General features: G+C 44.6%; 1 protein-coding gene across 1 annotated transcript; it reads left to right on the forward strand.

Moving 5' to 3' along the window:
- Positions 1 to 23,422: 23,422 nt before the first annotated feature.
- On the forward strand, positions 23,423 to 121,192 carry LOC138287476 (aldo-keto reductase family 1 member B1-like). Its single transcript, XM_069227918.1, has 10 exons — positions 23,423 to 23,591; positions 43,817 to 43,984; positions 74,564 to 74,680; positions 74,855 to 74,932; positions 96,089 to 96,211; positions 100,366 to 100,472; positions 106,197 to 106,278; positions 112,892 to 112,975; positions 115,604 to 115,686; positions 120,010 to 121,192. Exons 1-10 carry the CDS (start codon positions 23,526 to 23,528, stop codon positions 120,050 to 120,052), a joined length of 951 nt encoding a protein of 316 aa, XP_069084019.1. The 5' UTR covers positions 23,423 to 23,525; the 3' UTR covers positions 120,053 to 121,192.
- Positions 121,193 to 134,435: the final 13,243 nt, after the last annotated feature.

A 134,435-nucleotide genomic window follows, 5' to 3' on the forward strand; every position in this document is an offset into this window, starting at 1 on the left:
CCTGCCTCTGGCTTTTTCCCTGGATGATGCACCCATACTCTTCTTCCTGTGCTTCCAAATCCTCCTTCACCTCTCTGAGTGTTATCGGAGGGGCAGATCTTTTTTCAATGTGGGGGGTATACGCTTGTTCACAAATCAATTGGGCAAGTCTGTCATGTGCTTGATACGATACAGTAGCATCTCCTTGGTCCAATAATACTACTTTAACCTCTCCTCTAAAATCTGGGTCTATGACTCCCCCTAGCACCGACACTCCCTTGATGGCTAGACTGGATCGAGGGGCAATTCTACCATATGTTCCGGATGGTACTCTCACTCCTATTCCTAGGGGAATAGTCTTCACCTGTCCTACGGGTATTTCTCCATCCTCTGGCGCAAACAGGTCCAGTCCTATACTGCCAGAAGTAGCCTGTAAAGGTAATCGAGCTCGAGGGTCTGTTTTCCAGACAATCATTGTGTGGGTAATTTCTTTATCATGCCCTGTCATCCGAATGAAAGGAGTCTGCTGCCCGACTGGTCTATTGTTCAATTCAAACAAGGCTTTGTCTAAATTACTACTCCATCCTTTTAGAGTCTGATGTGCTGATAACTTTTTTAGCTGTTCTTTCAACAGTCCGTTATATCTCTCAATCATGCCTGCAGCTTGTGGATAATAACTAAGGTGTAAAATCCACCGAATTCCCTGTTCCTGTGCCCAATCCTGCACAGTTTTCCCTGCAAAGTGTGTGCCCCTATCTGTTTGGATTTCATCAGGTACCCCATAATGTTTTATCAGGTAGTTTAGCCCACGCAAAGTGGACTTTTGATCTGCAGACTTAAAGGGCATACCCAACATAAGGCCAGAGTAGGTGTCCACCATGGTCAATATGTAGCTTTTTCCTCCTTCCTTTGGTAGCGACCCAATATAGTCCAATTGCCACACTGTAGCGGCTGCGGTTCCTCTTCTGATGTGGCCGCTAGGCTTCTTTTGCAGGGGCATTTGTTTTATCTGGTTGCATGTGGGGCACTCTTTTACTGCTTGTTGGACCTGTTCTTTAGTGACTGGAATCTGTTGTTGCGGTGCCCATGCATAAGTGCTATTCTCTCCTAGATGTCCTGATGTTGCATGAGCCCAGTTTGCTAGAGCAGCTTCAGCCTCCTCATTGATGATTACTGTTCGTGTTTTGGCCATCTGATCTGCGGTGTTGTTGAATAGAGATGCAAGAGAGGTGTTGAAGGGCAATGGGAGTCCACATGTCCCACATAGATTTGACATTTGTGCCCTTTCTCCCACATCTCTTCCCATAGCTGCTCACCTCCCCAAATGGGGGTGCCTTTGATTTTCCATCCGTCCTTGCGCCAAGTCGGGGCCCAGCTTACTAGTCCTTGATAGGTGGCCCAGCTGTCAGTGTACACAAACGTTTTCTCTCCGATGGGGGCCTGCTCGATTACTGCTGCTACCCCCTGCAGTTCCGCAAGCTGACTTGATCCATTATTTCCTCCTCGCAGCAACAGCGTTTCTGTAGCAGGCTGGAATGCGACTGTTTGCCATTGTCTCTTTCCTTGATGGTACCGGGTGGTGCCATCTGTAAACCATGCATTTTGCTGTTCTTCTTCTGTGAGCTGTTCAAAAGGTGGGGCTGTTTTAAATGGTGAGGACTCCATCTCAGATGGCTCTGGTGAGGGGACCATTGCCTGCAAGTCCACTGCCCCCAGCATATCTTCTTGTAACTTTGACACTCCTGCTGGCCCCGGTTTTGCCCTCTGCTGCAGATACCATTTCCACTTTACAATGGTAGACTCCTGCGCCGTGCCTACTTTAGTACCAACCCCTCCTTCTCTTATCCAGCCTAGTAAGGGGACCCGTGTTCTTAGGGTAATCGGCCGGTCTCCAGTTATACGCTCTGTTTCTACTAACGCCCAATATGCTCCTGCTAGTTCTTTTTCTAACGGGGTGTAATTGCTCATGGAGGGAGTTAGTCTCTTCGACCAAAATCCCTGTGGTACTCTCTTCTTTCCTTGTCTCTGCCATAAGCTCCACATCACTACATCATCCAGTACTATCATTTCCAGCTCAAATGGGTCTCCTTCTGTGATGGGACCTAACGCAAAATAGTTCTGTAATGCATCTTTTGCTCCCTCAAAAGCCTCTTGCTGTTCAGGTCCCCATTGGAAAGGGTGCTTTTTTCGTGTAACTTGATATAGTGGTCTCAATATTAATCCGAAGTGAGGGATATGTTGTCTCCAGAATCCCATCAAACCAATAAATCGTTGTGCTTCTGCCTTAGTTGAAGGAGTCTTTAGCTGCTGTACCGTATCAATCACCTTCTGTGGTATTCTTTTTACTGGTCCTGACCAAATAGCGCCCAGGAATTTCACCTCTTGTGCCGGGCCTTGGACCTTTTTTGGGTTAATGGCCCATCCCCTTTGCTGTAAGTATTCAATTAATCTTTCCAGCGTGTCTGTGACTTGCTCTTTAGTGTCCCCAGTGATCATGATGTCATCAATGTAATGTGCAAGTCGGGTGTCTCCAGCTGAGAAATTGGCTAAATCTCTGGCTATCAGCCCATGACACAATGTGGGACTATGCACGTACCCCTGGGGCAACTTTCTGAATGTGAATTGTCTGTCCTGCCAGCTTATCGCAAATTGGTCCTGACTGGCCTCATCGATATCAATTGAAAAGAAGGCGTTTGCTAGATCAATCACGGCATGCCATTCCCCCACATCTTTACTCAACTGTTCCACCAGTGTGATGATATCTGAGACGGTGGCTGCCAAAGGTGGAGCCACTTTGTTCAGTTGTCGATAGTCGACAGTCATTCGATATGTATCATCTGGTTTCTTCACGGGCCAGATAGGAGAGTTAAATGGGCTTACAGCCGGCCTTAACACACCTGCATCTAGCAACCCCTGTATGGTTTCTGAAATCTCTTTATGACCTCCGGGTATGCGGTACTGTTTAATGCACACCGGCTCCTTTGGAGGAGGTACATGTAATGGACTCCACTTTGCATGCCCAACCAGAACTGTCCTAGATTTCTTTATGTGTACGCTCCTCACACCAAAAGTAAATGTTCCCCATTGCGTATCAATAGTTTTGCCTAGTAACAAATCCATGACAATAATGTATTCTGGTACTTCAGCTATTAAAACTTCTGCCGTGAACGGGGGTCCTTTACCGATTGACAATTTAAGCTTAACAGGTTTGGCCTCTGTCTCTGCACCCCCATAACCATTAATGATCACACCCTTCCCTGGCAGCCTCTTAGGGTTTCCATTTATCAAAGTTACTTCCGCACCTGTGTCGAGCAGTGCCATAACATGTTGTGTTCCTTTGTGCCAATAAATGATAAGAGGTACATATGGCCGCCTGTCCCCGGGGCTTACCTCTTGCACTGCTCTGACCCCCAGGGTTTGGCCTGACCTTCATAATAAGGGGTCTGGGACTTCCCAGCCATCGCTGGACAAGTCAGGATATAGAGTTGAGACAGGCACCTTCCTATTTTTTTCTGATTCTGTTTTTTCCTTTTCAGACTCTTCCATGGGTGGTGCTGAGGGCTGTTTCTCATCAACGGCCTCTTTCTCTTTCTGCCTACGCTGCAATGCTTTCCATTTATTAAGCAGATAGGGGGTAGGCTTCCCATCTATCTCCTCTTTCTTCACCCCAGCATTCAACAAATCTATCCACATTTGTCGTCTGGTCACTTTTATTGTAGATTCTCTTCCCTTATACTTATTGTCTTGTCCCACTGCTCTTGCTGATTTTTGTCTATAAAGCCCTTCTAATTGTGCCATTAATAATATCACATCCCCCACTGGTCTTCCCTGAGCGGGTCCTAGAAGGGCCAACAAGGCACCTTTCATATGCGGAGGGGCATTTCTGATTAACCATGCCCGGATCCCTGCTGTTACTGGTTCAACATCAGGTCCTAAAAATTGCTGGGAGTATACTGCGTTCTGCATCCCCATTTCTCGTAATTGTTCATTTGCCTCTGAAATCGTATGCCAAGGACCCCAACTCTCCTCCACATCTACAGCAGTTGGGTACAATTGGTTCACTCCTTCCATCAACCAACCCATTAGAGAGAAAGCTTGTTGCCCCTGTGCACCGCGTAACCGTTGCCCTAACATAGCGTGTGTAGTTACTGATCCCATTTTCAAAAGTTCAGTTGGTGATAAATATGTACCGTCTGCCCCAGTGTCCCACAATCTCACCAACCATTTAAACAAGTGCTCTGTAGGCATTTGTCTAAACATACGAGTTATTTCTAACAATTCACTCTGTGTATAATCTCTTACCAAACGTGAATTCTGTATTTGCCCACCATTCACCCCCTTTGATTTTTTCTGCACGAGTGGGCGAACCTCCATTACACTTCCCCTTTCACTCTCAATTTCACCTGCACGTCCTTCTCCACTTTCAACTCCACCTAGTTCTGCTATACGTACTTCCACCTCATCCTCCCAATTCCAGTCATCATCATTATCTGAAACTGTTCCATCCCAAGTACAAGGATCCCAGTTTTCTTTGCGTACCAATGCCCTCACTTGCACAGCTGAGGGTACTTTAGGCTTCTGCCTACTCTTCTGTTTTGCTACTCGAACTGCTAATGCGGTGCACCTTGCCTCCATTTGATCACCCCTATTCACTGCACTTTCGATAGTTTATTTCATAAGCAACTGCCTTTCCTGCAAGGCTGCAACCTCATCCCGCAGTTTTCTTATTTCTGCATCTTGTGTTAATGTTTTCCTGTATACCGTACGGAGCGCAGACAGGAAAAGCCATCCCACTTGCCCTGCTGCTTTCAGCTCCAGCTTCGCCCCTCTTAGCTTCACACTCTCTACCGCATCTTCCACTAACAGAGGAGTCACTTTCTCATCTAATGCCTCCCAGAACACCGCCGCTGCCCACCGGTTCAGGAGTCCTGCCACACCAGAGAACGGGTCAGTTGCTAACCACCCGGGAATGGATCTGGCTTCTGCCCCATGCTGCCTTCCACTCTCTGCCTCACTTTTCTTACGTCCCCAAAGAGGCATTATTGACTTATACCCCACTCCTGGTACCAAATGTTCTATCCAGGTGGCTGGTTCACCTGTTCGGTATAAGTCAATAAGGACGCTCAATGAAGGACCACACGCAAAGTATGAATAAATGTGGCTTTACTATAATTTCATATAAATGCAGGCGTTTAGCACATTAACAATAGTGGGATAAGCATGGCAATCAAAAGCACCTATTCATATATATATGTACACTACAGAGAGTATCTATGTATATGAATGAGCAAAGAGTTCATTGACAGAGTAAGAATAGTAAATAAAAAAAACAATATCTACATGAGTGATTATATATAAGTACACTACAGAGAGCATCTATGCATACAAGAGTTCATTGACAGATATAAACTTGGAATAACTGCATACAAACATGTGATACACTACGATGTTCAGGGAGCAGAATATTAACGAGTTGAGTTGAACACTTCAGATAAGCTTTGATTTACTGCACACTAAAATACACATTTCAATTACTGTGGCAGATTTACACTACGATGTTCAGTAAAGCAGGAAAAAAACTATAAATGAGCTGAATTTCTCAGATTATAAACACGGTGCAAATATAATAATCAATCATAATAATAGAGCAGAGAAAACGAAAAGCCTTTCATCCCTGGGTGGAACTTAACTTAGTCACTTAGTCCACGAGTGCTGGGAAGCCCTCTACCGCCCGCTTGGACCTCTCTCCCCCTCGAGCGTCACGGTCTTGGAACAGCAAAACAGGGAGGCAGCGCTGGGTCTGAAGATGACAGTTTCATAACTCCATCTGTGAGCTTCAAAAATCCCTCACCCACCTTTCAGTGCTTAAATAACCTGAAGCTTGGATTCTACCCCCTTCCAGTATTTTCTAGCTATGTATGTTATCAGTACATGTCTCTTGGCTGCCTTGCCATTCCCTGGCCATTGTTTTCATTCCATCTTTTACCGTGGTCTCGTTCTCAAGGCTGAGACTGACTCTCCTTTACAGCCTGTTTCTCACACATGCAGCTGCAAATGAGTTTATCTACGGAATGTCAAAAGAAAACAAGCTTGAAAGCGAACATCGTGAATTTCTTTCACGTTGTTCTGGCTTCGGCAGGCATCACGCTCATCTACACTGTTCAAGCTAATTAACCTTTCGCGTTACAATGTCTTCCGCAACTTTCCCTACTGCTACACTGAACATCTTTATTATGGTATAAATGTATTATTATTATTGTTGGCATTTTTTATTATGGGTATTTGTTTATCCGTTTCTGCTCATGTGTACACGACGTTCTAAAACGAACGTCATCATCTGGTAGCGCGCGCTTCTCCAACCGTTGTTTTCAACGGTGGCACTCTTACCGGCCTCTGTGTGTCGCATCCTGTGGAGACAGCTGCCGGCTCTTCTTCCGTTTCCTGCTCGTTAGTTCGAGCCTAATTTTCATCTTGTCAGGACGTATTCTTGCCTCCGTCTGCTTCGGAGTTCAAGTTCACGCCCCTTTTTCTTTTTTTGCCACAAACGCTTCCTGCTTCTGGTCGGCTACAGGAAAGTTAATCTTTTCAATTATGGTGGGTTACTCTTTCCATTTTCAAGTTGTTATCTCTTTGCTGCCCGCATTCTTGGTCAATAAATATGGAAAAAAATTCTGGAGAAGAAGAAGCACAATTATTCAAGGATAATTTGGATTCCTTTATTAAGGACTCTGTACAAAAAGCTGTGTCAAACTCTATGACAGATTTTTCCAAGTCTTTTGAGGCTTCTGTAAAATCATTATTAACATTAGATACCCCTGTACTGCTGCTAAAAAAGCAAGAAAAGATTGGCAGATAATTATGGCGCAAATATGGACTCTCCTTCAAACTTTTCTGTCTCTGAGCCTGGTACGTCCAGTAATGTTAGTTTTCCTTTACATGTCACTCAGTTGGAAGACACGGATGATGATTTGGGTGATTCCGACAAGGATAAGGATGATCCAGACATAATGATCTGGTCAGGGCCTGTGGAGAAGAGGCGTAAAACTTCTCTTTCTGAATTGGGAGAGTCCTCTAAGTCTTGTAATAATAATACTAATGAATCTATTTTAGACTGTTTAGGTCAACCGATGTTTGATCCTCTGCTTATCTGTCACCCAAACTCCACTGAGTGGTTGTCTTGTGAACATGTTGCCTCTTATGTCTTCAATAAATTATGACAACCTTTGGATAAATTGCCACGTAATAGACTTAAATCGGAATGTCCTAGACTGTCTTTAGCTAATAATATATTGTTTACTCCAGTGATTGATCCTAATATGATAATGTTCTTTACCAAGTTCGGAAAAGACCCCAAAAAAGGGGTAGATAGAGCCTGGACCAATTGCCAGGACAGATTGTTGAATCTTTCTGGTACTCTCACAAGGATTTTAGACATGGCGGAATAAGCCAGGATGGAGGGCACCAAAGTCGACCCTGTGATACTATCCAATTGGGCTCAGAAAGCGATATGCCTATTAGGTAATACCAATGTGGCTATGGCGCAAGAGAGGCGGAAGAGCCTTCTTTTGAAGATTGACCCCAAATTAAGCAACTTAGCTTCAAAAGAGATGGGTCAGGATGCTAACGGATTGCTTTTTGGAGACTCCTTTATTAAGGAGCTCAGCAAATATGTGGCCACTTTTGAGTCCATTGACAAGGCTCAGACTTCTTTACAAAAAATATTCAACTCTTGTTGTTTTGGCAGGGCCGGCAAAGGTAGGAGTCGCTTTGCCAGCCAAGTTGGCCACAGAGGTGCTGTCAATCAGACCAGATTCTCCTTTGGATCCCAGCAGGATTTCAAGCCATAATTCTATCCTCAGAGGAATCGTTCCTTCAGACAACGTGGATACAGAGCCAGAGGGTTCCAAAATTCAGGTATTGTTCTGGCCCGTTGTTTGTCGGGGCGGACAAGTATGTTTCTCCTGATTTGGCAAAAGATAACTGCTGATCCGTTGGTTTTGCAAACTATTTCAGGTTATTGCATAGAGCTTTATTCCACTCCAATGCAGGAGTGCCTACCAAAACCGCTGGTGTTTTCCATAGAACAGGAAAGGCTTCTCTCTCAAGAGATTCAATCCCTAATCCACAAACAGGCTAAAGAAAAATGTTCCCCGCACCCTTTAGGTTTCGTAAGTACTTTGTTCCTAATTCAAAAAAAGAAAAAAAAATATTGTCCGGTGATAAATCTAAAGTTATTCAACAATTTTGTGGTATATCACCTTTTCAAGGTGGAAACTATCTTACATCTCAGGGACTCGTTGTTAGAGAAAAATTGGATGGTTCGTCTAGACCTCCAAGATGCATATCTTTCTATTCCAATCCACCAGTCTTTCAGAAAGTTCCTTCAATTTCAATGGAAGGACCAGTTTTACCATTTCAAAAGCCTTCCCTTTGGTCTGTCTTCAGCTCCATGGTGCTTTACCAAGGTTTTGAAGCCAGTTGTAACTCACATGAGAGCTCAGGGGGTCAGACACCTGGCTTATTTAGACGATTTCTAATTTCGCATCAAGAAAGAGCTATCCTGATAGAACAGTTAACAAGCTTTATGTCCCTCCTGCAGAATCTGGGTTTTATCATCAACAAAGAAAAATCGGATCTCAACCCTTCTCGTCAGATGGAATTTCTAGGATTTCTTATAGATTCAGACAAATCGATTCTCCAGCTTCTGGCAAAGAAAATTTCTTATATAAGGAAGGAGATTCTCCATATTCTGAACCAGTCAGAGCTTACACTCAAGTTGTTAGCGTGCATAATAGGTCTTCTAGCCTCTTCTATTCAGGCTATTTTTCCTGGTCCTCTTTATTACAGAGCTCTTCAGCATCTAAAAATCCATCATCTTCGCAAGGGTTGCAGTTAGGGAGACCTTGTTTCGTTAGAACAAGACTCACAGGTCGAACTCCAGTGGTGGCTAGATCATCTGGAGGCGTGGAACGGGAGAGCACTTTTCTCTACAGCACCAGATCTTGTCTTGCAAGTCGGACTGGTTGGGGCGCAAGATGTGATCAGTTCTCGACTGGAGGAGTATGGCCAAAAGAGGAATTATCGTTGCACATAAACTGTTCAGAGATTCTTGCAGGTTCCTTTGCGATCCGAATGTTTACCAAAGACAAGGTAAGTTGTACTATACTCCTCCAAATGGACAACCTATCAGCTGTTTGGTACATAAATCATTTAGGAGGCACAAGATCCAAACCATTGGCTGAATTAGTAAAGAGCCTTTTGGAATTCTGCCTGCAGAATCAGATATCTCTTCAAGCAGAATACCTTCCGGGAAACATGAACACGATAGCAGACTGGTGCTTCAGGTTTCTTCGGGACTCCAGCTACTGGCATCTTCCTCCTGCAGTTTTCAAAAATCTTTCTTCCAGATTCGGTGGACCTTTTTGCCCCCCGCTTGAACACCCAACTCCCTCTCTTTTACAGTTGGAGACCGGATCCACAAGCCTTAGCTACCAATGCATTTCTACAAGATTGGTCCAACCAGACAAATTATGCCTTTCCTCCCTTCATTATGATATCCAGCGTTTTGGCTCAGATCAGACGCCAAGCTATGAAGGTTTTGTTAATCACCCCATTCTCGCAGTGTCAACCTTGGTTCCCGTCAGCTCTGGAATTGTTAATAGACTTTCCAGTCCTTCTACCACAATTTCCTTCCCTACTTCAGAATCCTCAAGGTGCCCCTCACAATCTAATCAACTATCAACCGCTATGGTTAGTAGCATGGATGGTTTCGGGTCTTCCTGGAGAACCCCAGGAATTTCACAGGAGGTTGCAAGCTTCATAAGACAAGCCTGGGCTCCTGGAACAACCAAGGCTTACAAGTCAGCCTGGTGAGTGTGGAATAATTGGCGTATGGACAGGGGTGCCAATCCCTTTTCAGCTGATGTAATTTTGATCATCAATTTTTTGGCTTCCTTAGCTTCTCAGGGCAGATCGTACAGAATGGTTAATATGTATAGGTCAGCAGTTTTTGCCGAACACGCTAGAATCAACGATAAACCGATTGGGGAGCATCCATTGATATGCCGTCTTTTGAAGGGAGTAAGATTTTCTAAACCTCCTTTACCTAAGTATAGTTCTATGTGGGATGTTAATGTTATTTTACAGTTTTTTCTAAAGGAACCAGCTAATTCCCTTTTGTCTCTGAAATTTCTTTCTGCTAAATTAACTGTGCGTCTATGCTTAGTATCATTAAAATGCATTTCAGATGTTAAAGCTCTACATGTCTCCTCTGTACAGTATACTGCTGCAGGTGTTTTCTTTCAGGTTCGAAGAAGAACAAAAACAAATTTAATGTCTGTATTCTTTCTTCTAAATTTGTGTGTGGGAAGTTATGTGAGAGAATATATTTCTAGAACGGAAGATTTGCGAAAGTCAACGGAACCTCAACTCCTTATCTCCTTTAAAATCCCGCATAACCCTGTTTCTTCCACCACTCTGACCCGTTGGGTGAAATGGATTATGAATTTGGCGGGTATTTATATTTCTGTCTTTGGGGCACATTCTACCAGAGGCACTATGGCATCCAAAGCCCTTTGGACAGGATTGAGTTTAGCTGACATTCTCAAATCGGCTGATTGGTCAAATGTTACAACTTTTAGAACTTTGTATTGTAAACCAGTGTCTCATGTGGCCAGTTCATTAGTTTCTATGCTTTGAACTAGCATAATAGGAGACTGTGGGGGTCATTCTGACCCTGGCGGTAATTACCGCCATGGCAGAGGTCGGCGGTAGCACTGCCAACAGGCTGGCGGTGCACCGCTGGGCATTCTGACCGTGGCGGTTCAGCCGCGGCCAGAAACGGAAAGTCGGCGGTGTACCGCCGACTTCCCGCTGCCCTTGAGAATCCTCCATGGCGGTTCTCCTGCCAGGAACAGGATGGCGGTAGGGGGTGCCGCGGGGCCCCTGGGGGCCCCTGCAGTGCCCATGCCAACGGCATGGGCACTGCAGGGGCCCCCGTAAGAGGGCCCCACAAAGAATTTCAGTGTCTGCTTTGCAGGCACTGAAATTCGCGACGGGTGCAACTGCCACATTCTGAGCCGGCGTCCTCGTGGGAAGGGTGTTTCCCGCTGGGCTGGCGGGCGGACTTTCGGCGGTCGCCCGCCGGCCCAGTGGGAAAGCCAGAATGACCGCCGCGGTCTTTCGGCGGGAACCGCTTGGCGGGCGGCGACCGCCGTCCGCCGCAGTCAGAATGACCCCCTGTGTGCCTTGTAATAAAATTGAGATTTTCTTAGCTTTCAGTGAAAGAAAGTATTTATTTTATTAAAGACACGGAGGCGAGTATTATCCCTCCACTTTCATTAACCCTCCCTTTGTTTTATCAGGTACAATCGTTACTCCTAACCAGATGTCTTAAGAAGGAACTCCATCGTTGCCTCTGTCATCCTTCTGGTTCGGTTGCGACTGCTCCCAAGTTGCCATTCATGGATGGGCACAAGGATATGGCCATGTTCCCGGACTTTGGCATTAAGACTTTTAAAGTTATCAATTGCTTGGAAAGCTTTTTTACAATTTTATTAGCTTTTTCCATTTTGATGCTTATTTTTTCTTTTTTCAGAGTTTATGAACTGCTCTCGCAAGAAAAGAGGACTTGTTGCTCTCAGTCAAGATGCTTATAGTCATGCAGTGTGCTGATTGGTTGTTTTCCTTTATGACATGTTTTTGTAGTCTCTCCAACCATTATTGAGGGAGAAGGCAAGTTTCTGTTGAACTTCCTTCATTCTGCTGGTTCGACAAAGAGGCCAGCTGGGCTTGGGCGACTGAATGAGGTTGGGGCTACTGACTGTGGCATCCCATTCTTTGCATCTGATTCATCTTCAGCTGCATTTGGAAACCCACATGCAACTCATTTTTTATTTTATCTGGGACAGAGACACACTTCTTTCTAGTGGTGAATCTTTGCACAGAACTATCAAGATGAAGTCTTTTTTAAAATATTCATATTTGCATTAGGCACATTTGAATCATTGACAAAACCTCTATTTCTGCCTTCAGGAACACCTTGTGGAATCACTGCTCCATTCTGCACAAATTGAAAATCATTACTTTGCACTTCTACTCTCTGAATGCCTGAATTCAAACCTGAAATCACACCAGAATCAACAACAGGATCTGACATTTAAGAAAGATTTCTCTTTCCCCCACCTTCCTGAAAGTACTTAGACTGAGAAATCATGAGTTTTTCTTTTATTTTGTCTCTGGTTCGCAATGACCATAGTAGCAGAATGAATGAGAACCAACTACTTGAAGCTCAAATCCGACAAGGCGGGGGTACCAGTGTTCAGAAACAAGACCTCCCTGTGGGATGCCATGTGGTAGCGGACAGAGGTGGGGTTAACATCAACACCCACTGAGCAGGCCAAAAATCTGGGGATCATCCTGGATGACAAGCTCACGACGGCACAAGATAATGTGGTGAGTGCTGCCTGCTTCCACATCCTAAATATGCTAAAAAAGATCTCCAATAACATCAGACACACAATCACTCAAACACTCATCATAAGCAGACTCGACTATTGCAATGCACTCCACGCTCGAATCTTGACACAGCTCTTACACAGACTTCAGACCATCCAGAACACCACTGCAAGCTTCATACTCAACCTCCCACCCCACACCCAAATCTCATCCCCCTCAGAGAGTTCCATGAGCTCTCCCTTCACAAACACAGCCGATTCAAACTCCTCACACAAATACAAACCCTTGCACAACACTGTTCCAGCATCCCTGGACAGCTGCATACACTTTCACTAGCCTGCCAGACCCCTACGTTCAGCCTCACACTCACTCGCACAAACCCACCTTTCAAAAGCAGAGCAGGAGTTTGCTTGTTCTCCTACACTGCACCCAAAACATGGCACGACCTCCCACAATACATCAGAGCCTCCTCCTACCTTCCAGAGTTCTGCAAGAAGCAGAAGAGCTGTCTCTCCAAACAACTCTACAGGGATCACATCTACACACCTTCTCAAGAGCCTACATACCCTCACGGGTGGTTAGTGTGCTATCAATCAATCATAGCATTTGTAAAGCACAGCACTGCCACCCCTAAGGGTATCTGTGTCTCCTTCTGAAGCCTGCCAGGGAGGGAGCTGTTCAGGGGTGGAGGGACAGGCTGTCCCAGGAGTTGGCTGGTGTGTAGGAGAAGGAGTGACCTCTGCTGTAGCTGCACTGGATGTGGTGTGTGTGTGCGAGGGTTAGCGAGGTGGAGCGTAGTTGTCTTGCTGGGACAAAGAAGCTCAGTAGGTGGTTGATGTAAGATGGACCTACGGTGTGGAGAGCCTTGTATGTGAGTGTGAGGATCAGTAGCGAAATAAAGGCCCTATAGCACAGTACCCTATTCTGAGAGCTTCGGAGTGAGTCCGGAGGGTGGTGGCCCTCCAAGTACTTTGCAGGAGGACCCCCCTCGTGTTTCGTTACGCCATTGGTGAAGATTTTGAATTGGATCTCTTCTGGACGGTGAGCCTGTAGAGGTTCCTGAAGTGTGGAGTGATGCTTGAGCGCTTGGGGCGGTTGAGGATGAGGCTGGCTGCAATGTTCTGTAAAGTCTGGAGTCTTTTAAGTCTTTTAAGTAGCTGGGAGGACACTTCGGCATAGCAAGCATTGCCATAATTGAGGCGGCTGGTGGCCAGAGCATACGTGACTGCCTTTCTGGTGTCAGTAGGGATCCATTGGAAGATTCGGCAGAGCATACAGAGACTGAGCTTACTTGTTGATTCATGGATAGTTGGCAGTTAAGGATGATGCTGAGGTTTCGTGCGTGGTCTGAAGGAGAGGGCGTTGGTCTGAGTTCTGCTGGCCACCAGCTGTGGTCCCATACGGAGGTGTTCTTCCCAAAGATCTGGACTTCCATTTTGTTAGTGTTTAGTTTGAGGCAGCTGTTTTTGATCCATGCTGCTACATTGGTCATGGCTTTGCAGAAGTTGGCTTTGGCATTGTGGGGTGTCTTTGGTGAGTGAGAGGATTAGTTGGGTGTCGTAGGAGACTATATTGAGTTTGTAGGATCTGACAAAGTCTGCCAGGGTTGGGCTGAGGGATGATCTTTGGGTACGCCACAGGTGATGTTCTTGGGTATAGAAGTGAAAGGAGGAAGTTGGATGCTCTGCGTGTGGCCTGAGAGGAACGAGGTGACCCACTTAAGGGCATTTTGTGAATGCCCATGTTGTGGAGGTTGTTGAGGAGAGTGTGGTAGGAGACTGTATCGAATGCTGCGGAGAGATCCAAATGGATCGGAGCTGCCGACTCTCCACGTTCAAGGAGTGTCCTGATGTCATCCGTGGCGATGATCAGTGTAGTCTTTGTGCTGTGGCTGGGACGGAATCCTGACTGGTAGGTGGTTTTGTTCGAGGTATTCAGTGAGCTGTTGGTTGATGGTTTTCTCAAGCACTTTGGTTGGGAAAGGGAACAGGGAGACCGGTCTGTAGTTTTTGAGGTCACTGAGGTCAGCTGAGAGTTTCTTTAGGAGGGGTCTGACCTCTGCGTGCGTCTATTCATCCGAGAAGGTTTCTGTGGAGATAAAGGTGTTGAGGATGCAAGTTAGTTCCCATTCTAATAGTGTTGGCCCTGAGGCTGAAAAGCTGGTGGGGGGTAGGAGTTGGTGGGTGCCCCGGAGTGGATGGATGACATGATGGCTGAGGTGGTCTGTGTGGTAATCAGGGACCAGGAGGTTAATGTGTAGCTGGTGTTCACTGCTTGAGAAATGGTGTCTAGGCTGGAGGTGGAGGGTTGGGGGTCAAATTTGTTGCATATGATGGTGATCTTGCTGTGGAAGTAGTCTGAGAGGGTGTCGCAGAGTTCCTGGGATGGTGAGTGGTGGTGTCTGTGGCTATCAGATTAGAGAATTCCTTGATGATTCTGAAGAGTTCTTTCATGTGGTTGGCTGTGGTGTTGATGCGGGCAGTGATTGCTGCCTTGATGTGGTGGTGGTAGTTGTTTAGGACTGCTTTGTAGGTAGCTCTGTCAGAGGGGTCCCTGGTCACACGCCATTGTTTCCCGAGTTGGTGGCAGTTGCGTTTGGAGTTTCTGAGCTCCGGAGTGTACCAACTCGCTAGCTTGGAGGTTTTGTTGCTGTTAGCTGGTTTCAGCAGGGCAACTCTGTGGGCGGATTTTGTGATCCAGTTGGTGAAGTATTGGACGGCCTGGTTGAGGTCGAGGGGTGTCATGGACTTGGGTTGTGCTGTGCCGATAGGATCTCCGTTACCTGGCCCCAGTTTCGGTGGGCGGTGCTGAGGTGCTTGGAAGTGGTGTGCTGGGAATTGGAGATGGTAAAGTGAACGATGCCATGGTCAGTCCAGATGAGTTCAGCCATGTGGGTGAAATTGATTTTGTTGCTAGAAGTGAAGATGGCATCCAGTGTCCAGCTTTGTGCATGGGTTTGGTGACCAGCTGGGTGAGGCCGATGTTGCTGAGATTCTGTATGAGGGAAATGGAGTTGGTGTGTTTGGGGTCATTAAGGTGGAAATTGAGATCACCAAGTAGGACGTAGTGGAGGGAGTCGATGGTGAGGGGGGCGATACGGTTGGTGATGGCATTGTAAAAGCTGGGTGTGGTCCTGTGGGTCTGTATACAAGGGTGCCTCACATTGTGGTGCTGGCATTGGTCTGCAGTCGGAAGTTGAGGTGCTCTATGGGGGGGCATTGGGTCATCATTGGTGATAGTGTATTGGACGGTTTCCTTGAAGATGATGACGATGCCCCCTCATGTTTGTTGGTGCATTCTTGGTGTATCATCTTGTAGCCATCACGAGTGGCCGTGGCGATGTCGGGGTTTGAGGAGTGTGTTAGCCATGTTTTGGTGATGAAGGTGACATCCAAGTCGTGGGTGGTGATGGTGTCCCAGATTTCTGTGGCGTGTTTGCATAAGGAGCAAGCTTTTAGCAGAATTCACTGGAGTGGTGCTTGGTTCTTTGTATTCTTCTATATGGGTGTGGTGCAGGCATTCATGTACGCAGGTGGGCCAGCGTTGCAGGAGAAACGGCAATATAGGCAGGTGAAGGGTACGTTGGTTGAGCGTGGGGAGGCCATGAAGCAGCTGTTGATGGGGTGTCCAACATTCAGGGCCGGAGCTCCTTGGTGGTGTAGTGGTGGGGGGTGAGAGGACATGGGGTCCTGGCGCTGGGCATGGTCCTGGTGCAGACAGGCAGAAACTGGCTTGCATTTGGCGCACCTTCAGCACACCAGTGTATGTCCTGGGAGGTGGGAGGGGCTGAAATGGGAGATGGGAAGGTGTGAGGGTGGGAGCAACAGTGACCAAAGGAGGTGTCAGCAGGGACGTCTGCAGACACAATCAGGCTCAAGAATGCAGACCGAGCTGTCGCAATCAGGCTCCTGTGTAGCTCTCACAGTTTTTTAACAATTTACTTTATTTTGCTGCACCTTACTGTTTAAATGCTCAATCATTAACTTTTCCATCACAATATTAGATGGGCCATTATGGCACTGAACCCTCTGCATCTCTTTATTTGATCATTTCATAACTGCCTTTCATTCCACCCAGAAATCTTTAGGAATGATAATCTCAAACAATGTCACAATTCTCTCAACTGCTATATAGCACTTGTTCTGTTCTTTTCTAGGCTTTGGAAAATTCTTCGTAAATGTTAGGAGATTGGGACCTTGACCATGGCACAGCACTTGAACATATGTACTTTCAGCAAGGGAATCCCACAACCACTTCACTCTCAGTGTCGCTCAGACTGGTTCTCTTTTCTTTATCTTCTTCCTTTTGTTTCTGTTTACCTCCATTCTTTCACTTTTTTTTCTATGCTCTTTCACATTTGGCCAATTATTTATGAGTTTTATTAATTACTTCACATTAATTAGAAACTTAACACATTCCGTTGCCTGAATGTCATTGCCAATCAATCCCCTTCTGTAATTCCTAAGTACTCTCTTCATATTTAAATCCACACACTGTTCCTATGCTAATTCTTCAAGCTTGTCAAATGCATCATAAGCATGCCTTGCTGCTTCTTTGCTCAAAATCTCAAACTGGTGTGGTGACCAAGGCTGCGTGGCAGCTGAAACGCATCCTACACCAGTAGCAAGAGTGTGGAGTAAACAGTGAAGGAAACGGCATTTTGAGTGCTGGTGTCAAAAGGCGTTCAGAAGTAGGATTGAAATCCACACCATGTTTGTCTGATAATTCTTCAAGCTTGTCAAATGCATCATAAGCATTCCTTGCTGCTTCTTTATTCAAATAGCTCAATTCTTATTCATTATGCTTCATTATACAAATACATAATACTTTGCCTTCACTAATGGTACCATTGATAATTTCTCCTACTTCAATGTTTAGTCTAATAACATCATTTTCCTCTGGCTCTCTTGGTGCTGATATCACCATTGCACTAGTACTTGGACTAAGCAGAGCAGGGCTTGGTTCTCTGGCTCCTTTCTCTTATATTTGCAGAGCCCAATCGTCATTCTGCGCAGGTTGTCGTGAAGTCAAAAATTCATTTAAAAAGCCATCCTCTTCATCAGAGTCACTAGAGAGTGACTCTTTTTTCTCTTCCTCCTTCTCATTTATAGCTCCATTTTTGTTATTATTTGTTATCTTCTTTTTACCTGTTTCTTTACCACACCCTCTCCTTCTACCATGTCTGCTCTGTATGCTATCTTTTGTTTTCGCCTTCTAGTATCTATGCAATGACTCAGGGGATTATTACAACTTTGGAAGAGGTGTTAATCCATCCCAAAAGTGACGGTAAAATGACGGATATACCACCAGCCATATTACGAGTTCCATAGGATATAATGGACTCGTAATACGGCTGGTGGTATATCCGTCACTTTACCGTCACTTTTGGGATGGATTAACACCTCCTCCAAAGTTGTAATAACCCCCTCAGTGCTTTTCTAACCTGATCTTTAACATTTTTGAATGCTACTTATCATTTGTTACAAAATCCCACTCATTCAATGCTTTGAACTATGCAGGTCTAACCTGGGGTTTTGCCTCATACATAGCAAGTCACAAATACCAGCCATGGTTCAGTTTGAAAACACGGCTTGAAAAACAAACCTACAAATCCAAAACAAAGCATCTTTGTCTGTCTACTGAAGTACGGAAAGAGAATCAAACTCACCACAATTAGGAAAGAACACTAAAAAAAATACTTCCATCACACTAAGAAAATCCCTGCCAAGCGCAAATTTATCTCTGTGTTTCTATTTCCCATGCACAAAGAAATGAAGAATACAACCCTAATCTGTTTGAAAACAACCAGACCATTAAGGACTCATAGGAAGCTCAATTCCTATAAAAATCTTTGACGCGTCAACTCACTCTTCAACAGGCAATAACCAACCTAAATAATTATATCAGGAGATCTTGAATTATTTTGAAACTGAAAAAAACCAACACCTCATATAAACACAAACATTTCACAAAACACAGTTCAAAGCAATTTTCAGCATTTCTATGAAACATTTAAACTCCAATGTGAATTTCAACTGCAATGCTTTATAAGGGCAAGTGCAACATAGAACCATTAACAAGACAGAAATCACCACATTGCATAACAATCCATATAACAAAGTACCAGAATTCACACGTTATTGAACAATCAACTGAATGAGCCACACATGACAATGCAAGACAAACCCTATTCATGCTTATTCAACGTAACTTCAGCAGTTATTCCAACTCAAATTGGAGCATTCGAAGGATTTAGGAACTCAGACTACGGGCAAAGAACCCTCTAACTATTTCCACTCAGTAACAAAGGAATCCAAAACCATCCTCTGCTACCAAAAACTGTTGCCACTTTTCTAACATTCAAAGGGCTGATTAATAGGTTGGGGCTATGTGTGAGTCTGTTCTAGACTAGAGCCTTACACTTAGCATAGAAGTTTACCCAGAGGAAAATAAAATCCACGTAGGCATTTCCACACAAGACAAAGTACAAACCGTGAAGGTTTATTAAACAATTAGAGTCAATACAGAATACAAAAGGCATTCATTAGTCAATCGGTCATTAATATGCAAAATGCAAATAAATGTAAAGTATCATTGGCAGCAGAAACTAAGCTCTCATCTAATGACTAAGCGGCACTACATACAGCCTAGCATAAGCTATAATAAGAATCAAGCAGCATATTAAGAGCCTTTGTGCCTTTATTAGACGGGGAAACTCTGCAATTACTGTGGTGTGACAAAGAAAATTATATATCACACCTAACTGGTAAATAGAAAACAGATCAAACAGCAATACTGTCATTTGTAATAAATCTAATGAGTATATTGTACTATGTCTTACACAGAAAACAATACTGCATTGAAAATCTTAAGCAGCACCTCCACTTCCGCTGAAGGAAGTGACCTTACATTGCATACAGTTGTAAGATCAGTCCTGTCCAGGAAACATCAGGAACAGAAAATATTACATTTTAAAGATGACACAATGCAAAGAGGCCAAATTTCGTACAATTAATATGAAGTGTGAAACTCATATCTGAGCACTGTGCTACAGAGCAAAAGAGGAGGAAGATGAGTTTATGTCAAGTGTGGTGCTGTGAAAGAGGACATTGTTCACTTGATTTGTATCTGTCCAGCCTTAAGAGAAGCTCGTCTCCAAATGCTGAAAGCTGCTTTTGTCGTGCAAGGTGTTCGATCATGTTGGCCAGCTGTAATGAAAGCTTTGGACCTGGCTGACCCGCAGATAAACTGTAAATTAGTGATATTTTTACCAATGCATGCTAAGACACTCATAGGCCATTCATGACCTTTTAACATGCCCCTTTCTTGTGTTGTTCAGGTATGATTTTGAGGGCATAGTAACATGCTCCTGAAATAAGTTTAATGCCGTCAGAGTTTATAATTTATGTTTGCTGCTAATGTTTTAGTCAACATGTACAAAGGTTAACTATTAACTTATTCAATGGCTTTATTTCACACTAAATTCAAGAGTATTAAAAAAAAGAGATATCACAATGATAAGTTTTATATTTAACAATTTCTACCACCAAACTGGTCAAAAGGCATTATGCACTTTCTAACTTACTGGAGGCAAACGGGTTTGTCATCTTGAACTTTAATATTTTGATCAATGAATGTATGCATTCATGCAACTAGTTTGCTGCTAGAACTGGACGAGCATTTAATTAACTTTATTGTCAAACTGTTTAATAGGCATATAGTGCATATTAATTTACTGGAGGCACACAGGTTAAGTCAAGACGTTTAAGAAATGCTAAGCTTGTAATGTGCACTTACGGTTTTCAGCTGGCTGATTATTTAGTAGCATTTTAAAAGAGTATCTAAATATATTTTATGCTTGGCTATGGCGCGGAATGATGATGTATGTTTTGGTACATGTAATGGTTTTAATTAAATGCACATGTTAATAATTTTTTTTTTTTTAAAATAGAGTTTATGTCAAGTGCCGGAAACCCACACGCATTCAAGTGTGCAATCTTAAAATAAGAGTAAACCTAAGTCCTCCCTTATGTCAAGCTATCTAAGCCTCATTGTATTAAATGCAGCATAAACATTGCATCTAGACCTCTTTAGTATTAATTTGTGTGCAGAATTATTTATTTTGGATTCCACAACCAGAGTCATTGCAGGTAAGTAACTTGTTTGATTCTCTTCCTGTAACTTTTCATGATGACTAAGACCTGTGGTAGAAAGTGCAATTCCATGTGTACTAGAGGGCAAGGCAGGCATGGTGACCCCAGCACTTGAGTGGAAGCTTCTGTTAATGAAACAATTGATCTTCTCAAGGAACACTGTATCACGTGTCAGAATCATCTTATTCTCTGGGTTTTAGTACCGATTTATTGACAACTGCAAATATTATTTACTTTCCCAGCACTCACCCCTCCCGCTCCAATCGAGAACTGACTCATATCCAGTGCTTTATATGGGCCAGTACTGCCCGGTACTGAGTCCGGCACTTTATTATTTTGAGAGGGAGAGTACCTTCACTTCTCAAGATAAAAGTAATACTTTTAATTGGAGAGTACCTGCACTTCTCAGAAGCAAGCACGTACTCTGACACAGAGTACCTGCACTTCTTTTTTCCATTTCAAGCTTTGCTCATACCCATTCACCACAGAAAAGCTTCTAACGCCCTCTGCCTCTTGCTGAACTCTGCGAATACTGTGATCATATGTGTGTTATTATTCTCCACCACCAACACCAACTACAGTGCTCCCTGTGAGGTCCCTTCTGCCTGACAATTTCCTCCTGTTGCTGTCCACCAAAACATCCACCATTTATTTCAGAGTGGAAAGATACCAGACGCTCAGTAAAGTAGACTCATGGTTTACAAATTCAGTCATGCAGCTGGTTGGTGTCCCTTGCTGCCCCTCGGATAGAACCGGGGGATCTGAAGGAGGATGTGGTGGGATCACTTCCTGAAGATTCAACAGCTCACTGCATAAGGGTATCCGTCATTTGCTTGCCACGTGATCTGGTGAAAATGAGGGGGTTCCTTTGTCCCCAAGGCATATTACTGGTGTAGGCACGTGATTAAACCAAATAGTGCCTTGGTAGGAGCACTGACTTGTAGGAACAGGTGCAGTCACTGTTCTCTCCAGCGGGCTCAAGTGAGCTCCCTCATGGACCGCAGTGTGGAGTTCCTGTCCCTTGCTTCAAAGTGAGGCATGCCCAGATTCAGTAAAATATGGAGCAGGGGTTTGAAACTGGTGCTCACTCTGTCGCTCGTGCGATGTCCTCACTGCAGGCATGAGTTGGTGCCTGCTCCCTCGAGAGCTCAGTTATTTGTATGCCTTCACTTCCATCCATTTCAATTCAAAGTTGAAGTTGGACCAGCATTTAAAAATCTGTGCCCTTTGCAAACTAAACAGATCAAATGCTATACATAGAGTACTGAAACCACACATATCGTTGGTTGCAATGTGTGTCAACAGCAAGGCTTACTACCAGTGTCCTATGCATATCGTGACATCTACCTGCACCAACGATAGCCTTTGCTACTACATATCACGGTCTGGCTGTGCATCTGCTTCTCACGCATTGTCTCCCTCCTTTCAACCCTCAGCTCTGTGTGTTGGCAGGGGTGCATCTTAGTAAGATTCAGAGGGTGTGAATTTCACATTTCCTAAATAACAAAGTGGTGTGGTGGGTGGCAGGGTGGAGCGTTGAGATGATCAAAGGGTCTGCATCTTGAGAGGTTCAGAAACCTGTGGTTTGATAACTAGGCACATGGCTTTTTATCCAATTAATGTTTTGGGGAAATTGTGCTGTCAAACCATTGTTGAGCCCCAAGTCTGTCTCTTGTTGTGTTGGTTGAATAACACAAAACGTCTTGGAAAGGGTTAGACTCTACTGGTGTGTTCACTCAGTGCAATTAGGGACTGGGATTAAAACGTTTCTCAAGGCTGTGAGTACCTCCCGGACTAGCTCTGTAGTATGAAGCACAAACACGCCACTAGGGTTGCTGTGGTCCTCTGTCCAGCTGTCCCACATTACACTCTCCCATCTCAAATTTACAGCCAAAAATGTATCCTTGTACAGTATGCACCAAAGGATACCTAGCATTAACTACTTCATAACTGTACTTTGTAACTCTATGCAATTATTCAGTAGTAACCCCTTTGCAAGAAGCATGCAATTGGGGTGATCAACCATGATTTGTGTTGAGAGTTTGTGAACGCCCACCAGCTTGAGAGTTAGTGAGCTTTCACAAACTCCGTTCTGATCTTTCCTCAACTTTCTCACTTTATACATTGTTGCAGGTTTGGTCTAGCAAAGCATTAGAGTGAATCCCTTACCAGGGTCAGAAGAGGAACAGAACACCCCGTTTATGAGAGTAAAGGGGTTTCTATACAGAGATAAGTATTTTCCCCATGGATAAAACAAACTGGCCGATGGCAAAGCGACCTTTCCCACAGAGGAAGTGTTCTGTGTATACAATCTGCATTTTGGCAATGGAACATCCAAAAATATTACATCACCAAAATATCAATTGACACTGCCAGTAGTATGGCTGCACAACTGACACTGACACTGCTTTCCAAGCCTGCAGCTGCCAATGTTTGTGAATTCCAGAAAGTAGTTAATCTGCACCTGTTCGTAGGAGTATATCTAGGGTTTACTACTATCATTATAAATCAGTCACTATATACCTTTAAGTTCCTGATCCCAAAAAAATAACAAGCTAAAACCTCTTCCTGTCTCCGGGAAAAAATGAAGAATTTAAAATATGAAAGGCCTCTATGCATCAAGTTAGCAGAAAAAAACGACAGACATTGCATCACTCAGGCCCAATTACCATGCCAAGTATGCATCAACTAAGCTATGCCCTGAGTGTTGGCACCACTGTTAAGGAAAATAATGCCGTTTTCTGGCATGCTCGGTCCTCCATAGCCACCTGGCCAATCAGAAGCCTCGAAATCCACAGGCCATCTAAGGACCGAGAGCTTTGGGGTGTGCCGCGCGCTAGTCTATGAGCTTGTAGAGCTCGCGCAACCTGCATCTCACGGGCACATTTTTGACTGAAGTTCCTCTGAAGAAGCGCTGCCTCGCGACCTCCAGCAGTCATGGCCACCTGCGTGAAGCTGAACACCGGGGCCCTCATGCCGGCGCTGGGTCTTGGCACGTGGAAGGTAAGGAGGGGACTAAACACGTCATTTTGTATGATTTCACACGGTGCCGATCACACTTTAAGCTGAGCACTCTTGCACAGAAGGGATTTCCGGCTCTTGCATGAACTCTACACAGCTGGACTGGGCTCTACCCGTATATTTTACCAGAGGCCTCGCAAAAGCTTCTGACTGTCTGGGAGTGAGCTTCAGCTAATGAGCCCCGAACATGCAAATACTTTGCTGACCCGATAGAGCTGTTTTTAATGTGAAAAAACCCTGCTCTCGATAGAAAGATAATACCTGGCATTTATCGTTAATACATTCAGATTACTAAATAATGCCCTACTTACATAAATGGCAGAGAAGTTGATCTATTTATATAAATCACAGAGATGCTGACCTTTAATAGCGTGCGGGTAAACAACGGGTATCTGTTTCCCCAGCCAGTGTGAGTGTGGCTGAAGTCTGTCCTCTGTGTGCAGCGACAGACTTTACTTACAAAAACTAGAGCAGAAGTACTTTTGTTGTCGGTTTAAACGACAGTGGATTTCCTGTTGCTTCACTGATTGATATAATGAAACATTTACTGAGCCATTTGTATGGTTTTGCCGATGTTGGTAGCAGGTGTGTGCAACATGCAATGCACTTCTCTAGTGCACTGCTACTAAGTTGACCCTTCACCCCTTTGACCCACTACCACATACACTCGACGGGTATTTCCTCACAGCGGCATGTTTGCGGTCTCGAAATCTAGCACAGGTAAGACGACTGATGCCTCATCAACGCTGTACAGCTCCGTAAACAATGGGCGTGGCCACAATTAGTGCAGCAGGTGCAGTGGCGCTGGGGTTCAGAGCTCCGAGGGGCCCATTGGACACTGATAATTGCTGTATGTTACTACGCCAGCAGCAGTCTAAGGACCGATTTTCCTTGCTTGCACCAGAGCCCATGGCATCCTTGCACCCTACTGCCAGGTACAGTGCCCTGCCCTCAGCCTGGAGGAAAAGGATACGGAATAGTTAAAGAACCCCCTCAGTGACAAGGTCGCTGACCCCTTGTAGCTTCCATTATCACTGCTTTTGGCCATGCAATGAACCAGTTTGTTTATATGTCCTTCACTCCCCTATATCCTTGGTGTTATGTTTTTAATTTGTAGTTCAGCCCCAGCTGTCAGAAATTCTCCCAGAGCCAGCTAGATTTAGTTTGCTTTCACAACTGAGGAAAAGCTTGCTATTAAGAAGGCAAGCAGGCTGGGCATAGGAGTGGGACCTGCAGCTTCTACAAACAGAGTTGACCTCAGATACAGTCACGTGTTAGGCATGGACGTCATATTGAGCGACGTGCAGCTTTGCATGATTTAATACCCCAGTCATGTCTTGCGGTGCCTAGGACTACAGTCGATAAAATGAGTAAAATTTAGTTGGGTAACAATAAGCATATTATTCAGACCCAGAGTGTTGGACCTGGTCCTTTCTGCAGGGTCATCTCCAAGCTTTTTGCCTGTTTCCTCCTATCTTTTTCTCACCAGTCTTTGTTGGCTTTAGGACTCTGGGCACTTTACCAACGCAAACTAGTGCTAAAGTGCATATGCTCTCTGTGTAAATTGTATTGGTGATTGGTTTATCCATGATTGGCATATTTGATTTACTAGAACATCCCTAGTAAAGTGCACCAGAGGTGCCCAGGCCCTGTAAATCAAATGCTACTAGTGGGCCTGCAGCACTGATTGTGCCACCCACACGAGTAGCCCTGTAGACATGTCTCAGACCTGCCACTGCAGTGTCTGTGTGTGTAGTTTTGCACTGCCAATTCAACCTGGCAACTGTACCCCCTTGCCAGGCTTAAACCTTCCCTTTTACTACATGTATGTCACCCCTATGATAGGCCCTGGTTAGCCCTGTGGGCAGGTTTCAGGGTATGTTAAAGGTAGAACATGCACCAATGTGTTTTACATGTCTTGACAGTGAAATACTGCCAAATTTGTTTTTCACTGTTGCAAGGCCTATCCCTCTCATAAGTTAACATGGGGGCCGCTTTTAAATATCTTTTAAGTGCAGTTTTCCATTGGGAGCAGATAGAGATTTGCAGTTTGGGGTCTCTGAACTCACAATTTAAAAATACATCTTTTGGTAAAGTTGTTTTTTAGAGTATTAGTTTGAAAATGCTACTTTTAGAAAGTGGGTATTTTCTTGCTTAACCACTTGCCTCTGCCAGATTACTTCTGGTTTAAGAGGAACCTCTGCCAAGGAGAAGAGCTGGAGGAGGAGTACTGCCCCTTTGCCTGTGAGTGTGCTTTGCTGGGTTGGCTGGCAATTGCTGCTTCTGCCTTCGAGAGGACAAAGACTGGAGGTTGATGTGCTTTTCTGCTTGTGAAGTGTCTTCAAGGGCTTGGACTGAGCTTGCCCCCTCTGAAGTCTCAGGGCCTGTAGGAGGCTGGCCTGGTTTGTAGTGGGTACCTTGGGTACTTACACCTTATACCAGGTCCAGTTATCCCTTATTAGTGAAGTAGTTGTGTAGTAGGCTGATAGAGGTAGCTATAGCAGAGCAGCTTAGGCTGAACTATGAGACATGCAAAGCTCATGCAATACAACTTATAGTTACACAGTACTTATACACAAGCAAAGACAATACTCAGTGTTACCAAAAATAAAGGTATTTATTTTTGGTGTCACAGTACCAAAAATATCTTAGAGACAATACTCCTTCTGGAGGTAAGTATTATACACAATATATACACTAGACACTAAAATTAGACAAGTAAATAGTCATAGAACAATGCAAACAGTAGGAAATCCAATAGAATGCAATGGTAAAAAAGATGTCCAGGGGGAACACAAACCATATACAAAAAAAGTGGAATGTGAATCACAAATTCCCCCTTAGACAAGTGTAGTGTTTGCAGAATTGCTGGGAGAGTAAGAATACAGTAAAGGTAACTAAATTACCCCACCCCAGAGCCCAGAAAAGAAGGAGTAAAGTACTGCAAGTTTCCTTAGGACACACTACACCTCGTTTTTGGGATTCTGCAGTGGCCAGCCAAGTCTGCAAAGAACAACTGCTGGATTATTGGACCTGAAGACCAGCAAAGGAAGGGGACCAAGTCCAGAAGTCGAAAGAAGTTCCAGGAAGGACAGGAGCCCCTGCCAACCCAGAAGAGGGTGCAAAAGAAGAGTCCCCGGTTAGTCGAAGACTGCAGAAATGCTCCCTAGGAAGATGCCAGCGGGTTCCTGCATAATGCAAAAGATGTACCACAGCGTGAAGATCGTTGTGGATAAGATTTCGTGTTGGAAGGTGCCAACAAGCCTTGGCTGCAACAAAAGTGAATTTTGCATCAAAATGGCACTGGATGGACCCAGGGAGGGACCTGGGGGCCTCAACTCTGTGTGAGGAGGAAGACAGGGCTCTCAGCACTTCAGGATGCCAGCCAGCACCCCCAGAAGCCGCAGGATCTGGGTTCAAAGGAGGTGCAAAACGCGGTTGATTCAGCACAACAAAAGAAGCTCCCACGCCGCCGGACAACAACTCAGCGAGGTGAGCGTCGTAGGGTGGAGTGCTGGGGACCTGGGCCAGACTGTGCACGAAGGAATTTTGCAAAGAGTGCACAGAGGCCTCAGGAGGCGAAGAAGACACAATTTACAGGGTCACTGTCGTTCTCGGGGAAGGCAAGCTCTTCGCTTCTCCAAATTGCATCAGCAGGACCTCAGGACAGTCTACGTCGATGATGTACACCCTCTGTGTCCTTAGGAGCACGCTCGTCGTTATGAGAGGAGTCCGAAGGTACCAGTCATCGTCGTGGAAGGTGCCTGCTTGGAGCTTGGACTCTGTCACGCCACAGGAGATTTCTTCGGTTCTTCTGGTGCAGGATGAAGACAGGGAGTCCCGAGAGCGTGCACACCATGGAAACTGTTGCAGTTGCTGACTTGGAGCTGAGGTTGCTGAAGAAAAGTGTCTCTTGTAGACACTTTGTTTCAGTTAGAGCATTTTTTGAAGCAGGCTGTGGTTGATTCGAGGTCAGAAGAGTCTGAAGTTGTTGTAGAGGATTCCTGAAGGAAACTTGCAAGCAGAATCTGAAGAGAACCCACAGGAGAGACCCTAAGTAGCCCTGAGAGGGGGGTTGGCTACCTTATCAGGTATGGACCTATCAGGAGGGGTCTCTGATGTCACCTGCTGGTACTGGCCACTCAGAGACCTCCAGAGTGCCCCAACACCTTGCAAAGCAAGATGGCTGAAGTCTGGGACACACTGGAGGAGCTCTGGGCACCACCCCTGGGGTGGTGATGGACAGGGGAATGGTCACTCCCTTTTCCCTTTTCCAGTTTCCCACCAGAGCAGGGGAAAAGGGGTCCCTGAAACGGTGTAGACTGGTTTATGCAAGGAAGGCACCATCTGTGCCCTTCAAAGCACGTCCGTAGGCTGGGGGAGGCTACCCCTCCCCAGCCTGTAACACCTATTTCCAAAGGGAGAGGGTGTAACACCCTGCTCTCAGAGGAAATGCTTTGTTCTGCCTCCCTGGGCCTGGGCTGCCCAGACCCCAGGAGGGCAGAACCCTGTCTGTGAGGTGGCAGCAGCTGTAGCTGCAGTGCAAGCCTCAGAGAGCTGGTTTAGCAGTACTGGGGGTCCATGGTGGAGCCCCCAGGATTCATGGAATTGGCTCCCAATACCAGATTTGGGATGAGGGGACAATCCCATGATCTTAGACATGTTACATGGCCATATTCAGAGTTACCATTGTGAAGTTACATATAGGTATTGACCTATAAGTAGTGCACGCATGTAATGGCATCCCCGCACTCACAAAGTCTGGGGAAATGTCCCTGAACTATGTGGGGGCACCTTTGCTAGTGTAAGGGTGCCCTCACACTTAGTAACCTTGCACCTAACCTTCAGCAAGTGAAGGTTAGACATATAAGTGACTCATAAGTTACTTAAGTGCAGTGAAAATGGCTGTGAAATAACGTATGCGTTATTTCACGCAGGCTGCAATGGCTGTCCTGTGTAAGGGTTTGTCTAAGCTCCCCATGGGTGTCAAAAGAAATGCTGCAGCTCATATGGATCTCCTGGAACCCCAATGCCCTGGGTACCTAGGTACCATATACTAGGGACTTATAAGGGGGTTCCAGTGTGCCAATTGAAATTGGTAAATGTAGTCACTGGCCTACAGTGACATATTTGAAGGTAGAGAGAGCATAAGCACTGAGGTTCTGATTAGCAGAGCCTCAGTAACACAGTTAGGCACTACACAGGCATACACATTAGGCCACAAACTATGAGCACTGGGGTCCTGGTTAGCAGGATCCCAGTGAGACAGGCAAAACACACTGGCATATAGGTTTTTATCTATGAGCATTGGGGTCCTGGCCAGTAGGATCCCAGTGACACAGTAAAAACACACTAACATACTCTCACAAACAGGCCAAAAGTGGGGGTAACCATGCTAGAAAGAGGTTACTTTCCTACAGGGCCATCAAAGACTTCCTCTGCCAGCAACGAGACTCTCTTCTGAGACTCCTACCCTGCCACTTGAAGCCTACTCCAGTCCCTGGGCCTTTGAAGAAAGCTGGTGGAACCAAGACTGAAATTCCTTCACAAGAGCCATGCGGGAAGACAATGGACACAGCACCTGCTTCCCGGCTGAAAAATTGATGCACCACCTGCATCATGGCTGGGAAATCGAGGCAACACCGTGTGCGGCTGCCAAAATCAACATATCACCCATGCAGCGTGACTCTTCACCACCATGCGCCGGAATTTTTGCACGCATCGTTGCTGGGCGTCAAAACCACATGGACCCAAGGTTGCCTGTCCAGAAATCGACACATCGCCCCTCTGCATGAGAGAAAAAACAACGCATCGCCTACCCAACCAGAGAAGAAATGACGCAGGGCCTCACTTGTGAGTAAGGAATCGATGCATCGCTGACTTTTCCGACACACTCTCGTCCGTGTGGATTTATTTTTGACACAAACCAGGTATTTTGTGTAAAAGCAACGTATCCATTGTTTTCTATGGAGTAAGGCTCTAATTAATTAAAAAAATTATAACTTTGTTTGTGTATGTTGGATTTTTGTCATTTCAGTCTTGTTTGATTTGGATAAATATTGGCTATTTTCTAAACTGGCATAGTGTCACTTTTGTGGTGTTTTCACTGTAGTACTGTGTGTGTTGGTACAAATACTTTACACATTGCCTCAGAGATAAGCCTGACTGCTTGTGCCAAGCTACCAAGGGGGCGAGCAGGGTTTACCCTAGGAGTGTATCTCGCTTACCCTGACTAGAGTGAGGGTCCTTGCTTGGACAGAATGCATACTCACTGCCAACCACAAACCCATTTCTAACACAGGAGTAACTGTGTTCTTTACAGGTATGCTATGTTAGCAGAGTTCTTAGTGCTTACAAACAGGGCTGGCTTTAGGGCAGATGGTGCGAATGGTGCAGACGCACCTGGCATTACTCTTGGGGGTGGCACGGAGGGCTGTGTTTAGAAATCACTTATGGGCTTAAAAAAACCTGCTACAGAGTTCCTTGTGTGTCCTGCAGTTTTCAGGCAACAATAAAAATCTCAAGATAACTCTGATGATTAATCTTCCGGCTGGGGAGAGATCAAGCCTTTGTCTAGTGGCAGTTTTAATTAATTATAACCTAATGCAGAGGGTTAATATGCCTGCTGCAAAGAATGCATACCCTGCACTGCCTTGTCTTACTCCATATCTATAAGGCCATGCAAAGTCATGCAGGGTAACTTTGCGTCACGTCATAGCTATGATGGAGAGAACTGCGCCACCGGAGCGTCTAAAAAAGTGATGCTCTGGTGGTGCAGGCCTCTTTTATATAACCCCCTAAGTTTACTGTCTCACTTTGAGTCACTCTGTCTCACTAATTCACACAGTCTCACTCATTCTACTCATATCCACTCTGTCTCGCTCGGTCTTCCTCTTTCTGACTCATTCTGTATTACTCGGTCTTACTGTGTCTCACACAGTAACACTCAGTCACACTGTCATTCTCCCTCCCTCACTCACTCACTCACTCACATTCATTCTCACACATACTCACCCTTACTGTCGCTCATTTTCACTCACTCTGACTTACTCTTTCACTGAGTCTCTCTCTCACTTCAACTCACACACAGTCACACAGACATGCTTATGGTGCTGGAATGATGCAGGCACCTTCATGCACCTGTGTCGCAATCAAACAATGTCACTAGTTGCCTCAGTTTGTTGCTAGACCCACAGCGGGTCTGCATTTTATTTTTATTGTACCAAGAGTGAATAATTATTCACTCTTGGTACAATAAAAATGGACCACAAAACAAGGAGGGTGTAGTGTAGCTGTGGAGCCTATAAAGGAGAGTCGCCACTGGTCCAGGGACACTCATCCATCAAACCAATCCATCCACTCAGTCATCAATCCTTTCACTTATCTACCTACTTTTCATCCATCCACCCCTTCGCTCCATCTATCATCCCTTCACTCCATCTATCCATCATCCTCCCTTTGGCTCATCCATCCATCCACCCTTTCACAAAGCCATCCATCCTTACCCATCCACCCACCTTTCATCCCATCCATCCATCCACTTATCCATCCCTCCATTTACCCTTTCACTGAGCCATCCATCCTTTTACTCACTCACTCATCCATCTATTCATCCATCCATTCATCCTTTCACTCTTCCATTCATCCCTTCATCCAGACATCAATCTACCCTGTCTTTCTCTCATCCATCCATTGTTTTACTCATCCATCTTTACATATATCCTTTCACTTATCCATCAATATTTTCGCTCCATTCGTTCATCCTTTTATACTTCCACTCATCCATCCTTACACTCATTCTTCCATCCCTGCAACTTCTCATCAAACATCAACCCATCCTTTCACTCCTCCATTCATTCACTCTTCCATCCATCCATCCATCCATCTCTCCATCCATCCATCCATCCATTCTTCCTTCCTTCCTTCCTTTCACTCACTCACCATCCCAAGTCCATTATGAGCCTTTGTCCGCCAAGCTGCAGACAGAAGAGGCCCATTAAGACCCTCCTCCCTGCTGGTATAGCAGGGAGTGGGGTGGAGGTGGGTGGGTGAAGATGCCCCTAATGCAGAAGCTTAACTGCACACTTACATCCTAGTCTACTAGTGCAATTGTCCGCAGCTGGTTCCTTCCTTCTCTTGGACCTTTACTGAGTTGAGATAAGGAGCTCTCTGTTGTGCTCACCTCCATGTTTTTTTCAAAGTGAAACCAAATGCAGCACTAAACACGTTGCTTCCAAGAGAGCAGCCCTCTGACACCTCCTACAACCTGCCCCTCTGCGATGATCAACAAATTGTTGCCACCCTCTCCCTCCTTGTCCTCACGGCCTGCCCCACCCCCAGCCATTGAAGTAAATGGAGCTTTGCCACCTCCTCCCAGGACCACTGTTTATGTGCCCCAAAAGCAACCGGATCCACAGCTTACTAACTCAGCACTCCCTCGCCTGTAATACCACAGCTGTAGCTTGTGCCTGCAGGTTGAAGAAAACCTCGCCCAGCTGGTACTTGCACTGTAAGACATCTGCAAAGTTCACCCAGGAGAGTCAGCACACTGTCTCACTGTAAAATGGGCAGCTCGAGGACCTCTAAATCAGGTATTTGTAAGCGTGGATAACCACCCCAGAGGGTATCCAGGCGCTGAGCTACTGGTATCTGTTGAAGAGCCAGGTCTTGAGTCCATTCCTGAAGTGGGATAGGGAGGGTGCAGGGCGGAGTTGTAGGGTGTTCCAGGCTTTGGCAGAGAGGTGGGAGAAGAAGTGTCCTCCAGAGCGGTGGATGCAAGGTGTCTAAGCGACAGCGAGGTGTGCTGAGCCGTGGTTTCCGGAAGGTAGATGAAAGCTCAGGTGATGGTTTATGTAAGCTGGTCCTTGGTTGTGGAGGGCTTTGTAGGCGTAGGTCAGGAGCTTGAAATGGCATCTTTTCTGGATGGGGACCCAGTGGAGGTAGTTTAGGTGCTGAGTGATGTGTGTTCTCTTGAGCAGGTTAGGGATCAGTCTGGCTGCTGCTTTCTGGATTGCCTGGAGTCTTTGCGTGAGCTCGATGGTGGTGCCTGCATCGAGCGCATTGCCGTAGTCCAGCCGGCTGATGATTAGGGCCTGGGTTACAGTTTTCTTTGTGCTGATGGGGCACCATCTGAAGATTTTGCGAAGCATGTGGATTGTGTGGAAGCAGACTGGTGAGACGGCTTGACCTGATGTTTCATGGAAAGTTCTCTGTCCAGGATAATGCTGAGGTTGCGGGCGTGGTCTTTTGATGTGGTGGTAGATCCGAGCTCTGCTGGCCCCTTTGAGTCGTTCCAAAGGGTAGTGTGTCTTCCAAAGACCAAAACTTCTGTTTTGTCAGTGTTGAGTTTTAGGCAGTTGTTATTCATCCATGTTGCGACGTTCTTCATGCAGTTGTGAAAGTTGGTCTTTGTCAGGCTGGGGTCGGCTGAGGGATTAGCATTAGAGTACTCCACAGATGGTGTGCGTGGTTTGTGAGACGAAGGGAGGGAGGCAAATTCTCTGGGTGCATCCCGTGAGGAAGGATGCCATCCATCTGAGTGCATCATCCGTGATTCTTATCTGGCCTAGTCAATTGATGAGTGTGTGGTGGGAGACGGTGTCAAAAGCTGCGGAGACATCTAGGAGGATGAAGGTAATACAAGCCCAATTTGAGCCACGCTTTCATGTGGCTTCTGTCTACTGCCCTCGCTCTACCTTCAGGAACAAAGTTAAATATCCATTCAGTGGCGGATTTGTAGAAAGTGAAACCAGAAAACTTGGAATTAATATGGACTTTCCCAATTAACCAGACTGTGTGATCATAGGCAAATATTTTGTTTACCTCTCAGTAAACCTGTATTGTGATCTAATGTCAATGCTACCACATGTTAAAGAAATGCACTTTTTTAATATTGAAGAGACTTTATAATATTTTATCTGAAGTTTGTTGCTTGATTTAGATGGCAAACATTTCGCGGGCAGGGCTTGTGCAAAGGCGCTTAGTGCTAAGTCAGATCCTTGGCTTGTCCCTTCCTGTTAACTTTTTTGGCTTCCATACTTCTTTCTCAAGGTCAGCATTAACAAGTCACAAACAGTTGTTTTCTGTAGGAGAACTGTTTTTGTCAATATAAAAAAACAGATTGGGAATGTTGTTCCCAATAGATCCTACCCACTTCAACCACTGATTATCTAGCTTACTAGAGCCCAGATAAATGTATACCTGGCTCTGTGATGGCTCAGCTACAGTATATTGTTTAACAAAATAAAAAAAAGTTACCAGCTAGTGAATCTTTGAGGTGGGCAGGAGAAACCATAGCAGCTCCTGCTGATTGAGGTGATCCTACCCAATGTCCTGATCACGGCCATGGCAACAGCGATTAAATAAATCCCACACTCAGAGGCATCAACTGAAACCGGAGGACATCACTACTCCTTGCAAGTGCTACAGACAGCACCAGAAAGGGCAATTTGACCAATACTCCAAACATGCACACGTCTCTCCTTTCCTAAGACATACTCTCCTGATGTACAAACATCCAGCTTGACTCCTCATTGACATATTGCTGACCAGTGGATAACTCCGAAACACAGGCATCACACTACCGCCTGATAAATGTGATAACAGCCAACAAGCACCTCATTTCAACTTAAACATCCTAGTAACCATCAAAACGCCATTTTAGCTCTCTCCTTTGACCACAGAGGCGTAGACAGCTAGCACTACACACACACGAGGGCAGACAGTATGGAAGGGATGGTGGTACAACCATTATTACAAAACACAAATCAACACTCCACTACCCAGTGACTTATCCAGCTAAACTACATTCTCAAATTTTAGATCTGCTTATTCTGATCTCATACTCTCACCTAAGCCGTCGTTTGCCACTTCTAGGTTTTGTGTCTTCTACCTACCAGGCCTTTTGCACTAGAACTCTCTACTATAAACCATTTGTACAGCCCTTCCCTCCAAAGATTTTAAATAAGCATTGAACTGCCATCTTGTGCAATTAGGACACAATAGATTATTAACCCACTTGTCCTATGTCTCTAAATATGTACTATTCATCTTCTGCATGTCTAACCAGGTATTGTGACATACGTAGACGTTTTTCTGTGCTGGCCAATGATACTTATCCAACTGGCTCGCCTAATCCACACCGCAACCTGCTGCTACGACTTAATGTCAAGTAGAACAATATTGATTGAAATGTAACAGATGCTCAGTAAATAAAAAAATAATAAGAAGAAATTAGAAGTAACCAGTGATACTTTGGTTTCTTTATTGTACACATTATCAGGTTCGCTTCTTGAGTGCTTTGTTCCTGACCTCCTGAAGCCAGGCCTGACACACAAAGTCTTTTGGTCTTTGTCTCAACTTGGGATTTGGCCAGGAATTATATCATTGACTGTATCAGGCTTGTTTTTTCTCACCTTCTGATCAAAGTTTCTCCTGAGGTGGTGATCTGATCATTTTCTTGGATTGTCCACAAGGCGTCTTTTCCCATGGTGGTGGACGGGTAGTGGTTAACGTAGGTAACAGTCAAGTAGGGCTTTCGTCCTCTGCCGGGTCTTCTCCTCGGTGTCAGCTATCCAGGTTCTCATGGGCCTATTATAATATGACACCTGTGTGAACCATTGGCTCCTAATATAACCAGGTTCTCATGAATTTAAGGGTTACTCTTGTAGCTTTCTTATAGTATTGTCTTCTCCTTGGGTGAAGTCATTAACATTTGAACTCTCTTGGGGCCATAGTGCACGCTTGAACCAGGATAAATTACGAGTTATGTTTTCGATGCCCTTCTGAGTGATGACCATAGTTCCTTTCACAGACACGACCATCCACGTCCCCTCCTAATAAAGGGTACAGAACTTCCAATGTGGATACCAGCCTTTTAGTACTACTGGGTCACCACGGCTCAGTACTCTGCTGCTCGGAGGCATGGTTGTTGTTCTTCACTCGCCTTTGTTGTCTGGCATTCACATAAAGGCTGGAAGGCTGCCAGTGGGCACCACTGGGACTGTGTCCTTCACAGCTTGGGCAAACATAAGTGAGCAATGAGTCACCCAGAGCGGGGTGTTTCTGTAAGCTCGTAAACAACTATGGAGTGCCCATTATCCTTGTCTACTCCAATCTGTGGTGCTTTGGTAAGTCTTCTCATGAACGTTGTATTTTTCTGGTATAGGACAGTAGCAACATAATGATACTAAGATGTCAGATTATCAAAAGCCAAGTCCATTTTTATTTTTTTCATAAGTTTGTTAAAGAAATTGTAAGGCTGTCCTATTTACACCTTGCTTGACAGCTTTGGCTGTCAGCAGAGTTCATGTCAAATTTCATGTCAGTAGTTCAAAAATACCCAAAAAGAAAACAGAGGAGCCACCGGGACAGCCTGTTTGAGCCCTTGGCTGGCTTGGGCCAGCCTCCTTCCATCATTGGTGTGATTGCTGTGTCTTTCATGTTTTGGACCAGCCTAATTAGATTTTCACTTGATTATTGACAAACAAAATGTTCTTTGCCACTTTTCTGCTTACAATGTCTTCTCAGCCTCTGTCACTAGGTGCTCGTTTGGGATTCATAGCACACAGAGGCCCTCATTACGACCCTGGCGGTATAGAACCGCCAGGGCCGCTGGACGGGGAGGCACCGCCGACAGGCCGGCGGTGCCCCGCGGGGCATTCTGACTGCAGCGGCTTACCCGCGGTCAGAGAAGGGAAACCGGCGGTCTCCCGCCGGTTTCCCGCTGCCCCCAAGGAATCCTCCAAGCCGGCGCAGCTTGCTGCGCCGGCTTGGGGATTCCGACTCCCCCTCCCGCCATCCAGTTCCTGGCGGTTCTCCCGCCGGGAACCAGATGGCGGGAGGGGGAGTCGCGGGGCCCCTGGGGGCCCCTGCAGTGCCCCTGCCAATGGCATGGGCACTGCAGGGGCCCCCGTAAGAGGGCCCCAAAATGTATTTCACTGTCTGCCTTGCAGACAGTGAAATACGCGACGGGTGCAACAGCACCCGTCGCACCTTCCCACTCCGCCGGCTCGATTACGAGCCGGCTTCATCGTGGGAAGGGAGTTTTTCCCTGGGCTGGCGGGCGGTCTTTTGGAGACCGCCCGCCAGCCCAGGGAAAAACTCATAATACCCTCCGCGGTCTTTTGACCGCGGAGCGGTATTATGGAGGGCTGAATTCTGGCGGGCGGCCTCCGCCGCCCGCCAGAATCAGAATGAGGGCCAGAGTCTCTCATCAACACATAAGGAACCGCTCAACCCCAGAGGAAGAAGGGTAAGTACAATATTAGCTAAGCAGAATTCCTTATTTCTAAGGATCAATCTATCGGTCATTTGGAGACACTGCAGTACTAGTCTTTTGCTCTCTCAGAATCTAAGTGTCTCAATTATTCTCTGTACACTGTATATTTCATGCCATTATATATTGACTCAAGCCAGAAAAACAGTAATAGTTATAAGAAATATATAATTATTTTATCAACTCCATAATGTGTTCATTAAAATATATGCACATCATATCTATATACAAAGTCTCTTCTTATCTTTGGTTAACCAAGGCACTAGTGTTTTAGTTTGGCTTAAATGTAATAGAAAGATCTTCTCTAAAAGGAGGAAATATGTTCCAATGTATTTGCTTTCAATACTCAATTCTTTTACTACATTTATTGGTGGATTTTCTCCAAATGTGTTGAGGACTTCCTGCATCCATCCAATTACAAGGCCTCCTCAGGACAACCAGTCCAAAATAATAATATCTACCAAGTTGTATATAGAGATTCTACATATGTACAATACGTTTGTTTGTATGATTATTGTCTTATGTGATGTTTGTTATTGGTTACTTCGAAAACCACTTATCATCTGTGTTAGCTCTCCCTCATGAGCATCATATACGTTTTTGTGATCATCTCTCTGGCTGACAACAGCAGGTTCTAGTGAGTTCTGCAGATACCTATGAGTTATATTGCACTTTTATCATGAAAACCAGATAGGAAAAGGTCATGGCTATGACTCCAGGTAAAAAGTGGGTAGACTATATGAGTATAGGTTTAACTGTAGCAAACAGAGATGCAATTCTGGAAGAATTAGAACCTGCAGTTTGCTCTGCGTGTGGCGCCTCCATCAGTGTCTCACTCGGACACTGACGGAAGTTCCACAGACAGAGCCAACTCGCGTGGCTCCAGCAAGCAGTTGCTCTTGTGGATACTAGAGTGATTTTCTCACCTGCAGGTCAGTATTTCTAAACATGGTGACTTGAAAGGACTCACTCTCCGGCCTTCGCTACATTTCTGATCTGTTCAGGTTCCTTGCCCATGTCAATTATATCAGTGATATCTTCCATTGGGTTCCCTGAGTGAGTGAGTGAGTAATTTATTTGTTTTTTTTTGCACCCTTTGTGTTAGACATGGATAAATCTCATGCACTATATTGAAGGCGACATATCACAGTTGTCCCTATATTGATTGGTCCTGATGAGACCCTATATCCGCAACATGATTGAGACGTTGTCAAGATTGAATACTCAAACAAACCTACTAAAAGCCTTATTCAGGAAAAGGTGTGGGTTTACCATAATCCTTGGATTTAATTACATATTGTTGATTGCTGTTTGATGAATATATAACCTTTACTTTATTTTTTCCTTCTTTGTTGTATATATATGTATTAATTGTAAACTATTCTGATTTAATGGCCCCTACTTCATATGGGACACAGTGCACTCTGTCTTTGTAGAATCATATATACTGTGACTATATGGCATAAAATATAAAACCAAAGACTTTGGATGATGGCTATTTTTTAACTAGCATTTTTCCAGAAATTGTTCTGTTGTAATTTGAATTAACAATTAGCTTTGAAACATTGTAATACAATGAGGACCACTATTTAAATATATATATATATATATATATATATTATATACCCTGGTTCCCATAGAGTAAGGGCCACCCTTGTTTTCGCAAGAGTTGAGAAATTTCCAGGCATGGAGTGAAGTAGCCCAGTCCCAGGAACACTCACTGAGGGGATACTCCTTCAACTGTTTCAAAGATTGATTTCCTTGAGCGTTTGAGAATCACAAATTTCTTGAATCTCATATATATAGATTATATTTGTACAGTTATTGGTGGAGGTTCAGAGAGACTGAAGCCAGTGGCAAGGATCAGGCACATGTGGCTTCTGTTGAGAGAAAGGAACACAGAATTGATATTCCAAACATGATGAAACGTCCGGTGGAAAGCCACAAGATCATCTTGGTGAGTTATTACAAATGGCACAAAAATTTTGGTTGAAATTTAACTAGTAAATTATGAATGGGAGAAAACGAGCAGACAGCCAAACCATGTTCCTATGACAAAACAAAGTAGAGCTTGATCTCACTTACCATGACACTGCTTTAAGTTGCCTCTGTTTTTTCAACTCACTCAAATTATCAGTAGCAGCAGGCATAAAAGGATCAATTTGAAGAGGGGATAGAAAGAGAGAATTGATGGAATCCTAGATTACAAAAGAATTGTGATACTTTAGTAGCATTTATTGTTACATAATTGAACGAAAAATCTGCAATTGGTAGAGAAGAAGCTCAGTTTTATTGCGCAGCATAACAGTAGGATTGCAAATGTTACGTGTCAGAAAATACAGAGCTTTTTCGAGATGAATAATGTGTGGTTGAATTACTAACATGCACAATTTACAACGTGTCTCCATTGGTGCATACTCCTTTCTTAAAGTGAAGCCACAGCATCCATGCGAAAGCAGTTTCTGTCACTAATTATAGTTTCTATCATGATCCAGCAGTATTAAGCAGTTAACTTCTTTAAAGAAAAGCAGTATATTTCTTTAAGTTCTAAATAGCTTAAAATATTTTGGTCTACAATAGATAACTTTTATCCCCTTTATTCTTTCTTTCTTTTTTAATTTATTCCCTTTATTTCGTATTATAAATGCATTGGAGTGGTATTCTTTTTTTGGTTCTGTCTCAAAGCCTGGCCCGTGCATTTTTGAACATTTGTTTTGGCAGAAACAGTAGCTATTTACTAAAACTGAGTTTTACACCGCAGTTATGCTTGTGGTCACAGGATCGCACACATTTTACTTTGGGTCACACCCACGACCTTCCCCAGATGTAACTGGTGCTCATGAAATAAGCATCATATAATTCATAACTATCTACATAACTCACTAGAACCCATTTTGTTACCCACGTAGATTGCGGCAAAACATATATGATGCACGTAATGAAGTGTTAACACAGATGCTAAGTGATTAAACTGTGTAGGTAAGACGATAATAGAAACAAAAGAGATACTAAATACATGTGTAAAATGTGTACAGTCAACAGTATAAATCTTGTTTATAAACTGTATTGTAATTAAACTGAAGGCTGAAACACATCTACACATTTGGAGTAAATCTATAGGTGGGAATCTGTAAATGGTAATATATTTTCTCCTTGTGTAACAAGTTCACCTATTACAATGAAGCCAAGTTAACCAAAGATGAAAAGGGACTTTGTACACAAATAGGATGTACTTTGATTTTTGTTAATACATTATATAGATAAAAACAAATAAAAGAGTATTATCTAGTGTATATACCATTATTATTGTTTTCTCGTCTGTCAGTACATACAAAGCAGAATGAAGTATAAAGGGCCTGATTACAACTTTGGCAGAGGGGGTTTATCTGTCCCAAGTGTGACGGATATCCCGCCTGCCATATAACGAGTCCATTATATCCTATGGAACTCGTAATACGGTGGGCGGGATATATGTCACATTTGGGACGGATTAACCCCCTCCGCCAAAGTTGTAATCAGGCCCAAAGTGTAGAGTGAATAATTGAGAGACTTAGCAACCGCGGATATCACGAGTCCTATCCTATTACCTCTCTATCCATATCATTGGTATATTGGTCCCTAGAAGAACGGAATGGCACTTAGCTAATATTGTGCTTTTCATTTATGACCCATTAGCATCTTACCACAATGACCCTTTACACAGAGCCGAACACTGCAAGCTTCACCGTCACACCACAGAACAGTCATATCTCGGCCCAGATGAGGGTCTGAAGTGGCAGCATCTCCAGGGCAGGAGCCGAACCACCAAGTCTCCAGCGCGCTTCAGGTTGCCTCCAGGGGAACTGCTGTTCATTTCTCTGGCATAGCTTTTCTTCACCTCCTGCATGGGTCAGCTGAGTGCTTCAGTCCCTGCACCTCACTCCTTTGAGTACTGTTTGGGACTTGAAAGAGAAGGGAAGTCTCAGGGGCCTCAAAAGCTGCATAGTCTGGGAAGGCTTGGGCTCCATTTGGGCCCCAAGCGGTCACCCATTATCAAAAATAGTTTCCTCAAGCCTGATAAATTGACCTATCTAAACAGACAGAGTTCTGGGCCTTGCTACCTTGTCTTGGGCTAATATTGCTGGAGCCTCCAGGAGCCAATTAAAGACCAGATGATTAGGTCTTTAAACCCCACACCATTTGGGACTCACTGCTGGTGGTGCACCAGGACATAAGACAGCCACATCCTCAACAATATATTGCACCCAGCAAATGTGGAGGGCCAGCACCAGAGGAGCTTTCAAGGGGGGGACTGATTTTATGGATGAGCCATCACAACGTGCAAGGACCAAGGGGCATATTTATAATCTGTTTGCGCCTGATTTGCGTAATTATTTTTTGGACGTGAAAACCTACCTTGCGCTAATGATATGCAAGGTAGGCGTTCCTGTGCAAAAAATGACTTTAAGGCATCTGCGCCTTATTTATCCTCCTGTGTCATTTTCACACACAGGAGGGGGCGGGCCTTAAGAAATGGCATCCAGCCTGATGTGCGCCGTTTTTTAACGCCTCGGTCAGGGCAGGTGTTAAGGGACCTGTGGGCTCATTTCCATGGTCTCTGACCATGGAAGCAGTCCACAGGTACCCTTCCCTGCACCCAGGGACACCCCCTGCAACCCTCGCCCACCCCTGGAGAACACCCATGGATGGGGGGACCCATCCCAGGTAAGTACAGGTAAGTAGAGGTAAGTATATATATATTTTTTTAAATGGCATGGGAGGGCTAACTTGGGCCCCCCTACATGCCACTGTGCCCAATGGCCATGCCCAGGTGACAGAAGTCCCCTGGGCATGGTCATTGGGCAGGGGGGCATGACTCCTGTCTTTGCTAAGACAGGGGTCATTTCAATGGGGGTTGTGCATCAAGAAATGGCGCAAGTCAGGTTAGAGCCAAGATTTTTTACTCTAACCTGACTTGCACCATTCTTTGACGCACAACCCCCATTCTTCCCTACGCCTGCGCTGCCCGGTTAGAGTCATTTATTTTGACTCTAACCAGGCCACAGTGCCGGCTAACGTCATTCCATAATTAAGGCGCCCGGCTGGCGCGTTAGATGGCATTAGCTGGCGGTAAACTTTTTGATGCCAACCTGCGCTGGCGCTGGTTTGCGTCAGAAAGAATAAATATGGGCTCAAGTATCACTAGGGCCTACACCTGTCTGATGAGCTCCACTGTCTGCAAGCAAAGGTGCACGCATTGCCCATTAACTGTGGCCAGTCATGCTGCTGCGTTGGAAGCGGCTTCAGCTGCTACTCTCGGCATGTGCAGCATCTACAGTTTTGATCCTTGGGGACAGCTGTTTCACTGTGCATTGGGAATGTACATTTACTATGGTGGGATGTCCTATGTGAGGCACTAAGCAATTCCATTCCAAGATGGCAACCGCTTTCAATTTCCCTCTGGAAAATGTGAGTACATGAACAGAAGAACAGTGGTCCTGCAACAGTGTTCAGAGTTTGTTACATCCTCACTGAAGTCCTAAAATTTTAGAAAAATCCAAAAGTTACATAAAGAACAAGTGTAGCAAATGAACCACACCCACTCAGTAGGAGACTGGTACTGTGGTAATATGTAGCTGATGCATGTTGGAGCAAATATATTACTAAAGCATGGTGTAGTATTTATCATTTGTCATTTATAACCAGTACATTTTCCATGGAAAATGACTAAACTGGCAAAGATGTGCAGGTTTACTGGTAAAACCATATAGCACACAAACAATAATATGTGGAGACAGGGTTTCAATAAATAGTTATCATGTGCACATCACCAAGAAAACTGTCTTGATTGGTTTTGATTCTATTAAAATCTTTTTTTCCGTCACAATTCAGAATCACAAAACACGTCCCATGTGTGCTTTGCTAATGGCTGATGTAGTTTGAAATATTTGTACATTTAATTTACAGGTATTAAAATGCTGGTGTGAGTTAGAATAAACTCAATCATATACAGCCTTTTCTTTCATACTCCCTTTACCGTAGCAAGATTGTCACGTTCTTCACTTTACAAACTCCATCTACTTTGCGGTCAGAGAAAGAATAGAAAAGCAAAACAGTCGCCATTTTAAAAGATTTAGCAGCCAGATGACTTATCTTCACATTTGACCTCTGTCTATGAAAACACAACAAATATGACAAGATAACACCAAAGCCTCTTTATTGCTCATTCACCTTCTGAACTACATCCCACTCTTACTTCCAGCGGCCATGCAGAGTAATGGAGATGCCATTGTCTAAAGTCTGCCCCTGAGGCATACCTGCCCTTTTCTCACACTGCTCCATTATAAAGATTTGAAACAAAATAGTAATTGACAGTACTGATAAATTTCAGAAGGAATCAGACTCATATCAGACTCATATTATGCTATGTGACTGATGTTTGTATAGCGCACATTCTGCCATTAACATGGCTAGCCTCTTAGCGCTGTCGCGAGTGTCATCCATGCTATTCAACGTTTGCCTCTAGAAAATCTTGCTTAGAACTGAAAGTGCCACTTCAATGAAAGAGAGAGAGAGTGATTGTGTGTGTATGTAAGGGGGGTGAGGGGGTGAGTGTGTGTGTGTGGGTGGTTGGGTGGATGTGTATGTGTGTGGTGAGGTGGGGTGGATGAGTGTGCGTGGCTGGTTGTGTGTGTGTGTATGGGTGGTGGGGCGGGAGTGGATGTGTGTGTGTGGGTGATGGGGTGGGGGTGGATGGGTGTGCGTGTCCTTGTACAAAGAAGCACAGATAGTGAGTGATTAAGTACATGTATGAATGGATGATTAAACACATTGAAGAGGAATGCCAGACCTCTTGCCTTGCCAGTGCTTGTATCACCGCTTCTGCTATGGTTGAAGCACAACTCAATTCAATGGATAAATTTGTTCATATGTTTTTTTTTTGTTAATCCAGTCTCCTCCTGGAAAAGTGAGGGATGCTGTGATGGCGGCCATTGATGCAGGATATCGCCACCTTGATGGTGCCTACGCCTATGAGAATGAGCAGGAAGTTGGGGAAGGAATTCGTCAGAAAATCCAGGAGGGTGTGGTGAAACGAGAAGATTTGTTTGTCGTCAGCAAGGTACTGTTCTGAGGGAGATGCTGGTGTTCCTGAGAGCAAGTTACACATCTTTGCCTAAAGCTAATTATCAATGTTTGTAGTTTGGCAGATTGCACGAGGGATGGGGATCCATATTTCAGGTTGTTTTGACAAAGTTAAGACAGTGCTAAATGCATATCCTATTTTTGCCTGGCTAGTGCACACTCTAAATGGATCCCCTGCAGAACACAAGGAAGGTTCACAGAAGCATTAAGGGGCTTCTGAAGTTGTACTGCAGGTGGCCTCTTTGATGCCCTCTTATGTGCCTTGATGAATCAGTCCTGAACTCCCTATTACCAAAGTGCGAAGAAGCCACAGTCCTTTCTATAAATGTATATGAGTATTGCCCAAAATAATCTGATTTTATTTCCATATCAGTTGTCACAAAGGTGACAACTATCTTACATACTCCAGAATGCCTTTGTAAACAGCCCCAAATACTGACACCTCTACATGCGCTGGAATACTGTTCAGTGCAGTTTACCCTTAGACTAGGACCTTGCTTTTCTTACATCTTTGTTGAAAACTTCCTGTATTGAAGTTCCTTAAAGATAACAAATGAACTGCATTTATGTTTTGAATTAGTTGTCTTATTCCCATTAACCACAGATATTTCAAACCCCAAGTATTTCAAACAGAGCAAACTCAATACAGAGTGCTGCTGGCAGGCAATACTTCTGGCAATATTTACAGCACGTGTATGCCTGTGTAGGTGTTTGTGTGTGTCATACCTACTTGCTGTGACCAGGGCATTGTACTGACGACCATAAACAAAACTTTGTGGATTATTATTAGAGTCCTGAGCACACACATCTGTATTCATCCGGTTTGTAGACAGGGATGGACTACTGTTTTCTTAGGATGTCATACTCGCCAGCCCTATCGATTTAGGCAGTAAGCCTCTGCTTTTTCTACAGCAGTGGTTCCCAACCTGTGGTCCGGGGACCACTGGGGGTCTGCAAAGCCTTCTCACTGGGCCCGCGACTGCTTAGAAAATTAAATAATATTAACAAATTAGGTCTCCAGTTTTCAGTAATGACTCACTGGGGGTCCCTAGGTTCCAATACCAAGTCAGAGGGGGTCAAATTAAGAGAATGCAGAATTCACCAGATGGGACTTGGCAAGTACACTAACATCCCACTTTTTACTGACATAACCACAATGGAAACCTCACAGATGCCATATGTAATTATGGGCCAGATTTAGAGTTTGCTGGCTATGGTATTCCTTTGCAATTACAATGGAGTAGCCTGCCTGCCAAACCTTCAGTCTGCCTGCCTCTAGAGCAGTGGTTCCCAACCTTTTGACTTCTGTGGACCCCCACTTTATCTGTAACGGAGCCCGGGGACCCCCACTGAATCATTATTGGAATCCAGGGACCCCCCCAGTGAGTCATTACTGAAAGCTGGGGACCTAACCTGTTAATATTCTTACATTTTTTAAGCAGTCACGGACCCCCTGAGGATGCTTTGCGGACCCCCAGGGGTCCCCGGACCACAGGTTGTGAACCACTGCTCTAGAGCCTTTAGAGCTGGGTGGACCTTAAGAACTTTCTGGCTGGAGCCCTCTTAGGAATACTTCCTCTGATGGCCTGGTGGAGTAGGAGCTGTCGAAGGAAGGACACTACATTGTCTGACGGTTTATGTTTGACAAGGTAGTGCCTTTTATTCCCTTCCGTCACTGCCAGGAAAGACCTAAGGGAGAGGCACAGGAAAAACAATAATGACCAACATGTTCTGGGAGAAATCTCACGGGATTTGAGGGTCACTGCCACTTTGGAAGGTAGTTATGTTATTGAAAAACAAAAAAAACATCACTAGTTTGGGGAAAGGCCATCAAACACGGGGCTGGTGTACACCTAATCTCTCTTACATTGAAAGCAAACAGTCTGTTGGCGGCTCCTTTCAAGAGGACAACTGGATCGCCCCTCATCTCTAAATATAGTCAGAGCAGTACCCTCAGGATTGTCGAGCTAATGTTGCCTGCCATCCCAATGAATGCTACTCCGTCCTCTAGACTTTAAAACCAGGTCCTACCTTTGTTAAAGTCTCATGTACCACATTCTTTTCAAACCATTACCTTCATAACATGAGACTGGGAATAGTAATGCCAATATCAGGGATTCCAAAAGCCAGGACATAAGTCGCAGTTGCTCCCCCTGATTGACGTCCATGACCACATTTGTGTGTGTGTATGTGTATATATATATATATATATATATATATATATATATATATATATATATGAATATATACACTTATATATATATTCCTAACCAAAGTCCACTAAATAATGCCGAACTCTTGACGGGTGCATCCATTATGTGCAAGTGGCAGCACATTATTCATTTAAAGCAAGAAGAAGAGATGGAGCACTCACGGGTACTTTAGATCCAATTTATTGCGCCACAGACGCGTTTCAGCATTCTTTGCCTTTCTCAATGTGATTTGCGCAAAAATGAAAGAAAAACAGTCACCTGAGCAGCCTTTAAATAGATTACTCCATGCTTTAAGTGAAAAGACAGATGACGGACTTGCATTTGCTTCTTCAAACCTTGTCATCACGGTGCAGCCATCACTCTCTGTGTGTTGTACTCATTATTTCAAATGTAATGCGCAAATTAGTCCTCCACATCACATAATCCTAGTAGCCTTGACAATGGAGAAGCTGTACATAGTGGTTTGGTAGCCATCATGCTGATGATGGAATCCATATTTTACAGCAAACTCTGAACTATTTTCTATACTTATAAGCTCCCTTCCATTTAATGGTTTGTATACAACTGCATTGTATGCAATAAGAGCACCCAAAGGTAAAAAAAAAAAAAATATATATATATATATATATATATATATACTGTATGTATATACAGAGGGGAAATCTGAAATATATTCAATGCACATTGTAACTTCACAAGAGGGGATGCACTAACACGGGAAAAAATATATTGCCTTGAACTTATATATACATATCTTTATATATATGTATGTATATACAGATAGATAGATAGATAGATAGATAGATAGATAGATAGATAGATAGATAGATAGATAGATAGATAGATAGATAGATAGATAGATAGATAGATAGAAAATGATTCCATGTAAGTAACCACATTCGGTCAGGAGTGCCACCTTTTTCTGCCCAGAACCCTCTATTTTGTCACTATTAACATGGCAGAAAACTAAATTTAGTGTACAGACCATGCTGCTCACCTTGGAGGTGTTGTCAGCCTTCGGGGAGTGTAGACAGCCTTGCATATCTAATTTTCAGCCTTTCACAAGCAGACATGCCTGGGAGAGGGCTGTGTCCTCTTCAGGGGGACAGCCCAGATGCATATCAGAGGTGGTACAGCCTTTAAAGCTCGCCACTCTGTATTGTCAATTCACTAGCCTGCTTGAGGAGAAGAGAGATGTGACCTATCTTGCCAAAGCCTTTCTTTCCAACTCTTGGGAGTGTTCACACTGCCTGGCAGGAGATCTCAATCTTGTCGCTGGAAAGCGCGGGCTGACCAGTCAGAACACAAAGAGCTGGGGTAACCAGGTTGGCAACCTTTAAAGTTCCACTTGGGGATGTTGTTTGATACCAAACTCGGCATATCTATGTGACACCATAATGGAGCTAGCAACCTGAGTCTGCCCTGGTGCAAGTCCCATGTTAACCTATGGATCACGTATCACTTATAGTGTACTTTAATGATGAAGTCACTAAGGAGACATATAAGCTTATGCTTACATGACTATATTGTTAATATACTGCACCCTGTCTCCTAGGTACAGGAGGCTTTCTCTAGGGGTGACTGACATATACTAAAAGCAGTGCATGTGACTGTGCCACACATGATGGTGGCACAGTCGAGTTTGAGCAGTTTTCACCGCTCCTGCAGTCTGCAATGGCAGGCCTGCTGTTAGTGGTTTGCTTGGGTCACTCAGGGTTGCACAAACAGTGCTTCAGGCACTTATGGCCCCTTTAAGGCCCATGCCCTGGTTACCCCTGGCACTATATACTAGGGACTTATAAGGAAGGAGCCTATGGTACTTGCAGATTGGCGATACCAATTTAGGGAGAGAGCACTTACAATGGGGCCTGGTTTGCAGGCTCCAGTGCACTAGAGTAGAAAACCTGCATCTAGTAGTCCAAATGAGGACAAAAAGTGGAGGTATCTGCAAAGAGCCCTGTTTTCCTACATTTTTTATTTACCAATTCAAGATTGTAGATGTGACTTGAAGGGGCAAATATATATTTTTTTTACCTGCACTAAACTGGTTTTGAAAATCAGAATAGGTGGACAGCAAATGGCAACTGCCGGGCTCTCCCATAAATATATACATTTTTTTAATGACCACGTGGGGTGGGGAACCAGAGAATGAGCGGGTATGAGGGAAGCAATGGAGAGCAGGCAGGGATCAGTGGAGAGCAAGAAGAAGAATGATTTAAAAAACAATACATAAAAGTTAAAGTGTGTCATGTTAAGCCTACACTATAGTGTCAGAGTTCTAGAAAGGCACATTTTAGAATAACTGTATTTATTTTCCTTCCAGTGGCCTTTAGACTTAATGACTTTGCATTTCCTATGTAGCCCAAAGAGAGCAATTCATCGTCTGCTGATTCACCAAGAATTCTGGTTCAGGTCACAACAGGCCCACGGAATGTTACTAATACTAGAAGAAATGTAAGAATCAGAAACACATATTGGCCCATATTTATAGTTTTTGACGCAAAACTGCGCTAACGCAGTTTTGCGTCAAAAAAATTAGCGCCGGCTAACGCCATTCTGAAGCGGCATGCGGGCGCCGTATTTATTGAATGGCGTTAGCTGGCGTTAGCCGCCGGCGCCGTCTGGTGTGCGTTAAAAAAAAACGACGTACACCAGGCAGCGCCGGCGTAGGGGGATATGGGGCTTGGGCGTCAAGAAATGGGGCAAGTCAGGTTGAGGCAATTTTTTCGCCTCAACCCGATTTGCGCCATTTTTTTTCACTCCCAACCCCCATAGAAATGACTCCTGTTTTAGCAAAGACAGGAGTCATGCCCCCTTGCCCAATGGCCATGCATGCCCAGGGGACATATGTCCCCTGGGCATGGTCATTGGGCATAGTGGCATGTAGGGGGGCACCAATCAGGCCCCCCTATGCCACAAAAAAAAACTTACAAAAAACATTTACCTGAACTTACCCTACTGTCCCTCGGATGGGTCCCTCCAGCCTTGGGTGTCCTCCTGGGGTGGGAAAGGGTGACAGGGGGTGTCCCTGGGGGCATGGGAGGGCACCTCTGGGCTCCTTCAGAGCCCACAGGTCCCTTAACGCCTGCCTTTTGCAGGCGCTAAAAAACGGTGCAAAAGCGGCCGTACGTCATTTTTTTTGACCCGCCCTCTCCCGGGCGTGAATTTTGCCCGGGAGTATAAATCTGACGCACGTGCCTCGGAGTCGATTTTTTAGACGGGAACGCCTACCTTGCATATAATTAACGCAAAGTAGGTGTCCACGCTAAAAAATTACGCTAACTCCATGGACTTTGGCGCTAGACACGTCTAACGCCAAAGTATAAATATGGAGTTAGTTTTGCGTCGGAATTGCGTAAAAAAAAACGACGCAATTCCGGCGCAAACGGAGTATAAATATGCCCCATTATGTCTCCTGGTGAATCAGTGACAGATGAATTGCGCCATTTGGGCTACATAGGAACTATGGGCTTGATTTATACTTTTTAAGCGCTGCATTTGAGTCATTGTTTGACGCAAAAGCTGCACAAACGTAAAAAATACAACTGTATTTTGTAAGTTTGCACCGCTTTTGCGTCAAAAAGCGGTGCTAAAAAAGTATAAATATGGGCCTCAATTTTGTAAGTTTGCGCCGCTTTTGCATCAAAAAATGACGCAAATGCGGTGCTAAAAAAGTATACATCAGGCCATATGTTCGCTGTAGGTTTCGCGTACTGGTTCCAGCGCCCAGACTCTCTCTGGGAGCGCGTTCGCGTCTCCCAAGACTTAAAGACAAAAGGGAGGCGTGAAAGCTCCTCTTTTCTCTGTTCGCAGGCGGCGCACCAGGAGGACCAGCAAATCCATTAATGATAAAGGGTCTGCTTCTGTGATTTGGAACCCTAGTGTTTCAAGAGGCAGCAGTAAATAAACACATGTATGACTGTGTTCACACCGCAGTTAGAGGGTTAGCATGTAGCATTACTGCCAGAGCTGCTGACTTTGGAACTAAGGATACAGGTTCCAGTTTCGATGCTCAGGTAAAGCTCTCCCAGAGACGTTTGAAGGCATGGGCAAAGTGGGCTGTGGCCCAAGGCCCCCAGCCTTTGGGGGGGGGGCTGATAGAACCAGCTTTGTACTACAAAGAGTCTTGCTCTGATGTCCTTGAGTAATTCTTACTCAGATTAGCTTGCATACCATTTTCCTTTTATTAATATGGGTGAGGTGTGAGAGTCTCTTACAGACATTTTACAGAGAAATGTTGTGTTTATGTTTCATGCAACATCCATAAAAGAGTTTCTTTTTGTTCAAACCAAGGGACCTTACATATGTGAAATTGGGGGTTGTGGCAGAGCTTATTTGCAAAAATATTAGCTGCTGCTGTGTTACAATATTAAAAGAACATGTCACTATCTCTGAATATTAGATGTAAATAGATTTAGAATTTGGACCAGTGTGTCTGTGCACTGTCAGTGACCTTGCCAGATAGGGCATGACAAAGCTAAAATTGGATCATAAGTTCAAAGCTGTCCTGAACATGGGACCTCAAAATACGTTTGGTCCAGGGCCTCTGAAATCCTTAAGATATTCCTGAGCACTCCAGTACTTTCTGGTCCAGTTTGGTATCTATACCTGCGAAAAATGAAACTTTCACCTTAAATAACCAAATACTTTTTAACTGATACTCCTTTTTATTTATCTTTACAAATGAGGACACTTTCAAATACGTGAGTACAGGCTTTGCAATATACAAAAGAATGATGGATGGAGTGCTGACAATGCAAACACTCTCCCCCAGTCACATATCTGGGTTTAATCCATCGTTTTTTTGCTGCCCATGCCATTCCAGTTTGGACCCAGCCATATGCAAATCAGTCTTGACCCTGTTCCCATGGGAACAGTCCAGCCCGAACTGCCAGGCCAGGTCTTCCCTGGACTGGAAACAAGCATCCTGGGACCGGTTTCGGGGTTTCACCCCTCATCAGCCAGGCTAGCTTGAATCCAGTGGCATGGGAAGCACGGGACCCACGTCTGGGCATACCCTTCCCACTTAGGGCAACATTAACAACACAAAAGAATGATGGACGGAGTGCTGCCAATGGAAACACTCTCCCCCAGTCACAGATCTGGGTTTAATCCATCGTTTTTTTGCTGCCCATGCCATTCCAGTTTGGACCCAGCCATATGCAAATCAGTCTTGACCCTGTTCCCCATGGGAACAGTCCAGCCCAAACTGCCAGGCCAGGTCTTCCCTGGACTGGAAACAAGCATCCTGGGACCGGTTTCGGGGTTTCACCCCTCATCAGCCAGGCTAGCTTGAATCCAGTGGCATGGGAAGCACGGGACCCACTTAGGGCAACATTAACAACACAAAAGAATGATGGACGGAGTGCTGACAATGCAAACACTCTCCCCCAATCACAGATCTGGGTTTAATCCATTTTTTTTTGCTGGCTATGCCATTCCAGTTTAGACCCAGCCATATGCAAATCAGTCTTGACCCTGTTCCCCATGGGAACAGTCCAGCCCGAACTACCAGGCCAGGTCTTCCCTGGACTGGAAACAAGCATTCTGGGACCAGTTTTGGGGTTTCACCCCTCATCAGCCAGGTTAGCTTGAATCCAGGGGCATGGGAAGTACGGGACCCACATCTGGACATACCCTTCCCACTTAGAGCGACATTAACAACACAAAAGAATGATGGACGGAGTGCTGACAATGCAAACACTCTCCCCCAGTCACAGATCATTCTTCACCAAAGGCACTGTACTTGGGGGTCTACACGACTCCGTGTCCGGCGCCGCTAGTGTCGGCTTGTTCGGAACGACTCCGTCACGACGCCGTGTTAACATCTCATCGAAGCATTTTTGTTTCTAAGCGCTATTTTTGAGTTTAATCTCTAAAAATTCATAACTTGACTTGTGTATGTCGGATTTTTGTCATTTTGGTCTTGTTTTGTTTAGATAAATATTTCCTATTTTTCTAAACCGGTGTTATGTCATTTTGTAGTGTTTTCATTAAGTTACTGTGTGTGTTGGTGCAAATACTTTACACCTAGCGCTCTGAAGTTAAGCCTACTGCTCTGCCAAGCTACCAAGGGGGTAAGCAGGGGTTAGCTGAGGGTGATTCTCTTTTACCCTGACTAGAGTGAGGGTCCTTGCTTGAACAGGGGGGAACCTGACTGTCAACCAAAGACCCCATTTCTAACATTGGTGATCAGCGGTTGGGATTTGGACTTGTATTTGTACTTGACATACAGTAATTAAGTGTACACTACTATTTTGAGTGCAGACCACTACGTGACCACATACTACTTGTTTGGTGATCTTTTGATTTTTCTCTTAAGGACTCCTTTTTGTTCTACTTCCATGATTTTGCTGATCCCTTGACGGATTCTTTTTACTTAATTGGGAACTTATTTTCTGCCTTTGGAACTTTGCACTTGTGACCATCATGTCTCAATCTGGAGAATCAACAGTTGAAGCTGTGTTTGAAATAGAGAAACTGAAGGAGTACTCAGTTGCTCAATTGAAACAGTTCCTTAAAGATCTTGACTGTCCCACTGAGAGCTCCACCAGGGAGGGGGAGCTGCAAAAGGCACAGAGGGCCTGGGAGACAGTCAAGGAGGCTGGAGGGCACACAGAGGAGGAGAATGTGGGTGGGGAAGTGCAGAGGATACACAGTGGTGTAGTGGAGGTACCTGTTACGCCTGGGGGGAGGGTCCCCTGGAGGGGTAGCAGGGTGTCATCCAAGGGTCTGACTCCTGAAGAGTTACAGGACAGACAGGCAGAGAGGGCTCGCCGGTTGAAGTTCAAGGGGTTGAGGATGCAAAGGGAGAAGGAGTTGGAAGAAAGGAGGAGGGACTAAGAGATCAAAAAGAGGATTTGGGCTTATGAGCTCAAAATGAAGGAGCTGGAAGTCATAAGGGCTGAGTCCAGCTGGAATGTGGCAGCAACAATTTTATATCCAGTGGGGCTGAAGAAGTGCACATGCCCAGAGATGTGGTACCCTAATTGAGGGAGGGAGTTAGCACACACCAGGAGGTTCAGGGGTATGAGGTAGCTCCAGTGATGCACAGGGTCCTTGAGGTGGATTGGGGAACTGGCATGGGGAGTCATATTCCTACTGGTGGGAGGGACACTCTACTGACTCTAGGTGAGAGTGACAGGGAGAGGGGTTCCCCCCAGGTAGAAGTCCTGGTTATGGAGTGTGAAGACATCCCAGAAGAGTGTGGGTTGAGTGTCAGGGACAGTCAGGTACTGTCTCACCAGTCTCAGGAGGGTGATGTGGGGTGCTTTTTCAAAGCAGAGTCACTGGATGGTTGGGTGAAGGGTACTTTGGTTAATTCATGTGAGGGGCTGAGTGATGTAATTGCTGGAGAGCATATGTCTAGTCCTTATTTTCCAGAGCTACGACAACACCAGGTGGAGTGTGAGTTCTCTGACCCCAGGGAGCTTACAATGGAGGCAGACTTCTGGGTGAGTACCAGAGAGTTTGAAGAGGCATTTGGGGGTGCTCCTGAGAGGAGTGGTCTAGGTAGTTCCCAACCAGGTGAGGTAGGGAAGGATTGTAGTGTCCCAGGTAGGTCCCAGTGTAGTGGGATGGGTGAGGGACCCCATGTCCAGTCTCAGAGGAGAGGGAATGGGGATGGGTTGAGGCCCAAGGTGCCCGAGATCCAGTCCCAGGTCCTGGAGGGTTCCATGAGGGAACACCAGGAGGGAAGCCTAGCCTGTACCATAGGGTCATCTGTTGAGGGAGACCCCACAGTGTCAGGGGAACTTGGGGGGGGCGGCTGTAGCCAGCGTCCCGCCAGTTCAGGTGTCTGGCAGTACCACTCCTAGTGAGGGGGTGCAGAAGTCCAGACAGAGGGTTGAGAGGGGGTTGCGGACCCCAGTGGAGAACCTGGAGGGTCAGGGGTCAGCTCTGAGAGCACAGCCCCCCATGAATGACCTTGGTGAGACCATTTCTGGGTTGGGGGAAATCCAGACTCTGTCAGATGGGCAGAGGTCAGGAGACCTGCGCCAGCCAGACTCTTGTGTGGCCCTTGGGGACGGTGTGTCCCTTAAGGGGGGGAAGTGTGCCCCCCTAGAAGTCCTGGTGTGCCAGGCAATGGTTCAACTGCAGGGTGGTGACTCTGGGTTGAATGATCAGGTTCAGGGGGTAAACTCTGACCTGATGGGGGGTAGGTGTGTTCCCAAGGACGTCCTGGTGCGCCAGGCAGTGGTTTAACTGCAGGGTGGTGACTCTGGGTTGGATGACCAGGTTCAGAGGGTAAACTCTGACCTGGTGGGGGGTAGGCATGCCCCCCAGAAAGTCCTGAGTTGCCAGGCGGTGGTCCAGTCTGTGGATACAGACCCTGGACTGGGGGATCAGGTTCAGGGTGTCCCCCCTGACCTGGAGGAAGGGGCTACTGCTAACAGTACCCATCCCATGTTGTCTTCTGAGGGGGCCACTCCTAGTTGGGGGGTGCAGGACCCCAGAAGGGAGGGCAGGGGGAGGGAAGCCTCACCCCTGGCCCTGGTCCAACCTGAAGGTACAGACCCCAGGTTGGCGGACCAGTTGCAGGTTAACAGCCCTGCACAGGTGGAAGAATTGTGCAGGACTGGTTCTACAAGCACCCTGACAGTTTTTGACTCTGGGGGTGCCGCTTCTGCAGGGAGGGTACAGAGCCCCAGAGGGGAGGACCAGGGTCAGGTTGTCATCCCTGACCTGGTGGAAGAGAGAGTGGTCAAAGGGTGCCAGGCACCTGGGGCTACCGGCCCCCACTCTCCGCAGTCACAGTGGTTGGAGAGGCCTGAGGTTGGGCTCTCATCCCTGACAGTTGTCCGGGGCCACCGTGGCTTGCTGTCCTGGTGGACAGAGTTGCCCTTGGGGTTGGGGGGGGGGACGAGAGTCACACCCCGGGGGTGGAGTGGGCAACACCACTGTGTTGGCCCTGGTGGTACATCTGTGAGCAAATGAAAGTTAGGTGCTGCACAGATGGTGTCTGCAGATGTGGAGAAGAGTTCCCCATGGGTTAGCTTAGTGGGCCCTGAGAGTATGGACAGAGGGATCCAACTGGAGTCAGGAAAGCGTAGAACTGGAACATGTCCCTGCTGTTGTGGGCCTGGGTCCTTGTTCTATCGCCCCAATCAGGGAAGTACATCAAGGTATTGATTGTTCTCCCCTGGCTTTAGGCTGGTAGGGGGTTGTGTTGGACTTTTTTGCTTATGCAGGGTCATCCCCAATCTTTTTGCCTCCTGTCTCCTATTTTGTCTGACCTGTTGCTGTTGGTTTTTTAGCTCTGAGCACTTTACCACTGCTAACCAGTGATAAAGTGCATATGTTCTCTGTTTAAATTGTAATGTTGATTGGTTTATCCATGATTGGCATATTTTATTTACTAGTAAGTCCCTAGTAAGGTGCACTAGAGGTGACAGGGCTTGTAAATCAAATGTTACTAGTGGGCCTGCAGCACTGGTTGTGCCACCCACACAAGTAACCCTGTAATCATGTCTCAGACCTGCCACTGCAGTGTCTGTGTGTGTATTTTTACACTGTAAATTCGACTTGGCAAGTGTACCCACTTGCCAGGCCTAAACCTTCCCTTTTCTTACATGTAAGGCACCCCTAAGGTAGGTCCTAGGTAGCCCCAAGGGCAGGGTGCAGTGTATGGATAAGGTAGGGCATATAGTAATGTGGTTTATATGTCCTGACAGTGAAATACTGCCAACTTCGTTTTTCACTGTTGCAAGGCCTGTCTCTCTCATAGGATAACATGAGGGCTACCTTTAATTATGATTAAAGTGTAGATTCCCCTAGAGAGTAGATGGACATGTGGAGTTTGGGGTCCCTGAACTCACAATTTAAAAATACATCTTTTAGTAAAGTTTATTTTAAGATTGTGCGTTGGAAAATGCCGCTTTTAGAAAGTGAGCATTTTCTTGCTTAAACCATTCTGTGACTCTGCCATGTTTGTGGATTCCCTGTCTGGGTCAGTTTGACTGTTGGGTTGTTTTTCACCTCACACCAGACAGTGACACAAAGGGAGCTGGGGTGTAACCTGCATTTCCTGATTAGCCATCTCTGCTACGAGGGAGGGGTGGAGTGGTCACTCTCATCTGAAAGGACTGTGCCTGCCTCTGACAATGCAGACTCCAGCCCCCTGGTGTGTGTCTGAGGCCTTGCCTGGGCAAGGCAGGATTTCACAAGTAGGTGTGAGTCCCCTTTGAAGAAAGGTGACTTCAAAGACTAAAATGAGTATAAGAAGGGCACCCAAATCTACAGACTTTAGAAACACTTCTGGAACCAAGAGGAACCTCTGCCTGGAGAAGAGCTGATAGCCGAGGAAGAAGTGCTGCCCTGCCTGTGACTGTGTTTTGTGGAGCTTTCCTGCAGTGCTGCTTCTGCCACAGTAAGAGGGCAAAGAATGGACTTTGTGTGCCTTCCATCTTGTGAAGAAATCTCCAAGGGCTTGAGTTAGAGCTTGCCTCCTGTTGTTTGAAGTCTCAGGGACAGCAAAGACTTCTCTCTGCCAGCACCTGGAGTCTCTGGAGAGACTCCTGCTCTGACAAGTGGTGCCCTATCCAGTCCCTGGGCCCTTGAAAGGAAAGCTGGTGGAAATCCAAGGAAATCGACTTCGGACGACTCCGACCGACGCCGCTGCTGAATCCGGTAACGCCGCCTGTACCCGACGCTGCACTCCTTCGCTGGAACGCGATGCTCTTCGCAGGCCCGATGCCGCTGTAGCCGCGCTGAAGTCTGCGGCTCCGTGAAAAGTCGCCGCACCACGTCGTGACCGACGCCGCTCGAAGTGCACGGATTCAACGTTTCGCACAGACGCCGCGATCTCCGACTTCGCGCATCGGCTTGTTCTCATTCTTCACCAAAGGTACTGTACTTGGGGGTCTACACGACTCCGTGTCCGGCGCCGCTGGTGTCGGCTTGTTCGGAACGACTCCGTCACGACGCCGTGTTAACATCTCATCGAAGCATTTTTGTTTCTAAGCGCTATTTTCGAGTTTAATCTCTAAAAATTCATAACTTGACTTGTGTATGTCGGATTTTTGTCGTTTTGGTCTTGTTTTGTTTAGATAAATATTTCCTATTTTTCTAAACCGGTGTTGTGTCATTTTGTAGTGTTTTCATTAAGTTACTGTGTGTGTTGGTACAAATACTTTACACCTAGCGCTCTGAAGCTAAGCCTACTGCTCTGCCAAGCTACCAAGGGGGTAAGCAGGGGTTAGCTGAGGGTGATTCTCTTTTACCCTGACTAGAGTGAGGGTCCTTGCTTGAACAGGGGGTAACCTGACTGTCTACCAAAGACCCCATTTCTAACATACACATAGTAATATTGTCTGTGCAAAGATTTCACCTCATTACTACCAGTGTAACAACCAAATGCAGAAATAAGGAACCTTGACCTTTGACCTTTGACCTTTGCGAAGGGCCTTCCATTGCGTGCAAGCACATTTTGCTACATTTTTACTAACTCATGATTATTGTGAGCTAGAAACATTTTTTGTTAAAATCTACAGATTTTCCAGCAGATGATGTATTATGTGGCAAATGTGTCAAATCCATAATTATGTGAAAAAAACTCCAGCTGCAGACTGGCATTGTTCCAGTGGCCCAGACTAAGGTGAAGCGCTTCCACGTTTTAATTTTTTGAATTTTGAAGACGCCTTACCATATTCTAACATGATCTCTGAATAATGATTGACATGCCACATATTTTGAAAGCTTGCTTGTGCATGAGCTCTCAAGTGCCAAAGCCTACGTTGGGGCAGCTGCCCCTGTTAATTTCTTGACTCACTTACCTCTATCTTGCACCATACTCAGGGCCACTGGAATTATGAGACAGGAGAGGACCACATTTTGTGTCAGGTTTGAATTATGCAGAAAGAAAAGACAAAGTATGCTGCATAATGTGACACATTTTGTGATACTATTACTTTATTAGTTTGTCTTGTTTACACATGCTAACACTGTCAGAACAAATTTCTAACCTCATTAGTACCAGTCAAACACCCAAGTACACCAATTAGCAACTGAAAGACGACCAGTCAACCGCTGCAAAAGGTTTTCCACTTTGCAGCCATACAGGTAGCCATAGTTTTAGTAACTTTAGAACCATTTGTGCTAGAAACTTTTTTGGGGGGTTAAAATCTGCAGATTATAAAACAATGATGGAAAATGTGGCACATATGGAAAATCCATAGTTATGGGAAAAGGCCACAGCCACATCATTCAGTGTGAGCATTCTGTCAAGCATAGGTTTTGTACTAGCAGGGAATCCTTCCAGTACAAAAAATATTTTTTAGGACTTTTCCCACTGTATGTGTGCTGTAGAGTGCAACGCACATGAAAAGTTTGAAAAATATGGAGACTTTTAAAAGCTGCTTCACTGTTATGCCTGACTCAGGGAGATGTATTTTTTGGCTCACATCCCTGTCTATAAATGTTAGTAGGTAGGGAGTTGCCTCAAAAACCATAAGTGGTTGCATGGACATGCCATGTTCCACCCATTTTACGCCATCTTGATTCAAAGTAGCGCAAGGCAGGGCATACTGCTACCTTGCGTTACTAAGGGAAACTTTCCCACACAAATCATGATTTGCTTTGGCAAGTAAATCCCACCTCAACACTGTGTGCTGGGTTTGCGTCACTTTTGTGATGTACATTTAGTGCAAAGTGTTAGTAAATCTGGACCAGAATCTCTAAATAGGTACTTAATATATATATTTTTTTAAAGAATCTGTTTTTTGCATATTTTTTCATACTTATAATAGTAAAATGTAAACAACTGTACATCATTTTGAACTTTGGAGATCGCTCACACATTTATACATGTTGCATAGTATTACTTAGTTTCCACAATTTAACTCTCTGCTCACCCTTCATCGTCTGTTGTCTCTCCCAATGAGAGTCAGATCTATCAGCAGTGTTCCCCAGTCTTGCAGATCATCCTCCAGATTTTCATCTGTTCGTACTTGTTTAAGATGAATTTCTTCTGCCAGTGCCCACTCCCTTTCATCCCTTTTCCAGTATTCTGTCCCAGGGGCTGTGCTCCCCATCCAAACGATAGCAAATTCTACGTTTTGCCAGTAAGTGTTAGGTGTGTAAACTTACACTCCATCTTTCTTCCGCCTGCGCAGCTGCCCGTCTCGCAGCAGCCCTACCACTGGGCTCCCATACAGTTGTATTCCACAAGCAGTCTTCTGATGTTGGAACACCTCCTCCCAAAATGTTCGTATAGGTGGGCAATTCCAACCGAGGTGCCGAAAAGTGACATTATCCAGCCGGCAGTGGGGGCAGCCTGTCAGTCTAGTGTGATCTATCGTATGAAGTAGTACTGGTGTAGTGTAGGTACGGTGCAGGTAGTTGAAATGCGTCAGTCTAAACCTAGTGCTAGAGGACACCGTGCGCACCAGAGCACATCCTAGACCACTGATGTAAGGAGTGTCCCTGGTTCTGTATCCCACGCCGACCTATCTGGGAATTGTCATTGCAGGCTGTCCGGCAGCGCAGCTTTGTATAGTTGTGATATCAAGTGTCGTTCACCCGAATTCCAAGAGCGCTCGGAACATCAGGCAGGATGGCGGCACGGTCGGATAACTCAGCCAAATCCCCTTGGCTATATTAGCTATACTACCATAGACGAGAAGCTGCCCCTCCCTCAGACCATCCGTCTCCCGTGCAGCTTCAAATGTTAGAAACTCATCTGTTGGGTAAAGGTCTGCTAAAGTCTCGCATCCCCGCCCTCCAAGCCAACGTGTCCACTGTCTCAGTTAACATACGAAAGGCCGGTAGGTCCCACAATGTACATTCTCTAGCTGGAGCCCTCCGCAGAATCGCTTTCAAAGTCCTTTCCCATAATGTGGCCGTATGCTTTATGGGATATGGGACCCTTTCCGTCGTTCGGCCAGCTGACTGCAAAATGAGGGCCAATTCCATAACTCGTCAGTTAGCAGTGCCTTCTCCCAGTTCAGTCCCTCTGCCAACCAGAACTTATCAATATTACTAGGACGATTTGTGTTCTTACTGCAAAGCTAATGTAAGTTTGTGTCTTTTAATACTGACCCAGATGTGAGGGGCATTCAGTTACAAAGCAGGATGGATATTTTCCCTTCACTAATCCTGTAGTTTGCGATTCCATAATGACGTGCTCTGTGTTAATGTGCATGGTTCCCTCCATAAAACCACATATCCTGCAGTTGTTTCTTTTCAATGTCCTTTCCAAATCTTCAGAATCCTATCCTTGAAGACCCTTTGGCTCATTTTACTCAGGTCTTGCTGCGTGTTCTCGTTTTACTGCACTGAAGTTCTGCTCTAGCAGTCGGGTCGTGTTCATTATCGCTCCCAGGATAATCATATCCATTGGCATTTGAGGTGTCTCCACAATTTCTGTTTTTTGTAGTCTTGGCAAGACAGCTATGTGTTCATACGAATCTATCCTAGATTGGTTTCCAAAGCACCCTTTTCACCATTGTGTAGGGCTCTTCTGCACTATGGCAAGGGTTCAAGATTGTTCACTCCTTGGGATAAGTTATTGATCTCCCCTCTGTCTAGGGATCCCCCTAAATTGCCCCAAGAGTGCACTGTGCCGATAGTGAATTACAGTTTTATGTATCTGGGAATTTACATTACCAGAGACCAAGAACTCTTCTTCCAAGCGAATTTCTACCCACAGTTGAGTAGGCTGCATCAGGATGTAGCCCATTGGAAAACCTTCCCACTGTTATTGAAGGGGTAAGGGGCCCTCTATAAAGTGATGGCATTACCACGATTACTTTATGTTCTCCAGAACACCCCCTACAGGGTTCCACCTGAAGTGTTTCGGCATATAGATCAGGAAGTTCGTCTGTTATTATGGAATGGGGGTTGTCCTCGTATAGCCCTGCATACGCTCCAGAGAAGCGTTTACGATGGCGGACTGGCTGTGCTCGATCTTCTTAAGACCTACTGGGTGGCTCAATTGGTGGTAATCAATGATTGGGCATTTACGTCGTTCTTGGTCGATAGACACATGTGCAGGAACCTGGGCTATGAGTCAGCGTTGTACCAAGTGGACACTGCTGATGCATACTGCTGTTGCGGTGCGGGTTTGGAATAAAGCAACGTGATATGTGAATTTGGAATCCACCTCAACGACCCGAACTCCCATGTGGCATAGTGGTCTCCTACGTGAAGTTGGGGCTCTAAAGGGATTCATGGTATGGTCCCTCCTGGGCATTGATTACCTGGGAGATGTTTAGAGGGAGCAGAAGATGGTGCTGTTTGATGTCTTCCATCAGGAATATACAAAGGTGGACTGTTAGAAATGGGGTTTCTGGTTGTCTAGGGTATGCACCTCAGCCAGGCAGAACTTACCCACTCTAGTCAGGGCAAGGGAGTTACACGTCCAAGATAACCCCTGCTCACCCCCTTGGTAGCTTGGCACGAGCAGTCAGGCTTAACCCAGAGGCAATGTGTAAAGCGTTTGCACAATACACACACACATGTGACGCAATATCCCCACCACGAAGGAAACACAACACCAGATTATACGAAAATATACTGTATTGTACACAACGCAATTATCAGACCAAAGATCACATATCAGTACTATCCTGCTACCTTAGCAGTTGTCAGAACGTTACACATTATTTACTCTGCAAATTAGCAATAGTCACACATAACACACAGGTTACTCAGTATTCTGCAACATAAGTAGTAGTCAGGAAACACGTTATCACATTAGAACACTTGTCATAAGAATATCATAAAACGCCCATAGTAGGAACATTAGAAAACATATGGCAAGTTAGGGAAACATATTAGCAAGTCATGCCCATAAAAGGAACATTTGCATATGCCTATGAAACACCATCAAAAACAGGTAGGCAACATATAAATCAGACGAAGTCTCTAGTAAGAACTTATGTTCTATATATTGTTCCTTTAACAGTACCTGGCTTGATGAAGGCACCTCCAGTGCCTATGAACAATGGGGCCCCCGGCGCTCCTACGCGCAAAATGGGGGTCTCTGACATCCTTTTGAGGAGAAGAGGGCGGCACGCACCTCCTCTAGACCATTGACGGTCCCCTCCGGGGCCCGTGATTACTGGGGGCCATCCAGGAAGCGCTTTTCAAAGTGCTAAGGCCATACTTATAGCCCGGGTTGCGGCGGTGATTCCAGCATGAAACAGGTGCCTCGAAGTGCCTGAGGGCACAGAAGAGCGCTCTCTCAGCGCAAAGGGGATATCAAGGCAGCACTCCTCGTGCAGGGAAAAGTTACAGGAGTCAGGGGCCACGGCACCCTGCCCCTGGGAACAATGAAGCAGGAAGGAGCACAAGGCTGGTGGGTCCAGCTACAGGCCAGCACAAGGGGGGCAGATGATGGCAGTTCCTCCTAGTGACCAGGCAGGTCACAGGTTAGCACAGCAGCAGCAGTCCAAGGCGGTTTCCTGGTGAGTCCATTCAGCAGCATCTTGTGTCCAGGTTCAATTTCCAAGAGTGTTTAAATTGTGGGGAAAATTCCCCTGTACTTATAGTCAGTTCTTACAGTGTTTTACAATGGTAGGGAGAGGAGGTTCCAGCCAGTTACAACTGGTTCTGGGAGTGCCCCCTCTCTCCTTTCAGCACAGGCTCCAAACATCAGTGGGGGGTTAACGACCCTATTGTGTGAGGCCAGGGCACAGTCTTTACAAATGCAGGTGTGCCCCACCTCTCCCTTCTCTCAGCCCAGGAAGACTATTCAGTATGCAGATACACCTCTGTGACACCTTCACCCTCCCTGTGTACAGGCTGTCTGAAAAGTATGCACAAAGCCCCAACTGCCACTCTGCCCAGACGTGGATTGGAGACAAGCTGCAAAACACCAGAGTCATGAGCACAGATAAATGTGCACTTTCTAGAAGTGGCATTTCTGTGATAGTAATAAAAAATACACCCACACCAGTAAGCAGCATTTATTATCACCATCACAACCATAGCAAACACTCCTACGCTACCCCTCATAAATCAGACAATACCCCTTACACATAAGGCAGGGCATTTCTAATGCAATCCTATGAGAAGGCAGCACTCACAGCAGTGAGACACCAGTTAGGCTGTTTGTCACTACCAGGACAGGCCATGCAACTTGGCACATGTCCTGCCTTTCTACATACATGGCACCCTGCCCATAGGGCTAGCTAGGGCGTACCTTAGGGGTGACTTACATGTAGTAAAAGGGGAGTTCTGGGCCTGGCAAGTAAGTTTAGATGCCAGGTCCCTGTGGCAGAAAACCGCGCACACAGGCCCTGCACTAGCAGTCCTGAGACAGGTTTGAAAGTCTACTTCAGTGGGTGGCGCAAGCAGCGCTGCAGGCCCACTAGTAGTATTTAATTGACAGGCCCTGGGTATAGAGATACCACTGTACAAGGGACTTATAGGTAAATTAAATATGCCAATTAGGTATAAGCCAATCATACCAACTTTAGATGGGAGAGCACCTGCACTTTAGCACTGGTTAGTAGTGATAAAGTGCTCAGAGTCCTAGAGCCAACAGCGAGAGGTCAGAAAAACCAGGAGGAATGAGGCAAAAAGACTGGGGATGACCCTGCGTAAGGCAAAAAGTCCAACACAACGCCCTACCAGCCAAAGGCCAGGGGAGAACAATCAATACCTTGATGTACTTCCCTGATTGGGGCGATAGAACAAGGACCCGGGCCCACAACAGCAGGGGCATGTTCCAGTTCTACGCCTTCCTGACTCCACTTGGATCTCTCTGTCAATGCTTCCCAGGCAGCCTAGACCAACCCACGGGGGTTCTCTAGCTGCCAATGGCCAGAACCAGGCCCCAGGCCATATAGGAGCCTCTGGTCTCTGAAACCATAACGAGTGGGGGGCAGTAGCCCCAGGTGCAAAGCAACCTGTCTCCACTCCACTTCCAATCAGTTCAGGGGCTCTACCCTGCCACTGATCCACCAACCTAGGGTCCGCACCCATAGGTTCTACAGGGGCTAGAGTTGAGGCTCTCCTCCCTCTACCCCTCCATCTAGGATCCCGCCCTCCTCTCCTAGGAGGGGTATCACCAGAATCCACACTTGCCAGGGGGCTGTGTACAGCAGCCCTGCACAACTCTCTCGCCAGCCCAGGATCACTACCTGGCGACTGACCACCCAACCTAGGGACGACACCCTTGCGTTGCACTGGGGTCCGGGGGGGGCTTCCCCCTCCCTGAACCCCACTTCCAGAGTCCTGCGTCTCCCCACCTCGGGAGAAGCCACCAGAAGTTTCACACGGGGGGTAAGCACACTAACCGCCTCCCCAACCAGGTCAGAGTTTACCCCCTGAACCTGTCTATCTAGTCCAGGGACGACACCCTTAGACTGGACCATTGCCCAGCGAACCAGGACTTCCTTGGGAGCACACCTACCCCCTACCAGATCAGAGCTTACCCCCTGAATCTGGCAATCCAACCCAGAGTCACTACCCTGCGGTTGAACCACTGCCTGGCGCACCAGGACTTCCTGGGGGGCACACCTACCCCCCACCAGGGAAACACCTTCCCCAAGGGCTAAACAAGAGTCTGGCTGGCGCAGGTCTCCTGACCTCTGCCCATCTGACAGAGTCTGGATCCCCCCCAGCCCAGAAATGGTCTCACCAAGGTTATTCCTGGGGGGCTCTGCTCTCAGAGCTGACCCTCTAGGTTCTCCACTGGGGCCCGCAGCCCCCTCTCAACCCTATGCCTGGATTTCCGCCTCCTCCGCTGTAGAGCGAGACTACCAGACATCAGGACCGGTGGAACGCTATCACCAGCCACCCGCCCAAGTCCTAATGACAAAATGGGATCCTTCTGAACAGCTGGTCCTACGGCACAGGCTAGGCTCACCTCCTGGCGTTCACTCATGGAACCCTCCAGGACCTGGGACTGGAGCTCGGGTACACTGGGCCTCAGCCCAACCCCATTCCCTCTCATCTGAGACTGGACATCGAGTGCCTTACCCGCCCCAGTACACTGGGACCTACCTGGGACACAAGCCTTTCCCACCACACCTGGTTGGGAGACACCTAGACCACTCTCGTTAGGAACACCCCCTAATGCCACACCAGACCCTCTGGTACGCAACCAGAAGTCTGCCTCCTTTGCAAGCTCCCTGGGGTCAGAGAGCTCACACACTGACAAGTGTTGGCGTATCTCTGAAAAACAACAACGAAGCAGGTGCTCTCTGACAATCAGATTAAACAGCCCTTCAAAATTGTTTACTGTGCTACCCTTCACCCATCCATCTAGTGCAATGCAACAATCCTCCACAAACTCCTCCCAAGAGTGGTGGGACAGTTTCTTACCACCCCTAAACCTTTTTCTGTATTCCTCAGGGGAAAAACCATACTTCACAATCAGTGCATTTTTTACAGTGGAGTGCCCTTCCCCGTTACTCTCTTCTAGAGTCAGTAGGGCATCCCTCCCCTCCTCAGGAATAAAGCTCCCTAGGCCAGTTGCCTAATCCTTCTCAGGGATCCTGCGCTCTACCAGAGCCCTCTCATATTCCTTTAACCACTGACGTATGTCACCCCCCTCTTGGAACCTAGGTACCAGATCTATGGGTATGTGAGGAACATCTTTGCTACAGCACTGTACATTGCTGCCACCACTGGACTCCACCTGCAGCGCTGGTGAGTCCAGAACTTTCCGACTGCGCTCTAGAGCGAGTCTTTCTCTGGCTAAGGCCCTCTCTGCCTCTGCCATTCTCTCCTGTACTAAGGCCTTCTCTAATTCAGCCCTTCTCTCCTCAACAGCTATTCACGCTAACTGCAACTTCAGGTCCCTCTCCTCCCGCCTATCTCTTAGCTCTTCTGGCGTCAAGGAATGAGAGGTAGCCCTGCTTCTTACACTGGACCCAGCAAGGGACTCTCTATCACTGGGGCCTTCCCTGTCAACTGGCGTTCCCATCCGGTCATTCTCACCCTCCTGATCAGTCTCTCTACCACTCTCTAGGGATGAGGTCTGGGAGCCCTCCCATTGGGAACCCTCGCTACACTCAGGATCCTCTGGGTACCCCCTGAGCACACTCCCTCCCTGGGTAAATGTCACAAACCTTTCAAAGAAATTCAGAGATCTCCTGAGGTCCCCTTCTACAGGCAGCCCTTTCTCTCTACAGAACCCCTCTAATTCCTGCTGCGCATAAAACGGCAGGTCCTCTAAATCAAAGGTAAGCCCCATCTTGAAAAGGTACAAATAACCCAAATGTGACAACCACAATACCCAAGCGAGAGAACTGAAAACAGGAAAAATGACCAAAGAGAGAAAGTTAAGAGAAGCCAAACATGTGATGGTCTAAACGCAATCCTTGTAGTGAAATAATGAGTCACAATGGTATTGTGCAAGCGTAAGTCCTATCCCACCGCTGCCACCAATGTTAGAAATGGGGTTTCTGGTTGGCTAGGGTATGCACCTCAGCCAGGCAGAACGTACCCACTCTAGTCAGGGCAAGGGAGTTACACGTCCAACATAACCCCTGCTCACACCCTTGGTAGCTTGGCACGAGCAGTCAGGCTTAACCCAGAGGCAATGTGTAAAGCGTTTGCACAACACACATACACATGTGACGCAATATCCCCACCACAAAGGAAACACAACACCAGATTATACGAAAATATACTGTATTGTACACAACGCAATTATCAGACCAAACATCACATATCAGTACTATCCTGCTACCTTAGCAGTTGTCAGAACGTTACACATTAGTTACTCTGCAAATTAGCAGTAGTCACACATAACACACAGGTTACTCAGTATTCTGCAACATAAGCAGTAGTCAGGAAACACGTTATCACATTAGAACACTTTTCATAAGAATATCATAAAATGCCCATAGTAGGAACATTAGAAAACATATGGCAAGTTAGGGAAACATATTAGCAAATCATGCCCATAAAAGGAACATTTGCATATGCCTATGAAACACCATCACAAACAGGTAGGCAACATATAAATCAGACGAAGTCTCTAGTAAGAACTTATGTTCTATATATTGTTCCTTTAACAGTACCTGGCTTGATGAAGGCACCTCCAGTGCCTAGAAGATGAACAATGGGGCCCCCGGCGCTCCTATGCGCAAAATGGGGGCCTCTGACATCCTTTTGAGGAGAAGAGGGCGGCACGCACCTCCTCTAGACCATTGACGGGCCCCTCCGGGGACCGTGATTACTGGGGGCCATTTAGGAAGCGCTTTTCAAAGCGCTAAGGCCATACTTATAGCCCGGGTTGTGGAGGTGATTCCAGCATGAAACAGGTGCCTCGAAGTGCCTGAGGGCACAGAAGAGCGCTCTCTCAGCGCAAAGGGGATATCAAGGCAGCACTCCTCGTGCAGGGAAAAGTTACAGGGGTCAGGGGCCACGGCACCCTGCCCCTGGGAACAATGAAGCAGGAAGGAGCACAAGGCTGGTGGATCCAGCTACAGGCCAGCACAAGGGGTGCAGATGATGGCAGTTCCTCCTAGTGACCAGGCGGGTCACAGGTTAGCACAGCAGCAGCATCCAAGGCGGTTTCCTGGTGAGTCCATTCAGCAGCATCTTGTGTCCAGGTTCAATTTCCAAGAGTGTTCAAATTGTGGGGAAAATTCCCCTGTACTTATAGTCAGTTCTTACAGTGTTTTACAATGGTAGGGTGAGGAGGTTACAGCCAGTTACAACTGGTTCTGGGAGTGCCCCCTCTCTCCTTTCAGCACAGGCTCCAAACATCAGTGGGGGGTTAACGACCCTATTGTGTGAGGCCAGGGCACAGTCTTTACAAATGCAGGTGTGCCCCGCCTCTCCCTACTCTTAGCCCAGGAAGACTATTCAGTATGCAGATGCACCTCTGTGACACCTCCACCCTCCCTGTGTACAGGCTGTCTGAAAAGTATGCACAAAGCCCCAACTGTGACTCTGCCCAGACGTGGATTGGAGTCAAGCTGCAAAACTCCAGAGTCATAAGCACAGATAAATGCACACTTTCTAGAAGTGGCATTTCTGTGATAGTAATAAAAAATACACTCACACCAGTAAGCAGCATTTATTATCACCATCACAACCATACCAAACACGCCTACACTACCCCCCATAAATCAGACAATACCCCTTACACATAAGGCAGGGCATTTCTAATGCAATCCTAAGAGAAGGCAGCACTCACAGCAGTGAGACACCAGTTAGGCTGTTTGTCACTACCAGGACAGGCCACGCAACTTGGCACATGTCCTGCCTTTCTACATACATGGCACCTGCCCATAGGGCTAGCTAGGGCGTACCTTAGGGGTGACTTACATGTAGTAAAAGGGGCGTTCTGGGCCTGGCAAGTAAGTTTAGATGCCAGGTCCCTGTGGCAGAAAACTGCGCACACAGGCCCTGCGCTAGCAGGCCTGAGACAGGTTTGAAAGTCTACTTCAGTGGGTGGCGCAAGCAGCGCTGCAGGCCCACTAGTAGTATTTAATTGACAGGCCCTGTACAAGGGACTTATAGGTAAATTAAATATGCCAATTAGGTACAAGGCAATCATACCAACTTTAGATGGGAGAGCACCTGCACTTTAGCACTGGTTAGCAGTGATAAAGTGCTCAGAGTCCTAGAGCCAACAGCGAGAGGTCAGAAAAACCAGGAGGACGGAGGCAAATAGACTGGGGATGACCCTGCGTAAGGCAAAAAGTCCAACATGGACACTGAGCTTTTTATATATTTGCAACTGGGACATGCCCTGCGTAGACACATGGTGGTGGGTGACTAACTGCCGGAGTCGTAGCGCTGGAGGATTGCCTTCTCATGAATCCCTCTGAGGCCAAGGCGATTTCCATAATCTATAAAAAACTGATGAATAATTCCACAGACCTGTTGACAACCTTGTGTACTGCTTGGAAGGCAGATGTTGGAGAAATGGATGAAGATGATTGCGTGGAAGTGAGACAGAACCTGAGGGAGGTTGCAGTCTGACCTTGCTTCAGATTGATCCAGCTACGGGTACTGCACAGGGCCCTTTACTCTAGGGTGCTTCTGCATAGGGCGGGGCGGGAGGACTCTTTTCTCTGCCTGAGGAGGTGTGGGCAGGAAGGCACCTTTTATCAAATCCTGTGGTCCTACCCTGAAATACAGCACTTTTGGAGGCAAGTACGTATGGTTATGACTACAGTGCTTGAACAAGAGGTCCCCCAACCCTAAATTGCATCTCTTAAATATTACAGGTACAGATCTCTGGTTGAGTTACCAAAGAATATGGCTCGCTACTGCAGCTGTAGTGGCCAAATGCAATATAGCCAGTTCCTGGTGTGTGGGGATGACCCTTATGTGGCGGACTGGAAGACCGACCTTGATTAGTGATGGGGGGGCTGAGAGAGTGGTCTACTGAAGCAGGGGATGCCCCCAAAAATGGGATAAGATATGGGGTGGCTGGGGGGTGTATAGGGATGATGAGTGACTCTGGGGTTTTGAGAGAGGGGGGCGGCAAGAGTGTACATGCGGCACATGCTTACAATCCAATAGTGTGGTGTACAATGGGTTCAATGCTTCTACTGAGTTCCTGAGTACTATTGCTTGGTGTATTGTCAATTACCTCTTCTGAGCAACAACTGTTATTTATTATCTAACAAAGGATATTTAAAAAAAAAAGATTGTTTCTTTCCACTGCATTGTGTACTGCCACTCTTTTGCAACTCCCTTCAATGCAAGCAGCAGAAGGGGAGCAGTACACCCTCTAAAGCCCACTTGTTCTGTTTCTTGAGGATCTAACAAGCACATCCCATTCACTTCTGAAGTCACCCACAAACAGAGATGTGCCACTCACAGGACATAGTACATGCACTTTCGGCCTCCTCCTAAGCCACACAGCCTCAGACACAAACTTGAATTCTATGCCTACACAGATATGTGCCTCATTGCATGGGGCAGGAGAGTATCATGCTGGTTTCCAGCTATTGTCATTTTGCCTCAGCCGCTCTTCACTGTGTGTCTCAAGTCAAACAAAACACCCTTCTGGTGTTCAACTATTTCTTAATGTCGCAAATAGTTTCCAACACTATGTTAGAATCCCATCTTATGTTGCTTTTGAAGCCCAACAAATCCCCAACATGCTGTTCCTCTTACCACCCAATTGCGCTCTTGAATTGCGACGGGAAACTTTTCATGTCCATACTAGCAGCACGGCCTCACCACGTTTGACGGGCTCTTATAGCACCCCAGCAATCAGGCTTTATTTGTAACAGACAGGCCAACAACAATACCCGCTTAGCCGTTGCAATCATGAAGGCAGCAGAGCGGCGCCATCAATGGATGGACCTCCTCCTCCCTCGACACCAAGAAGGCCTTCGACAGGGTGGCTTGGGCATACCTGACGAAAGTCTTGGACAAAACTCGCATTGACCCAAGATGAAAACCTTCATACAAGCCAATTTTTAATATCCTTCTACCAAGATCAATGCCTCCTTTTCACCTACTGTAACCCTCACCAGGGGGACACGCCAATGATGCCCCTTGTCCTCCCTGATTTTTGCTTTATCCATGAAGCCCTTGACAGCAAAAATCCAGCACAACCCTGAGATTCACGGTATACTGATCAATGACAGAGAGCATAAATTAGCTTTCTTTGTAAACAATATACTCTGCCTGGTCACTGACCCAGATTCGTCTGTTCCTGCGCTGATGATGAAACTCAATCTAGACATCCGGATTCAAAATTAGCTTTTGTAAATCTTGCGGTAAGGGATGGAGCAGACCCACAGGATAGCCTCCGGGGGCCTAAACAGAGGGAAGGTTTCCAATGTGCAACATCGGCAATTACATATCTTTGAGTCGTCCTCCTATCACATATAAACTCCCTGTACAACAGTGATATCCCTCTTTTGCTCACTGCTTTCTTAAAGGACCTTTACAGGTGGGGCAAGCTAGAGATCTCTTGGCTGGGCCGGATCAACTGCCTCAAAATGAATTTCATGCCCCGGCTGCGCTATGTCCTCCAGACCCTTCCCCTCACGATACCTAAATCAACACAAACATAGATACCCAACAAGGTGCTTTGTTTTGTCTGGGGAGGCAAGTCACCATGGTTGGAACAGACGACTCTGTTCCAGCCCCCAGCAATAGGCAGTCTGGGATGGCCAAATGTTACTACTTACTTCCTGGATGCGCAGCTTAATCCCTCACTAGATTGGAACCATGATCCCTGATGGTAAACCCTGGTTACAGGTTTAACAGACCTTTTCCTCTGCTCCCTTGGATGGGCTTTTGTGGTTCCCTATGTCAGCTTGGGATCACAACCCCTTACTTTTCCCATTGACATCCACACTCCTAACTTTCAGTCTTATCCCTTCCCTCTTACCCCTCTAGCTCACAATCCAGACTTTCCCCTAGGCCCGGTCCACCCCAGATCCTTTTGTTGGTACAACGGTCGATTTCCCAGGCTGAGAGATTTCTACAAACCTGAGAACCAATGTGCGCCTAGTCGTGAAATACACCTTGACTAAGCAGGACATTTATAAATAGAGCAAGCACTGCAATGGGCCAGACGACCCCCTGCCCGCTTAGCCAAGCAAAGGAAAGAGACACCCATAGAATGCTTGTACCTTACTAATGTTAAGCATAAAGGCATATCATAGCATATCACGGCTATATCGCTACATACTCAATCTCACCCCACCAAAGAAACATGCCTACGTGAAACAATGGGAAAGAGAATTGACCACAGATATCACAGATGAAACTTAGGGAGTGATATGGCAGAGGGCTTCTAAGTCCTCTATCTGTCTCTGTCACAAAGAGAACCTTTACAAAATTCTCATGCGTTGGTATTTGACACCAGTGCGCTTGCATAAAATGTTTCTGAACTCAGAATTATGTTGGAAGGGATGCGGGGAACAGGGCACTTTGTTACACGCATGGTGGGCATGCCCAGTACACTCCATCACTAGTGTTTCATTGCCCGTGACACACTGTTGATACTCATGGGCGATACAGGAACAGATAGGATCTTTCCCACGTTGACGCAGCAAAGGCAGCTTTTTTCTCACCTACTCTAAGCAGCACAACTCTGCATATTACAGATGTGGAAGCAGGCTCAAGCACCCTCACTAAATATGTGGTGTGGAAAGGTGTGGAATCTCTACGCCATGGAAAAGTTCACTGCCATCATCAGGGACAGGGTGGCCAAATTTGATACAACATGGCATCCATTAACCACTTACATACAACAACAACATAGAACGGGGGTCACACCTAACGCAAAAGGAGGGCTTCGGACCTATGGCTGATGCCCCCTCAGATACAGAGGGTGACCCACCCTGACCTAAACAATTACAAGGCCTATCATCAACAAGACACATTCTTGCTCCACTGGTGTTTCTATTGCTGTACAGTTTTGCATCATATGTAATGTTTAAGGGCCACATGTACGAACTTCAGGTTTTGCAACTTGCAAATTGCGAGTCATAGCGTCTCGCAATTTGCGAGTCGCAAAACCTGATGCACAACAGTGTCAATGACACTGTTTGCGATTCCCAATGGGGTCACAAATGAACTACCTCATGAATATTCATACTGTAGGTCGCAATTAGTGACCCTGTTGGGAATGGCTGCCCTCACAGGGATGGTGACCTGCTGGAGACAGAAGACCACCATGTCTGTATCTGCTTTTAAATAAAGCAGTTTTTTTTAATGCAGCCTATTTTCCTTAAAGGAAAACGAGATGCATTTCAAAAACAAAAAATGAAAATATTTCTTTTAATTTTTTCAGAACAGGCGGTGTCCCTAGGACCACTGCCTGCTCTGAAACAATATTTTTGCTGCCATTCAAAAAGGGGAAGGGGTCCCATGGGGACCCCCTCCCGTTTGCGAATGGGTTAGCACCAGTTTGATTGTTTTGCGATCGCATTCGCAGTCAGGGCTATGGATGTGTGCCAAATTCCTCTGGATACTTGTCTTCACCCGATACGTATGATGACTGTGAAATGGGTCACGGGTTCTTTATACTAAGATCCTCAGTGTGCCGGTTGCAGCTCTACCAAAGGGCAATCAGGGAGCGCCCAATTAAGTACTGTTATATCAATAATCGTTTGGGACACCATTGAAACTGAAGTTGCAGAAGAAAAGGTAACTCAACCTGTAATAATTGTTTTATATCTTAAGGATCTCCATACACTTTCTACCTACACTCTTCTTCGAAAAAGCCGTTATGCGAGAAGCCGACTATAAATCTCGACTTTCCTGTTTCACTAGAGTGTCAAAAGAAACAGAGGTTTCAGCTTCCACTGAGATGCCTGCTGGTATTGTGGCGGTTCTTGTTATCTGAAGTATTTTTTCCCTTACTATGCGGTGGTGCGTCCATTGGAACAGTTCCTTTCCTTCTTTCCCTCTTTAAAACTGAAAACATAAACATGTGCTACAACCAATGCCGCTGCATCTGCATGTAAACCAGTTTTGGTTTCATAGGGTGGTTTTAACATGTTGCTTTTACTTTAGTGCAAAATAAAATGGAAAGAAATGTTGACTGTACATAGAGATAGATGGTTTACTGCTGCAAATATTTAGTTCTTCTGTTAGAAATATAATCCGAGGTCCCTCGCATGCGCATATTTATTCTCATGTTTTTTTTGTTAATTAACTTTATAGTGTTGACAGGATTTATTGATGGAGATTTGACTCAGGTGAGTGAGTAGGCGATTGTGTTTCTTAATTTGGGTGTTTCTTGAATACTCCAACACTATGATGTCTCCTTTTACTACCAGAAAGCAAGCAAGAGACGGACATATCCTTGTGCATTTTTTGTCCATCCCACCACCCTGAAACCGTTCTCAGGGCAGTTCACCAATATTCCAGCATCTAGGTACAGAGGTGTGTCTTAGAGGCTCCTCACCCCTGACTTGTAGTGGAGAAGACTTTCTCCCTATGGTTTGTTCGCCATCTGAAGTTGCTTGAACAGATTACATCTAAGGTGAATCACTTCTTGTAGTGCACACTGCGCATCTCTACAGCTCTGATGCACCTCGTGTTGGTTGCTGGAGATGCTTTGTAGCATGCACTGTAAAGAAAAGTCTTCTAAGGAAGTTGTTGCTTCCTTTCGCGGCTCGCTGCATTGAACCTGTTCAGGGAGCCAGGAAGGGTGGAAAAGGATTGTTCATTCGATGTTTCTTCAGTCTTTGGCCTCTGTCTATAAAATTATTCACCACTTCAGTAGTGCTTTGTGAAGCTTCCCTCCCCCTTTCCCCCCTGCTGCACTTGGAGCCCAGACTGAAACATTTATCCAGACCATTGAACACATACCAGATGGTAATACAGTCAAATTACTGTTCACTTGGGTTAGAACTGAACTAATTAATGTGCTTTTTCTAACCTTGCAGAGTCCTGAAGGGGACTCGTGAACCTCATTCTTCCAATAACACAGCTATGTTCTCTTGTAGCTGTGGTGCACGTTTCATGAGAAGTCGATGGTGAAGGTTGGATGTCAGAAAACCCTGGATGCGCTGAAGCTGGACTATCTTGATTTGTACCTGATACACTGGCCGATGGGGTTCAAGGTACATTTTTAGGTGCAGAGTATAAACATAACAATGCTGTCCTAAATACACCGCATTCTGTTACGCTTTGGATGTGGTCACCAGTCAGGCTTTTGCCTTTAGAAAGAGTGCAGTGGTGTGCACCTGGTGCCGAACAAGGTTCTTGTGTGAGATGTTTTCATTTTTCTTTGGCAGGCTGGTGACATGCTGTTCCCACTTGATGAAAACGGGCATGCAATCAGGAGCAACTCTAACATTCTGGAGACTTGGGAGGTAGGATTGGGGAGGCTGTGCTGCACCAGGGAACCTACTGTCAATGGAGGACAAATTGTGGATGTCTATAGTGACCCAAAATGAGACTTATTCTTTCGCTGTCTTTCCTGACTTCTGTTTCGCATGTCTACTCATGAATATTTTTAGGTTGTAACTTCTACCTATGTTTATTATTACAAAAGAATGCACATTTTGATAATACTGTTACTAGACATAGACCTCTGGGAAGGTGCAGAAAGCTAATCTAAAAAAGGTACATGCTTGGTTTTATTTGGAAATGAAAAATGACTTTTGCCATCTCTGTAATCAGCAGATAGCATTCACTGGTGAGCTCGTTACTGCGGTAGCATTTTTCATTCTTTGCAGGAATCAAATGCTCACCGAGGTCGACCGACTTTTTGACCCAGCAATAGAGTGTGGTAGAACCATCTATCAAAAACCATATTCAGGCAACAATTAATTTAAATAGTATGACCCATTGGGCCAAACAATGAAAGTTCCAATCAAAATTAAGGTTAAGGGATTTATTACAAACTCAAAATCAAAGTCATATAACTAATTCTCAAAACAAAGTTATAAACATACATTATCACCAAGAGTTGCCCAAGGCAACAAAAGGAGTTTATTCTCACTAACATTAACAATACTAACCATTCAGTGGACACGAAACAGAACACTTTCGGCCACATGTAGCAAAGTTCCAATTTGCGACTCGCAATTTGCGAGTCGCAAATCAGAATGTAGGATAGTGTCCTTGACACTATTTGCGACTCGCAAGGGGGTTGCAAATGCCCACCTCATGAATATTCATGAGGTAGGTCGCAATTTGCGACCCCCTTGGGAGATGGCGGCCCTCACAGGGATGGTGGCCTGCTGGAGACAGCAGACCACCATGTCTGTGACTGCTTTTCAATAAAGCAGTTTTGTTTTTTTCGGAATGCAGCCCGTTTTCCTTAAAGGAAAACGAGATGCATTATAAAAACAAAAAATGAAATGTTTTCTGATTCATTTTTCAGAGCAGGCAGTGGTCCATAGGACCACTGCCTGCTCTGAAAAAATGTTTTCAGTGACATTCACAAAGGGGAAGGGGTCCCCTGGGGACCCCTTCCCATTTGCGAATGTGTTACCACCAGTGTGACACTGGTGGTAACTGCGATTGTTTTGCAACCGCGTTCGCGGTCACAAAACAATCCTACATCGCACTGCGAGTCGCAATTAGGAAGGGAACACCCCTTCCTAATTGCGAGTCGCAATCCCGTTTTGCGATTCGGTAACAATGTTACCGAATTGCAAAACTGGATTGTGCATCGGGAAGTTCTTTTTGCACATCGCAGACAGCCAGATTCGCTGTTTACGACGTGCAAAAAGCATCGTACATGTGGCCCTAAATGAATTAAAGACAACAGAGGCATACATCTTTGCAGTTTGGACACACATAGATTTGAATTCAACAGAATTTCACATCGAATTTCAGGACAAAAGGATAACCCCATTATGGCCAAATCATGGGCTAGCATGTGTGGGGACATACACATGTGGACAAAGGACAAAAAGCATAAAAAGGACGAAAATAATTTGGAAAAGAAAAATCTCGGATTGCAGAACACTAACTAAGTCATGCAAAAGATAAGTAAAAAGAGGAAACATCAGCATCCCAGAAGCTCAGTCAAGAGTCTTCTAAATGGGAAAATGAAGAAGGATTACTAAATCTAAAGGATCATTTCAAACTCAGGACTGCCTAGAACTGCCCAAAAGTTAAATGTCCATCAGTATTTTAGAACTCATAAACTATTCTGATTCGTAAAAGATATCATTTCATGTCATGTTGAATAGGCATTATCCACTACGAATTAATCATATGTCCAAATTGAAACAGTTCACTTCTTTCCCAAGTCTGTCATGGGAACATTGCTGTTCCGTGTGAATCCAAGGACAATGGTGCATCTCTCCATGTTTAAACAATGGGGTCTATTACAAGAGGAATTTGCTTCCCATGGGAACAAAATCTGAAAGAAGACTTCACGTTAAGAAAAAAATATTAATTCAACACTTTTATGTGACTGCAAAATGCAAGCTCTTCATGTCTCACTTATGCTAACACAAAATCATGACATTACATTCAGTTAATTTGTTTTAATAAAACATGTTATATGTAAACTTATAAATTCAACATTAATATTTCATTATTATGAATAATACATTTCATTTAATATAAAAAGCTTTGCTACTGCATTTCATCAGGTACAACAGAGAAGTGCATTTTTCTCATTTCACACATATTTTAAAGCTCCTTAATCATTTACTAATCATAAGCAATTCAGGCCCAGATTTATGGAAAAGTGGCATAAATAGAAGCGCTGCACCACTTTAGAAACAGAGAGGTGCGCTATATTTAGAGGAATACAGAGCACCCCTGTGTTTCCCCCTGCGCTGGCGCTGAATTAAGCTGCCTAGCGCCAACGCAGGCATCCTTGCACCATAGTGCAAGGTTGTCTGCGTGGAGGGGATAGATTGTTTATGTGTAGGAAGGGACTACTTCCTGCACGTAAACAATTGTCCATGGCATTTTGCTTTTATGTGTGCTGCAGAACACAGCACACACAGAAAAATCAAAGAACGAGAAGGAATAAAAGCATTCCTCCTCGTTTTGCCATTCTAACGCCACCCCTGGGGACAACTCGTAACTCTGAGGCAGCGTCAAGAGCAGTGGGTGGTGCGGTGGAACACTCACAGCAACACACCTTGCACGCCCCTCTGACGCAGAAAACTGCGTCAGAGGGGCCCATATTTACAAGGCGGCATAATGCCACAAAAAAGTGGCATTACACCTCCTTGTAAATATGGAGGCAGTGCTTAGCACCACTGAAGTGTCACGAAAAGTGACGCTCCGGTGGCGCTAGGGGCTCCTAAATATGCCCCTCAATATTGTTTCTATATGTACTGTCAGTATAGGGTCTAAATTACATTTTAACATCATTTTAATTCTTCTAACATGTGAATTAACTAATAAGGCACCCAAGTTGAATTCTGAAATACAAGCAATTGCACATTTGAACTGCATCAGTGCAGCTTTCTCCATTAGTTTTTCTCTCTTTTACTTTCATAAAACTTAAACTGTCACATTCTGATGCCTTTTGTGACACGAAGGACAGCACTAAATTTTAAGCTGTATCAGTCCCTCCTTTGATGACAGTTCAAGCTTCAATTACTTATTCTGATAAGGTCTGCTGTAATCCTCCAATCTTTTGAAGTTACAAAAAATAAATGCTTCTCCTAGTCTCTATTTCTATCTCCTCTTTTTCCTGCCTAGTCTTGCCTCTCCTCTCTTTCCATATCCTGTATAGTTTGTAAAGTCCACATGCAACTATGGCACACAAAGACACAATCAACAGGGGTCTCGATGATACCCACCATTTCGTTTCCCCTTATCCCAAATCATTTACCAATGGCTGAGAAATCACATCCAACACCTTCCCATGCATCGATGGCTGTCAGACTGCTCAGGTCAATTTTTCAAATTGGTGATATTTGAGATATACTTTCTAATCTCTTTACTATTGTTCTGAGACACTCGTTCCTCTTTTGACTCTGGAGTTTGATTTCTCATCCCAGACTGGATCATTAGAGTTGTCTACATGATAAATGTTTGGAAATACTGCTCCCGGATAACATGTTACATACCAGCCTTTCAGCAGCTTGTAATAGACGTTTTTCCCACACATAAAATAAACACCTGCTATGGCGGGTTCCTGTCCATTTAGAATAAAAATCCATGTGCTTCTAAACACAAAACATGTCTACCTTCACTAGTTCCTACAAAATGAATGTCTGTCTTTGACTGTGGTCTATGTACACATAATTTCCCTACATGTTGCCAATCTAAGCTAAGAACCCTTGACTACTCTTCACTGTGGCGTGTGCAGGGTCTCTCTCCCAATCTATTATTACAACTCCCTTTTCTAATTTGGCTTACATTGTTCTCCTTCTTTCCTCAGCTTGTCCAATGAACTCCTTTTCTACTGGGCTAAGTATTTAGACCAAATTATTCTTTTGGGCATATACTGTTGCAAATGTTAGGGCAGGTTCAAAGAATCCTCCCACAGTGTCAATGTTTTCCACTTTAGCAATGCCACTCAAGTGCTTCATAATAGGCAGGAAAGAAAATACTAAGTAATAACTGGAATAGAAGTATTGAAAATACTCCCGCTCATTCAATAGAGTTAGTAACAGACTACAAGAAATTCCATATGTTAGTGTCAAGCTGTGGTAAGTGATTCCTTCCTGTACTGATGAAGGGGTTTGTGTGCATACATAGCAATTACAAACTTCCATGGTTTTAATATATTCATATAACAATTTGTAATACACATTTGATGTCAGATCTCCTTTAGATCCATCAGTATGCAAGGATCTCTCATCCTTATACAGGGGATCTTGATATGTGAGTGAATCTTCTAAATTCGGGGCACTTGTGACGGAAGTTTCCTCAATTTCATTCACAACAGACAAACTCAATCCCACAGTCATCAAAATAATCACACTCGCACATACTACTGCTAAACCTACACACACATACTTACATTTACTCCTTTTACTTCGATCGGGTTTTATGGCTTGCCTAGTTTCAGACCACATTATGCTCAAAATTCAAAAATAAAATAAAAAAATACAAAATGCAGAGCGGCTTATTTCACTGTCTCTTTTCAGTCTTTTCTTTGAGCACAGCACAATCAAAAATTGCTTCTTCAAAAACCAATACAAAAATTGCTGCAATTATTCACAAAGTTCCTTGATCTTTTAGAAAGTTCATCAAGAGTTTCTCTACTTGCAAATGTTCAAAAGCTCCAACTAAAATTTTAAATGTCTCTAATAAAAGCACAGTTTGCAATCACTGATGCGCACTTCCAGGAGAGAATGTATTTATCATCAAGCAGAAATTATTTTTCAAGGTTCAGTTCCAAACAATTTCGATTTTCAAAATGCTGAGCTGAAGTTAAGTATTTTGTTAAAACAAAAGGCAACAAACTCCTTCTCCCAGTCATCAGTTGTGAAATACGTCCATTCAGGAGCCAGATATCTTCAACTTGGCAATCTTTTTCTCTTTGACCTCCCTGTTACACGACCTTCAGTTCCACTGTCACTGTGATCTGATACTTGAGTTACTTCAGCAGTGGTAGGAGGCACTTTTATCACTGGCTCTGGGCTTTCTCGGGCCACTGATCTCCTGGTACAGCTGTTATCCCTGGCACGACTGGGGTTTCAACGTGACCTGAGATATCAGGAGTCACCTGACTCTGTCTCAACCCTTCTGTACATTCAACTGCTCTTGACTCAATCAGAATTTCACCAGACATTAGCCCCTTGTCCAGCCCCCACAGCTTGGCTAACCTGAACCCTCTCTCTCATTGTAACTGACCATTCAGGAACAGGCGCTTTTTGATCAAGGGGACTTCAAACTTTGTGCTTGCGGCTAGCATGAACCCAGTTTGGGAGACCAGCACACTTTACAGCTGTTGTCGTTACTAGAACAACCTGATACAGCCTTTCCAACGCAGTTCCAAGCATGACTTTCTTATATGCTTTTTCAACATCACCCATTAGCCAGGACTCAGATTGTGAAAGTGTTCTTGTTGCGGTTGTGAGGTTGCTTCTCCAGCCTTGCAAGACAAAGAAGTACCACATCAGCTAGTCCTTTGCAATAATCTAGTATCAAGTAATCTGTCATGTTCACAAGAACATTTGCAGGCACTGCTGGCAATCTCATAGCACGCCCCATAATGATCTCATGAAGTGACAACACTGTCTTCCTGTGAGGTGTGCTCTGCATACTCATCAGGACAAAAGGCAAAACGTCTGGCCATTTCAGTGTTGTAGACAGGACCAGCTGTTGGGCGGTGCGACCGCACCGGGTGCTGACCTGGATTGGGAGGCGCTGACCTCAGGGGGGCACTGTGGTCAGCAATAACTTTCGAAACTTGCGATTTAAAAGCACCTGCTGAAAAGTTCCTTGTGCATCAAGCCTTCAGGAACCAATTAAAATGTCGGCATACCTCTTGTGATTAATGTTCCTGCTATGGAGAGAGATGGGAGTTTTGTCTAGCAGCAGCTTTGACTTGCCATAAAGTAGCGTAGAAGGTTAATATGCCTGCTGCAAAGAATAGAACTATATTTTATGTGGATAGCTGAGTGGATTAGTAGCCAGCCTTTACAACAAATGAATGGATATGAAAAGGGGGGCACATTTGCTGAGTGGTAATGAGGGAATTCGAGGAGGTGGTCATGGGTTGGGGGGTGCTAAAAAAGACTTGCACAGGGCGCCACTAGCGCTAAAGCTGGCCCTGGTTGTAGACACACATAAATTCACCAGTCGAGACTTCAGTGTTCCATTTATCTGTTCTACCTCTCCTGAAGTTTCTGGATAATAACGGCAAAGCAATCTTTCCCCAATTTGTAATGCTGCACACAATAATTTTATGAATCCCACTGTTGAAATGGGTTTCTTGGTCTGATTACAGAGAAGTCAGAAAGCCGAATTGAGGTATCAACTTTCTCAATAGCAGCTTTGCAACTGTGAGGCTATCATTTCTTCTAGCTGAGTAAGCTCCTACTCAATGGGAGAAAATACAGACAATAACTAGAACATATCTAATTCCATTGCACACTGGCAACTCAATAAATTCATGCTGCATTCTGTTGAATGGTCCTCCTGATCTACCTATGTGACTCAGGGTAACAACAGTGCTTTACTCTACATTCATCTGCTGACATGTTACACATATGTGATTCACTATTTCTGCAGCTAGTCTAAATCTAGGGTTGTACCCTGTTTGTCTAAATAATCTGATATTCACATCTCTACCTATGTGTGCCTGTCCCTGGTAATACCTAGCCATCAGGGACAGCAAACTATTTGGAATAATGCTTTCCCATCACTTGACACCCAGACATCATCCTCATTCCTCCGGACACATCCTGCTCTAACCCAACCCTGCTGTTCTTCCTCTGTCACTTCTTCCTGCAATCTTTTAACTTCTTCCCAAGTATCGATGTCTGTCTTAAAGAAATGTTGACTTGTCTCATCGTCATTGCCATGGCTCAATTCCTCATTAAAGGAAGTGCAATGCAGGGCACAATACCTAGCTACTTTGTCTGCATAGGTATTGCCCAAGGATACATAATCATTTGACTTTTAATGAGCTGCACATTTTACAACTGCACTTTTCACAGGTAACTGTAATGCCGTCAACAATTGATAGACCGTGTCACCATTTCAGATAGGGGATCCAAAAGGGGTCATGAAACCCATCTGGGAGCACAACTGTCCAAAGCCATGAATGATACCAAGCCCATAATGGCTTTCAGTAAAAATAGTCACTTTGAGCTCTTCAGAAGCACAGCACGCTCTGGTCAGAGCAGTCAATTTGGCTACTTGGGCAGAAAAGACTCCTTGAAGCCAAGAAGCTTCTACCACACCTGAGACTGTGCAAACTACATAACCAGCTCTCAGATTTCCATCAGGGTCTCTTAAACAGGAGCCATCAATGAACATGACATAGTCATTTCCTCCAAGGGACATCTTGAATGTCAGGTCTAGGGTTGGTGCACAGTTCAGTCATGCCCATCCTCATCTTGGTGGTTACCATCATCTTCATCTGGATTTGGTAAAAAAAAGTGGCCAAATTCAAGACATTGCATCTTTTTATATTAACATTTGAAGATCCCAGCACAACTTGTTCATAACTGGTCAAGCGTGCATTGGTAAGATATTGAGTCTTGGCGTGGGTTAACAAAATCTACACTGAATGGGGAATAAAAACGTTCAATGGACAGCCCAAATATAATGCCTTTGCACTGTTCAATGCTTACGCTCAGAGTGGCCACAGCTCTTAAACAGCCGGGCAGCACTGCAGCAACAGGATCAAGTGTGGCTAAAAAATATGCCACAGACTTGTTTGCATTTCCATGTATACTAACGGAAGCACTCAAGTCCATATAAAAGTGTTAATAGAAGCCAAAGTCAAAGTCCTCAGTTCCACTTCATATGTTCATCATCTTCTTTAATGTTTCTTTTAGCAGCTACAGCCAAGCCAACATGTGTTTCCCTCCTCTTGGATCTATTTTCACATGATCAAATCCAAAGAATTTAAATTATTTTTGTGTGCCTTGCATATCACATTCCTTCATATATAGGGCAATGGAAAATCTATCATCATTTTGTTTGATAGCTCTCCAGTGCTCTCCAATCCTTACTTTCAGTGGGCGGATGGTGCTACCTATGTATATACGATTACATTTACATAAGAACATATAGATGACGTACGTTGTGTTACAATTTATAAACTTTTGTATTGGATACCTCTTATTATCTCCCATTCCAGCAAAGTCCTTTTGTCCCTGACATGCCCATCTACATACATTACAATTACCGCATTTGTAGAATCCCTTATATTCCTGGTCTAGCCAATTGGTACTTGTATGTAATCTTGGATAGCTGGGGCATAACATACTGCTTAGAGTCTTCCCTTTACGGTAAACAACAGTAGGTCTCTTGTCCAAACATTTCATAAGAATTGCATCCTGTGTTAGGATATGCCAATACTTTTTCATGCTTTTCAGCAATAGTGTAGAACTAGCTGTGTAATTCAACATTATCCGTAGTTGTCGTTCCTGCGACTCTATTCTCTTAGTGTCTTTAAGCGTATTGTCCCGAGTTGTATTTCAAATTCTACGTACAGACTCATCAACGATTTTATCTTGGTAACCTTTATTAATAAACCTTTTTCTTATATCATCTATGCAAGTCTCAAAATGCTCATCCAGACTGCAGTTCCTCTTCGCTCAAATCATTTCTCCAAATGGTATTGCTCTTATTTGACTCGCTGGGTGAGCACTCGTGGCGTGTAGCAATGAGTTACATGACGTCGATTTCCTATACAGTCTACTCTCTATTCTATTCTCCTTTACGAACAGTTCGACATCTAAAAATTCAATATTTGTATCACTATAGTGGTATGTGAAACTCATATTGACAGAATTGCTATTCCAATAGTCACAGAATGAGTGTAGACTTGCTAGGGTTCCTGTCCAGAGTAAAAGACAATCGTCTATATATCTCCCCCAGTAGGATATGTGTGTGCCATTCCGCCGCTCCATGCCCCCATAGCCAAGTCTCCTCAAACCATCCCATGAATAAATTTGCATATCATGGGGAAAATTTGGACCCCATAGCAACACCTTGTTTTTGCCGGAACCATTCATCTTTGAAAAGAAACAAATTATGTTTCAGAATTAGATCCATTATCTCTATTAACATCTCTGTGTGCTCTGATAAACTAGCTGATCTTTTGCCTAATACGTGTGTTATGGCTTGTAATCCAGAATCATGTCTAATATTTGTGTATAAGGCCTCCACATCTAGAGTCACCATATACATATTAGGTTCCCACAGTATATCGTTTAGCATCCCCAATAAATGTTTTGTATCTCTGATAAAGGAAGGCATATTACATACAAAGGGCTGCAAAAATACATCAACAAATTCTGATAATCTTTCAGTAGGGCCTCCAATTCCGAACACAATAGGTCTCCCAGGTGGAAAGGCAGAGTATATATGCATGGAAATTTCGGACGAGTTACCTGTAAATATTTGTATTCGTCCATGTCTATGATACCTTTCTCGAATTATTTACGAAGTTTCTGATTAATCAGGTTAGTTAGGTAATATATGGGCTTCGTTTTCACTTTCTCATAGCATGTATCATTGTTTAATTGTGTATATATTTCATTCTCATATTCATGTTTATTTAGGATCACCACATTTCCCCCATTATCTGCTCTTTTAATTATTATGTTCCTATCTGTCTGGAGGGATTTTAGTGCCTGATACTCTCGATATTCTAGATTGTAGTTTTTTATACGTTTTTTGCCTGATAGAAATTTGTTATGCAAGTCCTCGTTCACTAATTTATAGAATACTTCTATGTTATGATCTATAGAGACCCTCGGTGTCCATGTTGATTTAGTTTTCAAACCACTACTTATATGAGTATCTGGAATGATATTCAGGTCCTGTATGACTCTAGACATAATAGAGGTATACTCTTCTTGATCTGTAATCAATAGAATTGCTGCTGTATCTCTGATATCCTGTATAGAAAGTGTACTAACAATTCTAGTCGATTGAGTACTTGTTCTATAGTCAGGGTTTGTAGAATTCAATTCAAAGTGTTTCTTCAACGTCAACTTTCTCAAAAATTTAAAGAGATCTATCTTCGATTGACATATGTCTCCCTGACTTTTTGGGCAGAAGCCTAGTCCTTTATTTAAAAGGCCATATTCTTCTTTGGTTAACAGTTTATCTGACATGTTTATAACAATATTAGTAAGGTTAGAGTCTACATTCATACCTTCCTGTGCCATGATCTTGCCTTCATACCCGTGCCCTTTTCTAGTGTGTTTTCTCCGCTGTCCTCTCCTTGTTTTGGGTCTCGACTCTTTCTCGTATTTTGGTCTTGATTTCCTTGTTGGATTCTCCACATCTCTTGTAAAAAAGAACTCTTATCTGTACCTGCAGCTTGTATTAATCTTTCTGTACTTCCCCTTTCCCTTTCACTATCACTCGTGGAGAGTGTACTCCTTACTGAGATATTCAAATTGACTGAAGTATTAGATTGCGTCCTTGGGAGAGTATCCTGAATCAAGTGATCATATCTCCTTGAAAATGTGAATATCCTACCTGTAACATAATCTAATTCATCCCTCTTAAGTTTCCTTGCCTTCCTTTCTTTAATAGTATCTTGAAATTTCATTATAACATCATTTAGTATTTCATAATTCTTGTCTGTGGCTGTTTTGAGATTCAGCTCTAGAATCTCTTTCTCTAGCTTAACAATCTCTGGCTGTAGTTTGGAGACCTGCCTTTCAGCATTCTCTATAAATATGTCCATAAGTTTAAATGAACTTGTATTGAGTTCCTCTTCCCAATGTATTAGTAAGTCCGGATCTAGATTATCATACGTGGGAAAAATGTTAGATCTAAGACCTCTTGGCATCCTATTCAATTGTTTGTATTGTTTGAGTTTAGCACCATGACACCACTTAGACATTTCGTTCTTCCTCAATCTTTCAAATTTGATAAATTTTTGTCTCAAGCCTTCATTTGTCTGTTGATTTCCACCTGTAATTGCTTGTCTCACCATATTTCCATGCAACTGCTTCAAAACAGATAGCGCGCATCCATCCCTCTCACAACAAAACAAAGAATTTTTTTTTTTGCAGTTTGGCATTCCCAGAGCTGGGGCTCCGCACAAGCTTCCTCTTAGCTCTGTGAAGGCACGCATGCATTTGTTATCAACTGGTACCAGATCAGACTCATCATTGTGTGTCAGCCTCTGTAAGGGCTTGGGCAAAAGAGAAAAACTCAGAGTCCACTGGCAGCAGTAGCCAACCAGTCCCAGAAGCATTCTGACCTCCCTCTGAGTAACTAGGGGATTCATCTGCATGATTGCTGAAATTCTCTCTTGGGACACCTTCCTTGCACCCTTTTCTATGTGATGACCTAAATATTGGACTTCCTTTTTGCAATACTGTAATTTTGCTGGGGAAACTTTATGTCCATTTTCTCATAAATAATTTAAAAACGCAATGATATCTTTTCTGAAAGCTCATGAGTATTTGATGAAACCAACAGGTCGTCGGTATACTGCCCTAGAGCTGAATGATAAAGCATTTTAAGAGTTTCTAAGTTCTCTTTCAAAATCCAATTAAAAATTGATAGCAACTCTGTATACCCTTGTGGAGTACGACACCATGTTAAAATATCACTTCCGATTTTAAAGGCAAAAGGGAACTGGCTCTCTTCGTGAAGGGAATGAAAACATTGACACAGGACAATTATAGTAAACCACTCTGCTTCACAAGGGATCTGAAACAAAATCACTGCTGGATTAGGTACCACTGGGCAACATGGAACAACAATCTCTTTCACGTTTTTCAGATCCTGGATTATGCAGTATTTTCCATTGGGGTTCTCCAATCCTAAAGTAGGGTAATTACAAGGCTTCCCAAAAATTCCAGAACACCTTGCTCAGTCAGACTCTCAATTAAAGGTGTTATTCCTGCAATTGTTATGGGGGTCATATTGTAAGGTGGTATCCTCGGATACACTGCGTTTTACTTCACTGTTATCATAACTGGTTCAACTCCTTTTATGGGTCCTATATCCTTTCCCGAAAAATCCCAAACTTCAGGAGGAACTTTATTTTGCAATTCTTCCGTCAAATCATCACATGTCATCATTATGTACAATGTGACACTCAGGTAATGCTCTGTAATTTTACAGGGCACATCTTTTTCATTTGTCTGAATTACTATTCCTTTATATGTGCAGCTGATGGAACAGTTCAGCTTATACAAAAGGTCACGATTTACTGGACTTAAATCACAAATCACAAATTGGTGCCTATCTTCAAACAAACCTATTTTTACTGAAACATGGTCTGTAACCTGATTTGTCAACTGCTTATTTGCCACTCCTACAACCTGAATTCTCCTTCCTGATAGGGGCAAATTTGACACTTCTGCAGTTCTGACAGTGGAATGTGTAGCTCCAGTTTCAACTAAGAATGACACATCTTGTCCCATAACATTACCATTTACATAGGGACCACGTTGATCTACCTCAGAGGATGCAGCTAACATGAACTCCATATTATCAGAATTATGCTATGAAAGGGCTTGTGATAACTCATCTTCACTCAAATCTATTAGGGGGAATTGAGATGCTACTGAATTCAAGTTTGCATTTGCGATCTGATTCATCTGTTGCTGAGGAACAGTTGCCTGCTGTTGCTGTACCATAGGTGCTGGTGGCACTTGCATCTGCTGTCCTGTGGAAGCAATCACTTTTTGCATTCGGGGTCTTTGAATTCTCTGAGTTTCAACTTGATTATTGCCTTGAGTCTGAGCAACACCACCATTCTGTACCAAATTCTTCATATTGTTATAGGGCCATTCCCTCCGCCAGTGAACCAAGTTTCTGCACGCATGACATGGATTTGTTTTCTTTATTCACTGGATGTCAATCAAATTTCCATTCTGATCTACCTGAACACCACATCCTTTACTTCTAGGCTGAACCACATTGTTGACCTGCTGTTGCACACCTTGCATTACACTTGTATTCACCATCATCTGTGGTCTCTGACTACCTTTCTGTGCAGCTTTCAATTGCATCACCATCAATTTCTCCTTCAACTTTTCTGCTTTAATTCAATTTCATCCTTGCAGTGCCTTGCATACCGCAGGATCTCATCAATGGGTTTGTTCTGCCAACAAATCAGATGCTGCTGAATCATTTCACTAATGTCTGGCTCCAATTCTTGCACAAACCTAAAAACAAAATGACCTGTATCCTTGGGCTCTATGTTCTCTGTACAACTATACTGTTTGAAAGCTTGCAGCAGTCTCTCATAATAAGCACATATAGACTCTTTGGTTTCCTGTGATGTCCTGTCAATTTTCTGCCAGTGAATATCTTTCGGAGACACCTTGTCCTTCAAGAATTCAAATACCTTAAAATACTTTTTCATCACCTCTTCAGAGGACGCGCATGTTACTAGATCTCTCAGAGGTACACAATCAAAAATTCTTTTGCACTCAGGCCACAGGTCAGCTGGAACCACAATGTCAAACAAAGTATTGAAGTGTTCCCACAGGCATTTTGAAAGTTTCACAAATCTCTCTGTCTGCTTGTACCATTCCACTGGCTTCTCTCTCAACCTTGGGTAATTATTGGTGAATGACAGTATATCACTCCTACTCCAGGGTACGTGCACATAACCTCCACCTGGTATTTCTCTCATTGGCATCATTTTTACATTGTCCTTAGCTTGATTTGCTCCTGCCAGACATAAATTCTGCTTAGCTTTCTTCTGATCTCCTTTCTTTGCCCATCTATCTAATGCTCCCCATGTCTGAATGTATGTAATTAATTCCTTAATATGCATTCTCATTCCGGGTGATCTCATGGTAATAACGTTTTTGGTTCTGGAATCTAATATATAACTTCACTTTAGGGGTTTAGATTTTTCTAAGTCCTCTTGTATTTGTCAGCCAATCCTGCTAATCTTTTGTAACCCTGTCCTGCTCATTAAGTAACACCCTTACACATGAATCGCAATTAATCTTCTGTGTACATTTCAAATTGAGCCATGTCTAGCATCCCCAAAATTAATTCATTTAACTCTAATTTCAGTCTAGGCACATTTACTATCCTGTCGATCTCAGGTGTCTCTTCAGATGTAACATTTCCATTTGTCACACCTGGTGCACCTTGCGGGCTCAGATTGTTTAACCAATCCGTCAACCTCTGTGCTGAAAGACCTTGCAAACTAATGTTATTTCTCTGGGGCACATCTGCTTGCGGTGTACTGCAATGTACACTTCTAATCTGATCAGGTGTGGGCATGTGAGGAAGTGGGGTTCCGTGAGGAAACCTCACATCAAGAACTGGTCCTGTCTGATTTAGCATGTGGTTAGGTTCTGCAATTCGTGTAGGAGTTGAATGTGGAATAAGAGAATCTGATCTCTCCATCTCTGAGTTGTTTGAATGAACTGATCTCTGCATACCAGTTGGTGATATCTCAGCAGATGCAGTTACTGTTTCAGGAACTGACAAAACATTTATTGAATGAACATTACTTCCAGAATTACCTGAAGCATATAAAGGAACAACTGATCCTATAGTCACGGGCACTGTCAATGCATCAGATTTGTCTGATTCTGTGGAATTGTCATTCCAGCACTTTGACCTGTTAAAACAGTACTGAAAGTCTGTCCTGTTTGATTCGGGGCAACATTTGACATTGTCTGCCCTGGCATAAACATAGACATAGGCTGCTTCTGGTTACAATTTTGCCAGGCAAAGTCATAATAGATGTCTGCACTGTCTGATTTACATTAGGACTTGGCATTACCTGATTCATAGCTGGACTTGGTACTGCTTCATTTACAACTGGACTTGAAATGAGCTGAACTGTATTAGCAATCGGAACTGGTAAATAAACCACGGGCAATTGTGGCACTGAATTAGCAGGTGTATTTTGAACTATCTGATACTGGGGTTGCTGAACTGGAGCAGTCCGCTCATTTGGGATTACACTGGCACTGTTTCACTTTTCATTCCTGTCTCAACTGCATGACATGGTGTGGGACTAATAATGTGATACACTGTTCCTAAAGAGCAAGAAGAAGACAGGGAAAGTAACAGGGGATCCTATTGAGTAGGAGCAAGAGTCCTCACACACCCAGTTGGGTGTCATGCTTCATCATCGGACCAGCTCCTCGCCAGACTGGCGCTGCAATGTCTGGCGGGCACCACCCTTTCGGGGGGCTCTTTGCCGGAGATCTTTTTATTGATGATGCCACCCTTTCCCACAGGTAAGTGAGGGGGAGAGGGAGAAAGGAGAGAGCAAAATGAGATAGAAGGGTAAAATTGGCTCAAAGACCCTTACTAAGAGCTATCTTTTATTAATATGGGGTTTTGGCCAAGATTAAAACTATAAACAGGAGGGTAGGGTCGAAATAATGTTCGACCACTCTCAAACTGTGTTGCACATAACGAGGAGGTCAAGGAACTACCAGACCCACCTCAACAATGGGTCGACATGTTTCGCGTCTATGAGGTCCCACAGGATCCAGCGACGCTTCTTCAGGACCTAGTAATAAAAAAACGTGCTTCTCCGAAAAAAAAATATATTGGCTCTTGCCTCTATCAACTAACAGTCAAAAGGAAAGGAGTATTATTATCACCAGTCACTTACATGAGTCCTTTATGACCCAGTCTGTCATTCCTACTCGTCGCCCTATAAAAGTGTAAAGATTTATATAAAAAATACAACATTGACTGATAACCCAATCATCATATCAAGAATTGCACTTGAATGAGTATAAATTCAATGTGTGTGGCACACGGTGATCGTGATAAACATTCATACACCCATGTCAGTGTGACGAACAAGATGTGCTTACCCTCCTACACTGAGACAGGGCTTCATGGGATCACGCGGACCATAGACCTGGTCCACAAGGCTCTAATTAGCATATAGAAAAACAAAAACAAAAAATCACAAAACAAAATTAGGAGTCGTTGAAACATCCAGTACCACCCTGGAGTTGGTGTACATAATTATTGTACCATCAGATATACGTAACCGAGCAAGCAGGGAGAGAAACCCCACACTTATGAATATTTAATCGTCAATCTGTAATAAGTATCATTTGGAACAAATGTAAACAAACTGGAAGGCGATTGCCAAAAAACATCTATGGTATGGAACTTCATTGTAATCCAAATTAAAAAGTCAGAAAGTCACCTCGTTAGTAGAAAACCATGTGTTGGAGAGACAAACGTGGCCGAGTGATGAGCGAATGGTCTCATATGATCACAAGGAGGGACCAGGATTGCCTCATTATTCGTATTCAGCCACAGTAAAAAGACACTGGTCAAGAGGTGAGGGGCGGCCTCGCTGATGAAACACTACTCGCGAGTCTAAAACCCCATGAATACTCGACAAAATCGGCATTACAAAGAAACTTACTTCGGTGGAACCGGTAGACGGCACTCCCACCTACCCCTGGGTAATTTATGCCCTCCACAGCTGTTACTCCCTGTGAGATTTTGGCTTTTGAGAAAGCGGTCAATTCTGACCTCAATAAATTACGACCTAAATATGGCTTTGTCAACATACCCAAAGTAGAGAGTGACGCTCTGAAAAGATTGGCAGCTGATAACAGTATCACCATCAAGCCAGCAGATAAAGGCGGTGCTATAGTTGTTTTGAATTCATCAGATTACAGACAAAAATGTCTTCGCCTCTTGAGTGATCCCACTTATTATACACCAATTGGTCACGATCCAACCGTCAAATTACAGACAGAGATCAGAGGAATGATCAATGAGGCCATTAGTAATTCCTGGATCTCACAAAAAGAGGCTGATTTCCTAGACACTGCTAATCCCAGGATTCCATACTTTTACTGTCTGCCTATAATTCATAAAGGGATAATTCCACCCCCGGGCCGCCCAATTGTGTCAGGGATAGGGTCTATCCTCGAGCCGTTGTCTACATTTTGTGACAATTTTTTGCAACCTCTTGTACAACAATCTTCTACATATTTACGGGACACCAAAGACGTCCTCAACCTCATTGAATCCATCAATTCTGAAGGTGACGTCCATGCATTGATTACCATGGATGTTGAGGCATTATATACCAACATCCCACAACAGGCCACTTTGTCAGTAGTAGAATCAGGTCTTCTAACAACCACTTTGAAGTTGACCAGTCCGGTTCATTTCATTATGCATTGTGCTAGCCTAGCGATGAAAGAAAACTTCTTCAAGTTTGAAGACTCATTGTTCCACCAGACTCGAGGTACATCAATGGGTAGCACTTTTGCTCCGAGCCTAGCATGTCTTTACATGTATGATTTCGAGAAACGATTCGCCACTGGAAATTTTTTCACTCTATCTAACATGTCTGCTTTCCACATTTTCTTTTCTTCATCCCATCTAGCTTCTGCTAGTGTTTTATTGCTTTTTACATTCTGTTATCATGTTGTGTCGTTGTTCTCTGTCTTGGAATAAGTTCCCAAACACTAAGGGCTTCAAACCGTGCAGGCCTTGGGGGTGGTTTAGACTCATACAATATTCTCCTTAAATTGTCTAATATTCTCAAATTAAACACTCCACAATGAGGAAAAGCAAATGCACCCTCTTTCTTAGTCATTTTACACCATTGTTCTAACCACAAACATGCGGAAACTCCTTTTAATGATGCCACATGATAAGCCTGGGTTCCTTCATGTGGGGCTTTTGCACCTTCTCTAACTTGAATTAACACACCTCCTCTTATGCACTTCTTAATGCCTTGAACATTTTCATTTGTGCTCAAATTCAATTAATTACAATGATTTTCAATCGAATCAGGAAGTAATTCAATCCCACAATCCTTTTCACAAGCTGTTTTCAACCAATAGCAATGTGGCACTGTCCACCAATACCAGTGCAGCTTCACACTAACTGACCTATACCAGCGCAGAACCAAATGATGTCACACTCACTTTTCTCAGCAGCGGCAGTCACGTTGCAACTGTCTTTCCACACACAATCGATCACTCATACACTAAATGCAAAATATTGCAAGCAAAAACCAACAACCTGTCTGTACACTATGGGTAGAAATTGAAACACTCCGAAAGCTGTACTGGGTACACTTACAGCTGTAGATTTCACAATTATACAACAACTGAAACCTGACCAGCAATTCTCACTCTGGTTGGTATAGAGTCTGCATGTGCAATCAGGATTCACTAAATACCAACCAACCAACAACTCACACTCAAGTAAAAACTATTGGCACCGTTAACGACGTCTCATGACAAGTACCTCACTGCAGACAAGAAATTAACCAAGTGTCTTCTACACTTGTGCATTATCCAGGAATCTTAGGCCGTGACGGACCCGTCAACAACAACAACAACCACAGACATTTTTAGCAAAAAGGGCCACAATCCCTTTGTGCACAATGACTCCACAAACCACTTCAAACCATCACACTCCACCGCAATCTTGTAGCCAAAAGGATCACAAGCGGAAAACCCTACTGATACTCATGCAAGCCGTCACTTGTAGACACAACAGTGGAACTTCATCAATCTCTAGAATGGACCATGGGACGAATTACGAGGTGGGCAATTTTTGGACTGGGCAATAACATGGATCAATCCTAACTCCCTACTCTGAACAAGAAAAAGGTTATCCCCTCGGGGGGAACAAAACTATCAGTCTGCTACCAGAAAAGTGTGGTAGAATGTTTCCTCCTTCGCGGGAATCAAATGCTCACCGAGGTTGACGGACCTTTTGACCCAGCAATACAGTGTGGTAGAACCATCCATCAAAAACCATATTCGGGCAACAATTAATTTAAACAGGATGGCCCGTTTGGCCACGCAAGGAAAACTCCAATCAAAATTAAGGTTAAGGGATTTATTACAAACTCAGAATCAAAGCCATAAACGTACATTATCACCAAGGGTTGCCCAAGGCAACAAAAGATGTTTATTCCCAATAACATTAACAATACTAAACATTCAATGGCCACAATACTGAACACTAAATTAATTAAAGACAACAAAGACATATGTCTTTGCTCAGTTTGGACACACATCAATTCAAATTCAACAGAATTTCAAATCGGATTTCAGGACAAAAAGGATAACCCTATCATGGATTAAATCCTGGGCTAGCATGTGTGGGGAGATACACATGTGGGCAAAAGACAAAAAGCATAAAAAGGGCAAAACTAATTGGCAAAAGAATCTCGGACTGCAGGACACTAAGTCATGCAAAAGTTTAAAAAAAAGAGAGAACGTCAACATCCCAGAAGCTCAGGCAAGAGCCTTCTAAATAGGAAAATGACAAAGGATTTCTAAATCTAAAGGGTAATTTCAAAGGGCAAATGGCAGAGAGGAAGATACCTCTCCAAAGGATACAGCATTCAGAAATCTTCATCAGCAAAGCATCAGGATCAGCAAGCAGCAGCAAGCATCAGGAGCTCTCTGCAAAGATCTGCTCAGGACTGCCTAAAAGTTTAAATGTCATCAGTATTTTCAGAACTTGTAAACCATTCTAACTCTCCAAAGGTATCAGTTCATTTCACATTCAATAGGTATCATCCCCTGGGATTTAATCGTATGGCTCCAAATTGAAACAGTGCACATCTTTCCCAAATCTTTCATAAGAACATCGCTCTTCTGTGTGAATCCAAACATGTTTGAAACAATTGTAGACAAGCTAAGTCCATGTTTCTGCAATGTAATGTTTCCAAGAACAAATGGGTACATCTCTCCACGTTTAAACAATGGGATCCATTACAAGAGGACTTTGCTTCTCATGGGAACAAAATCTGAAAGAAGACCTCATGTTATGAAAAAAAAAAAATCAACACTTTTATGTCACTGCAAAATACAAGCTCTGCAGGCCTCAATTATGCTAACACAAAAACATGATGTTGTATTCAATTAATTTGTTTAAAAAAAATATGTTATATACAAACTTATAAATTCAACATTACCTAATATTGCATTAATATGAATAATACATGTATTTAATATAAAAAGCTTTACTACCTTTCATCAGGTACATCAGAGAAGTGCATTTTTCTCATTTTGAGCATATTTTTAAACTCATTAATCATTTACTAATCACATGAAATTCAATAGTATTTCTATATGCACTGTTAGTTTAGAGTCTCAATTACATTTTAACATCAGTTTTATACTTCTAACATGATTTAACTCAAAAGGCACCTACCTCGAACTCTGAAATACAAGCAATTGCACATTTAAATTGTGAGTCAGTGCAGCTTTCACCATTAGTTTTTCTCTCTTTTACTTTCATAAAACCTGAACTGTCACATTCTGATTACTTTTGTTGCACAAGAGACATCACTAAATTTTAAGCTGTATCACTTCCTTCTACTAATTGCAGGCAGGTTGGCTCTCCACCAGCCATAATTGTCACCACATGACTGCACACTTTGAAACAATGGAGTTTCTTTTTATATTCTGGGTGAAACCACACGCTGAAAACTGTGCTCCAAGTAGGTTGTGCTCTTGTACAGTATGCAGTCACATTGTTTTTCTTGTGTGGTGTTTGATTGTGTTGTTTCTGTGTGCAGAGTAGTTTGTGGGGTGATAGGTCTGAGATAGTGTGGCTCCTGGGCTAGATCACATATTTTCAGGTGAAGGGAACTGTAAATGTCTATATCATGATTATTTGGGAATACTTTGTGCTATGTAAAGTTTGAGTATCTTTTGTGCTACATGGGATCATGGCATTATTTGTTGCATTTTTCACTGAGGTCTTTTTCCAGACAACGTAGATAAATATATGTATTGTACTTATTGTATTACAGTTGGATTGTGGGGTGCATTGTGGTTGGATTGTGGGTTACATTTCTTGATCTGGAGGCTCTGGTTACTATGGACTGTGTGGTTCTGTGGGCAGGCTTTCATTTGTGATCTGTGGGGTTGCCGAGTTTCTGTGGTATGCTGGGGTTCGTGGACACTGACATATTATCTGACTTCTTGAAGGGTATGGAAGAGCTAATGGATGCAGGCTTGGTGAAGGCCATTGGAATTTCCAACTTCAACCACGCTCAGATGGAAGCCATCTTGAACAAGCCAGGACTTAAATATAAGCCAGCAACCAATCAGGTAAAACTTCCTTCAAAGCTGCATGAGATGGATGAGGTAAATCAAGATTACAAAGAGTAGATGATTATTAGCAACTACGCCACATAGAGATACAATCAGGTTACAAAAATAACTTTAAATAACACTATAACCAACTATTTTCAATCACAACACTACCAGTCCAAATCATGCCAGATGGCAGGCGCTCTTCAATGAATGATAATAATACTGGCTCCCTTTCTTAACACTGATAGGGCTTGTGATGTTGTGGTGCACTCTGTGATAATCACTCAGATTCAGTGGGCTATAGCCACAGAGATCAGGTAACCCAGGTACAGGGGAAAGCCATGACTGAAATCACAGGTAGTGGCTATGAAACCATTAAGGGCGGTGTAGGTCTTACCCACTCTTCTCCAAGAGTCAGACAACCTGGAGCTGATGTGTGATGTGTATCCCAGAATACAGGCAGAAGTTTGCCAATGTCCTGATATTACTGACTGCTTATCGGAAAGGGACTCAAATTGGAACTGGTACCAAGCCCGGTAGACTAGATGGACATGGTAATGTTTTTCACCCATCGTTTTCTGTGAATTTATGGCAATTGTTCAGCAGTGTGGCAGGCAATATTCTCCTTGATCCACTGCCAGCCAAAATCCTCCCTGTATTTATCTAATTCTATTTTTATCAATTCTGTATGTTTATAGACACAAAGCAGCCGTAATAAAGAAAATTGACATTATGTAGACCATTAAAGTTAGTATACATTTAGCTAATTCATTTCTCACAAATCCTACTTCTCGAGCATTGGATTTTCATTAATGTTCCTAAACTCTATGGCCAGATTTATGAAAAATTCACACAAAGCAGCTGCATTGCTTGAAAGGGAGAGAGGAGAACAGCACCATATCTACTAAAATATGGCATTGTTTTTATCTATACCCGTGCTGGGGTATTTTAGACTGCCATGCGTTAACCCACACACCGTTGTGCCATAGCACAAGGGTGTATGTTCTGTATGGAACAGATTTTGTATTAGAAAGGGACCATTCCAGTACAAAAGCATATTTTAACATTTTTTGTGCTTTGTATATGTGCTGTACAATGCAGCACGCATGCAATGTAGAAAAAACTAGGAGAAATAAAAGCATCTCATCTCATTACACCTGCCTCATAATGCAAAACAGGAAGTAAATGAAGTGTCTCATACTGAATGCTGTGGTGGGCAAAAGCAAAATGTGAATGACACTTGAATAGATAAAATTGATGGAGAGGATTGACTGAAAGCCCCCATACATATGTATTTTTATGATGATGTCCTAAAAAGTAGTTGCTAGCCAACAGCTAAAGCTGTCAGGCCTGACCTACAAATATAAAGTGGGGTGAGATGGGCAACAATCCCACTAAAGCCCAAATTTAATGCAGCAGAAGTGACATCACATGTCCTCTGACCCGAATGAAATCACAGGAAGTGGCTTCTAATGATCTTTGACCCGCTGTCACCCTCCTCTCAGCTGTCTGTCTTTTTATTACCTTTTGTTCACCTATCTTTCTCACTTGTTACTGTCTTGCTCGTTCCCCCCCTGACTCCTCTGCTACTTTGTCTTCCTAATGATCACCTTATATCTCACGTGTTCCCCTCTCACCTGCTTTTGTCACTTGTTCTCTTTTTCACCTCTCATTCACCTGTCTCCCGCCTCTCTTAGTCTTGTCTGTCTCTTTCTTACCTGTCTTTGTCTTAATATTACTTCCAAGGCTCTCACCTTTTCTCCTCTCCCTACTTGTTTTTTACCCTCCCTCTCTTTCTCTTTCTACTCTCCACATTGTATGGCCACCCTGCCTGCCAGTCAGCCTGAGAGAGCTGTGGTCTTGAGCTTCCCATCTAGAATTAAACATAGCAGTTCACTGAAACAGGCAGTGAGATGGCTCAAGGAAGGAGAGAACTCTGAGGAACAATTATTGGAAGGGAAACATGATAGGGACAAACTCAGAAAGTTATTAATGATGGAGAACAGAGTCCCACCACTACCTGATCAGGCATTTGGGCACCACAAGGGAGAGAACACTGAAATGAAATAATGGGGCAGTACCTCCATGTGTCCCAGATATAGAGGCATGGTTTTTCTACAGTTTGAAGATATGTCAATGAGGCAGTGGAAGGATGGAAACTGCATAATACTGGGACACTTCTACAAGGGTGAACACTTCATTATGTTTGGTAAGGCACATAAAAGCTCTAGGGTTGGACCAGCCCAATTTTTGAAAAATGTACGGATAGAAAGCGATGTTTGGACAGACTTACCTGAGACTCCTGTGACTATGAACACAAATTAGAGCACTGAGGGGGCTTGAAAGTCTGACAGTATAGGTACACGAATAATCCAGAACTGTTAATGGACATATACTGCTCACATGCTTGCTTACATCATGTAAAGAAAAAAAGTATCAAGCAATGCCAAGTTCAAATTAATACAATACAATATCCAACATAAAACTTACCTTACCCTTCTAAAATTAAACAAGATTTAAACATTATAAAAAGTAACTGCTCTAGATGTGGAGAAGCGGGCACAAGTTTTGTACACATGACATAGTCCAGTGGGATAATATTTGAATACTGATAGGGGATTATGACCAGGCTGAATCCCATCACGGAAACACCCCTCATCTAACAGTCAAGCAATGCCGGATAGGAATAGTCCCTATACCCAAAGTGTGGTAATCTAGTGCAGTCTAGTATACTTAAGAACGTCTAGGGATGATTCCATGTTCTGAATTCCAGGGTGGAATGTTGATGTTTGATGATTTGTCAATTATCCTGATGCTGCTAACATGAAGTCTTGAATAAACGCTTCTCTTGAATAAACGTATATCACGTTGTGTGTTGTCATTATACACACCCTAACTACTACACAAAAGCAGGAAGATGCGAAGTAGGTTTTCAACTCTGGGATCCCTCCTGACTATCCGCCACATAGCCCTACACTGGCTCCACCCCTTTAGCCTGAAAAGGCAGGTCTGAGATAAATTATCTTATGGAATGGGCTCCAGCAGGAGAAACCCATATCAGGGCTACTAGGATTGACAAAAAAAGCTGAAGAGGATTTAGAGTGGTGGATGGCTGGCAGTAGCTAAAATAATTGGCATAGCCTTCAGATTGTAGGCCACCTTGAAACCATGGTAAAATAGTAAAACCAAATCATACGAAAGCATGCTAGAACAAAATCTGACATGGCTGGGTATGGGAAGGAATGGAAATGACAGAAAGGAGGAGGTAGGGAACTTAAAGAGGGAAATCCCACATCGATGACAGAGTAGAATGAAAAATAGGAACACCAATGAATGGGGAGTGGAGCTGCTATGCAGGAAGGTTATACATGGTAGATACCAAAGTAACGTGGTGCAAACAAGTGGGGTAGGTGGGGAACACATCAGATCCCCAGGTAGATGGGCATAACCAGAGGAGTGGTATGGCAAGCTTGATATACTTATATGATATGATTGCTGAAAAACAGGTGAAGACTCTGAGAATATTTTGGTAGAGTTGATAATAAGTAATGTATTGATATGCACTTGATAAAAGTTAAATATAAACAAAAAGTTTAATAAAAGATTTAATTTAAAGAGATCAACTTGCAAGGGCTAAATATTGAGTGTGCTTTAATTTTAATACCAAGTGACCTTTAAATCCAGCTTTGCGTTTTCTAATTTTCATACAGATGCAAAACAAATGGTCTCTCTGTAATTGCTAAGAAAACCAAAAGAAATGCACAATGTAGATTATCTTTAAGTTTCACTCCATGTTCTGTGTCATAACAACTAGGACAATGATAGCATATTACAAATTCTACAGTGCTCCTGTTAGGTGGGTGTATTTTTTCATGTATATGGCTACTTAGCTCATATGAAACCTACAGACATCAAAATGTGAGATACACTGACTAGTTACATACTGTGGAATTATAAAAGTAGTGTATTTGTTTATTCACTGATGCAAAATTAATATGGAGTAGTGCATAACGAAATATGGATAAATACAGATAAAAATGTAAAAAAAATAAATACAATCAAGCCATTTGTTTATGTGAGCAAACATGCACACGCTATTGTTAAACCAGTGCTTCCCAAGCTCACCTTCTGATATTATAAGGGTTTACTTGATTTAACTTTACTTTCAGGTGGAGTGCCACCCATACCTAACCCAGGTCAAGCTTGTGGAGTACTGCCAGTCTAAAGGCATTGCTGTGACTGCCTACAGTCCCTTAGGCTCCCCTGACAGGCCATGGTGAGTGTCCATCATTTTTAATTATTATCTTTATTACATTTTATAGCTTTAAAAAAGATACTACGATCTAAGAGTTTCAATCAAATGATAGACAGTCTCAGTAATTGTGGCTCAATGGTTAGAGCAACAGACCCTGATGCAGAAATCTGACCTGGAACCAGGGTTCAATTCCCACCTCAGTGGGTCTTGGGCTCAATTTCCTCAGACCTGATAATTTTCGCATCGGTGCCTAATCTAATTCATGGGTCCCACTCTGTAACTCTGGGCAACAGCTTGCTTAATCTCCACAATGGCCCCAACAGCGCTGGGATGCCTGGCTTCACCTTGGAGGTTGCTCAGGAGTGGGCTCCTCACAGGGAAAAGCCAGGAGGGGTTCCACAGCGGTATGCGCACAGCGCCTTGAGACCCTAACGGGTGAGTGGTGTGATATACAAGTACGAAGTTTAGAGTTTTTAAGTTTTGAGAAACAAATGAATGAGCCATGTAGAAGAAAAAATCTCCCCAAGCCCACTTGAAGTATACAACATGCCTGTTAAACAAGAAAAAAGAAAAACTAAAGCAATTGTGCAGCTCAGCTTGGATCTAGAACGTAAGTCGGCTTCAGTAGAGAAAAGATGGCGGCTCTTTCGGACCTGGTAAAGTATAACATAACTGTCTAATGACTACAGCTCTGTTTCTTTTCCTGGGAATGGTGATGTTGCCGTTCATGAACGTGAGAAGCAAAAAAGAAAAATCCAGTGATTCCCTATACTAGACACGTCAGGAGGATGTGTCTGGGCTGCAGCCCATGTAGCTGGACAGTGATATGTGGACAAAAATAAATAAATTGCAGCTCAGAAAAGTATAGTTTCACCTCACCAAGTAACTGGGCATCTAAAGCTAAACTCTGCCCTATTTTCCCCAACTTGTATAAGTTTTCTTCAAATTTGTGTTTAAAGCAGCATGAATGTAACAGAACCCAAAACTTTAAATAACAGTACTAACAATTGCCAGAGTTTCTCGAAAGAAGAACGAAAAAGGACCTTGCAAAGGGATACAGCAAAGGAGATCACAGATGCTGAGCTAGCTGAATAACCTCTCCCTCCTTTCCTGCACAGGAAGAGCCATCAGAATGCAGATTATGCTCAGACAACCCTAACCTTCCTGTATTTGTGGCTGTCTAGAAGGCATGAACAAAGTGTAGCTGTCACCCTCCACAGACACCTCAATGGGCAGTGCCTGTCCCCACACAAAGGGCTAAATACCCCCTACTGGTAGTCTGGAGCCAGTGCTGGGAAGAAAGGACCTCTGTGCACTTCAAAGACCCTTCTTTGAAGTCAGCCCCACTTCAAAGACACAACTGGGTATAATAGTGGGTGTCTGACCCCATCAAATCAAACACTGCTGGACCTACAACTGGACACTGTTAGAAGAACTGCTGTGCTGCATCAAAGACTATTACTCTACTGGATTGCTGACATGGAAGGCTGCTTTTCTGGTGTGCTGCCCTGCTGCTCTCTGACCCTGCTGAGGGAGAGCTGAACTCTGCCTTACATCCCAAGTAACCTCCAAAGGCTTGTTGGCTTGCCTCCTGTTCCATGAGACTCAGATATATCAAGTCTCTACCCCCGCTCCTGCACCTGGTTCACTGGAAGAGGACCCAGATACTAGTACCAGAAAAGTTGATGCATCTCCAGTCTGCTTGGAACAGCACCAGTGCATCTACCCTGTTGCGGGAGTAGAACTGGTGTATCGTGCTCGGAACCAATGCATCACCTTGAAAGTAAGATGCTCAGACCCACGCGTCGTTGTCACAGCAGCTTGGAGAGATTGACACATCCCTTCGACTGCATGGAGAAACCCAGCACATCGCACTTCAAAACCAGCGCAGCTTGTTGCTTCGTCTTTGAAACCGATGCATCACCACAACTGCGTAAAGAAAATCGATGCATCACCCCGACTGCGGGCCCAACATTGGTCCATACCTCAACGCATTGTTCGTCTGCACCCTTTATCTCACTTTTGCGACCAGGATAAAGGTACTCTGTTCACCAGCACTTCATGGCTCTTGTCCCCGACCTGTCCTCATTCATGGTCAGCCTGAACTGTTGACTTTGCCTCAGCCCAGATAACCTCTTTTTGCACTTATTGCTTCTAAGCGCTAGAACTCTTTTTATTCTTTAAAAATTAATAACTTGACTTCTATTTATTGGATTTTTGTAGTTTTGGGCTTGATTTATTTATGAATTTTTTACGAGGTGTGGAGTTTTTTTGTGGTGTTTTCATTGTGTTACTGTGTGTTTGTGTGCTGCACAAATACTTTACACATGTCCTCTTTAGATAAGCCGCACTGTTCTATGCCAAGGTACTAGAAGGTGAGCACAGGTCATCTTTTAGTGTGTATCTGACTTACCTTGACTAAGATTTTGGTTCCTTCTTATACAGAGTGCATACTCTGATGACCAGAAACCCGATTTCTAACAGGATATTCGTCTGCTTCATAAAGTGTGGAGTTTCCTAATTCTGCCCAACTCTGTAAGTCGAGTTTTAAGTTAAGTAATCACGAATATAAAATACATTTACAGAGAGCTAGGAGCATTTCCATCAATAACCTTAGTGGAAATTAGTGATGAACAGTGCGTTTTAAACATTTTAGGGGTGCAACAGTGATGAAAACTAAATACAATTTAGATGTAATTTTACAGGGAATGTTGGAAACACAGGGCCGGCTTTAGGGCAGTGCGATTGGTGCAGCCATACTGGGCACCCACCTGGGGAGGAGGGGCACTGACCTTAGGGGAGGGTGCTGTGTTTAGCAATAACTTACAATTTGAAAACACCTGCTGCAGATTTCCCTTTGCGTCCAACTTTCAGGCATGAATACAAATATCAAGTTAACTTTTGTGATTAATGATCTTGCTAGAGAGAGAGATCAGTGTTTTACTTAGTGGCAGTTTCGACTCACCATAAAGTAGAGCAGAGGGTTAATATGCCTGCAGCAAAGAAAGCATACTGTACAGATCACAGATCTGTATTTTATGTGGATGGCTAATTGGATTACTGCTTTTGTCACAAAGATTATTTTGTTACTGCATGAAATAGGTTAGGAATTTATGTTTTTTTGCCCAGTGTTACAGGCATGTTGTATGAAATATGTTGTACCAAAGGAGACCTTCAATAGACATCAGTCAGCAAGACAGGTGAGCATGGGAATGGATAGGTGATTATATGAGCTCGGGATGGGTTATTTGAGGCATTTGGCCTGGCTGAGGACACTAATCCCATAGATGGACAGACAGCAGCAGCTCTACTTCTAAGTGTCTAAGTGGTGGTTTCACAATTTGCATTTAGAATCCTGCTCTGTAATAACTTTTCTCTTTGATGCTGCTTGAAAAGTACCTGCCATTGGGATGCTGCAGAGTCCTGTACTTCTGGAATTATGGACATTCTCCACTCTTTCACATGGCATCCTCAAAGTGGCGCCCTCTATGTGGCTAACATTGCCTGGACGAGCATGTACTAGTGGTTAATGTAGACAGCATAGAACCTGCCATGTACACAAGAAATGGAAATATTTACTTGGGAAGAATTGTTTGGCATTAGTAGTAGTGCAGATAAAAGTCAACCTTCATGTTATGAAACAGTTAAGAGACTGACAATTATTATACAACTTTGCTCAGCCTTCAATACCCTGATTATGGTTTCCACAATATTTAGCTTTAGGAGATGAATGTTATGGCAAGTTATGTTGACTTGTAGAGTGCACTGATTACCTGTGAGGGTATGAAGGTGCTTGAGCAGGTGTGTTGGAATGTATACATAGACTTATTCTAACAGACAACTTTTCACCTTCTTGTGGAACTCATTTGTGAGGTGGAGACCTCAGTGTGTTGTGGAGGTTTGTTCCATGCTTTGGGTGCAATGTAGGAGAACGAGCGCACTCCTGCTCTGCTTTTCTTAATGTGGTGGGAGCATGTGTGAGTGACAGTGAGGCTGAGGGTAGGTGAAAGTGTATGCGTTAGTTTACGTATGCTGGTGGAGTGTCGTGTATGGCATTGTAGGTGTGTGTGAGGAGATTGAATTGGCTGTGTTGGTGAGTGGGGAGCCAGTGGAGCTCTCTGAGGTGAGGGTAGATGTGGGTGCTGTGTTGAAGATTGAGTATGAATCCTGCAGCAGCATTTTGAATGGCCTCAAGGCTGTGCAGGAGATGCAAGGGCATTCCGGCATAGATTTTGCTTGTGATGAGGGCTTTCGTGACGATTCGACTCCTCAGCGTGTTGACCCTGCCAGGGTTATCTTGATATTAAACCATTTCTGAAAGATAGATATTCTGTTATTGCAGCCCTTTGTAATGTGGCGGAATAATTTGGGACATTTCAGATTCACATTACTGCTAGTTTGGGTATTTGCAGCCCTCTGCACAGGGCATTAACCTAACAAACTAACTGGCTCATGCAAACAAAATAAAGATCTCTAGAGCAGATACTTTATCTTGCCAGACTGTATTTCACAACAGACCAGTGTAGGCTGGAGCAATGTCAGTCCATCGTAAGTCACACCTGAAGTGATGACTCTGCCTCAGCACAATAATAAAAGCACTGTGCTATATTGGATTCTGGAGTTTCCTGATTGCACACTGCTTCTGAATATCTGGGAGATTTAGGTAGTGGCAACTACCTATGTATCAGGAACAGGAAAGGTCATGAAAGTTGCTGGCTTAAGGCTCAATATCCTATACAGTTGTGCAATCTTTTCACACATCAAATGTGTGTTTGACATACCATGCATGAAAGGTGAAAAGGTAGTTTAGCTAATGCCCACTGAATTCTTGACCTCTCAGCTGTGCCTGTAAACTAATTTTAGTACTACCAATACCAGCAGCTCTTCACACACAACATTGTGGCATCCTTCAGCGGTTCATCATGTCTCCTGTTTCATTCAACATCTACATAACCCAATCACCTGATTATATTTGTCCATACCAGTAGGGGAAGGCATATTCGTTGTAGCATCTCTCTGCGGCTCCGCATTTGGCCAATCTACAGTGACCTTGCATTCTGCCCACAAATTTCAATGTCAAAGAAAGTATTCAAGTACTCCCAGAGTGCTCTCAAAATCATCAAAATTCTATCCATTGGTCAGGGTTCAACTTTGGGATTTGCTATGTGAATGTGAAAAGATCACCACAACTCCAGGGCATGTGAACTTACTTGCCGTCCTGCACCTCTCTCAATAGGTACTCTCCAACCTCTATAACACTCACATTTGCTCAACTGTCTGCTCCGCCTATGTCATCTTTCTTTTTCTTTTTCATCCTCCTGCTTGATATTAGTCTGCAGTGTGTCACGTGGAACAGCACTACACTGAGCACCATTAATTAATATAGGTTGTTACTTTGGTCTAGTGTTTTAGCAGCTGTATGAACAATATTTATTAATGCATGTTTGAGACCTGTTGCAAAACAAGTAAAATTATTTTCATTCTTTAGTTCTAAATTGCTGAAAATGTTGATTAAATTTCCTTAGATATGCCCAAAATCTCATTTCTGCAACTGTGTCTTCAACAATCCATGTTCTGAGCTCCCCTTCCTCATTCTATTCTTCCTATATCGCTATACACCTTCTTTATTTATAAATCTCAAAAAGTGAGCACCTGGGAAAATAATAAATGTGATGTGACCCTTAAAGATCTATGTATCCTACCTTGTCTAAATGCCACTACTCCCTCCCCCACTACCTATGCTAGGGCAAAACCTGAAGATCCATCCCTTCTGGATGACCCCAGGATCAAGAAGATTGCAGCAAAGCACAAGAAAACATCTGCTCAGGTACCTGGTGACAGTGAGGTTCATTCAAACTAATGGCTCTAAAAATGTAAATCTACTGATCCTTTTATCCCTCTACTTTTCTTGACCTGCTCCATATTCCTCTCTGTAACCTTTGTTGTAATACTTTCTTCCTGTCTGTCCTCTTCATGTTGGTTTTGTTCTGCCTATTGCATCTAAGGGTGTGTGAACCTTATCAAGGAGCATATATAGTTCTGACATTGACCTTGGACACGTTTGGAACTCAGCAGTATTCTAAGGGTTAACTCAGTTTGAGTCTTTTGCACCAGTCTGCTAATCACTGTAAGCCATCTTAATTCCAGAAATGCAGGAGGCTTGCTGGAAACTAAACCAGTCTTTGATCATTGCACACACTTTGAGGTGTGCTTTGTAGATTTCCAAACTCTTATTCAGCTTTTTAGCCATATTTACAGGTAATGTTCACACTTCACCTCAAACACACCCTGGACACTGTAGATCTTTCATCTTTCTGTCAGATCGCCACAAGCCTGGGAGGCTTAAATTTGTCATCATATCCCTAGTGCCAAATACCTCAGACATTTACTGGCCCATCTATAATTTTAGCAGTTGAGTGAGAATCCCTGCATGGTCCCTTTAGCAGTACATCAGTAACGTGGTAATGGGATTTGTGGCTTGGTATAATAGTCTCAAACACCAGGTGTAGGAAGTTGGCTCTGTACATACTATCTCAAAGTGAGAGATAGCGTGCACAGAGTCCAAGGGTTCCCATTAAAAGTAAGGTAGTGGCAACATTAGATAATTCTAATGCTCTAGTTTGTGGTAGTGTGGTCGAGCAGTAGGCTTAACAGAGGGTAGTGTTAAGCATTTGTTGTACACACACAGGCAATAAATGAGGAACACACACTCAAAGACTTAACTCCAGGCCAATAGTTTTTATAGAGAAAAATATATTTTCTTAATTTATTTTAGAACAACAAGATTCAAGATCTGAAGTAAATACATAAAATGCAAGGTACTTCTCATAGGTAAGTAAGGAACTTTGAATTAGAGCAGTAACATACACAGTTTTAGTTAAAATGCCAATAAGCTATTTTAAAAGTGGACACACTGCAAAAATCAACAGTTCCTGGGGGAGGTAAGTATTGGCTAGTTTTTCATGTAAGTAAGGCACTTACAAGTTCAAGTTCCTGGGCATAGGCAGCCCACCGTTGGGAGTTCAAGGCAACCCCCAAAGTCACCACACCAGCAACACAGGGCCGGTCAGGTGCAGAGGTCAATGGAGGGCCCAAAACACATAGGCGCCTATGAAGAACAGGGGGGCTCCGGTTCCAGTCTGCCAACAGGTAAGTACCTGCATCTTCAGAGGGCAGACCAGGGGGGGTTTGTAGAGCACTGGGGGGGACACAAGTAGGCACACAAAACACACCCTCAGCGGCACAGGGGCAGCCGGGTGCAGTGTGCTTAGCAGGCGTCGGGTTTTCAATAGGAATCAATGGAGGGACCCGGGGGTCACTCTAGCAGTGCAGGCAGGCAGGGCACAGGGGGGCTTCTCGGGCCAGCCACCGACTGGGCTAGGCAGGGGGCCACCTGATGGTCACTCCTGCACTGGAGTTCGGTTCCTTCTGGTCCTGGGGCTGCGGGTGCAGTGCTTGGTCCAGGCATCGGGTTCTTTGTTCCAGGCAATTGCGGTCAGGGGGAGCCTCTGGATCCTCTCTGCATGCATCACTGTGGGGGTCCAGGATGGTCGTCTCAGGTTACTCACAAGGTCTCAGTCACCTGGGAGTCCACCCTGTAGTGTTGGTTCTCTGGAGCTCAAACCGGGGGCGTTGGGTGCAGAGGGTGAAGTCTCACGATTCCGGCGGGAAGAGTGAAGTCTTTAAAAGTTGCAAGAAAGTTGCAAAGTTGTTGCTGTTTTTGAACAGTGCTGCTGTTCTCAGGAGTTCCTTGGTCCTTCGGGTTCAGGGCAGTCCTCTGAGGCTTCAGAGGTCGCTATACCCTGTCGGATGCGTCGCTGTGCAGGTTCTTTGAGTCGGGAGACAGGCCGGTAGGGCTGTGGCGAAGTCAGTTGTCATCTCCGTCATCTCTGCAGGGCTTTCAGGTCAGCAGTCCTTCTTGTTGTAGGTTGCAGGAATCTGATTTCCTTGGACCTGGGTTGCCCCTGAATACTAGATTTAGGGGTGTGTTTTAGGTCAGGAGGGCAGTAGCCAATGGCTACTGTCCTGGAGGGTGGCTACACCCTCTTTGTGCCTCCTCCCTGAGGGGAAGGGGGCACATCCCTAATCCTATTGGGGGAATCCTCCAATCTCAAGATGGAGGATTTCTAAAGGCAGGGGTCACCTCAGCTCAGGACACCTTAGGGGCTGTCCTGACTGGTGGGTGACTCCTCCTTGTTTTTCTCATTATCCTCTCCTGCCTTGCTGCCAAAAGTGGGGGCAGTGGCCGGAGGGGCGGGCATCTCCACTAGCTGGGATGCCCAGGGGTGCTGTAACAAATGGCATGAACCTTTTAGCTCACCGCTAGGTGTTACAGCTCCTGCAGGGGGAGGTGAGAAGCACCTCCACCCAGTGCAGGCTTTGTTTCTGTCCTCAGAGAGCACAAAGGCTCTCACCCCAGGGGGCAGAAACTTGTCTCAGTGACAGGCTGGCACAGACCAGTCAGTCCTGCACTGAAGGATTGGGTAAATACAGGGGGCATCTTCTAAGATGCCCTCTGTGTGCATTTTGTAATAAATCCAACACTGGCATCAGTGTGTTTTTTTTTGTCTGAGAAGTTTGATACCAAACTTCCCAGTATTCAGTGTAGCCATTATGAAACTGTGGAGTTCGTTCTTGACAAACTCCCAGACCATATACTTAATATGGCCACACTGTACTTACACTGTCTACGAATGGACTTAGACACTGTAGGGGCATATTGCTCATGCAGCTCTGCCCTCACCTGTGGTATAGTGCACCCTGCCTTAGGGCTGTGAGGCCTGCTAGAGGGGTGACTTACCCGTGCCACAGGCAGTATTTTGTGTGCGTAGCATCCTGAGGGGGATGCCATGTCGACTTTACCTTTTTCTCCCCACCAACACACACAATCTGCTATGGCAGTGTGCATGTGTTAGGTGAGGGGTCCTTTAGGGTGGCACAACACATGCTGCAGCCCTTAGGGACCTTCCCTGGTCATAGGGCCCTTGGTACCACTGGTACCTTTTACAAGGGACTTATCTGTGTGCCAGGGGTGTGCCAATTGTGGAAGAATGGTACATTTTTAAGTGAAGAACACTGGTGCTTGGGCCTGGTTAGCAGGGTCCCAGCACACTTCTCAGTCAAGTCAGCATCAATATCAGGCAAAAGGTGGGGGTAACTGCCACGGGGAGCCATTATCCTTCACCAGGTCTAAACCTTTAAGGCGCCTTGACGGTTAAGAAACAATTCTTCTTCATCTCAGTTGGTTCCAAGTTCTGCTTTGAGAGATTCTTCTTCCTCTTCTAGCAAACACAGAAGGTTTAAGAAAAGAAAGGAAATTAAATGGGAGAAGTGTGAATTGGTATTGAGTTCATTGCCTCACTCAGACTGGATGAATTTCAGTACTGAATAACCAGAAACTACATCTGTGTTTCTTCTGGCACCACTGGTTGCTTCCCAATGTTTGTTTCTTCCTCTAATTATTCCCTAAACAGTTCGAATTCAGAGGGGGAGTTTACTGTACCAGATTCTTTTGACAGATAATCATTTTGGCTCTTCATTGGGAGATGTTATGGCAATCTGTCCTCATTTTACTTCAGGCAGTATGGCTCATCTCCAAATTTAGAATATGGATGATCCCTAATCCATTTATTTTGTCTGGACATACCGCTCAAGTCTTCTTTGATAACAAATTATTATTTATGCCTGTGGTGTTTAAAGTAATACCATAGTGAACTTAAAAACCACCCTGCCTTCCCTTTTTGCTGTCCAGAATCTCCAAATCCTAAGAGTTGCTACTTCAGTTCTTCAGTTCTCTAGTTTCTTTTGCCAAAGGAAGAGAACTGCTAATCTTGAAAGGAACAAGAAATATCACAGATGCAGCCATGGCATCTACAATGTGCACATTTAATGGCTCTCTAAGAGATTGTGATCCTGCAACAGAACCTGTTCCTTGGGTAAATGAGGAATGAAACACCTCGTCCAACACCCACGGTGCCAGGAAAAGCTATGGGTGACATTTTTGAGGATTTCGCAGAATCTGACGATGATGATGAACCCTTACATCTCCGAGCTTGTAGAGCCCTCCACTGTCTTTTGGCTAGGGTCACCCTATACAAAAATACCACATACTTACAAAAGAGTAATTGGTTAACGCCCAGTGTTAAGCTCCAGGATGATTTCATCCTAAATCTCCCATTTCAGTTCTTCTTGAGGTTTACACCTTCTAAGTAAACAAGGACCTACGTTAAGCCTGGAATCCTTGCTAATCAAATAGTCCCTGCTGAGGTGGAATAGACCTCATTCTGGGCCACCCAAATGCCAAATGCAAAATATCTAATGATGCAACCTTTATTGTTATGGGCAGTTTGTGGGGACGGTTGATCTGGAAAAAAGACAAAGGTCCAGCGCCTCAACCTCCCTGTCTGAACAAAGGCATGGGCATTTCAGGACAAGAAGTGCCTTTAGAAATTAATTTGATACTACTGGACAGCTTGCAAATTGATCAGATTTTAAAAACCAAAACACCCCAGCTACCCAGCCAAGTCCAGCTAACAGATTGTTAAAATGTTATGTAAATGAGTTGCATGTGCATGCCTATGCTATGGCACACTTGACATAACGTGGCCACTGCCTACTCACAAAGTGCTGCATGTAGAAAGTTTTAGAAACCTATGCATTAAGCAGCGCTGCCCTGAACCTTTTTGTCTCTGAATGCAAAATCATTGAAAATGCGCCTGCAAGCTAGTATCAAGTAAATGGGAGAGCCACACAACATTAAGTGGAAAAGCAGGCAAATTTGAGTAGTCAATTGTTTTTTGACAGAGAGTTTGTGACCGAGAGGGCGCGGAGAGAGGGAGAAAAGAAGAGGTAATGAAGGGACAATTAGGAAGCAAAAGAGAGGGTGTATGTGTGCATAATGTTTACAAATATGTAAGTACCAACTGGGCAGTATTGAGTTTGGAATGGATCTTCTCCATAACAACAAACAGAAGATCTGCAGAAAGATTCTAACTATACTAGTAAGGAAGAATTATGTTTTCATTTATTTTCCTTTCATTGCAATTTACAACAATATTCAACATAGGTGGATAGAGTAAATGAGAAAACAAATACTGGTGAGAAGCATAGGTCAGTATCCAACAATGTTTGAGCCCAATTTGTATTTTCGATCATGCACATCCACACTCAGGGGCATATTTATACTCTGTTTGCGCCGGATTTGCATAATTGTTTTATGCAAATCTGGCGCAAACTTAACTCCATATTTATACTTTGGCGCTAGACCCGTCTAGCGCCAAATTTATGGAGTTTGAGTCATTTTTTTACAGTGGAAACCTACCTTGCGTTAATGAGATGCAAGGTAGGCGTTCCAGGGCAAAAAATGACTCTAAGACCTTTGCACCTTATTTATACTCCCGTGCGTCGGGTGGGGGGAGGGCGTTAAAAAATGTCTCTAAACCAGTTTAGAGTCATTTTTTAACGCCTGGGTCAGGGCAGGCGTTAAGGGACCTGTGGGCTTATTTCCATGGTCTCGGACCATGGAAGCAGTCCACAGGTGCCCTTCCCTGCCCCCAGGGACACCCCCTGCCACCCTCGCCCACCCCTGGAGGACACCCATGGATGGGGGGACCCATCTGCGGTAAGTAGAGGTAAGTATTTTTTTTTTTTAAAGTGGCATAGGGGGGTCTAACTTGGTCCCCCCTACATGCCATTGTGCCCAATGGCCATGCCCAGGGGACAGCAGTCCCCTGGGCATGGCCATTGGGTAGGAGGGCATGACTCCTCTCTTTGCTAAGACAGGGGTCATTTCCATTGGGGTTGTGCGTCAAAAAATGACGCTAATCAGGTTTGAGTCAATATTTGTGGCTCTAACCTGACTTGCACCATTCTTTGACGCACAACCCCCGTTCTTCCGTACGCCTCCGCTGCCGGTTAGAGTCATTTATTTTTACGCTAACCAGGCCGCAGCGCCGGCTAACGTCATTCCATAAGTAAGGCGCCCGGCTGGCGCGTTGGAATGGCGTTAGCCGGCGGTACACTTTTTAAAAAGTATAAATATGGGCCTCAGTGCCTTGCAACTTAGGAAATCATAAGCAGTGTTAAGGATGTATGGGGTGTGTACAGTGATGATCCATATGCCCTGGGACTGCATTGCACATCACAGTTAGCCAACATCTGGAGTTTGGTAACATGAGCAAGAAGTATTTTTTTAGTTATTTTCCAACACTTACCCTTTCTTTCCCTAAGTTGACATTTCTAATGTAGATCATCTTGGGACCGTTCCAAAGTTCTATGCAAGTTTGCCCCAGATCACCAGTTTTGGTTTCATCACCTCTTTTCAAGTGGATACCTTGTATGTCAGTAGTATAGACTTAGACCTAGAAGACATGCATCCCCAAAGTTTCGCAGGCTGTTTTTGAGGGTTGCATATTTAAAAGTATTCTTTCGGTTTTTTTTAGGTGTTACTACGGTTCCTAATCCAGAGAAATTTGATTGTAATTCCCAAATCTATAACTCCAGAGCGCATTCAGCAAAACTTTCAGGTGAGGTGTGACACTTGGACTGTACCGATGTGCTAGGTTTCGTGGGTAAAATGCGCAGTGCGTTTCAGATTAATAGAGCTTGTGTTTAATGGAGACAGTGAAATCATTGTCAGGTAACCTAAATCTGATCTGTGCGTTTTGACATGTTCAACTCAATACTATTGGGGTCACCCTGTTGATCTTCTGAGCCCCCAAAAGGAGAAATGCCTTTTATGAACAAAGAAGAACTGGCAGGTGTCTCATTCCTGCCTCTAGAGAGTCATGCTCTCGAGAGGGAATGTTAGGAGTCAGGCAAACCCATCAGAGAATCTCTTATCAGCAGGTGATCGTAAATGGTGCCCCGCCTTTGTACCTCGAAATCAGTAAACATACACAATAATTGGTATTTTATTATGTGCAATTATTTGCTACATATAATTCAACTACAAATCATATGCATCAGAATGATGCTGATTATTATGAAAAACTGCAGTCATTATGCAATTTAGGGCAAATTTTAGAAAAACCCTAATCATCCTTAGCCTATTAGCTTATTTCCAGCCCAAAATGTATTACACTTCTTGCTTTATGGCTGGTTGTTTTACTAAGTTTTATCATGCCAAGCCATGAATAATTTTCACACATAACTTCTGCTGTCATCGAGTCAGCTGTCGAAACTCATGACCTCATTACGAGTCTGGTGGTCCAAGACCTGCAGTGACAGTCAGTCAGACCACCGCAGCTGTGGAGCTCTGACTGCCACTTTACAATCTTGCAAAAACAACAAATGCTGGACGGAATACAGAACCAATCAAACACTCACCCCCAGTCACAGACCTGGGTTTAATCCATCAATGTTTTTTTTGCTTGCCATGCCATTCCAGTTGGACCCAGCCATATGCAAATCAGTCTTGACCCTGTTCCCCATGGGAACAGTCCAGCCCAAACTGCCAGGCCAGGTCCTCCCTTGACCAGAAACAAGCATCCTGGGACCGGTTTCAGGGTATCACCCTTCATCAGCCAGGTTAGCTTGAATCGGGTGGCATAGCAAGCACTGGACCCACGTCTGGGCATACCCTTCCCACTTGGGGCAACAAATGCAAAAACAACAAATGATGGACAGGATGGCAAACCAATCAAACATTCACCCCCAGTCACAAATCTGGGTTTAATCCATCAGTTTTTTGGCTTGCCATGCCATTCCAGTTTGGACCCAGCCATATGCAAATCAGTCTTGACCCTGTTTCTCCTGGGAACAGTCCAGCCCGAACTGCCAGGCCAGGTCCTCCCCTGACCAGAAACAAGCATCCTGGGGCCGGTTTCAAGGTATCACCCTTCATCAGCCAGGCCAGCTTGAATCTGGTTGCATAGCAAGCACGGGACCCACGTCTGGGCAACAAATGCAAAAACAATAAATGATGGACGGAATGCAGAACGAATCAAACATTCACCCCCAGTCACAGATCTGGGCTCACTGTGCCTCTGGATTCAATTTAGCCAGGGTGATGGCACTGTCCCCACCGGTCAGCCCGGTTAGCACACTCATGTTAGCATATAACCCGGCCTGTCATTTATTTAACATACATTCTATTTTATGAAAGCCCTGCCACACATTTGCTGAATGTTTTTTAATTAATATTTTTTTATTGTGGGCCATGTGTAGGTGGCAGCATATTTTCTTTTTTTCCTTTTTTATTTTTGTTGCTTATGTTTGCAGTCCGAACATTTAAAAAATAACTATTGAACCCATCTGCTATGGGCAAATCTATTGTCTTAGCTAATACTTGTTTTATTCTCGAGAAGTTGCAAAATTCCGCCAAGTCGGTTTAGTCATTTGTGGGCTTTATCCAGGGTGGTAGTCGTCAAGGTCCTTCTGAAAACGCTCTTTTGGGGCAGTTGGAAACTTTCTTTTAATGTGTGGCTTTTCGAAATCAAATAGAAACTGTAGGGGACCAGAATATTGATGCCTAAGTATTGTCTGACAAAACGTTTGTGTCCTCAGACAAGGGGGTGCACACTTTGTTACCTGGTTGAGCTCAGCAATTACATCCCTCGATTATGACTGAAAATCATAATCAAGGGAAGATGGAAGATCCTATGCATTTTCTCATTTAAAGTACAAATGTGAAGTGACCGGAACACAATCTTTATTCATACACCAGAAGGACATAGCTTTGTTCATGCTTTTTGTGATGTCTGTGCAAATTACCACCATTTTCATTCTTCTAAGATGTGTAGTGGGCAATTTGCTCGATATCCAAGGTGCAGCTTGCCCCATCAGGTAGATGACCAGTTCTAAATTGAAAATGTAAAGGAAACCAAAATTCTATGTTGGATGCCTATTAAAACTGCAATGATCAAGATCCTAATTTTGGTCTTCGTGGAGGGAATTCTCCGTCACAAACGTGATGGATATCCCGTCCACCTTATTACGATCACCATAGGATATCATGGGATCGTAATAAGGCAGACGGGATATCCGTCACGTTTTGTGTTGGAGTATTCCCCTCCGCCAAGATCTAAATCAGGTCCATACTGTGTTTTAGAAGAATTGCCTCGCTCCTTCTGTGATTGCCAATTTACAGTTTATTGACCATTTCTCTGGTGTTGTTCAATTGATCCGATTTATGTTTCTCCTGGCATTCCCAGATATTTGATTTTAAACTGACTCAAGATGAGATGGACACCCTTCTGAGCTTTAACAGAAACTGGCGATTCTGTGACTTGGAAATGTAAGTATCCTGCATGGTAAAAAGTGGAGCTCATGTTTTTAAAAAAAATCATTAATAGGGAAATTGCCACACACTTGAAGGAATGTAAATGACAGAAATTATCTTCATTCAGTATGGAATTCAAACCTGTGACTTGTAAGTTGCATCAGTATATGGTTTACCCACTGAGTCACCTTTTATAGTATGTTTTTCAAGAAGGTAGTCCCAAACTAAACAAATAAATTAAACATGTTTTTATTGAATGGATGTTAGTTGCTGGAGTCCAACTACAGGATGCCTGTAGCCTCACTGTGCACATTTAAGTGCCTTTGTGATATTAGTAGATGCCTGAGGGCATTTGTTTTATAATGCAGTCGAAAATACCAAGCGAGGAGAGGGACTGGGCAAAGGATAAAGCCAGGATCCAACCCAGTGATTTCTTCACATAGCCAAAGGTAATGCACAGAAGGTGGGGACACTAGTCACATGGTATGTTCACGGGGTAGACCCTTTACCTGCTGGGCATGGCTGCAACAGACACAGGGCAGAGGTAGAGGGCATAGGGCATGCCTGTAGACTATGCAGAACTAAATAAATTCACTGACAGCAACTTTTCCAAATGGCTTTTATGACTGGCTATTTAGATCACAAATATGTTATAACACAGAATGAAAAACACAGAAGCCCTTTAGCTTTCAATTTAAGAATTGTCATGGTTTTGGTCTACAATCAGTGATATACCTAATTTATGATTAGCTAATCAACCATCACAAAAGACATCACTGGTGACGTAAGACACCATCACCAAATACTTCAACAGTGGCATTATTCAAGATACATATGCCAGTAAAAGCACAGTCTAATTTGCCTACAATGTATGGTTGTTGACAGTGAAACAAATCAATGGATGTGTCCCTATGGCTTAAGAGCTAGTCAAATTCCCTCAAGTCATCTGGCATTTCATTTTGTACTTGAGATAGCGTGGAAAGGAATGCCATCCGCTTTCCCATCTATAGTTTTTAGAGGGAGGCAGCAGATTTCTGTTGCCCAATCTCTGTATTTTTATAAGGGAGATGGATATGTAATTTTAGCCATGTGGGGAGAAAATGTGACAGAACAACTAGGTCCTAAACAACTATAGCCTAAACCACTACTGCTAAACAACTAAAAAGTCTCTACAACTAAGTACTGAACAACTACTGTCTAAACAACAATTGTGCCTGAATAACAATTGCCTGAACAACTAATATATATATATTCTAAACAATTAATAAACCATAAAAAAACAAAAAGAAAACCTTACCTTAAAATTAGTTGTTCAGGCAATTGTTATTCAGGCACAATTGTTGTTTAGACAGTAGTTGTTCAGTACTTAGTTGTAGAGACTTTTTAGTTGTTTAGCAGTAGTGGTTCAGGCAAGTAGTGGTTTAGACCTAGTTGTTCAGGATGTTTCCCATGTGGGGATCTTTGCCTTCCTTGGTGTTAATTAAAACGTTGGTTGGCATTGTCTGCTGGCACTGAAAATTGCCTTTGTCTGCAAAGTGGTAGAATATATTTTCTAGAGTGTGTGCACCTGCTTTCTGAACCCCCAGAGCACTTTAGTATTACAGAAGGGGCCGTGAACTCTTTCACAGCCCCTTTGTAATGCATGTAGCACCAACACATATCCATTGTCAGCACTATCCTGAGGTGTTCCCTCATGTGCATCGGGCGTGGACCCAGGAAAATGAGGGAAACACTTTGTCTGCGCATGCACTGTATTATTGACACAACCACAGAGGCAAACAGGCAAAGAGGCCATCAAGATGCGCACTGACCATGCTTCACAAAGAGGGTGCCCTTCTGGAGGAGAGCATGGGGGTACCATGGACCCTCCAGTTATATCCTACAGTTTGGTGGGTGCAGTGACACTGCACCCACCTACTTGGGGCTTTCTGTACCCCTTTGTTAAGCAAGTGGTGTTACTGCCTGCACAGAGAAAGACGGATAGGTTGCTTCAAACAGCCAGTCCACCTTTCACTAATGCACTACCACAGGGCAGGGCAGTTTCACATCTGCCCTGGGGGGGCGCATTATCAGGAAAATGGCACAGTGTGCCTGTTTGAGGCAGCTGCACCTATTTAAAGGAACATTATGCCCTCCCTATTATATTGCCGAAGATAGTTCTATGGTTAAACCAAGTGCACAATTTTTAAAACAAAGAGTACCGGTGCCAAAGCTTTTTTCAAAAGCCTGTGCCTCTGCAATTAAATGATGACACACCCAATGCCAAGGCTAGTGGTCTTTAATCCACCTCATGTCTTTATTATCCACTACCAAATACTACCCACACCCTTTTCTCACAATTGCAGATTTCTCCATTTTGTGGTGTTTTTTTCCATCTTTCGCCTTCTCCTTTTTTTCCTCTGTCTTTTTATCCCTCTGTAAATGTCTGATGCAAAAAAATAAGTGGCGGTCCCCAAAAATGAGTTCCATTTGTGCCCATCAGCTCAATTTAAGCACTGGTTAAAACACTTTCTGCACACCCAACATTTTTTTTAGACACTCACTTCTGAAAACTACTGGATGGATTTAGACCAAATCATGCGAAGGCACTTTGTTGAGTTCTACCTTCATGCCACGGTTGGTAAAATTCCATCCAGCTTTTTTTCTGTATCGGAGAGCAAATAATCCTACATGAAGTAACACAAGTCACTTTGTTTACCCTCGCTCCCACCTCTATTTTTTTGCCCCTGTTTGACGGATTAGCCATGCCAAACCCCAAAATATCCAAATTATCCCTTTTAACCACATCAATTGCTATAACTCTTGGGAACATGGACTCTAGTTTTGTCTCAACTGACATCAAGTTGGATTTGAGCCAGTCAATCTTCATGTGAAGGTGGTTGAGGAATGCAGTCACTGCTCTTCAACCTCTTCTCTCTTACTTTTAATAGTATCTTCATGGTCTTTACTGTCGCCTTCCATTGCACGGACCTGGAACCATGGCCTGGAATAGAAATAATTCTCCCAAATGCCTTCTATGCTGGCTTTCAACGTCTCCTTAAAGGCAGGACTTTGCTGTGTTAGTGGTTTCCCCATATCCACCAAGTGGTCAAGTTGTCACTCTTTTCGCATGGATATGTGAGACACTCCACTATTACCACTGTTTTATACTTTATTCCTCAGGGTTTTAGGTTGTTTTTGGGCAGGTACCAACTTAATTCCCCAGCTCAAAGGACTGGGCAACTGGTTCACATCCCTTGTAGTAAAGTGGTGTGGGTTGAGCACACTGGAAGTTCTCTTTACCCCACCCCGGCTACTTTAGTATTTAGTAGACATGGCCTTTATTGTGAAAAGAGTGTCTGTTAAAGCCAATGGGCCAGAAGGCAAATCTGCATCTTGAAAATCATCCTTGTTAGGCCATCTTAGGAGGGATTGCACACTGTTTTGACAACTGCAGACTTGCACATATTTGTAATGCTATTGCTGTATGCCTGATGGTTGCTTAGTTAAAAGACCTTATGTTCAATACAGTATGCCTGAAGTGGGGATATACCAACGTTAAAGGCCATTGGCCTGATTGGTTCATTGGGATATGTTATGTCAGATAACGTAGGTTTGACCTGTTTATTTTTAAAATGTATGCCAATGCAAGTAGTGCTGCCTTCTTTATAGAGAAAACATGTATTAAGGGCAATTGACCTTTAATGGTGGTTTATTATTATATTGTGTCTGTCAGGGTCTTGTTAAAAATACATACATGCATAGAATAAGTCAGGTTGTGAATGATCGGATGCATGAGTTTGTGGATGAGTGACAGAGTCCATGTACGATAGGCTAAGAGTCTATCCTCACCAGTAACTGCAGAAACACTTTCAGTTATAGGCCAGGCCTATTTGCATTACCAGTGCTTGTTAGTGTTTTAAGGTACCTTCTGCAATTTGCATTTCTTGCCCTTACTTCCATTCCTTTCCTGACAATGACCTGCCTCTCGTCTTCTACTTGTCTTTCCTGTAAATGTCTAACATGAGCCCACACCTCCTGTGCACGGCTATGTCTCACCTTCTCCCTGCACCCTCTGACAGTTAACTACCTCCAGCACAGATCCTCCTATGACTCAGCAAGCCTCCCTCAGTCTATCTTCTTTGCTACAACACTGGGCAGTCCATTGTGTCTTCTTTGATCTTCTGGCCAAATAATTGACATTGTGGAGATCCCAAGGTCGAGAGCCCATTGAACAGCCATCTGCTGCGAAGTTCTGTGAACCTAGAAATGATGCTCATGGGATAGGCTGAAGTGATCTTATAAACGATATTTCGTAATTGTTATTGGATAGTTATTTTTTCTGTTTTTGTTTGACAGGTGCAGAAATCATAAGGATTACCCTTTTGCAGCAGAGTTTTAAAGTCCGAAGTAACTGCTCCCCAGGATTCATGAGTTTTCCACTGCAAAACAATGAAGTGTCTTTCAGGAAAAAGATATGCCAAACAAAAAGCTGACTGGTGGAACCAAACTTTCGTTTTTTAAGCGCTCTGTAAACAAATAGTTCTGTACCTTAACTCTTTGAAGGGAGATTGATATTTGGGATGAAAGAGATGAATGGATCATGTGAATGAGTCAACCCTTCAAAAAGTATCTCTCAAGAAGGGAGCAATCATTAGATGAGAGGAGCAAAGAAGTTCAGAACAAGCGCTCCTCACCATTAAAGCACATATGATTGAAAATAATCAATTGATAGTGTCCTTGTAGCAAAAGTGACCAAGAAGAAAAAGTGATGCTCTTGAATGTCACCTGCATTTAACTCTAACTTTATGCTTACGCATGCAGAAACCAAAGGATGTGCTAAGGTCGCAAAATGGCACTGCAGCAATGGTTCACATGGTGCGCGGGACGCTTTGCATAGCACTGCTTTGTGCTTGGAACCCTGCTGGTGTCCAGGACTCTTGGGAAACTGTGGTCTGTGAATGCAGTTAGGTCTTCACAAGTTATTTGTTCCCAATTTATGTATTGTGAGTATTTGTTGATTCTAAAATAACTCCGCCTTATTGAATCCTCCAGTGGGAACAAGCATTGAAAATGAATCGGTACACACATCCTGAGCTACACTCTTCATCCCAGTAAGCAAAGTATCATTTATCACAAAAGATGGTGAACTAATAAAGGGAAACAAATCTTGGCAGCAGCTTAATTGACACTGAGATCTTTCTTGACAATTCATTCAAAACCAGGATGTATATCTTGAGACTAAACATTGTACTCCAGACGGGGCTCATAGGTAATGGATGTGCTAGTCAGAGTGTTTGTGTTCATGTTGTGAGGCTACTGTGTTTTCCAGAATACTCACGGTACGTAAAAAACATCATAATTTCCATATCACGTTGTACCCTTGGTATCTTAGCAGGCACAGGCTCCATGCTGCAGAGATCTCCACTGTTAATACTTCACTGTACATGTTTATTGTCGGTAAAGATGCCTGCATTTTCATGTATAAACTTTTTGTAGTTCTGATTAAAGTTAATTCTGGAGTATAGCTGAGGCTTGCAAATATTGTCTCATATATCTTGTGTCTTGATCTGAAGTGTACAAGAAATTTGGGGCCTCATTGACGAGGCCCTAGCGGCACAGTGCACCACCGAAACATAACTTTTTTTTACGCTCCGGTGGCTCACTGTGCTAGCCCATATTTACAAGGCCACGCAAAGCCACCTTGCATGGCTTTTCATGCCCATTTAAATATAAACCTCTTTCACGCATAGCACTGCGTGCAAGGGGAGTTCCATCGGTGTTGCTGTGGGGTGGCGTTAAAGTGGCGCAACGAGAGAAATAATATTATTTCGCCCCGTTTTTTCCTCTTTCTATATATACTGCATTCTACAGCACACATAGAAAGAGTAAAACACTATTAATGTTTGTTTATATGCAGTAAGGTGTCCCTTCCTGCACACAAACAATCACCCCTGCAATGTAGTCACTCTTGCACCATGGTGCAAGGGTGCCTGCGTTGGAGCTAGGCAGCAATTTGTGCAGCAGCGCAGGGGAAAAGGACAAGAATGCGCTGTATCTTATAGATACAGGGCATTCCTACCCTTTTGTTTTGACGCAGGGCGGCACAGCAAAAAGGATTGTGGCGCTGCCCTGCGCCAAAACTTAGTAAATGAGGCACTTGGTTTGATTTCCTTTTTGCCATGCGTAGTAAATAATGCCTTACAGTAGATCACCCATACAGAATCCATTACATTTACTCTGGTGCCCTGCTCACCCTCCTTCCTAACATATAGGAAAGAGACTGTAGCAATAGGCAAGACTGCAACAAACGTCTTAAAAACGAAGGCTGACACAAATAACTTTGTAATCTTTTGTGTCTGAGTGCCCTGTTGTGTGTGTGAGTGCCTCTACTTAACTGTCCACTGCCAACTGGGACACTGGTGACCCGATATACATACACAATTCTTAAACCAGGATGCGCAATTTGCACACCTACAGGATTATGAACGGGCATGCAATTAGCGGTTCAACCTGTACAGTAATAGATTGAATCACAAATTGTCCATTCACAGGGTGTCACAAAACAATCTGCCTAATCAGCATTAACTAGCAAGGTCACAATTTGCAACACCCTTCGAGTGACTGCAGATGCAGAAATGAAGGTCTCCAAGACAGAGCAGATCTCTATTTTTTCATTCACATTCCTAATCTAGAAACGTTTTTTTTTAAGCTGCCTGTGTCCATTAGAAAGACGGGTGCTCATTTTAATTTGTAAAAAAATAATTGTTTGGGAAATGATCGCAAGGGAGTGGGAAGTGGTTTCTGAACTATACAGTTGTGATTTTTTCTGATCTCTGAAGGCCAGCACAACTCAACCGAATTAAACTAGGAGCCCCCTTAGTGGTGGTGTATATATTAAATTTACAATAATAACTTGGGGAGTCATGTCATTTGACAAATAATAACTTTACTATCCACAAAACTATATATAAAAGGCAATTTGTATGTTTATCCAACAAAAAATGCAAAACGAAAATAAGTACGAATTGTTAAACAAATTGTCTTCAGTATAACATTTCTCAGAATTTGATAGATTTTCCAAAACTCTGTTTTAATGTCTTGTTACAATATAATTGTATCTCTCTTTTTCAGCCAATATATACATGTATTTTTATAAATGCTCCAAAAATCCATGTCATTCATTTTTATACAGTCACTAGCACATATGTTTGTTGTCTTTCAAAATAACTTTAAGGCTTTATAGGTACAGTAGAAAGATTCTGAGTTGACAATAATTTGTAATGTTCTGAAAGGATCTATCTTATTTTAGGTATCACAGCAACTAATTGAATTTCAAAATATTCTAAAATATTTCCAGAAAGGAGTTAATTGTAAAGTTTAATGGTGACCTAGATGTCACCTATATGAATAAAATTCCCATTCAAACTTTTTTTGTGATTGTAGAAGTATATTACTGCACTCACGTAAAATCCACATAATCCTTACATCATCTATTCGTAATAATTAGATATGAAAACAGTTTGACTACCTCAACAATTTTTACTCATTAAGGTTCTGAATAATATCCTTTGTGAGAGGTAATTTGGGTTCTTCACACACACACACACACACACACACACACACCCCTACACACACATACAGTAAAATACATGCCTGAGTAAAAACATATATTTGGAGCAATTACAATGAAATACATGTATATATTGGTTGAAAAAAGAGTTAAAATTATTTATATTACACAGTAGTGGTCGCATAGGGAATAATCAGACAATGATACAGAAAAACAGCTCAATGGATTTACACCGTATTTGGCAGAAACCTAGATCCTTACCCAGAAAGAGTGCTTTTATTGATTTAGTGTAATTCTGTCCAGCCGTTTTAGGGAAATTAAGGTTAAAAAAACATAGCTCTCTAGTGCTGCCTGGCTCCCTAGGCAATCCAGATGGAGGCTACAGAGACAATAGAAACAATAAAGCATTCTGACTGGCTGGACCTGTAGAACTGAGACCAGTCCTGTAGGACCAAGTGCTGTTGTAGGCTGGCAGTAACATGAAGATAAATTGTTGTGGCTGCCATTATAGAACTCAGGAACTTGGTCCCCGAGCAAACATAAGGTATAAATGGACAGGGTAGTGATACCCTAACCCCTAGCCCTTGGGGGTGGCCACAGAGGGACCCTCCCTGGGGACAACATTTTTTGAAAAAACAGTTTTGCTTTGTGCGAGAGGGATGAAATCCTTAGGAAGTCTGCGTGGCCAGAAAAAAAAAAAAAGGATAACGTTGGTTAGGAACATAAGGATTGTTGTTCGCCTTTGGGACTTGGCTGCCCACAAGGGTTTGGGTGTTAGCCATTCGGCCAACCCCACACTACAAACATCCTCCACTCTTGCCATGCACCCCTTATGACCTCACATATTACATCACTGATAACATCATTCATGACATCTGAAATGACATGACTGTACATTGTGAGTGTAAAAGTTATAATTACTTCAGTAAACTATATATGGTGAATGTTAGTGTTGAAGCAGTTTACACAAAGATGAGAGAGGCACACCATAGAACTTAGTTATTCTTCAATTATTCCAATTCCCAGATAGGCTTAGAAATCAAAAATAAAGAAAGGTTTTCCACATGTGTCGTAGTACATTACTGTGGTCCAAATATATGAAGACAATTCATAGACGGTACAATAGTCTATATTTTGTTCTTGTAATTTCAATATAAAAACACAGCCTATATCATCTATGGACACACAACCAAGTTAGCATGTGATCCCAAACATGAAACAAAGGCATGCATCATACATAAAAAAATCATGTTTTTTAAACATTTATAATGTACATCACTACATGAACAAATTTTCAATTCCGTCTATCAACACAATGTCAATATAAATGCCTATTTTCTCAAAAATGTTTCGCCAAGTCCATTTTACGTTTTAAGAGGCCTATCTGGTGTGACAGCTCATAACACAATAAACCAATATGACAGATATCAATTAGATTACAATCCTGTATTTTCAAGACCAGGCACTCACATTTCTAACCTGATTAGACACTTACATTAAATACGTTTTCTCTCCTAAATAGTATAGTATACATCCATTCAATGTTTCAAAACTGATTTCTGTAAAGCAACTTTTATTTTAATAATGAAATAGTTTACTAACCCAATCTATATTACAGGTTTTGTGTGTCCTCCATGCCAGGTTTACATCCTCAGAATACAAGTATATAAGTATGTCCTATTTTCTATCAATCCATGTGATAAATGTAGTCCTTCATCACATCAGTAGTCCCCTTTAAATACACAATGACAACATACAATATATCTCCATCCACTTGAAACTATACATAACTCCTATGTAACATGTATCCACACTTTCATCAAACTCAGAATAAAATAATGGAGTCTTAGTAATGTGCTCCGTGAGCTCCAAAGCAAGGTATTTCTCAAAATGATAAAATTAATAAATTATAGCTGTCAGTCATTGGCCATTTTTAAATGGATGGGGGACCACTTTAATATCTGGATACATTATTGAATTGCAAGGAAAACAATGGGTATGACTTTAGGGAATATTTTTGTTCCAACTACTCATAGTTGTTAGTAATATTGTCATAAAATGTCCTGATGTCCCACCAGTTTTCATAAACACTATGTTCCAAATATTAACTGAAAGTGGACAACCAATAGGGTCTTGGGGGACAGCCAAGCACAGAGAGGTCTGCCCCCCAGGAATATTGGGGAACTATAGCAGTCCAAAGGATGCTGGCGCTTTGGGCTACATTGGGCTATTTTTCAGCCCGGGGTGTATACATAGGCAGTGTTAGACCTGGCATCCTTGGCGTGTTCTCCCCTAACTTTTTGCCTCTACTCCCCAGGTTGTTGCTATGTGCTGGACTCTGTTTTTGCTGTTTTTGTTACTCTGGGCACTTTCCCACTACTGACCAGTGCTAAAGTGCAACTGCTTCCTATGTGAAATTGTATGTGTAATGGGCTTTTCCATGATTGGCATATTTGATTTACTAGTTAGTCCACTAGTAAAGTGCACTAGAGGTGCCTAGAGAGCCTGTAAATCAAATGCTACTCGTGGGCCTGCAGCACTGATTGTACCCACAAGAGTAGCCCTGTAAACATGGCTCAGACCTGCCACTGCAATGTCTTTGTGTGTAGTTTTAAACTGCCAATTCAACTTACTTGCCAGGCCTAAACTATCCCTTTTTATACATGTAAGGTACCCCTAAGGTAGGCCCTCGGTACCCCCATGGGCAGGGTGTGGTGTATGTTAAAGGTGGGACATGTACTGATGTGTTTTATATGTCCTAACAGTGCAATACTGTCAAATTGGGTTTTCACTGTTGCACGGCATATCTCTCTCATAGGTTAACATGGGGCTGCCTTTAAATATTCTTAAAGTGCAGTTTCTCTTTGAGAGCAGAAAGAGATGTCGAGTTTGGGGGTCTCTGAACTCACAAATTAAAAATATATATTTTAGTGAAGGTGGTTTTTAGATTGTTAGTTTGAAATGCCACTTTTAGAAAGTAGGCATTTTCTAGCTTAAACCATTCCGTGACTCTGCCTGTTTGTGGATTGCCTGTCTGGGTCAGACTGACAGTTGGGCTGTTTGTGAATCTCCTCTAGATAGTGACACAAAGGGAGCCGGGGTATAGCCTGCATATCCTGATGAGCCATCTGGGCTAGAGTGGAGGCAGGAGTGGTCACTTACACCTGAATGGTGCCTGTCCTCACACAATGCAGTCTCTGTCTGTGGCCTGGCCTGACCAAGGCAGGATCATGTAAACAGCAGATACTTTTCTTTGAAGTTGGGCAACTTCAAAGGCAGAAAGTGGTATAAGTATTGGACCCAAAACCCCAGACTTTGGATTTCTTCAAGATTTGCTTCTGGAACCAAGAGGAACTTCTGCCAAGGAGAAAAGCTGAAGAGCTGAGGAGAAGTGCTGACCCTGTCTATTACTGTGCTTTGTTGGGCTATCCTGCAGTTGCTACTTCTGCCTGTGAAAGGGAACAAAGACTGGACTTAGTGGTATATTCCTGTATGAGAAGAATCTCCAAGGGCTTGGACTGAGCTTGCCCCCTGTTCTTAAGTCTCAGGGCCATCAAAGACTTCCTCTGCCAGCACCTAGATTCTCTGCTGAGACTCCTGCCCTGCCAAATGGTGCCTAATCCAGTACCTGGGCCCTTGAAAGGAGAAGATTGTAAAAAAACAAGAAAAAACAAGTGAACCGACTTCGGATGATTCCGGACCGCCGCCGCTGCCGAATCCCATGACACCTCCTGAAACCGAAGCCGTGGTCCTTCCTGGAGTGCGACGATCCTGCAGGCCTGACACCACTGCAGCCTCGCTGAAGTCCTTGACTCTGTGGAAGTCGCCACACCACGTCATGACCGCAGGATACCAACTCCACCAGAAGGGCGCAGATCCGTTTTGCATCGACGCCGCATCACCTCCACCGCTCTGAAGCAAGGACCCGCCGCCTCTTCGTGACGCCTCCGATCTGCAGCACCGGAACCGATGCCACCTCAAATCCAGCGATGCCAAGATCCCTGACTCCGTGCACCGGCTTGTTTTCTCATTTTCACAAGGTACTGTATCTAGGGGTCCGTGTGACTCCATGACCGGCGCCATTGGCGTCGGACTGTTGGGAATGACTCCGTCATGACGCCGTGATATCACCTAGTCGAAGCATTTGTGTTTCTAAGCGCTATTTTTGTGTTTAATTTTTAAAAATTCATAACTTGACTTGTGTGTGTTGGATTTTTGCCGTTTTGTCTTGTTTTGTTTAGATAAATATTGGCTATTTTTCTAACCTGGTGTTGAGACATTTTGTAGTGTTGTCACTAAATTACTGTGTGTGTTGGTACAAATACTTTACACATTGTCTCTGGGTTAAGCCTTTCTGCCCGTGCCAAGCTACCAAGGGGGCGAGTGGGGGTTAACCGGGTGTGTTTCCTCTTTGCCCTGACTAGAGTGAGGGTCCTTGCTTGGACAGGGGGTAACCTGACTGCCAACCAAAGACCCAATTTCTAACAGACAGGCATTCTGGGTGACCAGCCACCATTTTGTATTGGTGACATGGTGGCTGGCAACTAGGTCATTAGCATTTTTATAGTAGGCCTTGACTTTTTTAAACTAATTTAGCACTTTTGCTAATTGAGTACTTATTGGAGTCAGGGCTTTTGACACGTATAATTATGTGGTGAGTAGTTCAGGCGGTAGGTTTGCGTCGGATGAAGTGGCACAGACGGTGAACTTCCTGATGAGGCTGGGGGGCTCGTTCTCTTTGAGGCTGGCATAAAGATAGAAAGGGGCTTCCCAATGTGTGAGCACCTGGGGGGATGTGGAAGCTGTATATGACTGTTCTAACCTGTACTGGATACCCGCTTCAATGGACAGAAGGAGAGCATGGGGGCCGCTCCCAAGTGAGGAGAGCGGCCCGAGAGGGAGTTAGGTGGGCTGTGGGGCACATCCGGAGCCAGTGCGGCCCGCGGGAGAATCAATTGCGGCAAAAACATTTGAGTCAAGGCCCCAGGTGATACAAGGGCCTGTCGAGGTGCTCCAGCCCTCACAAGGTAGGCCGAACACGCGTCGGGAATTCACTTCAAACACTAACACACAGTTCGACTCAACTATGTTCTGGTCGAAAGCCACTAGCGGCTGTGCGCCCCTTTATTTATAGCCATGTAGCCAAGCCCAGGGTGAAACATGTCAATAAAGTTATAGATGGCTCGCTACATCCCTCCCCTAAAAAAAACAACATTGCATTGTGGTAAGCAGAAAAAGTAATAGAAGAAAGAGAGAACAGCATGTAATAAACGCTTCAAAGAAAAAAAACATTTAGGTGCAACAAACAAAATCTCGGAGTTGCTGGCTGGGAGTCGGGTTGGGGTGCAGGTTGTACTTTTCTCTCCTGCCGACTGATTCACCAGAGACCCCACAGCTGGGTTCTTGTGGTCCCAGCGGGCACTGCTCCTGGGTGGCTCCACACCTGAGCCCTGACTGGGCCTTGCCATTCTCCGTCAACGATAGGGGACCCCCAGCCACGTCTTCCTCCTCCACCTCAAGGGAGTGTCCATCATCTGTCTCGTCCGACACCAACACTTGCTTGAACCATGAAGCATTGCGGGTGACGTTTCTGCCATTTCTTTGGATGGTGACCATTGTCCCCTCCACTTGGGCTACCCTGCACATGTCAGATTCATACAGGTTCCGAAACTTCCACCCCGGATGGCGGTCCTTCACGATGACGAAGTCATCTATTTGAAAGTCAGGGTACCTCACTCTCTTTTTCTCACTTGTCTTTTGATTTGGTTTGTCGTAATTTCTCCTGTGTTGCTTCAATGTCCAGGGCAGGCGGTTGTCATTGCACATCAGCCGGAAAGCAATCCCGTGGGGACTGCTTGAACAGCAAAGCGACTGGGGCAAAGCCCGTGGTGCTGTGGGGTGTCTGCCAGTAGGCCTGCAGGAATTGGTGGAGACACACCTCAGCGTCATCCCCTTGGGCTACTCCTATCCGGAGGGCACGGTTAAGGGTCCTCATGAACCGTTCCACATCCCCATTCACCTGGGGCCAGTGTGGGGTGATCTGGCGATGTCATACAGCAAGGGAGGCCAGATACTCTTGAAATTCCTGTCCGTAAAAGGGCGGACTATTTTCTGATCGAGCTTCACTAGGAGGCCCATCAGCGCAAATGTCATCTCCAGCGCTGGCCTTACATGTTCCAATGCAGTGGAAGTGACCAGCTCAACAACAGGAAATCTGGTGCAAGTATCAATCAGCACCACCTTCAACCAGCTGTCAGGGAAACTCCTGAAATCCATGCTCAGCCTAGACCAAGGCCAAGTGCTCAGTGGCCCGGTTATTACGGGGGCCGGGAGCTGGTCCCAGGCGGTGATAGCACAGGGATGACATTGTCTAACCCATTCGTCGACAACAGCATCGATCCTTGGGAACCAGACCTTACTCCAGAGACGAGACTTCGTCTTTGCTGCCCCTTGGTGCCCTTGGTGAGCCAACTCGACCACACGGTCCCACAGACAGTGCCGTATCAATAATCTCTGTCCACAGAGCAGGATGCCCTCGTTACTCACTGACAGTTCGCTCCTCATCCTCCACAGCAGCTGCATGGCCATGCACTCCTCAGGGTTGACAGCCTTCGTCCCGTCCAGGAAGAGCTTCCACTGCTGCCCGGCCAACGCTTCCCTGGCCCTCCTTATGACAGTATCTCGGCAGGTGGCTTCCACAATTTCGGGCACAGGCACCATCAAGGCCATGGGGCACACCAGGTTGATGAAATTCTCTGTCCTTCCCTCCTCCTCCACAGCTCCAGATGTCTGTTGCGGCGGGGGATGACATGAGAGGTAGTCGGCTGGGTAGTTGACCCTGGGGCGATAGACAACCTGGAATCGATAGGGCTGCAGTAGTACAGCCCAGCATTCTATCCTCCGGGGAGCGAGTCGGGCAATGCCAGCGAAAAGCGAGACCACCCAGAATTCGTGCCCACAAAGGTACAGGTGGAAGTGCTGACAGGCCCACCAGATATCAAGAGCCTCCCTCTCGATTTGTGCATAGCGTTTCTCGGTCACGGAAAGGGCTCTGCTCACGTAGGCCACCTGTGCCCACTCATGGTTCGGTTGCTCTTGCATCAGAACAGCGCCGAGTCCAATGGGGCTGCCATCTACTACAACTTCGGTTCTCTTCCAGGGGTGGAAGTAGGCCATTGTGACCTTATCGCGCAGAGCTTCTTTGATGGTGTGGAAGGCCTTGTCTGTTTCTCATCTCAGTGGGGTTTCATGGAGTTGGGGCACCCTTGATGCGTCTGCCTTTTGGGAGTCAACCTGCAACCCTTCCCTTGAGAATATATATCCAAAGAAGTTGACAGAGTTGCAATAGAAGGCGCACTTCTTCTTATACGGGATGAGGCTGGCCTCGGAGAACCGTTGGAGCATGGCTCGCAGACGTCGGTGGTGATCCTTAAGGGTATCCGAGAAGATGAGGATATCATTGCTGAGGTTAAGGATGCCCACCAGGCCTGACAATGTTTCACAAATCACATTCTGAAATACTTCGGCCGCCGACGAAGCCCCAAAGCTGAGCTGCCAGAAATGCTAGAGCCCCATGTGGGTGGAGAACGTGCTGATGTTGAGGCTCTCCGGCACCAGCTCTAGTTGATGGTAGCCAGAGTTGAGGTCCAGCTTGGAGAACCTCTGGGCCCCAATGAGGTCCATGATAATGTTGTCTATGGTGGGGGTAATGTGTTGTTCTCGTTTGATGGCACTGTTGGGCATTCACAGGCGTATGGCGCCCAGTTGCTTTGGGTTTGGGGCGATCACAAGGGGAAACACCCTGTGGGGTGGGGCTGGTGACCGTCTCAATGACTCCCAGTTCTTCCAGGATCTGCTGCTCTTTTTCCACCAGGGATCTTAAGTGAAACAGTACTCTCCAGGGTCTCAGGGCGGTCAGCCTCACTGCTGGGTTCATGTGGAGCTTGAATTGCTTCCCATTTAGCTTGCCCAACCCCTTGAAAAGCTGCAGGAACTCCTTGAGAACAGCTTAGGCCTGAGACTCATGGATTTGCGGTGCGAAGAACACGAGCTCCAGGTCCTCGGCGTTGTGGCATCCGAGTAGGGCCCATTTGTTCCCCTCCGCAATGTGAAATTTGGCCTTCGTCATGCTGGCGACCGTGACTTCAATCGCCCCCCGAAGGGGCAACGGCTGTTGGTCCCGTAGGTGTAAATCATGATATTGCATGGTGCCAGAGGAGGTTTAGGTGACAGTTTGTTAACACAAAAGGATGATGGACGGAGTGCTGACAATGCAAACACTCACCCCCAGTCACAGATCTGGTTTTAATCCATCATTCTTTTGCTCACCATGCCACCCCAGTTTGGACCCAGCCATATGCAAATCAGTCTTGACCCTGTTCCTCATGGGAACAGTCCAGCCCGAACTGGACTGGGTCCAGTGGCATAGTGAGCATGCCCAGACGTGGGTCCCGTGCTTGCTATGCCACCAGATTCAAGCTAGCCTGGCTGATGAAGGGTGATACCCTGAAACCGGTCCCAGGATGCTTGTTTCTGGTCCAGGGAAGACCTGGCCTGGCAGTTCGGGCTGGACTGTTCCCATGGGGAACAGGGTCAAGACTGATTTGCATATGGCTGGGTCCAAACTGGAATGGCATGGCAAGCAAAAAAACTGATGGACTAAACCCAGATCTGTGACTGGGGGTGAATGTTTGATTTATTCTGCATTCCGTCCATCATCTGTTGTTTTTGCATTTGTCGCCCCAAGTGGGAAGGGTATGCCCAGATGTGGGTCCCGTGCTTGCTATGCCACCAGATTCAAGCTAGCCTGGCTGATGAAGGGTGATACCCTGAAACCGGTCCCAGGATGCTTGTTTCTGGTCCAGGGAAGACCTGGCCTAACAGTTCGGGCTGGACTGTTCCCATGGGGAACAGGGTCAAGACTGATTTGCATATGGCTGGGTCCAAACTGCAATGGCATGGCAAGCAAAAAAACTGATGGACTAAACCCAGATCTGTGACTGGGGGTAAATGTTTGATTTATTCTGCATTCCGTCCATCATCTGTTGGTTTTGACAGTTTGTTATACTGTTCTGTGCTCTAGGCCGCAATTACCGCATCCTTTGTCATCCGCCTTCTGGGAGTGCGTCGGGCACGGGGGAGTGTGGCCCTGAAGGACCTCCACCTGCTTCTCTTTGACAGCAGCCTGATGTGCGGTTCCAGGGGTCGAAGATGGTCGGGCTAGCGCAGCTACCATGTCCTCTGCTCAGCTGTTTGACAGCTCATGTGATCTCACCAAAATCAGGATGTTGTCGAGCGAGATGCCTGGTTGACACAGGATGAGCTTGTGCACCAGTTTAGAGCGGCACCCCTGGATGATCTGGGTACATATTTCTTCATGCTGATTGAGGCCCACACAGATGCTCGGTAGCTTTCTCAGCCGTGTGAAAAACATGTCTGTGTCTGTCTGTTTTGCCTGCCGCAGTTTGAACCGCTCATAGTCTGGATTCAGCTGGGGGTCAAAGTACTGGTTGAGGGCAGCCACTGCTGCATTGAAGTCGTATCATTACCAGTGTTTGGTAAAGTCTTGAACAGCTTGTACAGCTTGTTGCCCCCAAAATGAATCATGAGGGACTGTTGCACAGTACAATCCGTCTCCCTCGGGGCGCGATGGTGCCATCTTGGTGCAGCCGTGGCAGGGTCCTCCAGTTGATTGAATGGGGGTAGAGCGGTGACCGATGAGTGGGCCCCTGGGTTGGGTGCCAGGCGTGGCTGGTTATGTTGAGGGATGAACTCATGGTGACCTGCCCTTGAATGTCCATGCGTTGCTTTGCAGGAAATGCCCTGACAACCCTTTGGAGGTGTCTAATGCTGATCTTCGACTGATCCTCAGCACCTCCCCACCTCCCCACCTCCCCCAAGCCTTGAGACCCTTACGGGTGAGTAGCCACGCTTTACAAATCCCTGATTGATTGATGTTTGCTCTCTTCTGTAGTAGTGTTCATACTTGTTTTTAGCCAAAAGTTTGTTTTTCACAGGTTCAATGAGGGCAAGCCACTGACCTTCTTTCCCATTCTCACAACTGCATGTGGGTCACAGCCTCGACAGTCCTTTTACCCAGGCAGGCACAGCCAAGGCCAGTCCTGGGGGCCTCCAGCTCAGAGGCAGCCTGATGAGGGGGCATGTTGCCGGCCAGCTGCTGCGAGGGAGCCTGAGCCAGGTTGAAACCGCCTCAGAGCATTTGCTCTGCTCCCCTGATGATCAGCAGTGCCGGGGCGGAGCCGCTGGGCTGGCAGAGGCCTAAAGAGGTGAGACGCAGGCCTCCCACAACACGTGGAGGGGAGACCCGCAGACCTGGAGCCTTACCCCTGTCGTCTCAGTCACTCCACCGGACATGCTGGGGTGCGCGGATGGAGCGCTGCATCTTCAAGCTTGCAGCGGGTGCAGGCACGCTGTTGTGGCACTCTGATCAGTCGAATAGGCGCACTGATGGGGTGCACTGCCCTCGTCACCACTGTCGAGTGCAACTCAACTATGTTCTGACTGCGAGCCAGGAGCGGCTGCACACCCCTTTATTTATAGCCCTGAGGCCGAGGCCGAGCCCGGTCTCCAGGGTGAAACACGGCAACAAAGTAATGGAGAGCCCGGATGGCTCTCTACAGGGCCTACGGTGCTGCTTATCGGCATCGCGAGCTGGCTAAAATGCCAGGAGAGGCCTCGTGTATGCACGCAGTGGGCGGGGCTGCCAAGTACCACGCATCAGGAGTTAGACAAACACATTTTAATGCGGTAGTATGCATCACCCCATTAAAATGCATTATCACGCTGGAACTGGAAGTCCTGCCGATGCTGTACCACGCGATAGCAGTCCAGGAGCAGCAACGCCGACGACAACAGTGAGTACAGCTGCCTAGCACACAAGGGAGGGAGGGGAGAGTGACACACCCACACGCACAACACACACCACACACCGAGAACAATCTGCAGAGAAATCCTACAACAACATAAGCCAGAAGTAAAGAAAGCCAGGACACATACCTTTTGTCCAACCTCTGTATTTCGGTGGACCTGCACCCACAACAAATGAGGCAACTATATACAAAGTCCAATGTTAGCTAAAAGCCACAGGGCAACGTCCAAGGCCCAACTTGACTCCTGACAGTCCAAGACCCTCCACTGGGCAGGGGCATCATGGTGATGGTAGGCAGGCACCTCAGGGGCAGGGGTGGGTGAG

The sequence above is a fragment of the Pleurodeles waltl genome, chromosome 4_1, assembly GCF_031143425.1.
Source record: "Pleurodeles waltl isolate 20211129_DDA chromosome 4_1, aPleWal1.hap1.20221129, whole genome shotgun sequence".
Classification (NCBI taxonomy): Eukaryota; Metazoa; Chordata; class Amphibia; order Caudata; family Salamandridae; genus Pleurodeles; species Pleurodeles waltl.

Bases quoted from the DNA above. Each gene is read 5' to 3' on its own strand.
- LOC138287476 (XM_069227918.1), top strand. From the start codon at position 23,526: ATGGCCACCTGCGTGAAGCTGAACACCGGGGCCCTCATGCCGGCGCTG. The intron at 23,592-43,816 runs GTAAGGAGGGGA...TTGTTAATCCAG, and splicing joins TGGGTCTTGGCACGTGGAAG to TCTCCTCCTGGAAAAGTGAG. The intron at 96,212-100,365 runs GTAAAACTTCCT...CTTTACTTTCAG, and splicing joins ATAAGCCAGCAACCAATCAG to GTGGAGTGCCACCCATACCT.